We start from the raw sequence: 130,505 nt of genomic DNA on the forward strand, positions 1-130,505 counted from the left end.
AGTCGACCAAATATTGTCGAAATTTAGATCAACAAAAATGATTATTAGACTGAAATATTAGACTGATTAGTCCAATATCAAATGTGAATGGTGCAATCGTACTTGGTTCTCTGTTCTCGACGAGTCCCTTTTATTAATCCAGTAGTTAATCTTTTTCACGAGAAATGCGCCATCTCGAGATAGATAGTAAAGTCAGAAGAAGTCATAGAAATAAAGTTTAAAACCCGATAATGCAACCCTGTTATTTGCATAAAATGTGCGTCATACTATTTGCGACAAGCCTTGCCAACAAAAACTAAGCTGTTTATGGACACACCTTGTCGCAATTTTTATTGCGAAAGTATGCTCGGCAAGTTTTATTTTGTTCTTGCTACTAATTTGCCGTTATTCTGTGCTTAACAAGATTTCCTGTTTCTGTCATAAATTTATTGTCATGTCGTGTAGCAAGGTTTGTTCTGTTATTTGCTTAAATTTTGCATTTTATCGTGTCGGAACAAATCTTGTAATTTCTATACGTAATATTTATGTACAAGTCTTTCTCTGTTATTTGCAGCATCGTGTGATGAAAACTTTTGCCGTAAATTTGCTCGAAACTTTTAGAAAACAAAGCAACAGACAATTACTTGTCATAAAATTGTTGTCAAAATTGAAACAATCCTTGCTGTAAAGCTTTCACGATATGTGATTTTAACAGGCCTGGCTAGCTGAGGATGTGCACGAATGACTCTACATTATCGACCCCGATCAAGTTTAAGAAGCAGTTCAGCATCCCCTTAAGCATAAACATTACAAAGCATAAAAGTTTATTTATTTCTTATGTCATTAACTCTGTCTTAACATTTGCTAATGTCTCACATAAGGCTATTCACGTTTATTTTGTTGAACTGTTCGCGTTTCTATATTTATGTGAATCATACAATTACGTCGAATAAATAATATTATGGATATCTATATACTTATACACTCACTGGAAAGAAAGAAAATCTTTCCAATTCCATTGATCAAATCCGACTATCCGACGCGCACGTTATCTACATATATATGTAAGAACACATAAACATTATGTATATTAAACATCTCTTATATATTTTAGGATGCGCATACTTACACATGGCTATTAGATCATTTTGATATGGAATCCCACTTATATCTTGCGTAATAAGAAAATCCACCCGTTATTATTCCACCTCGTCTAATCACAATTCTTGATATATACATTTATTTTAGTTTTAGTTGGATAATTCTTTTGAATTCCTGCAAGTGCGACACGAACAAAGAAAAAACTTAAATTCATAATGTTTTTCTCTCGTTTTGTTTTCTATTTAAAATTATTATATAAGTTTTCTGTCATCATTACTTTACAAAAAATTGAAATTCTAAAAGAAATTTTTTTATTTCTTTAACGTACAAAATTTAAAAAATGTGTTTAACGCTCTATGAAAGTGGTGGCAGTACCGCAGATACTTGCTTTTACGCTCTCTACATTGTAAATGTATACATTGTAAGTGTACAGAGAGAAATATTTCTTATGATTCAACAAAATTTAATAAAAACAAAGAAATATATGCTTTTAGATAGTCAAACAAAGTTATTTATTTAAAATAACAAATACGATTATTTGATTTTTTAATAATGTGTACCATAAATTAATACATTATGTAACAAATGCGAAAAGTCAGTTTTTTTGGCACGAGTGGGAGTGGAGGCACAAACCAGACGTTTATTCGCACGAGGTGACCGATCCGTACATACTATTTTTTGTTACAAGTGCGTAGAAAATGCTAGAGAAGGAGTTCAAGGCGGGAAGTCCAAGAAAAGCAGGGAATTTATAGGAGGCGGAGCCCTTCGCAAATGAAAAGAAACTTTATTTCGTGATGTTTGATGTCTTTGAATGACACAAATTGACCGGTTAGTCAATGTTCACGAAAGAGACGAAATGTCGGTAATTCCGCAAGAGTTACCGTATGCATGTCGCAAAATGACATGCATGCGAGTGTGATAACGAAAACAAAAATGAAAAATGATCAAACATCATGCAGAAAAAGTCATGCAGAAAAGTTTTCTGATTTGATCTACGCCATCTATTACAGGACAAAAATTGTGTGATAATGAGTTACTTATGTGAGAAAACTGACAACTTTTCACAAGAATAAGTAACACGAAAAAGACAACTTTTAATGTACATGTAACAAAAAATTGTTTTTTTTTTACATATTATTTTTTAGAGTTAAATTATTTTGTTGAAATTATAAGAATTATACAGAATGAAGAAAAGTATGGAATCGATAAACTATCTCAAAGTAAAAGCATCTGAGAAAAAATGTTTTACACAAAAGTTTATTACAATATCGTTTGTTACAAAAAGTTTTCAGAAATTTAAGATTTCAATCTTTCGTATTTCAAGTATAACACAATTAAATTATTATGAGATGACAATTATTAGTGAATTATGTAGTGCAGTAGCAAACACATTAAATAGCAAATAATATTTGCCATAGCATTTTAATTTTACGTTTTCAATGTATAAGACCTTATATTTTAAGTTTGTTTAAAAATGAGTTAATAAAAGTTTATCCATATTTGAGTCCAAATATAGACTTCAATTTTATATTTTATGTAATAAGATACAAGTATACAAGGAGTCTCAAAATTATCGACATAGCGCTTGCATAGAAGTAGAATGGATCAAACTGAGTAGAAAAATTCCCTACCACTTTGCAATTGTCGCAATAGTTTACGAGTTATTAATTAAGAAAGAATAGTCATTATGCCCGGCCTACCGCCGAATACCGGCAAACACACGGCAGCGCGAGACAAGATAAGACGGCCCAGCGAGACGGTCGCTAGGATGCTTATAAACAACTTCCTAGCGACCCCGGACGCGCGTCTTGCTGGGCCGTCTTATCTTGTCTCGCCGCGTGTTTGCCAGTATTCGGCAGTAGGCCGGGCAAAATGGCTATTCTTTCTCAATTAATAACTCGTAAACTATTGCGACAATTGCAAAATGATAGAGGACTTTTCTACTCACTTTGGTCCGTTCTATCTCTATGCAAGCGCTATGTCGATAATTTTGAGACTCCCTGTATATTTAATTATAATTTTAATTAACACATTTACTCAATGAAATTAGAATAAAAGATTATTGTCAATCTAGCAAAAATAATGCAACTAACTTCTTCCACTTCTTTTATCACTTCCATCTCTTCCACCATCTCCACTATCTCCATCTCAATCTCCTCCACTTCCTTTTCCTCTACGTCCTGCCCTTCTAGCTCAACCTTTTCAACTATCTGCTCCTCCTCCATGTCCTACCTCTTTCTTTTTCTCCTTCTCCTCTTCTTTCTTCGCCTATGTGACGTCACACACACACACACACACACACACACACACACACACACACACACACACACACACACACACACACACACACACACACACACACGGGGGACAGGAGGGCCTTTGCCCCTCTTCCCTCCTGCACCTACCCCATCGGTAGAGGTGCCTTGGGTAGAAGCGCGCAAAAGTACGGTGTGTACTTTGTTGAGAAATAACTGTGTCAGTTAAGTCGTAATTTATCATCAACAAAGTACGCACCGTACTTTTGCGCACTTCTACCCAGGGCACCTCTACCGATGAGGTGCAGGAGGAAAGAGGGGCAAAGGCCCCCCCTGTGGGCGGGCGCGCGTGTGCGTGCGCGTGCGCGTGCGTGCGTGCGTGCGTGTGTGCGTGCGTGCGTGCGTGCGTGTGTGTGTGTGTGTGTGTGTGTGTGTGTGTGTGTGTGTGTGTGTGTGTGTGTGTGTGTGTGTGTGTGTGTGTGTGTGTGTGTGTGTGTGTACCCCTAGCAGGACAAATTTTATTCCACAAGAATCAGTAAACAATGATACATTTTTAAACATCTTTTGTTTATAACTTTTTGACAAATAACGAACGTCAAGTAAAACCTTTATAACATTACTCAGTATGATGACCTTGATAAAATGTGTCAAGGTCATTGACATCAGGAGGTGATCCGTTATTTTAAATAAATACCTATATTTATTTATATTTATTATATTTTGTGACAATACTTATAATTTTTATGTGGATAACGAAGAGCAATGTTGTGTACGAACACGTGAACCTTTACGTGAACACGATACGTTTACGAATAAGGAAGTATTGACAAAGACAACAAGCAGATATTTTTCAAAGTTATGTCTAATAGTAGAGTAAGTGGAATCAACGATACTTTATTAGGAGAAATATTACACGATAAAGAATTATTTAAAATTTCTACGAGTGCATTAAATGCTACGAATGGAGGAAGTAACAATCGTGAAGAATTTAATGAACAATTAAATATAAATAATTCAAACATATCTTTGGATGTTGAATCTGATAAGAATAAAACAGAAAGAAGTAGTGACAGAAACGAAGATGTTGAGAGAAATAAAAGTGTTGAGAGCAAAGAGTATGGAAACTTTGAAAACGAAAATGAAGAACAAAGTAACGTAGAGGTGTGCATTCGTGAAGCTAGTATTGTAGAAGAGGAATATTATGAATGTAATGATAATGAAAATATTGATGAGATTGAACAACTGCGAGAATGGGCTTTGTCAGGAAATCCTATGATTCTTCATATTTAATTAGAAGCCTTGCTCACAATTTTTAGATGTTGATTATCGCCTCAACTACCAAAATTAATAATAAATAATAAATTGTTCGAAGTTTCCATTAAGACATTTGTATGTGATACTCTTGCTCGTATCTTTCTAAAAAAGATCAAGGGTCACGGAGCTTACTAGGGATATGAAAGATGCACAGTACATGGAGTAGAAAATCAAATAATTTTCCCAATTGATAATTTTGTTAAGAAAAATGATGAGTCCTTTCGCCAACAAATTGATATAAACCATTCCAATGATGTTTCACTTTTACTGAATATAGACCTGTAAATATAGTTTCTCAGTTTGTTCTCGATTTTATGCATATATTATTGTAGTATGCATTTTGTATGCTTAGGCATAATAAAAATATTATTAAATTATTGGCTATATAGCAAATTAACTACACTAAAAAAAGGTAATATATCCAATAAGATATGTAGTTGCGGGCTGCCAACTACAGATATACTCAATACAATAATATATGCTATTGCAGTATCATCATTGTACTTGCATTAACAGTAAATATTATTGTATTGAGTATTTTATGTAGTTGGCAGCTCTCAATTACATATGTTATTGGCTATATTACTTTTTTTTCTGTGTACAAAATTAAATCCAAGTTCCAAAACATTATTATCTCAACGTTTAATAGCTTTACAATCTCAAATGCCTAAGAAATTTCAACGGACTACAAGATCATTAGTAAATATTGATAAATTTAAATTAAATCTGTGAAATTTTTTTAGATTTATATGCACTTTTATGTGCAGGACCATAGTAATTTTCAAGAAAATACTAGCTGAACAATTTTATAAATACTTTTTACTGCTGCCGTTTACAGAATTATATGCTTTAAAGAAACAGCTTTAATAAATTGTGCTCACACCAAGACTTATTTAAAAACTTTGTTCACTTGCTATCAATATTATATAAAAAAAGTAGTTTGATAAAAAATATGCATAATCTTATTCATTTAGCTGATGATGTAAACTATATAAAGTGTTCTCTTTCCAATATCACAACTTTGCCGTTTGAAAATGCGTTAGGAAAAATAAAAAAAACTTCTGAGATCAGACAATAAATCTGTTGCACAGATATATCGACGATTACATGAATTATTTTTATTCAACCAAAAATACAAATAATATCATCTTCTGTAAAAATATTGTCTCAGTGCAGATGCATCTGGAAAAATGATTATAAAACGAATATTTTACGAAGGTGTTATTTTAATTTCGAAATCACAAAAAAGTACGATTCACTTCTAACAATTAATGAAATATACCTTCCACCTAATATGACTCTAGAAAATATCAAAATTGAAATTAAATTAATATATTATCGCACTACTTACTGCACTGAAAAATCGATTGAAGCCACGTCTTCGTTACGACGGTTTCGTTAATATTAAAATAATATTAATATTACTAAAAAACTGAAATTATAATACAATATTAATATAACATAAAGACATATAACAAAGTGAATGTGAGTAAATTATCCTTACTTCTTCTTTTTCTGACTTCTACGTAAATCCTCGCGCGGCGTAAATACCGGAGTTGCCCTATTTTATTTGTTTACAGCAACTAAACTTTTGTTGGACTTTCAACCAAAATATTTTGTTGTACCGACGAAATTTTTGTTTATATTAGTTTATATTTATTTTGGTTTAATTATAAAGTTAATATTGATAAATTGAATATAAATGTAGTAGAATATTGATGATCTAAATTTTTTTATTCTCGAGGATCAATAGCTGTGTAGTAATGATTATAGTTGTGCAAAGGATACGAATCAGTATTTTCGTCAGTGTAATTCCACAATCAGAAATGACATAATCATAAAAAAAAACTGTAGATCGTAAAAATATTGATGCACATTAGCAGTATTAGTAAATCAATATACAATATATTACTGATCAGTGTTATTGACTGTGTAAGATTTCTTATTATATCTATTAAATTTTTCTCAACTAATATTGTTAACCATTGTCAACTATGTATTGATTAAAATTTTTTCAAGTTATTCATATACTCTTTAAATTTTTAATTTGCAAAGTATAACTATTTACATAATTTATATTATCACACTAATTATTAAAATTGTGTCAACTTGAAGAAGAAATTAGTCTCATTTATTGCAAATCATCACTGGCGACTTTCAAATTACACCGTTGACTTTGCTAATTATTAAATATTTCAATTTAAATGAATCAGTCCTGAATATATAAACAGAAAATTAACGCAGAACATGAAAAGTATACTAAAGTAAAATAGCTCTAGTAGTCCAATTACGAACGACACAGCGAAGTCTTCTCTCACCGCGTTTTTATGCTAATAAGAGATTTCCGTAGCGATCGAAACAACGACGGTTCACAGATCGCTAGTCGTTTTCTCGCAGTGTCTTTCGAATTCTCTCTCTCTCTCTCTCTCTCTCTCTCTCTCTCTCTCTCTCTCTCTCTCTGTCTTCAACCATCCATCGGCCCATCAGCCCTCCGAGGGTTGGCGATCGCGCAATAATACTAAAAAGATAAGACCTCCGGGAGAGAGAAGGGGCGCGACGGTGGTGTCCACCCTTCGGGAGCCAAGCTATTGCTCCGAGGCTAGGTGGCCCATAAGCTACCGACTTTACGTAGATGGACCGTAGGGAAAGAATTCGCTCTCTCCTTCTCTCTCTCTCTCTCTCACCATGTATCCAAACACATACTCCTCACAATGGGGCCAGAGCGCGTACTATGACGGTCTTCCCGCATGTCGTTGTGTGCTGCGCTAATAATGGGCGGACGGGCCGATCAGCCAGTTGACCGTGACTAGATAAAAAATACTGCCTGACAGCATCCGACCACCCTCCGGACAACTCGGGGACTCCGGATCGCTCGCTCGGGCGCTTTCACCCTACGCGTAGCGCGCGCGGAAAGAGAGTGGAGTAACAAACTATCGGACCGACTCTCCGGGGCAGTTGTCATGCTAATCACGTGCAACCTTGTGGGATGCGCGTTAACGGCAGGGGTAGTTCGCGTCGGAACTCCAAGAACTCGGGAAAAGAGAAGTTGGCTTACGCGCGATCGTAAATTCAGTTCTTCAGTGTGAGAGAAACGATGGATCTCGCGGTCGATGTTACGCGAGATCGCAATACGAAATTTGCTCGGTTTACTTCGAAATAAAGATGTTTTATTTCAATGCATCCGATCTTGTATAGACATATGTCACTTCTGTACTTTTATTATTATTATTGTAGAATTATTGCATGATTTTTAACATTTTCTTTTACTTGCTACGTATAAGTACTCATTTTATTGTCAAAGTAATGATGAAAATTCATTAATCTGTATTGTATTTATATATGCATTTAAAAAATCAATTAAGCGTGAAATATTGTAAACTTTTTTTCTTCCTTTCATTAGAAACATTTTACCGAATGATTACAACTAAATCGGATTGATTGTAATCGATCCAATAATATTTAAAAATTTTTGTCTTTGATGTTAATTTTTAAAAAATTAAAAGACTTTTAAAGCTAGGAATCTTAATATGAGCACAAAAGACAGTACGATTTTGTCACAAACCACATTTCGAAAGGGCATTTCAAAAGTGCAGATAACTTGCTCGGAGCGCACTTACGCTGGGTCTGACTTATGAATTCTCTCGGACGATGGACGATGGGCAGCCGCCTATCGACATAATAAAATAAACTGTCAGCGGCAGCCAGCATAAAAATGCTAAAGAGTCTCGCCATCCGCATTATCATGCAGATGTTCCATCGACGAAAATCAGAGATCATCGAACAGAAATCGTTTCCTCCGTACATTGAGAAAACTTCAACAACGTTCGTAAAATTTCTTAATTTACGATGCCAATTCAAGACAACGATTTATATAAAGTCAAATTTAATTTTAAAAAGTCGTGAACACATAAATATAGATAAAAATAATATTAAACAAACAAAAATATTAAAAAATTATTAAATTATTGTTATTACTATTTATCAATTTATTATTATTAAATTATTATTAAAACATGATATTATTTATTAATACAAATTACAAAAAGATAAAAAAAAAGAAAAAAGGAGAGTTTAAAGAAATTAATAAATAGATATGCATTATTCTATACAACTTTTTTACTAGTTAATCTCATTCTTGATAAGCTGAGACGTTTTAATTCATTGCTATAATTCAACATTGTAAAGGAAAGGTGCCGAATTTGAAACTGTTTCCTAAATTAGAACTCCTTTAATTCTCAGAAACTAAACATCGCACCGATAAAAACATGACCCGCTTAGTTAATTAAACAAAAAAATTCATATTTTATATTCTTTTCTACATGAGATCTGCTAAAAACGAATTCGTCAAAAGTGAGAATAATATTTACACAATTTTTTCTTGCAAATTGCACATTTAAAATGATAGTGAGTGCGTTGTTGATAATATTATCATTATTTTATTTTTCTCTATATTTAATACTCCGTAATATCTTTAATATCTTTTAACTAGGTTGAAAAGTATTACAAATTAAAATGTTTTTTGTTTAATAAAAGTAATCGAATTATTTCACTTCTATTTATTTATTAATATTTGCTAAAAATTTTACCACATTATCAGTTTATAAAAATTACTCATAAAATTTATTGCAAGATTTTTCAAATCTCTTATTATATTAAAAAATTTTATTATTAAAAAATTTCATTATTTTATTAAAATAATGAAATGCGAATTATATTTATGTTTGAGAATATGTGTCAAAAGCTGCGTCATTGCACTTGTGCGTTGTGCAATAGATGATATGCGCCGGTCATTCTGTGAACATCGTGTCGGTGATAAATGCAACATCGATAGTATCACCCATGCTCTTCCCGCCTCTGTAAATCATTGCCGAAACATTTAACCTTGGTATCATACACGAGATTAAGTTGATCGCAAGCCGCGGAATCAATTTATGCAAATGTATGAACAATAAATAAGTAATACAATTATTCAAAGTCAAATCATTATTTTCTACTATGGACAAAATATAATGTACAATAAATACATAAATAAAGTTAAAATAAATTTTTTAATGTATATTCCATAAAAAATATATCGTACAATTTTTGTCTGTAATTTTATATTCCAATAATAGCGATCCAAAAATAAATGATCATGAATTAATTAATAAATTTTTCATATTACAATTACAATTTTTTTATAAAGTTAACATTATGATTCTTCCTAGATAGTACCGTGCTCAACATTACGACATAAGACGTCTTAAAGACGTCATTCGAAAACACTTAAACACTATATCATAAGACGTCTTATATAATTTTAAACGTACGTATCTGGATTATTCGCGCTTTAATACGAAATCCTATTACTAACAATTAAGTAAATCCACCCAAGTGTTACACTCCGACTTTAATAAGCTTTGAGTATTTTGTTATCTAGGTCAAAATAAGAAACACGTATTTTTTATGCCCATACGGCCGTTAAGGGGATGAAACAAACAATCTCTTGAAAAAAATTGGTTGTTATGTTTCTGAGTAAATACTGTCGAAACAGAAAAAGATATTTAAAAAGATTTCAAATAAAAGTTTATGGCTGTCAATATAGCTCGTAACATTGCAATCGGATTTTTCAAAATTGAGGAGGGCGGGAGAAAATTTCGAAAAATATAATATTTTATGAACTACATTAAAAACCATAAAACTTTTCTTTAAAACTTTTTTTAATATCCCTGACCTATTTATTTTTATATGGGCACTTATAAAAAATACGTGTTTCTTATTTTGACCTAGACTACAAAATACTACAAAGCTTATCAAAATCGGAATGTAACACTCCGGGGTTTGGTATTAGGTTTACTTGTGAATTGTTTTGATGCAACATTGAATCAAGCGAGCATCTACAAGATTATTAACGGAGCTGTAGCGTTGAGAAGCGATGAATGAGAAAGACACATGAGAGACACACACACACACACACACACACACACACACACACACACACACACACATTCACCCACATACGATGCAGTAACAATCGATCGCTGGGTCGGTCGTCAGGTTGGCGTGAAAGCGAATACACCGAAGGTTGTATCGCGAGTAGGCGGAGCTATGGTGGTGCCGGGCACTTCAATCGCCGTTGGGAGAGGTGCGCGAAGTGCGCACAACTGGATGCCCCCGCAAACTGGATAGGTATATCCTCCCCGTTGGACCTCTTGCGACGGCGCGAAATCCTCTCTTTCCGTTACCGCGATCGCTATCTTACTTCACATGTGTTTAGATCAACCTCAACATTACAAAAAATTCACACAATCTATGAAGATTAAAATATTTGGCACAATTGCTGATTGTGAGTGCATCAAATACTGGCAATCTTATTTTGAAATATACATATAAATTGTACAGAATTCTATTTAATTTTACTTGAAGTCTGCACATCATTGTAACATTCCGTTAAAAAGTAAAATGTCAACCTTCTAATTAAAAAAAAATGTTTAACTTGTAAAAGTTTCTTGGTCGAAGGATATAATATATATTTTTACTTAAAAAATGCGAAAAAAGTAGGTATTAAAATGAGTATACAATTTTAAGTTAAAATTAAGAGAAGGTGTCATTGAAATTGTTTTATTTAATAATACAAATTTATGAAATAATTATAATTACAATATAATTATTGTCAGTAATATGTCAGAGTGTTTTTATATTGTTTCTAATACTGTCAACATAATAATATTGTCTATTTCCAAATATATAAAGTCTAGATATATACAATATAAAGTCCAAAATTGAATTATATTAATATAAAATACCTTCAAGAGTTTTTAAAACATCTTATAACTCAATTTTAAACTTTCTGTTATCTAAATTGTGGATATAAATTTAGACGATATAGCAAGATAATTTAAGAAATAAAAATTATATTTCATACATATTTATAGCTCTCTCTTCTCTTTATATAAAATCTGCAGAAAAAACAAAAATAAAAATTGCATGATTTTTTTGCAAGTTACATAGTTTAAACAATAGTGAGAATACTATTGAAAATATTTCATTATTCTGCATGTTTGTAACTTTATCAAACTGTTTTTGTTTATATTTTTCTTTCTCGTATTTTTCTCATAGTACGATATGAAATAAATGAAACAAAATCATTGTGGAGCATAAACTGATACATTTCTCTGTTACTGAAAACAGATTATAAATATGCGATCTGTTCTTTTCATAATTTTACTTCGGTAAACAAAAGGAGACCCAGCCCCAATGACCTTGACATTGACACATGTTGTCAGGATCACTTTTCTGAGTAATGTTCAAGAAATTTTAGCCGACGCTCGTGATTCATTAAAAAGTTATTAACAAAGAAGTTTTATAAATACGATACATGATATCTCTGCTTTACTTAAAGTCGTAAACCCATGTGGTGCAAAGACCACTTGGGCGTGGTAAATGAGAAAGACTTCACCCTCTCCCTACATCCCCGCATTAATTTTTATAAAGCACGCATTTTTGCGTGCTTTAAAATAAGAAAATCTATTAATTTATTATTATCCTAATCTAAACCTAATTATTATTATCCTAATCTAAATCCTATAAAAAATATGGATAAATCTTAATGAAAAGGACCCAGCCCCAATAACTAATAAATTTATTATTAAAATAAATGCGTGGTTTAAAATAAGAAGGTCTATTAATTTATTATTATCCTAATCTTTTATGCAAAGTCACAAACCCATGTGATGCAGAGAACGCGTGGACAGGGTGCAAGGTCTTCGCCTTCCCCGTACATCCCCGCATTAATTTTTATAAAGCACACATAAATTAATAGATTTTCTTATTTTAAAGCACGCAAAAATGTATGTTTTATAAAAATTAATGCGGTGATGTAAAAGGAGAGCGAAGCCCTTCCCTTGCATCCCGCCCACGCGTTCTCTGCACCACATAGGTTTGCGACTTTAAGTAAAGCAGAGATATCATGTACCGTATTTATGAATCTTTTTTTGTTAATAATTTTTTTTGTTAATAACTTTAATAACGTTAATAACTCAGGATGACAACATATGTCAAGCTCAAGTCATTGGGGCTGGGTCCCCTTTTGTTAAGATTTACCCATATTTTCTTTTACTTATATATAATATCAGAAAATTACAAATTATAAAATTTTTTTGTTTACAACTTTTTAACAAATGACGAGCGCAGGCTAAAATCTCTTGAACGTCACTCAAGATGATCTTGATAGCTGGAACTCCTTTCGTCAAGGTTTACCTTTATTTCAAATAAATTGTCCTTTTGTTAAATAAAGTGTTTTAAATAATTTATTTTTATTTTTTAGTATTTAACTGCTTTTATTTTTACAATGTTCAAATCTAGTCTTTTCACTTTAACTATAACTTAACTTCATTACTTTTCTTTATCTCTAACTGTAACTTAACTTATTGTTAGTCACATTTTTTTGTAACTAATAACTATTTTAATAGTTACTCTAATAGTTACTTTTTTAGGAACATGCGCTAAAATTTTTAATCAACAACTGGAAAAAGTCAAGTCTACACAAAAGGAATTATATCGAATAAATAGCAGTATTAATATGCTAAATGATTATACTACAATTAAGAAACTTTTTATTAAATATAACACAGGTATTCCAAGTGTTGCATCTGTGGAATGTATGTTTAGCGTTGGTGACTCTACAATGATGCCACAAAGAGGTTCAACTTAATAATGATATCAAATTCTATTTTGAATATCAAATTCTATTAAAAATTAATAAAAATTTTTATTAAAATTTTATGACGAAGAAAATGTATGAATTAATGTATAACACCTGATGTAGAGTTATAGTTCATTAAATTCTGATAACAGTAACATATAATTTAGTCTTTCATTTTTATAAGTTCTCATTTAATGTACATAAAATAATAAAAGCATATAATATATAACAGTTAGTAAATCCTAAAATGTAAGAGATTCTTATTTCTTATATTTAAAATAATGTACAATTATTAAAGAGAAAAGTAACGACTCGTTATTTTTTTAGTAACTGTAACTGTAACGAATTACTTTTTTAATGAAAAAATTGTAACTGTATATAACTAATGACTTTTACAAAATAACTTTCCAACCTTGTGTTTAATACATAAAAATATCGAGCGACGCGATAGCGGCGCGACGCTAAATATATACGTATATAAAAAAATCGTGCCGTGTGACATAAATTTCACTGCGCAAATGTCGTGGCGTTACTAAGCTTATACAGAATTTAGCTGTCAAATTCACTTTCAGCGAAAACATCTCAAAAAATAAAATTATAATAACAATTTTGTCATACAGAAAAGAAGGGTGTAATATGACCAGTGCGGATAATATGGCTACCCATATTATTTCCGTTATTAACTAACGAATTGTAATAATCATTTATAGTATCATTTGTTTAGTAGTCTGGTGTTATATAGTAACGCTAATATGAGTAAAATATGATTAAAGCGTAACAGTCAACATTTGTTGTAAGACACTTTTGCATTCGAGAATTTTGAAAATTTTTTAAGGTATATTTTAACATTTAATCACACATACTTAGATGTCCTCGTGCTTTGGATACTTCTTTTAATTTTGTAAACTGCTCGCTTGATTTTCATAAAATGTCATCTCCGGCATAATTTAATAATGCTTTACTCAAACCCAAAAAGTAAAGAATTTAAGAAAATAATCTAATTTTTTTTAAAACTTAATTGTAAGAAATTTATAACTTTTGCTAAATAAATGTTTGCATTTTTGTTTTATTTAAAGCTTATTTGAAGCTAGTCTAGTGGGACGGACAAGCACATTAACTTCCAAACTCTGATTATGACACAGATTACTCTCCTTATAAGTTACTACTTTTTTAAATTTTGATATTTTTAGATTACATTTAAATTTAAGAAGCTTAAAAACTTTTTAAAATTGAATTTTATAATAATCCAATTTTTTAATTTGGCTTATATTGAATTTCAATTTTAGAAATCTGAGGGCAGAATCAAATTTAACGATCCCGAAAGTCTTTAGAAAACAATAACATCTTCCAACAATAACATAAATTATATTTTGTTCAAAAGTATGTAAGTCCTATCTTTAAAGATTAAAATTGCTGTAAGGTGAACAAATATTTTAATTTGAAAACTGATAATTTGAAGTAGATAAATTTAATTTTCAAAGGTTTGAGGTTTGAGGTCGTGGTTTAGCATACTGGTCTGTTTATGCTGAAGATTCAGAGTTCAATTTAATACGTTTATTTTTCTCTTCGATGGAATAGCAGGCCATCAAGCGTATTCTGTACCTCAAAATCTTTTCAATTTGGAACCGATGTTAAACTGTAATCTGTTTTATGTATAACCTACGTGAGTACAGGTAAAACAGGGAAAAAATGCCAAGATCCAACTTGAACCGTAGCGTCATTGGCGTTTTAAATCCAAAGACACTGAATTCATTTACATATCTCAAGTATCAAAATTTTTATAATAAAATATAATATAAATTTTGTTTTTGTAATTTTTTAAAAAACTCAAATAATTAAGACAAAATTACTTATTATTATAACACGTTATATAACATGGCATGCTTGAAGTAACACATTGAATGCGAAATTCTCGCGTACGGAATGGGAATAACTACTAATGAAATCTTCGCGGTAGATCGCACGCGCCGTCATAAAGAAGGGAACGAGACGGGTAGGAAAGGAAGGAAGGGAATCTTAAAACTGTTAACGATATCACTCGTCAATCACGTTGACGGTTGGTGGCCGATGTGCAAAGAGGCAAAGGAAAAAAAGGAAGGAATTATACCGGCGTAATGCCGGAAAATGCGATCAACCCTGACGTCAGACAAATACACCAAGCCTTCCTAGTCGCTATTCGCATGAACGACTGTAAATCAAATCACCGTCTGCTTCTCTCCGCCACGACGATAAAAGTAATTCCGAACCAAACGAAAGAGAACATTCGCGTTGTGTCCCCATGAACGTTCTTATAACTCAATGTCGAATCAGACTCGAAATCCCGATATTCGCATCAAACTTATGAGACATACGAGTTTATATTTTAAACCTTTTTTCAATATTTATTGATTCATTCATTTATTGCATTCATCAAATATTGTAATAATAAATAAACAATAAGACATATAAAAATATTAAGTAGTTATAATAATGTATAGTTACAATTTGTCAATTTTACAGAAACAATTCACCGAATTAATCAATGATTCATCGCATTCATAATTTCGAATGTTTAAATTTTAAATACAAAATTTTAGAATTAAAGAGAATTAAAATATTTTAAAGATAATAAAATTTCAATGTAATTTGCAATTTTTTAAAATAAATGAATTTATTTTTATAATATATTAATTAAGTAAATACGCAAAAATTGCATTAATTATACAAACGTATTGAACTCACAACTAATAAAAATTTTACTATAAAATTCAAAGAATAAGGGTCAATAAGCGTGTTTTTGTGTCTCCCGTAATTTTCAAAAAACAATTTTTTTGTATTATATGATTATTAGAAATGTTAAAATTAGCCATTAGATAAGAAAAACATTTAGAAAGCTAAAATTAATTATTATACAATTAATAATTATAATCTAAATATACCAAACACTATAGTATTTTTTTTATGATTAATAAGTGACTTAACAAAATATTTTCGCTAATTATAACTGCCTTATCATCATATTAATATTATTTTAAATTACAATATTGTTAACTTTCAATAAAGGTGAATACAGCTGATTAAAAAAATTAATTCGTTACTATTATGAAATACCAAGTCGTTATTAAAGTCATATTAAATTTTAATTACGGTGTAGGGACTTAAATATAGACTTAAGTATAGTGATATGTTTGTTATAAGTATGAGTACTCTTATGTTCAAATAATAAAAAATTAATTTTTATAACCAACTATATTCATCTTTACTCTTGATAAAGGTTGACAATGTTGTAACTTAAAATGATATTAATATAATAACAAAGTAGTAAAGAGCAAAAATATTTTTTAAGTCACTTATTAATTATAAAAAGGGCTTAGATGTTCTGGTGTATCTAAACTAGTAATTAATTTTGACTTTATGGATGAATTTTTTTTGCCTGGCTATTTTTGATATTCCTAATGATCATAGAATAAAAAAAGTTGTGTTTTGAAAATCCTGAGCGGACATGAAACGTGCATATTGACCCTCCTCCTTTGCCTTAACGATTTATAATTCCCAATTTATAATTCAGGATAAAATTATATAATTTTATATGCCATATTTTAATACATGTATGAGTGCGTATATTATATTTGGTATACTTATATATAATATATGTTTGTGTGTGCGTATTATTATGCGAATGTAGCACATTTTATCTAAAGGCGTCCTAGGAACGTTCTGAAAATGTACAAACACTCTTGAAGTATCCTCTGAAGATCCTTAGAGCATCTCTTGGATAAAGTATGCTATATATGGGACGTATACAGGATTTTAAAAAGTGAAAATAAATTTTTTTACTCTTCCATTTCTTTATTGCGTATTTTGATAATAACAAATATTCTTCTACATAACTTTGCAAGATTTTTGTTGCAAACAAAAGCTTACAAATTTGTACCTTGGATACATCAAGGTGAATAAATTACGTTGCGCAAATTTGTACGAATTATATAGATAGACTTTACCAACGTAATGTATTTCCTTCCTTTTAACACCTTTTCAGATATTAAGAGTATTTACAAATAAGATAGGTAATAATATGTCTAGATGTAATAATATGTGCTTGTTATCAGCATAAACATACTCTATTCATTGCGACATTCAACCCAACATTAATGCGACCCTGACATTTATGCAAGAAACTAATTATACATATAACATGTAAATATATAACAATTATTTCGATTTGTTTCTTACTAAACAACAAGAATATTAAATAAGATATAAAAATATTTGTATATAATAAAGATGTATTAAAACATAACACAAAATTATTAAAACAATAAGAAATAAATCTATCAAAGATAAATATATTGATCGCGCGCGCGCGATAATAAAACTCGATTTTTTTACGGTGGTATTTCTTCCGGTTTACCTTCTAGGGGCCACATGGTCTTAATGCATACATTGTTATTTAAAAAATACAGCTTTTATTGATTTGGCACAAAAATATCTTCTAATGATATTTTTATATTTTTCGATATCTAGTCTTTTTTTATAATAAAAAGTATTATTTAATCAACAATGTTATATACATTTCTATTTTCTGTTTTTAAATGTAACTAAACACTATATAGATCTCGAGTACTAATATATTCTTACACAAGATGTCTGGCAATAAACCGAGTAAAGAGAATGTTTACCAATTTGCAAACATCGAAATAATAAGATATTAATGATAAAAAATTATCAAATAACCACGTATTTATGACCGACATTAAACTTGTTCGTGGTGCTTGCATTTTTTGCATTTAAAATCTTCATTTTTTTCCAACATCTAAATGTATATTGGTTTCTTTTTAAGTACAAACATTTTTAGAGATTTTAAGCAGCACGAACAGATCTATTAGCTACGCAGAAGCATAATTATAATTATGCCATCTGTACAGCATCAAACATCTCTTCTAACAGTAATAAACACACGTTGCGCTGATATATCTTTTTCTTTAATCAAGGACACACTAATTTAAAGCTTCTATTAATTAATATCGTATTAGTTTTTGAAATTTACAAATAAAAATTTTTTGCTCAGTTTACCCGCTTTACTCCCATGAAAGATCGTTATTATTGGATTTCTTGTATATTTGTACTTTAAAAATTGATGGTGTTTTATAATTTTCACAATTTGATGCTTATTTCAGGATTGACACTTTGTTAAAATTTGGACCTGTGTTTCTAGCGCCATCTAAAAGACTACTTGAAAAAATAAAGTAATTGTAATATTACAATTGGACGTTTTCTTTTTTTTTTCTACGTCTGAGTCTCCTTGCTTCGCGCATGCGCATAAATTTTACACATTTTTTTGGAACAATGATTATTTTTGTAATTTGAACAAAAATTTTTTTATTGAAGGTATGAAAGATCTAGAAAAACATTAGCATAAGTAATCATATCGAGTTAAAAAGAGATTACATTAAAAAATAATTTTTTTTGCTTAGGAAAGCTTTTTTTTAATCAGGTCGGAAACTATGAAAACCCTTCACGACTTGTGGCAAATTAACAGTTTAGTATATAAATGTTTATATTTAATTCACATATCTTGAGGGTAGAACTTTTAGATGACGTTAAAAGTAGTGCACAAATTTTTTATAAGTGTATATTTAGGTATTGATCGAGATAATCATTTCTTTTTTTATTCCGCACGATCGCTTGTTTTTCTCGCTCAAATCTCCCGCACTTTTCACCAGTTAGTGTTAATATAAACATCAACATGTCATAATATAAATATCAAGTAAAAACTATATAAACATAAAATAGTATTAAATTTACACTACTATCTGAAATCAATACCATCTCACATAAATAAAAAGATTTTTTTTCTAAAAGATGTTTTGAGATGTTTTGTATTTTTCGAAAAATTTTGAAAAGATAATCGCTGAAAAATATTTCACACATTTCAAATACATATTCAAATACACATGAGGATTCCTTTTAGAAATTTAAAAGGCATTTTATGTGACAAATATCTTAAAAATATCTTTTAAGATGTCTTTTAGACTTCTGAAATCTCTTGAAGATATCTTTTAGTTATCCACACGATGTTTTCTGAAATACCATCATTTTTTAGAGTGTACGCGTGAAAATAAATGCTGCAAATATACTGGCCCCTAGAGGGTTTCTAATATTGCTCTATTATCACCAGAAGTTCATAATTTAAAATAATAAATTAAAATTATAACTGTCCCAGCAAACATCAAATATAACAGATGCAATGGCATATATAACATGTATGTACATGTTATATCTTACATAATGCTATACAATATAGATGCTATACATAGCATCTTATTACACGATAAGATATTACACGAAATATATATTATATAGCATTTCATCTATATTATATTAGACGGTATAACATAAATGTTATATTCGATGTCGGCTAGGCTACCAAATATAACTTTTTAAAAACAGAATTAAGAATTTTTTAAAGTAGCTAAAAGAGATCTCTCGTTCTTTATAAAAACATATAAATTCGCCAAAAATATAATATATGTAATGATTGCAATACCATTATTTGAAATATCAGCTATTTTAAATTTGAAATAATAATGTGTTTTAATTACTGGCATTTTTAGTATTTATTGAAAATCTATACATGAATTTTATAGTTAAAGTGAAAAAATAGAATAAGCAATTATTTATAGTAACATGATATTAATTTTTAGAAAACTGCAAAATATTTTTTTAACTTATAAAAATTTTACTTTAAAAATATCTTGCTGTGTGTGTGTGTGTGTGTGTGTGTGTGTGTGTGTGTGTGTGTGTGTGTGTGTGTGTGTGTGTGTGTGTGTGTGTGTGTGTGTGTGTGTGTGTGTGTGTGTGTGTGTGTGTGTGTGTGTGTAATATATAAACTATATATTTGAATGCAAAATATGATATTGATTTTAAGATTTTAAGATTGATTTAAGATGATCACGGCTCTTCAAAGGTAAAAAGTATCTACAAACTATAAAATTTTTTAAACTTTATTGTTACCTTTTGTAATTTTGGCAAAAACAGCAATGAAAACATGGGCAACTTATATGTAAAATAAAATAACTAATGAAACTATTTATTTACATAATTATCTATGTTAACATGTTTTGTGTCTAAACAATTTTGCATATGTGTCCTTTATACTATATGTTAGAAATAGAAATTTTCTCTTTATGTCTTCTCATTATCCTTTCAGTAATTAAACCTAATTTATCGTTCAACGCTAAAACATAACGTAAAACCAGTTATAGACTACACCAATTGTATGATATCCCGTGTAACTCCCTTGTATTTAATAAATCCATCTTTTCCACTAAAATTATAAAATTGAGAACATTATAAATTGAACATCCAATTCATATCTATATCAGACTTTCATTCAAAAACTTTTTCACTTAAACACAAAACAAAAGACATTTAAAGTACTGAAAATTATCATTGATGGCCCACGTAGCATGGCTATTATATTTATAAAATAAAATATATTGCATATAAATTAAAGTTATAAACATTATTATTATCAATTATAAATTTGAAGGTTCAATGTATATAGAAAGTGCAAAACACGACAATAATAAAGTATCTTTATTATAAATTTGTTTAATAACATTCTCTAAAATTTTAATATATTTAAATAAAATTTTAAATATTTTATAAAATTAAAAAATATTGTGTCATACAAACATTAATTAATAATTAATAAATATATCATAAATTGTCATTATTTATAACAATCAAAATAATATTAAGCAATATTTGTAATTATTAACTGTATAATAAAATAAAAATTTTAATTTCTATAAAATAACAAAGAAAAAAAAATTATATTTCTACGCACTTGCATTTTCGAAAACAATTATTTCAAAAACAACAAAATTTTACGAACAGTTGACCGATTTCAATGGATAGATATTAAATAAACAAAAAATTAAAAATTGCAGTAATGATATTCGATATTTCAAGTCGAAAAACTGATCACAGCATAAATTTAAAAAGACCCACAGTACTAATATTGCACTATACATTATATAATACTTACGTATTTATGCATAATATTAAAAAATATTTCACGATTATACTTCTGATATTTTAATTATAAAAATTATAAAAAATTAAAATATTAAATGGCCTGAATGAAAATTCTGCGTGTACTCCATGACACAAAACATGTTAATACAGCTATTTTTGAAAATTTGTTACAATTGTTTCATAAAATACTTAAAAATTTTATTATTTTCAAATCCACCATTTTGCATTTTTATTAGTAAATTTTGAAACTCCGATTAGAAATTTGAAATCAACTTGAAAACTCTTAGGAAATCATTTTTTGACAGTCTTAATAATATTTGCAAAAAATAATTAACTACAGAGTACATGTCATCTATAGGTATTATTTACTAAAAGTCTACCTTGTGCATGATGTCTGTAGGGATTATGTATACTGAAAAGATTAATATTCCCAGTAAATTACTAATATAACTGCAATATAATATAAATATACAAATGTGATATCTATAACATATGTGTGTTATATTGCAGTTATATTTCCTAAGTTATTAATCATTAAGAAAGAAGTTTACAATTAATCATTAAGATTAAAAAAACGTGATCATTCAATCTAACAAATAAACTAGAAAAAATTTGGAAAAAAGTATTCTTTAGCGCGCTCGCTTTAGCGTTCACAGCGTCTTTGTAAGCGTCATTTATTCTTATTTACAAATTGATTAACAAGTATGGCATTACCTATAAGTGAAAGCATAAGTGCGGAAATGGTTTCTTATTTCTTTATCATAACTAACGGTTAATTTTTCTACAATTTTGATTTGAATTTCATTAATTACAAACAGTGGTGTGGAAAAAACGATCTATACAAAACACAGACATGAATTTCTTCAAATAAAACATAATTGAAAAAGAAAAATTTTACCAAAAATCATACGTGATTAACGATTGACCTAAACGTCTGCAGTTGTGTCACAAAGATAAAGCCGAGCATTTTAAATAATTTACTTTTAAAACTTTATTTTTATTACTAAAAGATATTTTTAAAAATATGTTTTAGATTTAAAGCATTTGCGGCCATGGATGTTCTAATAGAAAGGGCTTCTGGATACATGCCGCTCTACAAGTCTACAGTATTGCGCCGATTCTTACAACATATGCGCAACAATGTACCAAGACGCGGCATATATCCGAAAGTCCTTTTTAAAAAATATGTTATTAATTAGAATGTATTTGTATTATAGTTAAATACAATATGTTTAAATTTCGAAGACAAAATTTAAAGCTAGACTGTATTTATGTTCATACACGTCATTAAACATAGCGGGCAATATTGTCTCGGAAAGTAATAATGTTATATTTTGTGCTATAGGTTGGATTCAGCTATCTATATAGTACGGAATATTTTAGCAACATTGCAACATTTCAGCTGGAATTTTTGTATTTAAAAAATTTAGATTTTTTTCTTAAAATTAATATACCATAAATTATAAAATAAAGATCTAATATAATGCATTTGAGATATTCTTATAATGTAACTTTATCGATTTTAATCTCTTTATACATATAAAATGCCAAATTAGCCACATTGCTAATTAACAAAATATTATTTTATCTGGTATTGCAATCACTGTAATACAGAGGCGGTCTTCAATTTCGCGAGAAAAACGCAAGAAAAGCCACAAGAGTAAAACCATAATAATAAGTAGCTGTTACAATTTCCCTGGTGCATCTGACTTTTGTGAAGACATCATCATTGTTACCCACTACAAATGATTCACACGCCGTCCCTATTGGCCGTTCGCAAAAGCAAGCGACTAGTGTCGCACGAATTCCTCTTAACGGGAACGGAGAACGTAACGCGGAAAAGCGAACGGCACACACCCCGGCACCCCGTGGCTGTTTGACTTAATTTTACGAGGGGTCGCTCGGAACGACAAGGGCAAAATCGGAAGGGTGGAATGCGTGGTAAGCGACAGCAGCGGTGGCGCGCAGTTTAGTGGATAAAAATTATTCGTTTAAAGTCAAGAGAAAAGCGCTATAAAAGTGCAGTTAGGTTCCCCAAAGGAGCGTGCAGGTTCTCTTCTCGTGCGTTTCTCACGCGATGATAACTATAATCGAGTAAATAATTGAGTCTTAGCACTGAATTTTCAAGAAATTAAAGTGCCAACTGCTATACTGTACATAATTTTCAACGCGTACCCTCTTGAAGAAATTTGACTTTAATTGCAACTTTTAATTGCAATAAGAAATGCAATGCTTGCAAAATCGTTTCTAACAAACGCAATATAACAGATTTGAGTTCTCTTAAATTACATTTTGATACTATTCTTATTTAGTTTATGACTTGATTAATTTTTAGTGAAAGACTGCCGCGAAAAACATTTTTTACCTAAAAATATAGTTACAATTATTCTTTATTATACTGTCGAAATAGATGATATACAGTGTTATCCAAGGGAAGCGCTTAATTATAAAAATATTGATGGCACCGCAAATAATTGGATATTGCAAGCCTTAATTTTATTTTACATACAACAAAACAAAATAATTATAAAGACTATACATATACTCCACATACGCGAAGAGAATTTTTTTATTTATCCTCAAAATTATGATAGTCATAGAACTTTGAAAATTTTTATTGTACTTTGAGTAAAATTCAGTACAAATTTTAATAAAATCTGATTATTGAAGTATTAATATAATTTAATAAAACTTTTTTAAATAAAAATATAAAATAGTGTGATTACTCATACAGCACAATTTCATAATATATCCATACAAGCAAGATTACAGAAACATTTTAGAAATATTTTATTGCAACATTGTATTAGTATGATTATTTTCTCAATTTTGTTTCATAACAATTTTTGTTAAAAACTTCTAAAAAATGTATTTATCAAATGGGAGCAATAAAGAATTAACTGAAATCACCTAAATGGAATCTGTATATTGTACATAATAATATATATACAAATATATACTATAATATATGTTAATATATTATTAATAGCGCAATTTGTGAATTTACTTATATAATTGTTCTTTAATTTTTGGTACTTGTATACACTCCACAGCTATAGTTCATAGTTTACATAATATTGTAACTTTTAGAATGTCTTATAGTCACATTAAAAACTTTACAACAATATTGAATACAATATTACAAAATTAAATTGCATTTTAAGTCAAAATTGTTTAATTGTGAACATTGTTACTAGTAAGCATTTTTACAAAATCACTTTGTATTTAGTAGATCCATGCTCAAATGCAATATAAGATCTTGTAAAAAATTACTTATGAGCTTGTTAAATTAAAAAATGTGCATGCATACCTAAATATTTATACATAAATTTTTAGCAATTTATTTTTATGAATCAAATACTGTTTTAATATTATATATATCAAAATTATATTGCATATGTATATATATATTAATATTTTAAGAGAATGCTAAAGTCGTCAATTTTACCGAACCAATTTTACTGAACAGCGACTTACACGATTTACAATATGCATACGATGCATTAGAGGAGAAGATGGTAATATAGTCACCCACTTATCTTTTATCTAATAATTTTGTTAATAATAAATATTTTAAATTGAAACTTAACGATTATATTCATCAAAGTGTTGTTTATTATATTTTAGATATAAAATTATGAAATATTTACTATATCACATATTATGTATAAAAATGTAGCGGCACTGCATAATGGGTTGAAGAAAAACAGAGATGGTAATATGGCCACCACAAAAATATATGTAAAAAATTAATTTTATTTTAAAAAAACACAGTATTTTGTTAAAAAATTATGTAAAATAATTAAATTGTTAGGTAAAGACAGGTAATTGTTATTCATTGTTAACTTAAATTTAAAAAACTTTATGTACTCTAACGCTCGTAACAACCGCAGATTTATTTTATCCTTGTTGTTTATTAAATATTAAACAAGGACAAATAATACTTGCAAACGTTAAGTGAAACGCATTTAAAATATATTTTTAGATAATTATAGAAAAAAATAAAATATTGCATAATATATGCATTAACACGTAATCTCTTCTTTTTGTCGCAAGCATATATGTTATGTGAATTATTGGTTAACACTACAGCGACAATCGATTTATCAAGGAATTCTCTCGATTGGAAATCTCGAAAGTGACCATATTACCAGCATGCTTAGATGACTATATTAGCAAAATCCTATATCATTGTTTAATTTTATATAACTCAAAATATGTACAGCCAAATAAAGAGTTAAATAATAAGAAAATGTACAAGTGCACATACATTTGAGTGATAATGCGTTTAAGTTAAAAATAATAAGGAAGTATTAAAGGGGCATATATATTTTGAGCCACAAGAAGAAGGCATTTTTCATGAATTTTTTTCAGAGTCAAAAAGCAAACTGTAAAAATGGGACTTTTTGCATAATAAAGTACACGTTTAGTAATGCTCATACAAATTTTATTACAATAATTTTGTTGAAAAATCCCTCCGCTCCACCGTTGTGAAGTCAACCGTGCATGTTTCACAATGACAATGATTTTTGCTTCCCTGTTCAACCAAAATATATAAACCAAACGACATCTTAAAGAAGAATAACTTCCCTTATCGTTGTCGAATCTGATTTTTAAAATTTGAATTTTAAACAAAATAGTGTTTTTAAAGTTAAAATGGCAAAAAATTTATTTTTGTTTGTTAAAAAAATAGAAAAAAGTCGAATTTTAAAAATTGGATACAACAACAAGGAAATTTATTCTTCTTTAAGATGTTGTATTTTGGTTAAACAGGAAAGAAGAAATCATTGTCACCGTAGAAACATGCACGGTTGGCTACACGACAGTGAAGCGAAGGGATTTTTTAACAAAATCATTGTAATAAAATTTGTATGAGAACTACAAAAGGTGTACTTTATTGTGCAAAAAGTTCCATTTTTATAGTTTGTTTCTTGACACTGAAAAAAATTCATGAAAAATGCCTTGTTTTTTGTAGCTCCAAACATATATGCCCTTTTAAATGTTAAAATGCACCTTAAAAAGTTCCGAAATTCTTGAAAGTAAAAATGCGTTATAACAAATGTTGACTATTGTGTTTTGTCATATTAGCGTCACTATATAACGGTAGGCTGCTAAACAAATAAGATTATAAATAATTACTAGAATTTGTTAGCTAATAACGGAGATAATATGAGTGGCCATATTACCACCTCCTCCTGTACGATTTACGAATAAATATGCCATATTAAATCAATATCTCATGCATGTAAACACACAAATTATCAAGCACTCTAATCTTTCAGTATTCAAGTTTAATTCTAAAAACTCAACGTTGTTTTTTCGTGTAATTTACATATAATTGTAAGATTATTCCAATTTTATACACAGACTGTAAAGTTTTTGTGTGCAGCAATTATTGCCACATTTTGACTATAATAAATGATATATTAAGGAATAAATTAAGAAGATTAAAAAAATCTTTTTTGTTCTCGATTAAGTGGCTTAAATTAAAATTGATGCCTAATATTTTAATTATGAAAAAAAATTTTACATCTAAATATAATTTAAAAAATCGCGTTTAATTGGTAAAACAAGACAACTTTAATATCCCCTTTAATGATGCTTTCGAAACATTGCCTTCAATACGAAAATTGCAATGTTCCTGTAAAGTAGTTGCAAGATCTTGTGCCGTACAAATAAATTTTACTAAATGCAGTAAAACTCTTTGAAATCTATGTTGTAACACAATTACCATAATTTTGATGACAAATTTTATAAAAACATTCTCTCTATATAGACTTTTGTCTCGCGAACCGAAGAAAATGTAAGAAGATAACGAGAAACCGAATGCTGCTTCTCTCTCTCTCTCTCTCTCTCTCTCTCTCTCTCTCTCTCTCTCTCTCTCTCTCTCTCTCTCTCTCTCTCTCTCTCTCTTTTACGGGAGATCTCATTTTACTCGAGCAAGAAGTGTACATGTATGTGTGTATGTTGTATGCGAGCAAAAAACACCTGATATTTATGGTCCAGCTGATCGGCCGTTCCACTCACAGATCGGATCTCACTAAATCACCAGTCGGTATACGCCTAGGAAGGAACTAGCCGCTTCTTCCCCACAGTCCACAGGCGGCCATAAGGTTCCAATGTACAGTGACACGAATGACAAAGGATGGAAGAAGAAACCGATGGAAAGAAAAAGTCCAAGTCCTATACGGCCTAGCCTTGGCACGCCTTCCAAACGGATGTGTCATATCTGAAAAACCATCCACGAGATAAAGATCCATGTACACGTGTCGTATGTATATGGTAACATGATTAATATAACAATTAATATTTTTCAAAATGCATAATAGAAAATTTGCGCTGCCTAGGAAGATAAATGTTGGCAATTTTGTATGAATACAAGTACACTTCCAATAGTAGGGGAAAGATACCGAATTTGGAAGTTTCCTAAATTGGAACTCCCTTATTTCTTGAAAACTAATTATTTTGCCTTTTCTAAGTATATATTATTCCAAAAAGTAACTTTCTTTGATATTAACTTTAATAAAAATGCATTTTACTACTATGTTGAGAAATTTATTTTTATTTGTTCCTCAATGATACTGTGGTCAATGACAAATATTGTGAAAAACATTGCTCAATATTTATTATTTACAAAAAGCACGTGCACACTACGTATCATGATTATAAGAATCATAAAAAAACTATAAAAGTACTTTTTTGCACGTTTTTATACAAACTATTATTGAACAAATTATCAACCTTTTTTCAAGAAACCTTTAAAGTTTTAATAACAAATTTACGCATATTCAAGTAAATATAAATTATGACGTGCGTAATTTTTAATAGAATTAGTTGAATTTAAAAGTTAAAGTGCGTCGAACTTGCGCCGGTCGTGAAAAAGTGTACGCAGTAAAATAAAGTAGGGTAGTTTGATCTGATTAGCAGATATCGATCGTCTCTCACGAGCCGATTATCCGTCTAGGTCAGGGCTTTCTTCTGGGTCATTAGATCAGAAATTATATTTGTATCGCTTGTCCCACAGATATTACCGTTACAAAAAATATCAATATAGAATATGTATATAAAAATATCAATATATAAACAAGAATGATACATTCTGTAGAGTACTAAATGCATTTAATCTCAATTTATTATTGAAATTAAGTAAACAATATATTTCGCCACTTTTTAAATCTGAAGAACATAATGTCTGGAAGAACATTATATATGAGAAAAATTCGAAAAATTAATAGTAAATGTGTAGACTAAAAAAATAGTGGATCGTGTAACAAGAAAGTCGACTATTGCCCACAAGTGCAGGAAGTAAACGCACAAACCGAAGGCAAGTTCGCACATATGCACAATAACAGAACTGCACGAGTTGCACATATTTTTTATTACAATGCATAGAAAGTGAGACGAGAGCAGATTCAGAGAGGAAAGCGGAAGGATTTTTTTTATTTGTGGGAGACTCCCACATAAATAAAAAAATGTTTAAATAATTTTGTAATGAATAATACAAAATATTTAATAATATTTACCTTTGTTGTATATATTCAAATATTTTTCTTTTGACTTTTGTGGCAAAAGATTTTTGCAATTTGGATCTCTGGAGGTGTGAGTTTGCTGTCACTCTCAGGTATTATAACGATATTCAGGTTTTTGGTATTCATTTTTGGTTTTATTACTGATTAATCGTATCATTGTGTATCGACTTCTTTAACGCGACTTTGATATGATGCGATCTAATGTCTTTAAGTGATACGAAGTGATAGGTTAGCTAAGGTTAGGTTAGGTTCGCAAAAGCGACGAAGCGTCGATAATTTCACAAAAGTTCATATACGTTACCGTGTACGTGTCGCGAGATGGCGTGCGAGTATAATAATAAATAAAGTCACTAAATTTATAAAGTACCGCAAACTATTCTCTCATTCTCCGTTGGAGGAAAAATGGCGGTGGTTTTCTAACCTAATCTGATTTTAACTACGTCATGCGCGCAGTTCGTTATATCGGAGTTAGAATCAGCTTAGGTTAGAGAACCGCCGCCATTTTTCCTCCAACGGAAAATGCGAAGATAGTTTGCGGTACTTTATAAATCTAGTGATTTAATAATAAAAGCAAGCGTGCGAAAAATGAGGTAAGTGTGCACAAAAAAGTAGTGCAGAAAAGTTTGCTGCACGGTTTACGTCATCTATTAAGAAGACAAAAATTGTGAAATAATGAATTATTTGCGTGAGAAAATTGTTCAGGGAAATCGATTTTTCAAACGAAAAAGAAACGTAAAGAATGACTTTCCATGTACATAACAAAAAATGCTGTATAATACATTTTATCTTATGGGTTTTCAAAGAAAGGTTTTATAAATAAGATGTACATTAAAAAAAAAATTATGGAAATAATAATAATAATAAAATAATTTTGTTTTGCGTAGACTAGTATAAAAGGTAAACAAAAACCCATGTGGAACACAAGCGTGGACATTGTTTCGCCCTGTAGCAGGGGAATGTGGAGGCGGATCTCGCTTTGCGTGCAATGTCGAAAACCCATAAGATAAAGTTCAAACCATAGAATTAAACTCACAATTATATTAAAATTATTTTGATTATAACTTATTTTGATTATAACTTTTCAACAAAGCACGAGCGACGGTTAAAACCTCGTCAAAATCACTCAGAAGAATAACAACATATGTCTTTTGAAAGAGTTGATCTTTTGTGATTAATTTTTTTTTTTTTAATTATAGTAAGAAATAATATTAAAAAAAGAATAAGAGATTTGTTTTTTTCTTCATTAGCTAATATTCTTTTTATAATTTTCATTATATCTTATACATAAAATTAATGTTTCAAAAAGATTAATTTTATGTTTCTTATTTTTATATTATTTATGTTACTTACTAGATGAGAAACACAATAATATAGACACTTATTTATGTTAGATACTAATATAAATAATTAGAAGTAAATTCAAATACATAAAAGTAAATAGTATGAAGAAAAGTATATAAAGCAAATGTTCTGCCAATCTTTGTAATGAAGTTATACTCTAATTTCTCTCAAAATATATTTCAAAAATTTTACTTATTAACAGTAATTTTTTAAATTTAATATGTGGACAAAAGTCGTATTATACTTGTGTTTATTAATTTAGCCTCTTGCCAGTATGATACATATACATACCCATGGAAAAAGACATATATGGTATCATGTAATGTTGCATGTAATGTGTATTATATAGTGCATATTTTTAAAAATTGATTTATCTTTTTACGATTTTTATAAAAATAAGTATTCTGAGATTTTTGAGATCGCAAAATCCAAATATATTAGAATCAAAATTTAAAAATAGTGAACATAGCGAATCGAAATTTAAGGAGTAACACTAGAGTGACCTTTTCAAAATCATACGTGTTCTTATGAATTTTTGAGGGGAAAATAAAATGAAATGTAACAAATTAAAGTCATAGGTTATATTTTCCATATAAGGTACGAAAACTTTTTTTATTTAATTAAAAATAAAATGGCGGCTGTACGGAGTGTTAAAGTTAAAGTCTCTTTTTTACGACATTGTATCATTGCCGTAAAAATGCACCTGCAGCAAAAAATCAACGAGATTTTTAAAGTAAATGATATTTGTTAGTGAAGTACCAGAGATTATTAAGAAATATTAAATTTAAAAAAAATGGCGACGTTTTAAAAAAATATTTTCGTTTTTTGCTAAAAAATTGGCCAAAGAAGTTAAATTATGGAAAAACTGTTTAATGTATCCAAAAAAACTCAGGTACTTCGCTAGATTATGGTATTGTGAAGCTATAGTTAAAATTTCAAGTCGATCAAATGAAAATTGTTCAGTTCTGCAAGCCGATTTAAAAACATGGTTTCGAAAAAAACGCGTTTAAAGTTTTAAGTTACAATTTAGCTATGACAATTCAAAATTATCTCTAATCTGCGATGCCTGGTCCTTATAATTGTTTTTCTAGATTGTTCTTCTAGTACTTTTAATAAGGTTTCATGCCTTGGTATTCAATATTTTTTATCTAGAAAACATAAAAATGCATGGAGCGCTTATTTTATCTGTTTAGCGGCATTGATAATGAGTTGGGTCTCAAATTAATTGCATTTGATGCACTTAAAAATTTTTTCCCCACATAAGATTAATATATCTTATGCATTGTATGCATCATTCTTGAGATGTTAAAGAACACTTTTAGCAATAAAAAGAATTGCGATTTTTTGAAGCAGTCACACTAATGTTACTCTTTAAAAAAAAAGTTAAATTCTTAATGTAACATGTCTTATTAAATAAATGTGAAGGTTAATATTGACGTTTAATATTTTATTTTTAACTGATATAAAAATTACTAATAGAAGACACTTTCTAGTTTTCATGTGTGCGTGTGCGTGTGCGTGTGCGTGTGCGTGTGCGTGTGCGTGTGCGTGTGCGTGTGCGTGTGCGTGTGCGTGTGCGTGTGCGTGTGCGTGTGCGTGTGCGTGTGCGTGTGCGTGTGCGTGTGCGTGTGCGTGTGCGTGTGCGTGCGTGTGCGTGTGCGTGTGCGTGTGCGTGTGTGTGTGTGTGTGTGTGTGTGTGTGTGTGTGTGTGTGTCACGTATCTCTATGTAAGTACAACCTATGTGCCGCGTCATCAAGCACCGCGAACTTACATCGTCAACAGAAGTGAAAGATGCTGGCATCGCCGAATCTTTCCTTTCTCCACCTTCTACACGTGGTGAGAGTAAACGTGACGTCACCGACTTAAAGCCGAACGAAATGAACGCTATCGATTGATTCGTACTTTAGGAACGAGAAATTTGAGTCAGTGAAATTATTAGTAAGTTTATTTTTTTATACTAGCATGTGCAAAAATAGTTCTATATTAGTTAACAACAGACTGTATATAATACAAAATATCTCTATATGAATAGTACATGTAAAATGTGTACCTATACACGGAGAGAACTTGCTCTTAGAACTCACCGACAAAATCATAGTAGAGTTGAGGGACAACAAAAGCCTCGAAAAATTTAAACTTACATTACGGAGAGCTGGTCAATAGTGAATATCTTAAATCAAAAAACCGATACAGCCGCACGAAGTACTGGTTTCCTTCGATGTAACTGCATTATTCATTAATATTCCCAAGGAAGTTCTATTAGGCATTGAAAACAGGTAGAATAATATTACAAAAAACATCAAACTTAATTTACAACAATTTCTACATGCAGTTGATATTGTTTTGAACTCTTGTCTTCAGTTTCTCTTTTGATGGAAACTTTTACGAACAGATTTTCGGTAGTCCTATGGGTTTACTTTTGTTCCCCATATTAGCCGACGTTCTTATGGAAGACTTAAAAATACAGTGTTTACAATCTTTGGAATTTGAAGTGCATACCTATTACAGTATGTCGATGATATATTTACTATACTTCCAAGAAGAGAACTAAATCGCGTATTAAATACTTTTAACAATTATCACTCACGTTTGAAATTTATATACGAGTTAGAAAGTAACAATTCATTAAACTTCCTCAACGAATCGGTTATTAAAGAGAGAAATAAATTAAGAACTAATTGGTTTAGAAAATCAACTTTTTCGGGCCGATACATGAATTTCTTTTCGAATCATCTTATGCAGTAAGAAATTAATATAATTTCACTAATTTGATAAACCAAGCAATTTTATTGTCTGACGAACGTTTTCACAACGCAAATAAAATAAAGTAAGAAATATTTTACAAAATAACAGAAAAAATAATCAACAAGAATGTTTAAAAAAGACTCAAATACGAAACCGGAACACAACAAATAATACAGTGAGAACAAATAAACAACAGAAAAGTAATGAGCATTCATTACGTTCACAATGTAAGCAAAAATATAGGTCGCATTTTAAACAATTATCTCGATGTTTGCCACACAATACGATCTAAAAAAGATCGAATAATTTAAAAAAAGACAAATTGACTGACTGTAAACAGATCGAAATTGTTTATAAAATAAATTGTCGCGATTATAATCAATAATACATAGGACAAACAAAAAGACATCTAGAAACAAAGAGAATTAAAAAATCAACGGAATATAAAAGACTCCTTGAGTAATTATATTGTCGTTACTAATAATCACCGCTTAAATCACGAATTTGATTGGTCTTTAATATATTACATAGAGAAAGCCATAGGAAAAAGAGAGAATTGCTGAAACGTTCTTTATTTAAAAAATTAATAATATATTTTTACGGAAAAATACTGAGAATCTAAATTCCATTTATAACAAAACAATAAACAGTATGTTGTCTATCTTAATCTAACAGCTGTCACTATAAATTTTATATGGAAAAATGTTTTTACATAATTTATTTATAATTGATATATTGGTTTTTAAAAAACCAATGAGACATATTTCGTATCTACAATAATTTCGTATCTCCATTGCAGTATAGATTATCAGCTTGTATGCGGGAGCGTTATGTGTACAAACATAATACATTTGCATATATTCTGTAACAGCCCTGGTAAAAATTTCCGTTAAAAACAGTCAAAAACGGTAAAATTATTCGAAAATTATAGGATTTTCTAATAATTTTTAACGGAATCCTATCCTTTATATCTGCAAACTTAAAGAAAAAATTCAATTACTATCCTTTTCTATAAACAATACTATTACAAATGCGGACAGAAATTGAACAGCGTGTAACTGTAATGGTAATCTGTACATGTATCAGCTTTATTAGCTTTTGTGAAAGTAAATCTTATCCGTTTCGATTTGCATTTTCTACGCTCATATGCTGACGATATTTATCTGCAATCATAGATGCTATATATTCACCTGCTGATTGCAATTTCAACCTATAGATATCTGTAATTACAGATACGATTTTGATCTATTCGTGTCTGTTTCACATCTTAAACTGAGTGTAGACAGTATCTATCTATAAATACGGATGCTACATCCATCTGCATCTTTAGACAGAAATGGATAAGACCTTTTTTCTTCAGTCATAGAAACAGATAGGATTCATACCTAGATAACCAAGCATGATCATATTAAACAAACAAATGCATTGCATTGTTATATATTTATTCCAGTCAGAAAAATATAGGTAAAATGTTAAGAGACTGAATTCATCCCATGCCATTCTATTAGCATTCTGTTGACAGAACCTGTTAACATTTTATATCAGCAGACTAACAGCAAAAATCGAGCAACCTCTATTGCAAAACAGCAGTCTGCTGCATTTCTGGTATCAATCTGTTGTTAAATTACTATCGTGTAAGTCTTGCTTATTTTCTGCCGACATCAGGTCCTGTCAGCAGATTCTGCTCGTATTCTGTTGCAAAGAATCAACAGATTCTATCCGATTTTTGGCAGCAATTTGCTGACATTGTCAGATATTACAAAGTCTGTTGAAACCTATTTACTTTCTTGCATCAAGTTCTGGCAGCAGACTCTGCGCATAACCTGTTTTTTCAGGTTTGGCTGTCAGAGGCTGTACGTTTACTAACGATCGAAAACAAATCGCAATATTAAATGCAACATGAATGCTTATATGTACAATTAGTTGACAAAATTTCAAGAACAAATAATCAGCGAATTAAAACGTTATATGATCAGCAACACGCAAGATTCGGTAAATTAATATATTTTTTAACTAAATTAAATTAAAATTGATGGCTTATAAAATTAATTCAATTAAGTTAAAAGTTACATAAATAAATTATTAACTCACAAGAAAACCTCGCAAATCCGAAAATTCTGATTTTAATGAAACTTGGCATAAATGTAGAGGCGGTAAATACATGAATTTAGAAATGTTTTGTTTGGGCTTATAAACGGTTTAAAGGGTTGAAACCATCTTCAAAAGTTCAGGGTTTTTGCCTTTTCTCGATGTATCTCGTAAACTAAACAAAATATCAAAAGATGTTTTATACAAAAGTTTTACAGCATAAATACCTCTATTTAGCTATGCTATTTATTTTTTAAAAAAAAGTTTAATTTTTTTTTCCAAAAAATAAATAGCATAGTTAAATAGAAGTATTTACACTGTAAAACTTTTGTATAAAATATTTTTTGATATCTCGTTTGATTTACGAGATATATCGAGAAAAAGCTAAAATGTCTTTACTTTTGAAAGGTGGTTTCAACCCTTTAAACCGTTTATAAGCTCAAACGAAAAATTTCTAAATTCTTGTATTTACCTCCTCTACATTTATGTCAAGTTTTATTTAAATCAGAATTTTCGGGTTTACGAGGTTTTCTTGTCAATTAAAGTTACGTTAAGATTATTTTAATTTTAGATAAAGTAAAAGTTAATTTTGAGAAGCTTTATTTACATTAAATTTAAAAGCTATATAATTTATTTAATTCAGATTACCAACATAATTACAGTATCGATCGTCAAATATATTTAATATTTTATTTGTAAATTAAGTTATAATATTAATTATATGAAATAACAAAGAAATATTTTTTCATGCAGGAATGTGTTTTTATTTTATAATTTTTTTCTTTTGGTTAAAGATAAAATTTTTAATTTAGAAAAAAAGTTAATAAGTTAAAGTTTATACGTTTCAAAAATAGTTAAAGTTAAAAATTAAATTATTTAAAATTAACTAAATTAAATTAAAAGTTATTAACTTTTCAACTTTATTATTAACTTTCAACTTTTTATCTAGTTATCACCGAACCGTGGTAACACGACAACAATGATTTGTATTTGCATCTTACACATTAACAATGATCTATATTAGCATCATAGCAACAATACAAATACAATTGGATAAGTTAGGGTATGATGGCCATACGGAAAAGATGGCCAATGGCTATAATATTGTCCAATAATTGTTAAATAATGTATTCTCGTAATTATTTTCAAAGATAATCAGTATTTACTGTAGTTTATGTGCATATACTATTCAAAATAATGATATTGTGGATGTCACATCACGTTTTTACTTTTGACTGCCTGCAAAGTTTTTCACGTGTTCATTAGAAATTGCCACAATGTCAAATAAATTACAGTTGTGCTGTTGCAATGAACCTTACCCACGTAACAAAAGTATGTAAATTGTAATGTGTAATTATATTTTTTATTTTCTTTTCTATTTTTTAAATAAATACTATGATTATCTTTCTCTCACAATTTGGGCAAGATAGCCCATGACATTTCGTAAGTGTTTATGTATATATTTTATTAAAAAGGACAAGAATTATAAGTTGTGCATCTAATATTTTAATTTGATCTCTTCCCCCTTTTTTAAGTAATGACAATGAGTCAAATTGATCCTAAACCTGTGAACGTTTAATATTAAAAATGTTTAAAAATAAAATTAAATATGTGATAATATGTGGCAATAAAACACTAAATATGTAAAATTATAAGTTTGTTTATTATTCTATAAATGTTAAGTACATAAAAAATGTATAGCCAACTGTTCTGTAATACTATGGCCGTCTTTTCCCTAAAAGTTGTGAAAGATGGCCGATGTTCACGTTTCAATATTTTAATAATAAAAAATTTTTATTAAGTGTTTTCTCTTTAATGTCACTAGTTTTACATAAAGCTTCAGTGAAGTAATGTACCAAACACTATTAAAAAATAATTAAAATAAAAGTATGTTTTTTGTATTTAAAAAAACTATGGCTCATTTAAAAATACTATCTTACCCGAGTTTACCCTAATTCTCATTCTTTATCGTATTGCCGATTTAAGTCATCAAAATTTTTAACTTGTCGGTAAAATATATTACACATTATAAAATCAAGAGATGCGATGGTATCGATCTTTCAAGAAAATAAGTGATTATCTGTAATTACAAACAGATTCCTATAGGTTGACATTACACTCGAATGGATATAATATCCGCAATTGTGGATAGATATATATTACCTTCACTTAGCACATTCACGTTAAATCACTGTTATTTATGGTACAATCGCTTTGCAAAAAATAAAAATTTACTCTTTAAACTTCTTTCTTGGAGTGAAATGTCATTCTAAAAGAGTGAATTTTCATTCCAAGCGATAGTGAAAATACTGCTACTCCACATAAAGTGACATTTCACTTTTTATAAGAGTGGATGTTTCACTTTCATGTTGAATTTTAGAGTGAATTTTTCGCTTCATAAGAGTGAACTTTTCGATTGGAGTGCATGCATCACTCGATTGAAGTGAGCGTTTCACTTTTCTTGAAGTAAATTGCTCACTCAATTAAAATAAATAAACCGTAATCATATATAACCCCTTATCCGCGTCTAAATTCATTCTGTAAAAGTATTGTGTGGCGATCCTGCACCACATCGATATTCAGCACCCCCGCGCTCATTCGGAAGGTAGTGGCCCACCTATAGCCGGCCTAACTGGGCCTCACTTTCTCGCAACGAAGGAGAGTAATTTTTGCTTGCCTTAATCGCGCCACGGGTCTTTGACCTAGTTTACACCGAGCACTTGGTACGCGTATCAAATAGTAAATAACTAGTGAATGTGTTTAATCATTGGCTGATCAGCTTAAATTCACTACTTGATACGCGTACCAAGTGCTCGGTGTAAACTAGAGCTTTATGTCACGCGTCGGCTGCACTTTACTCTCGAGAGAGTTAAGCTGCCTATCGGCGACGCCGTGCACTAACTGGAGGGCGAGCGCGGCGGCGCAGTAAAGTGACTCTTCAATTACAAGTGAAATATTCACTCCAAGAAAACATTTATTTCAAAATAAAAAGCGAAAATGTTCCCTTCTTGATAAAGAGTGAAAGAATTCACTCTATAAGAGTGAGAAATAACTCGAATCGAGTGATTTGGTGTGTCACCCCATATTTCGAGTGAGATTTTCACTCTAAAAAATTTAGAGAGATTATATGAGAGATTTTATTTAGAGAGATAATTTAGAGAGACTATATATGTATATATAGTCACATTAATTTTTATAGACTTTTAAATTTAAGACTTAATTGAGAAACACATTGACAAATGTAATGGTTAAGTTTTTAATTCAAAATATTAATTGTTAACAACGTTATTGTACAAAAATCGTTTATTACTTTTTTTCTATTATGTATATAAGAAAATTTTTTTCTTTATGATAAATAATTAATTTTATATAATAAATGTTATATTTTTTTGTAAGGTAAATATTTTTATAAATCATAATAATCTTTTGTATATTAATATTGTTCTTTTATTTATCTATTACACTCACAAATCTTGTTAGAATAATTCAATAATTAACAATCAATAATGATTTATATTTTTACAGAGTTATTTCCTTTATATGGTCATCTTTATATTTATAACTACAAATTTAAATGTGTACTTATAACCAAGTGTAGATCATCTATAAAAGGGAAAAAAAGAAAACTTCTGAAGCAGAGGGGTTATTGCAGAAGATAAAGATAGGCCACGATGCCAGCGTGACTTGACAATAAAGCTCATCTCGCTTCCGGTTCATTCTCGAGATTTCCGAGCTCTTCCCCTTGTCAACCCACCTGTTTCGGCACGTCACATAGCTGGCTACGGCATAGACTATCCTGCTTATCACTCTGACTTATGATCAACCGATTCTGACATAATGCATAAACGTAACATGCAAAACTCAAACTCTCAAACAAATCTTTCTCTCTTTTCTTTTCTTCCATTTTCTCTCCTGCTTTATGCAATAATAATTTTCACATTTTTGTCTGTTTAATAAGAGATTATGATAAAAATATCGCATAAAATTATATATAAGTTATTACATATTATTTATATATGTAAATACATTTATTTCGTATATGTTTGTGTATTATAATATATAAATAGCAACTACAATAAAAATTTAATGGTAATAATGTAATTACAATTGTTCAACAGTCATCTTTTCTCACTTTTCAGACTTTGATGTAATGCACAATATGTATCTCAATACATAGAATTAAAATAAAAAACTTCTCTTATATAATAATACAAATTTTTTATCAATTAATTTTATTGTATCTTTTTCAACAGAAATAATACAAAATCTCACAGATTGCGGTAAACTTCACTTGAAAATTACGAGTAAATATGATAAAAAAACAAAATATTTTTATAAAAGTAATATTAAGTTAATTAACACATTCAAAATTATAAATAAATTCCACAAAATCAAAAGTTTTTTAAATATAAGTATTTTGTATAACTTAATTTGATAGAACTATGAATTTCATAAAATAAAAGCTATTATAACGAGAATCAAACAACTCAATTAAAACGGACGAGCAGTCAATCCGTCAACTTGACGTGCAACGTGCTCGGGGATCTATGAGGGTCGAGAACGAACCATTGTTAAACGACTGTTTCCTCTGTGGACAATCTATCAAATCCTCATTAGAATCTTATTCTCCCCCGAATCTGACAAGCATCGAAAGCTCATGTAGTTTTTGTAGAATTTACTTGGTACCGCTATTCTCGTACACATAATAATTTAGAAAAGGTGATATTACAACCTCCATTTATATTTTGTACATCTAAAATTTAGAAACTATCTTTCACTTACTGGTTTATACATAATGTTTATTGAGAAATATTTAAATATGGCGAGAAAGAAAGAGAAAGAGAGAGAGAGAGAAAATGTGTGTGTGTGTCTCACATACATATATTAATTATTTATAAATATGTATATATGTATATTTTTTTGTTTTAAGTATATGTATTTTAACTTTTAAATATTAATTATGAAACACTTCTACAAATAAAGTTATAATTATTATGAGTAAGTTAATCCTGAGATGAAGCACTGGGTTACACATATCTGTATTGAATTAATTAAATGGTGTTAAGCATTCACAAACCATAAGGGATGGCAAGAGCTATTATAAAGTGAGGGGTGTAGAGAGTAAAAAATGTTTCACATTTCCGTTACTAAACCTCCACCACAGCAGATTTGGAAGATCAAATAGGAATTTTTCACAGTCGTAGGAATTCAATCCGCGGATATATTTGGAGCACATCCAGTGCTCCAAAATCTTAAAAATTATTTTTAATTACGTTTTGAAAATTTATTTTTAATAAGTGAAAATAAGTAAAAGATTTTTAGCACTTCGTTATTTTTTATATTATTTTAGAAAAATTCACAGCATATAAGGAAAGTTGAAATAGTATGTGTTGTTTTTCAGAGTCAAATTCTTTGAAATTCTTATTAAATAAATTATCCATCGCTCATCTTGCCTTCTCCTTTTTTTCACATTCCTGACGTCTATTCAGTATTTATTTGCAAAGAGGTTATATTATGACGAGAGATTTACGCGACTAATATGATCACGTGGTACTTTGTTATACGTAAATCGTTTGTCTTACGTTAATTATTCTTTATTTGTGTAATTAAAAATTCGATCATTTTTTTCTATTTTGTTTTACTTATCTAAAATCATCCAACATTTTTTGAATATAAGACAAGGGATATTTTGGTCTTGAAATATGTTCGATTGCCTTTTAAAATTTATTGAAAAAATTTCCTTAGTTATTTTCCTGTCAAAACTATGAATAAAAAAAGTGTTGATAATTTTTATTTTCTTTTCTTTTTTCAATATTTCAAATATTTAGAAATTTTTTGGCTTTTAAATCCATAAATTCTTTTTCTTGAACGTTTATAGTATTGAGTAAAAAAATCAAATTTTGTGCATTACAGGCAGGCAAGGTAGTCGAGTAATGCTTAATAATATACTTGTCAACAAATTGTCATGAAAAATCGAGCAAGATCTGCGTAATTTAGTTTGAAACCATTATGGCCAAGGCATATTGGGTACAGTTACCTTAGTTTATTTTTTAAGAGAGATTAACTGTAATTGTAACTAGTAAACTCCAGTAAACATTTTTTGTTTACCAGTTGTCATTAAATTGTTGTCAAATTAGTAATAAATTAACTCAAAATTTGATACCAAATGCTATAATATCTGTGTCTGCGATCACCTTGTGCTGACAAAATTTGCATCATAATTTGATAGCAAATTGTGGTCCAAAATCGAGCAAGGTCTATGCAATTCTACCAAGTTGACGCCAAATTGGTTTTAGCGTTTTAGCCTTTCCTAAGCTTTAGAGATTTTTCTAATTTTTTTATGAATACGAAATTGAAAAATAAGGGTCAAATTTAAAATAGGAAACATTTCTGAAACTAAAAAAAATATATAAATATTTTTAATTATATAAGTATAGATTTTAAAAGATTTTTAAAAAAGATAGCACTTGGGCTATATTGATTACATATGTATATACCCAATGTAGCCCAACTATGTATTTTTCTCTTTTTTATAAATGTTTTTGAATAAATACAAAATAACAGAATCAAGATGTTTAATTAAGCATTTTATTAGCATACTTATAAAAAAAATTACACACACAGCTATTTATTAAATAATGAAATTATGTTTATGTACTACAAGGGCGTTATCTTAACTTTTACCTGTTAAAAAGCTTCAATTAATTAGTAAAAAACAAAAAATACTAATAAAAAATTAAACATTAAATAAAAAAACAGAATCTTAACTTTCTTGTATATTAATAAGATATATTGTGTTTTTAGTAATGTCCTTGGCCATAATGGTTTCACAATACAAAGAGCTTTCTTTATTTAATTATAAACAACATATTTTAATAAAAACCTAAAATAAATATAGGATCGAAAAGCATAACTAAAAAAACGAGTTGGTTGTTCCAACTTCTTGATAAACTTATCTACCAGACAAGCATGTGTCTATCTTCATTTCTTTTCTGAAATAAATAAAGACAAACATATATTTACCTGATAGGTAAATTTACCAAGAAGTTGGAACAACTGATCCTTAATGTCAAATCAAAAGAGTATTCAAAATGACGGTACATGTTGAATCTAGACATTGCAAATCAGAGTAAACTAGAGTTAAACTTTTGTTGAGATCCCCAATAACATTTCAGAGTTAAGGGAGAACAACAGGATTGGAAAACCTCAAAAAAAGTTTTTTTCTTTTTTATATAATTAGAAAGTATGAACCTTTTATAATATTGTCCTAAAATATTATGATAGAATTTATACAGATAAAAAGTTAAGTTTTTAAGTTAAGTTAACAGTAATTTGTTTTTTTATCGGATGTGCTTAACTAAAACCATACTAATATAAATTGAAACAGTGTTTCCATTTTATTTTTAAATCATTATTAAAAGAATTATGGTGACAATCGGTAAGACGCTTGTTCTGTGCAGCATGTTGCAGTGATCTCTATAATTGTACTTTAAAATATGTAATTCTTAATAAAAAAGTGCGTAAATTAAGTTCAAAGTATGTACCTTTCAACACACTAACTCCAACATTTCTGCAATGTATGAGTCAAAATAAAACTTAAATGTTCTTTTTTGATTACTATCACTTTGTTGTTTCTCCTTAAATACAATTCAAGACGTTTATATGAAATTGCTTATCAACTTAATAAATCAGAAAATGTGCACACATACTCAAATATTTATACATAAAGCTTTAGCAGAGCTTATTTTTACAACGTATTTAAAACATTGTCATCGTATCGCGTACATCCATAAGCGTACCTAAAGAGGGGTTTAGGAGATTTAAACTCTTCCGAATTTTATCTTTCATTTTTTTATTTTAATTTTAATTAGAATTTTATTTTTAATTATGAGTAAAGTTTTTCGTATTACGTAAAATATGTATTATTTTCTTTAGGAAAAAAGTTATGATTTTTTAAATGTTGACAAAATCCAATATTTTTCTCATTGAAAATTAAGAACAAGACGATACTAAGCTCTAAAGCACCCAAGAAAGCGATGCTTCAATACAAAAAATTATTGCTGTATGCAGAATAGAATTGATAAACCCCCTGCCCGAAAGATCCTATGTATGCCCATGTGCACATCTACATTTTAATAATGTTTTTGAAATATGTTGTTGAAATGTAATTGTAAGGGGCCGATGGTCCAGACGGGATTTTCAAAAGAAAGATATGTTTAAGTCATCAGACATCAATATCCAAAATTGGGACACAAGTTTTATGTTGTATGTCTCAATTTTGAATATTGCCCTGTCTGGAATGTTTCCTTATTAAATGTACACTAACAATTCATAAGAAATATACGATATCTAAAATCCTTTGTATGAATTTGTAAAGAGCGGTTTTGGTAATTCCGACTCTCACACACGCACACACGCGCGCGCGCACACACACACACACACACACACACACACACACACACACATCTTCAACCATGCTGCGGGTTTCGAAACTGGGAAAGAGGTGAACGTATTGTTTACCGACGTTCCATCCCGATGGTTTCAGCGCCGAGTAGCGATGTCAGCAGAAATGGCGTTGCAAATAAAGTGAGGGAAGCGGGAAAGACCGACGGGTTCGTTCATAAAATCGCGCGCACTGCGTGCTCGTGTTTCCAAGCAGCAAAGCCAGTCTAACGTTCACGCAATCTAAAGATTTATTCATCGTTATGATAGTGACTACGATTAAACCTCACTAATAATGTGTAATATAATAGTATCTTTTCAATAAATTTGTCTTTAATACGCCGAAATATTATAAAGGAGGTTCTCATTTTCTCTGATACGAAGCTCGCTTGTATAAACAGTTTGTGTGTGAGCAAAACATTGACCGAACAACTATGCATGAAATTTTTTAATGTGATGCGTAGTATTGTATTCGCATGTTCTGACGAATTAAACAAAAATATGGTCTTTTGTAAAAAATATGGTCTTTTTGTGGTCAAAAATTCGAAAAAAAGTGTATGCTATTCTCTATGTACATAAAGTATTTTACGAGGAACGTACGCATATTTGCATCGTATTTATAATAATGAGTACATCAAGTTGTAACATTTTTTTAAATATTATGCAAACATATATTTGCATAGTGTATGTATCTTTATTTTTATGTTAAAAATAAACCTAAACCCGAGTATAAATTATATAGAACTCATATACCAGCAATGCACATTAATCAACCTGATGTCAAAAAGACATCAAGTTGATCCATAAGCTGTCATTGATTTATAATGATTGTTTCTATTTTGACTTCACGCTTTTTTTGTTTATTTCCATTATATCTGGTATGTGGATCCATTATTTACATAATTTCGGGTAGAGAAAGTTACATAAATCTGTAATATATCTGTAATATACGCATAGTGAGGTTTATATCAAACTGATATCATTTTAATTTGATTGATTTAATTTTATCGTCTTATCTGTAGAGAAGACGATAAGAGAAGATGTATGGAAAAGGTCAAGATTCTAATATGTTTTTAAAAATATAAATTTTGTTAAAAAATACTGCAAAGTTAAAAATTTAAAAATCGTAGTGTTAAAAGATATATTGAACTTACCAATTCATTATAATCAATTATAATCAATACTAATAATACATTAGGATTTAATTTATTGGAAATAAGTCAACGCTATATACTAATTCCAAAATTTTTAGTTAGTTGCAAGTATATAGTATGTTATTTAAGACTGTTACTTTTCGAAACCTTCGAATATTCGAAGCTTCGAAGGATTCCAAGTGAGAAAGAAAACTTCGAATTTGCGAAGTTTCGAAGGATTTGAAGTGACGAAGGATCCTTCGAAGCTTCGAATATTCAAAGATCAAACAATGTTCTTGCTGTATTGATAATCTGCAGAACATAAAAACTGTAGCGATTCTTTTTAATGCGTATTTGATTTTTTAAATACACAAAATGCATTTTTAACTGTGTTCAAAATTTCGATCTTATCAACCTTCAAATTTTGTAGTTTAAAGCTTTGGAATTCGGAGATTTAAAGTTTTGAATTGCTCAATCTTCAAATTAAAGTAATAGCCCTATATTTAACCGCTTTACATATTTTTTATAATTAATATTTTTCAATTAATAAATAATTCAGTTGCGAATGCAACAAATTTATTCCTTAAACAGTTTAGTGATTTCAGTTATATTTAGCTCACTTTATTTTTATTAATAAATTAATAACTTTTAGCACAATCATTTTTCATGTATTGGAAGTAATGCATTATTGATCATCTACTTAAAAAGGGGGATTCGGGCGGGGATAAAATCCGTCATCGCGCTTCAATACTCACTCGACCAAATGTTCTTTTAAAAAAATAAGTTCTTTTAAAAAATCTATCGTATTTTCGTCAATTTTTAATGAATTTTAAAAATCGAACAGTTTTGGAACGATAATAGATATTTCTAAAACTGAGATAAAATAAATTTTGAGTATTGTTTAACAAGTATAATTATTTTAACAAAAAAAAATTTTTTTTAACGACAGCTTAAAAAAGGAAAAAATAAATAAAGATACGAACGTAAAGTCAGTCTTTTGTGCACGAGTGCGGAAAATCGACGCACGAGCCAAAGACTTTCTCGCAAATTGACAGGTCAAGGTTAGATTCATGAAAGCGACAAAGCATCAATAAATGTCGGTAATGTTGGATAGTGTCTGCGAGAGTTATCATATGCGTGTCACAAGATGACGCACACCTGTGCGTACTAAAATGTATCTGAAATCAATCGTGCTGAAAAAGGCGTGTTGAAAAGTTTTTCGTCACAATTCACTCTATCTATTGGAGAACAAAAACAGTGCAAGAATGCTGAAATGCGTAACACTGAAATATTTTACTCACAGAAAAGTGACACAGAAGAAACCACTTTTAACGCGCATATAACAATTTTTTCAGATTTTTTAAAGCCTAAAAATATTTTGAAAAACGAGATATTCTACAAACAATTAAAATATATATGTCTTCCTAAATTGTGAGCAAATATTATATTGTGCATTGCAACGTACGTTCTAAAAAATAATGCAAATTTCCAATAGAGAATTTAACAATATCCCACATATACGTATTATAATAAAACGCAAAAAGATTGCAAAAACATTGCAGAAATATTTCATTGCAACATTACAACATTAAAAAATGTTACTGTAACATTGCAACAATAAAATGTCCACCTTTAAAAATATTGTAACACAATGTTATAGCAATATTATAATGGAATAAAAAAAGGTTCTTCAACAAAGGTTCTTCAATAAAGGTTATTCACTTTGTTTTTGGATTGTATCTTAAACAAAGACTAAAAAAAATTTTAGAAATATAGTAATGTTAAAATACAGCAGCGTTTATAATTTGTTAAAACCGTTCCTAATTTTGTAATATTTTAGTATTTCGTAAAATAAATACAAATAAATATCTGAATAAGTCTTTAAAATAAGTTCCAAAATCGTTGTTTTAGACAGTAATACATCCTTTTCCATCCACATGAAAGTCATCCGTACAAAATATTTATATGTTAATGTACATAAGGATTTCTAAAACCTCGGATGTTTACTTCCATATATTTAAAACGTTTTGTTGATTTATACAAATACCTTATGTTATTATAGTAGCAAGTGGGATTTATGCCCTGGTAGACATAATTAAATGGAAGACAACTTTCATCTATGCAGAGCACATATACGAACTTTACTGCTATCTGCACGCATTATCAACCTCTTCAATATTGCATTATTACTTAGTATTATATTTATCGGTTTTTTTATTCTCTAACAAATACTTTGTATAAATACAATTTATAAATTCCTATACAGCATTGAAAGATTGCATTCACAATTTTCCACCATAATGTCCTAAAATAAACTGATTATTTGCATCAACAATTAATGATATTGAAACAGTTCACATCAATAACTTGTAATATTTTATCAGTGAATATGAAGAATCAGTAATTGGTACATTCTTCAGTTTAATAATCAGTGATTACATACAATAATCAGTTACTCTAATGCTCTTCAATTAATATTTAATTTTAATAATAATAACTAGCTTTTTTTTATCAGTAATTGATAAAAGTATACCGATTGTTATCTATTAATTAACGCAGTTTCTTATGTTTCCTAAATAGCAATCATTGATTTTGCAGCAGTATATTTATAATTGTGATAATTAGAGAGAACATATTCACTGACTTTTAGTTATTTTTACTTCGGAGTTAGTGTATAATCACTGAAAGATCAGTGTATTTATTTCACTCATTGACAAGTTATAAATGTATTTTCACTAATTTTAATGATTCTTCACTGATTATATTTTAGAAAGTATAAGATTTGGTGTTTATATAAACACACACAAAAAAAAACACACACACACACGTTATACATATATATTATAATATAATAGGTTTGTCACTACTCACCAGTGAAAGAATCCATCGACGCGATGAGTAACTTTTCAAGTCCAGCAAGCGCCTCCTCGGCGCTGTCGATGTCACAGATAAACCTCGGGACTCGCTGGTGCTGGTTGGTGTTGTTGTTGTTGCTGCTGCTGCTGCTGCTGCTGTTGTTGCTGTGGATGGGATTGCTGACTTTGAGTTTGATGTTGCTGCTGTTGCTGCTGCTGTTGTTGCTGTGTCATCTGCTGCTGATGATGATTATGATTGTGGTTGTGATGATTCTGTCGCGTTCTCAACATATCGTATCTTTGTTTGTAAAGATCGCGTTCCTGCTGAAGCCGCGTCAGCTCGATCTTCGTGCGTTGAAGCTCATTTTGCAGACTCCGATTGGTGCTCTCAAGATCCTGCCGTTGCTGCAGCCGCTTGCTGCGGCAGTTCTGAGCATAGCCACGATTCTTTAGCGTTCGTCTCTTTTGTTTCAGTCGCACAACCTTCGCACACAATCATTAAATTTAATCAAATAAGAACAGTTAAATTTCTCTAACATCGTTCTATTCTTAATTTCTGTATTAATATTTTGTATTGATATTTTTTTCTATGTCGCTCAACTTTTGCTATGTAATTATGTGATACGTAAAGTGAAAAGATGGGTGACAATATACAAACTATCACCTTTAGCCACATGATAAATAGCCAGAGTTAAATAACTAATTAATCTAATTAATTATTAATTTAAAAAAGTTAAAATTAGAAATTTAATAATTTTTAATTTAACTTTAATAGTTAATTTTAAAATAAATTAATTAATTAACTAATTGTGTTTAACTTATTGACTTTTTCCTAAATTAAAAATTGATTTATTCCCTTATAAGAAATAATTTTTTTCTTATTTTATATAAACTTAATTAACAAATAAAATGTTATTTGAGAATCCATATTGTATTTATTTTGTTATTCAGAATAATGTTTTTTTTTTTAATGACGACATTTTAGTATAAATAATATATAAACAATTGTTTCCAAAATTAATTTTAATAATTATTTATTTTAGAAGAAGTAGCTTCAATGACCTAGACTCCTAGACTTTAAAATATGTTGTCAAATTCATCCCACTGAATTTCAAAAGATATTTACCGGTACTTGTGATTCGTTAAAGTTATTAACAAAAAATATTTTTAAAGAACAAAATTTTTTTATTTAGGACTCAATTGTAGACTTTGTTTTGCATTGTAAGCAAGAAGGGAGATAAATGATAGATATCGCTTTATGTGGAAGTTCGAAAACCTATATGAAACAGATCAATTACATTGTCCAATAAAATTTAACTTCTTTTTATAATACGAATGTCATTTCCGACGTTTTTGGCTATCACATCACAATTTTGAAAAAATGGCGTCAAAGAAGCCAAAAATAACGATTTCGAAAGTTTTCAAGACGTTAAAATACCGGCACTAAATTTTTTAAACAAATTTTGTTAATATTCTTCGAAAATATCAACTTTTAGTTTTAGGGTGCACTTTGATTCGTTTCGATATGATTTTTTGTTTTTAAAATATAATAATTTGAATTACAGCTTTTTTCATACATGAAAAATACATATGCGGAAAGTAAGGTACCTGTACCCAATACGTCCCTCCTAAGCTTTAGAGATTTTTGTAATTTTTTGATAAATGCAAAATTGAAAAATAAAAGTCAGATTTAAAATAGGAAAACATTTCTCTGAAACTAAAAAAAATATATAAAATATTTTCAATTATTTATGTAAGTATAGTAAAAATTTTTTAAAAAGATAGCACTTGGGCCATGTTGATTACAAGCCGTAGAAAGGAGATATTACACATTAAATAGCATAAATACGTCATATCGACTTCCTGAACGATATATTAGCATTATCTGTGAAATTCATTGTGTAACTATTTGAAAATGAAGGGTGAACCATATTGGGTACAGGTACCTTAAGTGCTTTTCTACTTATATAATATAATAAAATTATATAAATTAAAAAGTAATATAAAATTATAAAATATAATATGACAGAAAGATTAAAGAGACAACCGCACTTAGCACTATCCGAGATCAGCAACGTGATCTGATCGCATGTACATATGTGTATTTAAGTGATTCTGTGTGTGTGTGTGTGTGTGTGTGTGTGTGTGTGTGTGTGTGTGTGTGTGTGTGTGTGTGTGTGTGTGTGTGTGTGTGTGTGTGTGTGTGTGTTTTACATTTGTGCTGCCCAAAACTTCAGATATGCATAAAACTTCAGATTCGAAGGGTATACAATTTGTTAAAAGAATTTAGTAACAGTATTATAACGTCTTGAAACCCATCAAAATTGTTATTTTTCGCTTCTTTGGCGCCATTTTTCTCAAAATTGTGACGTGATAGCCAAATTTTAACAACAAATTCGTGTACAGCAGGCAAAAATACATCGGAAATAACTATTTGCATTTGTGTTACAAAAATAGTGTCGGACAGTATTATAAATCTCGTTTCAGGCCGTACAGGGAAATGTGACGTAGGCCTCGTTTCGTTTATGCGGGGGCTAGGGGATGCGTCCCGCTAAAAAAAAAATTATAACATGTCCTAATTCTTTGTCCATGACACCTAAGAATATGAAACAGCATAAAATCCAATTGTTTACATCGTAAGTTACAAACATGGTCAATATCAACATTGTCAATCACGACTAAAATTGAGTTAGGCTAAACGTCTTTTATGTCCCGATATTTTGGACATTGTGTTGTCTAGGTAATGAGCGAGATACTTCTGTATATTTTCTATATATATTCTATTTATGAAGACTAAACGCATATATGTACATGATATCTAAATAAAGTTATATAATATAATCCTACAAATGTTTTTATGATTTTTATAATTATCCCAAGAATTATTTCACTTTCAACCTTTGAAACGTTATCTTAACTGAAAATTAAACAAAAATATTATTAATAAAAACAATTGAAAATTTTCACTGAATATCAGTGACTTCAGTAAGTATTTAATCTTCAAAATAAACGTTTATACTCTTTGCACCTTAATTTAATATCACACTGATATTATCTACACAATATGTTTATTCGTAGGACATTCTGAAAATATCCTTGGAAAGTCCCCTGAATATCTTTAAAAAGTCTGTACTTTACAGCTAACTGCTAACTATACAGTTATTCATTAACTTTTTAAACAAAATTTTTGCCAATTTACAATCCTATATTGCTTACAACTACTTATCAACGATACTACACTAATTTTAAAGAGTAAAGCTTATAATGAATCATTTCTTTAAGTATAATACAAAAAATTAGATTTATATCGGCTTTACAACTTATTTTAATTAATTGTATTATAGTTATTGATACTATTAATCATCAATTTCGAGGACCAATTTGAAATATCAAACTTTAACCTTAACTATAACCTCCTTGTCTAAGCAAATAGAAAACAACTCACCTGTTCCCGTGGACAACCATGAAGACGTTTGTTGAGTTCGCGCACAGAGAGTGACATCAAAAGTTCATCGTCCATGAGTTCATCTTGATTCACACCGTTACAGTTAGAATACAAACTGTTACCCGAACGATGTGCTGGTGTGGGCCCACTGGCGCCACAAGAACTCACGGAACAAACACTCAGCGGTCTGCCCGGTTGTATCGATAAGCCCTGCATGCTATCTTCCATCCCTTGCATTACACCCCCGCCCGCGGGAAGCATTCCTCCTCCTGCACCCGGACCACTGTAATACTCTAGGTGACTCGACAAGTGACTTGCCAAGTATCCTACAACAACAATGTTCACGCGGTAAAGAAGAATTCGAATATATTAGAAAAAAATAATGAAAAATACTGCATACTTATATATTTCTTTCTCGAATTTTATTATTTCGAAATCAGACCAATCTTGAAATCTGAATCAATAAGAACTTATTGATTTATAGTGCTACACTTATAGCTGTAATCGTCAATAACTATTTATCAGAGAGAGAGAGAGAGAGAGAGAGAGAGAGAGAGAGAGACTGCGTATATCACTATATATCGATATAGTTACAAGTATAGCACTAAAATCAAATTGTGATATTTCTCATGTAAAGTAGCCAGTGTAATACCAGTGGTGGCAACGAAGCCAACGCTTAGACAATACTGCTACATTCAGATGTTGCCAAAATTCTGTTAACCAATACTGGGCCAGCATTGGCCGTTTGTAAAACTAATGCTGAATCATTGTACTAACAAATAATTGACTGCTAACAGCCTGTACAACTTGATCAATGTTATGACAGTTAGGCATTGATCAAGAATCTATTAGCCAATACTGAACCAACATTGGCCGTTTATAAAACCAATCCTAAATCAGTATACTATTGCCAATGTTGGACCGAAGCTATCATCCGATACTGTCACAATAATGCGTCAGAATGTTACCAATACATTACCCAGTATTGGGCCATTACTGGACCGATTGTAAAACCCATACATGGATTATTGTCATTCAGTGAATATTGAGTTCCATTTAAAGAGCACATAAATTCTATTAATATTTCAACATCATTGCAACGTTTAAGTATAATATTGTAGAAACATTGCTGGAATATTCTGCTTTATGCAAAGTATATTTGGCGAGAAAATTTTTTTCCTCTCTAAAAAACAATTTAACTATAGAGCTCACCAGTGTGTCTGGTGGGTCGCGGCAAATGTTGCAGCTCTTGGAAGTGAGGCGCCGCCGACCAGGGCTCATGATGAGTCTCCGGAGTTTGCTCTTGAGGACAGTGGGGCCTCAAATCAAGCGGCTCCTGCCTCAACGACTGCGTCAGCCAGCCCATGCCGCCCGTGCTCACCTGCATGTCTTCCTGTACCATTGCCGTAGGTTGCTGCAGTTGTAGCAATATACCGCCGCGATCGCGAAGATCGCGCGCGTCGCGGGAATCCCGGTCGCCGCGATGAAGCTGCAACGGCGGCGGTGACGCCGAAACAGGCGGTGTGTCCGGTGGCGTGCCCGGATGCGATAGCGTGGTGAGATGCGCTGCAGTGCCGGGCGGCGCCTTCACTAGAACGCCGTGCTGCACCTGAATGTGCGGCTGGCCATACAGCGGATGCGGCTGCTCCAATTCATGCGCGGGTGGCGTCAATGGCGCCAAAGTCAGGCCCTGCGATTGCACCTGTCCCGGAAGCTGCACCACACTGCCGTTTACCATCATCGGTGAACCCATTCTTACCTACAAGATGTTAATTTTCACTAATGTCAGCATAAACATAATTCATAACAATAGTTGAACGAAAAGTTCTAATTTTTACATCTTGTTTTATTAATAATAAACAATCAAATATAATCTTTAAATGTTTTCGAATAATTTAATCGTAGAATTTAAATTGCTTATTAATATAATTTTGTCCTATTTGTCAAGTATAATTAAGAATCAAAAATTTTGAAAGATTTCAAAGGTCTCAGAAATTTTAAGTCAAAAATTTTTTGTCTAAAAAATTAGTCCTTCAAAAAATATATTAATATTTAATATAAAATAGTAGAAAATCTTAAATCTAGAAATGTTTTTTATAAAAAAAAAAGTTTTTTAACAAAAATGAAATAGAAACATATATGTATATATAATAAAATAAATAATTAAGATAAAAAATCAAAACATTTACGACTCTTCAATATATTCAAAATTTTTTAAATTTTAAATATAATACCTTAATTTAAAAGGTTGTTCAAATAATGTCTATAATCATATTTTTATTGAATATTTAAAGTTATTCTATGCATTTTGAGCACCTCCCCCCCCCCTCTCTCTCTCTCTCTCTCTATGTCTATCTGTCTATCTATCTATCTATTTATCTATCTGTCTGTCTATTTATCTATCTGTTTTTCATCATTTTTGTAAAAAATAATTTGCAATTAAAATTATTTTATAATAATTACATCATATATATGTACATATATTGATAAAATTAATATTTAATTATACTTGTTATTAATTCGTTAATCTTTAAAATCTAGCTTGTATTACATAATTTTATATAAATATTTATTATTATATTGTGTTTATATTAAGTAATGATATGTATATATAATATATAATGTAATATAATATATATATAATAATATATTTTTTTAACAGTTATTTAATTAAACTAGACACCTAATTTACACAATAAAACTATTAAATAAAACAATGTTTTTAATATGCCAAAATATTTAAATAAATTAAAGTTTAGTTAGTATCACAAAAACGTCATCAGAGTCATTGGAAGTGGGAACTAGTAGGAATAGGTGAACCGATACAAAGAAGTGAAAAATGTCGATGATCTATCTGACAGGGAAAAACGCTGTACTCATCGTAGAAAACATATGTCCCTTGCTGCAAAATGAACGATATTGGTCCAAAACCTATAACGCATCTTAAACCGATTCCGTAAATAATTTACTTCCCGGCCGTTCACCCTACAGTGACGCTGGCGACACTCTTGTGACACTTATTCAGTACGAAGCCGTGTACGCATCCAAAAGAACCGAAAATGAGTTTCTCTGTGGCTGCGCGTTACATGAAGAAGTCAAAGAACTTTTGTTAGGAAATGGGTGAACCGGTACAAAGAAAATGAAAAAAACCCACCAAACATCAAGTTACATGTAACGTACCTGTTAGTTGTAATTTTCCAATCAACAATGTAATTGTAATATAACACGTGTGTTATATTGCAATTATATTATTGAGTGGGAAATTACAACTAACAAGCACGTTACATGTAACTTTGTGTTTGCTGGAAATCGATTATCTATCAGACAGAGGGGAAAGATACGCGTTTTACTACTGAAAAGCAGGACAAAATAATCGTTAAGCTTTTCGACAATGATAGAGATTTGGACGCCATATTAGGTAAACATATTGTAGTTCAGATATTCGATTTTAAAGATATTATATCGATTTTTACATTTTCTTTTAGAAGAAACCATAATGATGCTGTTATGACACTGACTATAAATTTTAGTAGATGTATTTAAAAACTCTGTTATGTATATCAATAGTTTTTAAGCGCAAACTTTCCGAGTAAAAATCAATCCAGTCGATCTAAATAATTGAGTAGTTTAATATTCTAGCCCGTCACTAATTAGTTTATGTTGTGTATTTATAATTAATTTTTGTGCTGTCTAATTATTATATTAAAAAATATTAGCAGGTGGCGGTATCTTTTCTGAAATATTAATTCAACTTATTTTAATCTTTGTCATTGTAAGTTTAATAGATCTATACATTAACTTTATACAGGGTTCCAAAACATGTTGGTCAATGCTCGTAAAAAGAGGGGATCGAGATGAAAATAAAAGTCCAATATTATCTTGGGTTAGGTCCACCAATAATTGAGATATTAACATATAAAATCTGCAAATAATCTAATTAATTTCTATCGTAATTGTGAACAGTAAATAATAAAAGCTTATCATACATTCACGATAGATTTTTCTTCTGTGTTATGGCTCGAGCGGATCGAGCTCTTCCCTCGGTGCGCTCTCATTTGCATAATTTGTAAAATTAATACTTCGATTATTCGTGGACCTAACCCAAGACCTAGCCCAAGGCCTAACCCAATATTGGACTTTTATATTCATCTCGATCCCTTCTACCTTTTTACGAGCGTTGACCAACATGTTTTGAGACACTCTGTATATTTATGTATATTTATCCTATGTATATCCATTTATCTCTATACATTTAAAACTTATTAAATTTTTCGTAAAAACCCTTGTCTTTGCGTGTTACAATTTTTGAATTTTTTCATTACTAAGTTCACTACTAAGTTTTTCACTACTAACTTTTACTTTAAAATAATGTTTTAGAAATACATTTTGGGAATGTTAAAGTGTATTCATAATTTTATCTGTTTTAATATTACTGATATTTAAAAAATACATTTATTTGAAAATTATACTGAATCTAGTAAAGCTAAAATGACAACAACGTGACAGAAATGTGACAATCGATAAGCAAATTGCAATGATCAGTAGATTAATTATCGGATGAAAATTGGTACTTTACAACATAACTGTTGACAATAGATTATTATTTTACATTATTATTTTCATAGAAAAAAATTATCTAATGATTATCTAGTAGTGATGTGTTACTTACAAAGGGACTTTGCAAATTCAAAAATTTGGACTTTAATAAAACTTTGCATTAAAAGGAGAAGGTAAATAAATAAATTTAGAAATTATTAATAAAATTATGATACCAATGAACTTCAAGGGGAGTCTCATTTGCCTACATTCCCAATTGCCTACAGCTTCGTTTGCACACAAATTTTGCAAAGGTGCCCGATCGCCTACGTGCCCGATTGCCTACATCTCGATTGCCTACAGCTTCGTTTGCACACACGAAAATAATTAAGGTTCAAAAGTACAATTGCACACATGATATTATTTCGCTCATACACATTGCACACATAATATTATTATGCTCATATGCATTGCTCACATGACATTATTGCGCATATGCATATTGCACACATGATATCATTGCGCTCATACACTCGAGCAAGAGCAAGGGAGTGAATCCCTCTAGATGCGCAGTATAAAACAGACATCACCAATCAAATTCTATTAATTTATCCTAACATTAATTAAAGCAGTAATCTGCTGAAACGATGTCCACACTTGTACTGTTCCACATGGGTTTGCGACTTTCCATGCAAAGCGAGGTCTACCTACTTTTCTTTTTATTTATTTTTTATTTAATCTACTTTTATTACATAAAAATTAACATAAAAAATATTATCAGAAATCATCGTCAAATCAAGACGCCCAAGTTATTGAAATCATGTCTCCAGAGTGTATGAGCGCAATGACATCATGTGTGCAATGTGTATGAGCGTAATAATGTCATGTGTGCAATGTGTATGAACGTAACAATATCATGTGTGCAATGTGTATGAACGTATTAATATCATGTGTGCAATGTGTATGAGCGTAATAATGTCATGTGTGCAATCGTACTTTTGTGCCTTAATTATTTTCGTGTGTGCAAACAAAGCTGTAGGCAATCGGGCACCTTTGCAAAATTTGTGTGCAAACGAAGCTGTAGGCAACAGGGAATGTAGGCAACTGAAACTCAACTTCAGTATAAAACATTTTTTTTATATTTTGAATAGATTTTAAGATATAAAAAAATGTCGAAAAAAGTTGAAAATCATTTTGTAAATAAAAAATGGTTTTATTTCTTAAATTTCTCTAATTTAATATACCAACTAGTAACTTTTAAATTTTAATGTTTATCTTCTTCTTCTATATACAAAGTTTCATTAAAACCAGACTCTTCTATTTACAAATTTCTTTGTAAGTCACATCAATTACTGTGTAACCATTAGCCAATCTATCTTGTATTAAAAACGATCAATGACTTAAAACTTTATATGTCCTTATCAATATATGTATAAAAATAAGCACGTACGCGATGAATGAATTCTGTTTTAGATTAAATTATTAACGTTTTTGACTGATTTTGGGTCCAGGTCTTAATTATAAAAATGCGTTCAGATTAGCGTATTCGGGAAATAGCATTTCCCGAAAGCATCTAAAGTAAAGCTAATACAATATTTATTAGTGGACTTACTATAAAGTTTTACAAAAAATAGATCGAAACAGATGAATGTACGAGTTCGAACATTACGAATCAATTAACTGGGATCGGATTTTAATGATTCATTTAAAAATCTAACATAGAACTTATGATATCATTAATCGCTCTTAGATCGATTAAGGAATAATACCAACTTGACGTTTTAAAAAGTCGAGTTTCGTTTTTTCGCTAAAAATGTCCCTTAGAGTTTTCAAAATAAGATACAATTGATCCTATATGTGAAAAGAATTCTTTCCTTTTCTTTTTTTTTGAAAGTTTCCTGCGGCGCGCGGCGCCTTTGGCGCCTCAAATAAGCGCGCAACGGTGAACTAGCGGACTCAAAGAATATAACTGAAAAAAATATTAACCGATTTATTTGAAATTTTGTGTACATTTTCCAAAATACATTTTTCAGGAAACTACGTTTCGAGTAATTAAAAACTTTTTTATAAACAAAAATCCACGATTTTTCTATAAAAATCGCACGTTTTTCGAAAAAATCTTCACTATTTTTACAAAAATCAAAATTATGCATAACAAATAATAATTTTTCTTTTATTCACTTACCACTAAATTTACATTTGAAAAGACGTTTGCACTCGGTTTATAATGTCAAGCATGGTAACTTTTTCATAATTTTTTTTCTCCGTGCATTCTCTGTATATTCTAACTATATAAACCAATATGATTTTAGTTAAAATGAATGTCGGCTTATCAATATTATTCCCAAAAGTAGCCAAAAGTCATTCTGCCAATGTTGGGATCCAGTTCTTAAACCGCACAGTGGCATCAGCTAGGCATGCCAAAGTTGGCTCATCAATATTGGTTAGAATATCGGGCCTAAATAACGTTACCAAGTTTGTGTACAATATATTCAGACAAATATTGGCCAAATCTAGGTGCTTCAATTTCGGTTGAGCGATGTCAGGCCAAATCTTGGCCACGTTGCCTATCTCTCGGCAAACCCTACATGGGTAGTTTTACAAAATTTTCGAAGTTTTTTAAACTCATAATTACGGTTTTGGCATCAGTTATAGCATGATGGATTAATTATAGACGTGACGGATGAAAAATGGTAAATTCAGCATGACGCATCCAAAATGACGGACCAAAATTCAAATTTTGAAAGAATAGAAATGATTATAAGATAACGACTGATCAAGCCAGAATTGGATAGGGATCTGCTAAGCCAAAGGTCTGTCTAAGTCGAGCTACTGAAGGCAAGGTGCAGGTTTATTTAGCCAGTGAAGGTAAGGGGAAGGCTTATTCAACCACTAAAAGTAAGATGCAAGTTTACCCGGGAGCGGGATCTCAGATGTGCACGGAGTAAAACGGACACTACCAATCAGATTACTGCTTTAGTTAAAGTTAGGATAAATTTATAGAATTTGATTGGTGATGTCCGTTTTACACTGTGCGCATCTGGAACTCACTCTGTCTAATATTTTGTGATGTACTACGTGTATACAAAGTTTCAAGAAGATCGGCGTGTTGCACTTGGGTATTGTTACTTGTCAGAGAAAAATATTGTATTAGCAACTATAAATCTATCAACAAACATCACCTCAACTATGCATTATAATATGTAATAAAAACAGTAAGTTATGAACCAAGAAAATATGGTAATAATAATGATATGAAGTAAATTTCTAATTAGATAAACTGTAGAGAAAAATCGTAATATAAATATAAATGATGGAAAAATTAAAACACCTAGATTTGAACTCAGAGTTCTTTCGTTCTTATTCTTGACATTTAGGGTGCTATGCCGATTGCTTCCCTGTATATAATTATTACAATCATATACCTAATTTGCCGTACGTAAACTAGAAAAATATAATTATTAAAACTTATTTTTATAAAGTCTGTACAATTATATAATTATTAAGGTTTTATATCACTATAAATTAATTACATAAATAATGTTGCCGTGATAATACAAATTATTTTAACTATTGTAACTAAAGTTATTGTAACTAAAATTATAGTTGCAATAACATAGTTTATCGAATCATAATAGTTCTATGAATAAAACTTGAGTAATTGTGACTTTATACATGGAAAAAAATTTGAAATTAAGAAAGTCCAAAATTTTATGTTTCTTGGGTTTCAAACATAATTGAACTTTCTTGCATCAAAAATTGGATTTGTTTCAAAACTTGATACTACAGCTACTCAAGTAATTTCGGAACCGAGAGATTACTAAAGACCGAGCTCCGACGCTTCCAAGTTTATACTAATACTGTCCAACAATGCTTGGAATAGTGGAGGGTCGCTGAGTGCGATTTGTCTCAGATTTGGAACTCGTGAGTTCCAAACTTCCATGCATTATAACGTTCCAGGTAGCTGTAAACTACAACGCGTAGAAACTTGGAACTCACGAGTTCCAAGTCTGAAACAAATCGCACCGCAGCGACGACCCCCCACTATTCCAAGCATCGTTGGACAGTATTAGTACAAACTTGGAAGCGCTTCGAAGGAGTTCGGTCTTTAGTAATCTCTCGGTTCCAAGATTATTTGAACCGTAGTAGTACGAATTCGAAGCTACATAGAGTAGAAATACAAGAACTGTATACCATCAGAGTTATCGCTAAATTAATTTAGTTCCAAATTTTTTTCCCTGTAGTTGCCACGATTGGAATTCTTCTCTGAGTGTATATTATTTAATCAAATTTTATTAAAATTTTACTAAATTTCACTAAAAATATAGTGACATTTTTTTAAATCCATTTCCCGCAACTACCATGCGATTGCGAAGATAAATTCTAAGAAAATATTATTTCCATATAGACGTCCCACCTAACAATTATTTAAAAATTTATGATTATTTTATATATAAATAAAAATATAAAAATTTAAGCACACAATCTTAGCACACAAATCTAAAAATAATTTTGTTGGACCATCAAAATAATTATGTAGAACTCTTAAACATGATAAACAATGCTCTAAAAAATTTTGCCATTCTAGCAACAAGTTTTGAACGTCAACATAATTATTTTAATGATCCAATAAAATAATTTTCAACAATATTTAGCTAAACCTTTAGATACTTTATCAAAACCGTTCTTTCTATGTATGTTTTTTTTCTGAAAAATATAATATTAACAATAATAATATTAATAAAAAATAATATTAATTATATTAGATAGACTTTTGATTAAAGTGTGCTGTTATGAATTGTAACAATTAACAATATAAAAAATAATCAATACTTCAAACTCTTGTTTTATTTCGCTTGATATCTTAAGGCGAAAAATATAATTTAAAAATATAAATACGATAGCATTTTATGTAGTTTATGTCATTGTTTCGTCATTTAACAAACTATGTATCTAATAAAAATCATCTCAAATAAATCATAATAATAGATATACACAATATCTAATTATTTACTTTACTTTATTTATTATTTTAGTAAAAAGGTACAGTATACTATACTAGAAGAATAAAATACAAATGAATAAAATATAAATTGTTATTTTACCAAAATGTTATAAGCGCATGCTATAATTTTGTTATTGATCAACCATGCGCACTGATTATCTAATCATACACAGATAATGTCATGTTCAAGACACAAGGTAATATGTTTTGATTATAATACGTCTTAAAGATATTGTTTAGATGTCTCCTAGACATATTATAATACGTCTTTAAAATATTTTATGTCTCGATTTTGGACATGCGTGCTCTCTGAATAGCTAATTATTACGTTGTGTGAGCGCTTTTTTACGAAAGCAATCGTGTGTAACAAGTGAAATTCTAATTTATTTGGTTTACACATAATAAATAACGGAACACACTTCACTCACACGTAGCGTATGTATTACGCGTTGCTATCGCACATTACACTCTGGGACTATATAAATATATTTATATATTTTTTAACATATATTATATACGTTTTTATCTTGTTTTTTTTTTAAAGATAATATAATCCAGTAACAAAACAATTATGCAAGATGTTTCAAACTCTATAGGGAAATTTATATCTTTCACATTTTTGGCTATTTTAAAATCTTTTCAAAATTTTTCTTAATAAAAAGAAACTTTACGAGAAAAATATTTTGAAAATTTAAAGCATCATTCGTCAGGGATGCTTTAAATTTTCAATATCAGATATTATTAATTAATTATTTATTATTTATTACATACTAGATACCATAGACGCGCGCCTCGCGCGCGCTATTTAACTTTTTATTTTTTACTTTTCAAAAATATACTACAACGATAATTGTATAGGTAACCATTCTATACAAAGACAGCTGTCAAAATTCAATCACAATGACAGTTACTCTCGTAGAAGTAACCGCAGCAAAAGAACCAATCAGCATCGCGGAAAATTGTCAACAACAAAATCGGTAACATCTCCTTTTTAAGAATGGATTAACAATTGTAATAATTTAAGTAATTCAAGTTTATACTTTAATGCCTTTCTGTAAAAAAGAATATATCTTAATAGATATAAATTAGTCATAATAATTATATACTAAACAACATATTAAAATATCCTGTATATACATATAACGTAAAATAACTTTGCTCTAGCAATTGTCGTATCTTGTTTGTTACAAATAAAAACTGTTTAGTAAAGATTATCATCACATGCTTTTAATATCTAAAACTTGATTAACTAACATATTGATACAATATTTTTTGGTTTGCACACATTTTAATTAAACATATTTAAGGAACATTATTAACAACACTTTCGTATAAACATTTAGTGTGTACACATGCATGCTAGTATTATGTGCAAAATAAGGGCAGAACAAATTACTCTCATCTATTTTTCATTTAATATTTTTTAAATGTTGTATATTTCAATAGTCGTACAGTTTATTAAAAATATACTTATATTTTTTTTAATCTTTATTTTTATAAGATGTGTGTGTGTGTGTGTGTGTGTATCACATTGATTTTACTATTTTGAATTTTAAAATATTAATTTTAATTATTAAAAATTATTTTAATAATTATTTATTTCATATCGTTGTAATTTAAAATTTGTTTTAGATTCATCCACAATCTCTTAATCCATATCAATTTTATGTTTACTGATTATTTTTATAGATTGATTTATGTAACGAAAAATATTTAATGTTTGAGAAGCTTTTAATAACCATCCTTCTTAAAAGTAATATTAATTAAAAGCGATATTTTTTAATTTTTCAAAAATTTTTTAAAAAGTTTTATTATATTTTTTACATATCTTTTTTTGTCTCTGAATCAATTTTTTTATTTTTTATAACTTCTTTGATAAATTTAAAAAATTTGTCAATGAAATAAGAAAATTTTAAAAAACAATTTTTTTCTTTTATAGTTTAAAATTTAATTTTAAAAATGCAATACATATTCTTTCAAAGGGTTAAAACGTTTTAGGAAAAAATACCAAAATTTTGTAAAATATTCAATTTTAAATAACATTTTTTAAGTACTTTTAGTAAGAAAAAAATAATTAGATAAAAATTTCTGATAAAAATTATTTATATTATTTATAAAAAAGTATATTTAATTATATTTTCCGTTTCATCAACTCTAATCGAGTTATAAGAGTAAATTATTTATCTGGTGTAATATTTAATTTATAAAAATGCATTTATCTATGAAAAAAAAGATATAATGTATGTTAATATACATATATGAAAAATGTACTCTGTAAATTACTGAAATTAAGTAAATGTTATTCGTTTCAATTATTTCATAAATATATATATTCCTATATTCGCAAATATAATATATATATGTATGTATATCATAAGCGCTTACCTCTCGCTTGACATCAGCGGGATCCAAATGATCGAGGACAAACTCCTGCACATATTCCCTTGCCAGATGGTCCTCAGCTTCCATCTTAACCTCGTCAACCTCTACCTCGACCTCTTCTACCGTATCAGCCGTGGTCACATACGTGAGCGTCGTCTCTTGACCGTCGCCGCCGTCACTTCTACCGTCGCCACCACTGTCGCCACCACTACTTCCGCTAGACGAGCAGTTCGTCACCGTTGTTTGTTGCGTTGTGACCACTTTTTTTTATTAACACTTTGACAAGTGATTTTTTAAATTAAATAGTCAGTCGACCGAGAAACTAAACGTATGACGATGCGCTTCGCCGCAATGAGTCTAAGTTTCGATGAGATTCTTCTCTCGAGAGATTAAAGAGAAACTCAGGTACCAAACAACCAAAAATAACGTGCTTTGATCTGTCATCAGTATTACACGCGATCTTATAATTTTATCTTCGATCATACATCTTAACAGTCTGATTCTAATCCCTTTTTTAAATTTCAATTTTAGTTATGAGAAAATTGCTTTACATACATCTGTTTGAAGAATATCGTATATCGTAGTTGCACATTGCGTAGTTGTACATAACAAACATACAACTTAGCCACTTTGGGAGAATGTTGTAGCGTTGTAATGATTCATTTCTCGCAGGTCAAGCGAAAAATTAGTCGCCACACCGCAGTCTCACAGTAAAACGAAGTTGAAGCAAGTTACGGCAACAGCAAGGCTACTGCAAGTACTCCGACGTAAAGTCTTCCGCGTGATGTACTCCAATTAAGCGAAAGAATATCTCTTCAGGAAAAGAAATTTAAGTAGAGGGGAAGTATCACTGTAGCTTCCGATCACTATCTAACACTATGCATCAACCCCCTTGACAGGGGAGGGACGACAGATCTCTCACAGCAATTATCTATACACTATCGGCTCGACGTATCACTGACACTTTAAACCACTTTTCCCGCCTGAAAGCGCCCGAAAAAAAATCAGCGCTATCGTTTCACCAGTCTCCTCGTCTGACGGCGATCGCGAAATCGCCTAATCGCGATTCGTATCTGTGATTCCCGTCTCGCACCACTTGACGACGAGAAGCGAAAGAGATCTTCTAATTAGTGCGACATATCGTGCCTCGTGGGTCGCGAGGCGCCGCCGACTCCACCCTCCAAAATCGATTCGCGGATCGAAAGACGTCCCCTGCCCCGTCGATCCCCCGCGCGCGTGTACACTACCACTTCGTTTTCTTCTTCCTTTTTTTTTTTGAACTTCGCGCTCGTCGAACGAAATCAGCGAAAGCGCGATCAAAGGATGTAGAGAAAGAGAGGAAGAAAAGAAGAGGGAAGAGGAGAAAACGCGTTTAAATGGAAGAGGGAAGAGAGATCGCGTAACCGACAGCAGTAGATGCGCCGTCTGAGTGGTGACTGGTCGGCTGTACGCCGAAAGAAGCTGCGAGCGCGCGGATCACGCTCTCTCGCCGCGCAGGGCAATCGCGTCACACGCGGGAGGCGTGGCCGTCCTCTATTCGGTCCTCCGTTGCGCCCGGCGATTGGCGCGCTCCGAATAGCATCGCCATTTGCACACTCCTCCCACTCGTGCCCCCCTTCCTCCACCCTGCCGCGGTCGAAACGAGTAAATCTCCCTCTCGTCGCTGTCGGACTGTGCCGCATCGCGTGGACCCGGTCACTCGAGAGATATTCCCCCATTAATTTCTAAAATAATTATTATATATACGCGCGAATTCTATCCTCATGCCACTCCCCCCCCCCCTCTCTCTCTCTCTCTCTCTCTCTCTCTCTCTTTCTGTTCCTCTTCTTTCTCCATCCGGCCTTCCATAGGACTTCCATCTCCAGTGAGGACTCCTTTCTCCTTTCCTCCCCTATGGGATATGCGTGTCGCAGCTTTTTTTCTTCTTTCTTTTAAATTTCAATTTATGGTCGGTACTGGTTGATCCTTTATCTGGCAACCGCGATCTCGATCTAAACGGGACACAATTTTCCGCACGGGCCGTAGTAGCCGGACGGCGGGAACAAGAGAAGGAGAACGTGTCACGTCCACGTCCGCGTCAAAGAGTAGTGAAGGGTGGGAGAAAAGCGCGAGAGAGATAAAAGAGAGAACTGGTGTCGGATCGCTGATCGCCATGCCCAGTTAACGAGATATTGCTCCGCGCGTGTCTGGATCTCCGTGCATCCGGAAGAGAGCATCTCTGTATCTCACAGGATTTAAAACTTTCGCTTGACGATTAAATGTCACGCAAATTGTTTCACCGTTGCGAATCGTCTCTTTGATACGCACCACCAAATAATGTTTACACTGAAAAAACAATTGTTTATTACTGTAATAAACTTTTCAGCTTGATTAAATTTCTTCACGGCTCGAGTATTTATATAATTCAGTTAAATATATAAATGCTTGGACTAAATTTGAAATATTTTATATCATTAAAACTTGTTTAATTTTTTCAATTTATTGAATGTTTAAGTTAAATATTTGAATACTTAAATTCAAGTAGTTCATGAATATAAATTGAATATGTAAATACTTCCCAGTGAGAAATAGTACATCGAATCGACATCGATTCGACATCGAAATCATCATTTCGATGTCGATTCGACGTTGAATTGATGTCGAATTCATTATCGTTTCTCGCTGGGTTAAACTAAAACGTAATAAGTTAAGAAATTGTATTAACAACTTTTTTCATAGTTTTCTGGGAAAATAGTTTTTTCAAAATACGGTTATAATCCACTTTGAAGCCCACGATTCAGTTATCAAATTATTTTGATTGCTCGTAACCCTAATTTTATGTTTATTTTTTCAAATTAACCCTGTATTAACTAAAAATTGCAATTAACTGTTCTATATATTTCAAAGTTTTTTAAGTTATATTCATCAAATCTCTCAATTAGTTCCATCGATATCCAGCTACGCAAGAATAATTTACTTAAGAACAAGCCACATAATTTGATTACTTAATTGTAAGACTCAAAGTGGGTTATAACCATATTTTGGGAGAACTATTTTTCCCAGAGTATAGTAAATTTATATTAGAGGAGAAAGTGGTATTATGGCCATTGTAGACGGTCACACGTTCTAGCTCACAAATTCTAATGATTATATGGAATCATTTATTTAATAACCTGCCATTATGAAGTGATGCTTACTCATTCTTTTTAAACTTAAACGTATTATCACACAAATTTATGTACACTTGAATATGTTTTTATTATTTAACTTTTTATTCCGCTGTACACATTTTAAGTTATACAAAGTTAAACAATGACATAGGATTTTATTAATATAGCCACCTAAGTGTGCTGGTTTTATAGTCACTTCGACCGTCTCTACATCGAAAAAATTCTTTAATATATCAATTGTCATTCTGGTATTAATCAATAATTCGTGACATGTATAAATTATTATCGCGACAAAAGGAAGTGATTACGTATAAACTTAAAAATTCTACCTTTATTAATTATTTAAAAGATCTAACTTTATCTCTCTTTATAATTATGCTACAATTTTTTTAACCTAATAATTTATTTTATATAAATATATAATTTTGTAAGAAAATATTGTGACTCGAATCTTTTAAACAAAACCAATTTTTTACATTTATTTTTGTGATGGCCATATTACCATCCCTTATTTTCTTTTATTCATTATGCAGTGTTATTACATTTTTATAAATAATATATAATATAGTAAATATTTGATAACTTTGAATCTAAAATTTAATGAACACACTTTAATGAATATAATTCTGTTAAGTTTTAATTTAAAACATTAATTATTAATAAAGTTATTGTAATAAAATCTAAATGGGGGGGTGGCCATATTACTACCTTTTCCTCTATTATTTTACTTTTTTGTATATACAATTGCAATTCTCGAGGAAAAAATACCTCTTATATACTCTTATATAAGAAGTAATCTTATATGCTCATGTATGAATTTTGGCCATCGCATAAAGGCCATATATGGTCATATATAATTATATAAGATTATCTAAGGTCATATTCGAGTATATTTAAATAAGTTTATATTTGGAGGTACAGTATTGTAATCTGATCATATATGTATAACTCTATATGATTTATATAAGTTCGTATATGATTATACAAAATTTAAAATTTTATTTTTGTTTTCTCAATTCTCAGAAGCTTTCTTCAAGTTGCGGAGGCCCACGAACTCTTTTCGAGTAACAAAAATAACATATATTACTTTGCTGTTAGTGCTAGGTAAACCATGGATGATCATCTTTTATAGATCTTTGAAGGAATAAAGGACTTTTAGAAATTTTCTTACGAGAAGGAGAAGCGCCGCGCCCTCACCTAGCAGTGATTTTGCGAACTACTCGCTGCTGTAGATATTTAAATAAATTTATATTTGGTATAGTATTGTGGTATAGTATTGTAATCCAATCGTATGTAACTCTATATGACTATATAAGTTTATATATGATTATATATTTTCAGTTAAAATTATACAATGTTTGCTAAATAATACTCTTAATATATTTGTTTAGAAGAACAATAAATGATATATATTAAATATATATGTAATATATGTATATACATGTAAAAAAGAAAGTTAAAGATAATTATTGACAATCGAATTTGCTTATAATTATTAATAAGATATAAATTTTTAAGCATTAAATGTTGCATACTAAAAATATATTACATAATAAATTATTTATTTCTGCAACACATTTTAATTTTATTATTTAAAAACCTTAAAGTTTAAAAAATTGTAAATATATATATGAAAGCATATTTATATGTATGATCAAGTATAATCATATATGAACATATATACTTGGATCTATCCATAAGTGGTTCACACTATAGTATATATGTTCATATATGATTATATTTTATCATATAAATATGTTTCACATGATCACATATGATAATATACAGGAACATTAGACCATATATGATTATATAAGACCATACTTAAACAGGATTTATAAGAATAATCACGTATTCTCATATATGGCCGTGTAAGATCATTTATGATGGCACTTTTATTTCTTATGCGACGATATATAAACATATATTTGTTAATATGAACAAATAAAAGATTTTTTCCCGGGTTATTAGTTTAATTAGTATTAAAAACTGATTTTCTGCATTTCAAAGATAAATTATTAAAAATTGAATGCAATATAATAGATAGAGAATACGTGATTTAAGAATATTTATTAATTATATTTACTTTACAAATGTGCTCGCGTTCTCAATATGTTTGAACTTGAACGCTTTATTAGGAAAAGCACAAAAATAACTAATAACTCTAAAACAAAGTCAAATAAGATATATACTGAACGTATTATATATAATATAATATGTATAATTATTATATAAATAAAATATATACGAACTTTTACTAATATAATGATATATGATTTCGATTTAAAAAAAATTATTTTCTACATAAGTCTATTAAAATTAATTCTCAAACATAAATGAGTAATTCTTGAGTCATTTATGGAACAATTCAACTACCACAGATTTTTCTCCACAAAACAATAAAAATTAAATATTAAAAATAAACTTTTGTTACAATTAACAGTTATAGTATTTAGTTTATATTTCAGTAATATACTTCTTGATTTTTCCCAAAATTTTCTGAGTCTATTAAATTGATTTAATAAGGCGCGGTAATTTAATTGGAATATTCAAAAGTTACATTAACAAAAAACAACAGTTCGGTTTGAAGATTAAACTAATTGTATGAATAATTGTATGATCAAATTACAAAATTACAAAATTTTAACTTTAACTAATAGTTTTACTTTTGTATAATATAATTATTTGTCAATAGCCTGACAAATATATAATTATTTTATAAAAGATCTTTAATCTTTACTCATCATATTTTATTAAATATAAAATTTAGCGCCTATTATTTCGTTTCGCTTACAAATGTGTGATTATAATTTAGATTTACTGTGAAATAGCATTATTATTCTCCAATCGACTTAAGCGAAAGCTTAATAGCGTCACGTAAAAGAAGGAGAGAAAGAGAAAAAAGGTTTATGCGAAATGGGTGCAAATCATGGACTCGCATCTAAAAAGGTTTCTACGTCTACCAATTTATTCCCCCCTCCCGTCTTAAAAAATCCGTATTACATTTTGAGCTCATTTCTGGGACACTACGACTTTAAAATGCTTCATGAATATCAAATTTTCTTCTTTTCCCACGCACCTTTTTATATCTTAACTGTCTTTAACTTTCTTTTTCTGACTTTAACTGTCTTTCGAAATAACGTACAGTATGAATTTGTCAACCCAAAAAGACAGAAATATTCGGCATACATAGAAACAATTTGTCTTCTAAAAGTATTTATATAGAAATAACGTGTTTCTATTAGAATTATTTTTTAATCAACTAAGTTGTAATATTTATAAATATTTTTTAATAAAAAAAATATTAAGAAAGATACACACATTAACATAAAAAATCTTGAATGTAAAAAGAAATCGAAAAGAATATGTCACATTTCACAAAGAGCTAAAAATTATAATTGCATGCTTTTGTAATTAATAATTGCTGCATGATTCATATATTTGATGCACGTGACATTCTATTTTAGACGCAAAATAAATATTAGCAAATATCTTACGTCAAATAGGACTCTAAATGCAAGAAGCACATTGTTAACATTGGCATAAGTCTTCTAAAAAGATCTCCCTTATTTCTCGAAAACTAAACATTGCACTGTATTAATAGTGATAAAAACATAATTTATTTAGATAAATAAAGAAATAAAAAAAATTTATTGTTAATATAATGTTTATATATTTATGTTTTTTTCTATATAAAATTTACTAAAAACAAACTTTTTAAAAGTAAAAATAAAATTTGTATAATATTTACTTGCAAATTGCATAATTTAAATAATATTGAGTACATTATCGATAATATTAAATTATTTTACATGTTTGTAATCTTCTAATATGTTTTGTTTATAATTTTCTCTCTCATATTTTTGCATTCTGACGATGCAGTGTAAAACATAAAATCGTCGTGGAGTATAAACCGTACACTTCTCTGTTACTAAAAATAGATCTTAAATATGTAATCTATTTTTTTTCATAACATAATATTTTAAATATATGGTTTATTTCTCAAATAAACTGTTTATTTTTATTTTTTAATAATTTTAAAACTGCTTTTGTTGTTAAAATGTTAAATTCTCATCTTTAAAAAAAAATTTTTCTCTGTTTTTTAATACATAGAAATATATTACAAAATTGTTTTAATTTATTAATTTATTTTATAATTGCACTATATGTATCTGAATTATTGCCATTACTATTATGTCAACTTTAAGATCGAATTTTCCATTTATTTTTGGTTTTGTTACGAAAACGTTAATTACCACAAAATATAAAAATAAAAATAAAAATGATTTTGCCTTTAAAGTATTTTACGTAAATAAAATGTTTATAACATTAAAAATTTGCATTTATATAAACCTACGTATGGAAAATAAAGATTCTCTATATATTGTATTATAGAAATTTTCAAAATATTTAAAAATTACCTGAGAAGAAATACTTATGCAATTATATATAATCATATAATTGGCCATATATATTATAATATAATATGATGATTATAATATGATTACAAATAGATAAGATCATATCGGGCCAAAATTTTGATATTACTATAATAATCATATATAATTATATATGTTATTAGATCTGTTTATATCTAGTTATATATATTTATATATGATCACATTATGCTCATTTTTTTTCTTGGGTATTTTTGTTAAATAATATTAATACTAATAATATTAATAATATATATTTTTTTAAAGCACTTATTTAAAAGAAATTATTTATTTGCATCAATTATACTGAAACTATTCTATTAACAGATTATTTATATACAATAAACTACAATTAAGCTATTACATAAGATATTAAGAACTAATAATGCACAAGAATGATAAAAGGTAATATGCTTAGATAAAAAATTTTATCTCTATAATTACAAACTACAACATTATTAAAACAAGCTTTCAAAAATAGTTAAAGAATAGTTTTTTTAATTACTTTATAATCAATTTAATTTTCAGAAATAGTCCTTTTTCTTTTGTTTGTTTATACAATAATTTATAAATTGTCAATAATATTTTTATTAAGAAAATTGTTTTTATCAACTCTATAAAAAATTTAATGATTATTTTGTTATAAAAATCATATATTTTTATAAGTATTTTTATAATAGTAGAATACATTAAATCGATTTAATTTAATTAAATAGTTAATAAAACTGTTTTTATGTATACTACTGCGGCAAATTGGTAAATTATTTTGATAAAGTAAAAACTAGTTTTTGTTATATTTGAAGACAAATTTTAATTCATTAAAAAGTAATACGCAGAAAGAGCGATACAGATAGCGATTCCAATGTAATGATCTTTTACTAGTTAACTTTATAAAGAGAGAAAATACGAGATGACGAGACTTGATCTCAAGCTTTAAGGTCTATCCCTACTTTAACCAAATGCAGCAAGATAACGGAATCTCGACAGGGCAGAATCTTGTCAATCTAGACGAGACAAAACGTCATCGTCGTCAACACCCGTTGAGCGAGAACTCGAAATAGTGACGAGCCGAGTGACGGTAACTTTGGCCATTTTGTTGAGCACGAGGAATTTGTCGACGTTGCAATTCGACATCCTCTGTCCGCCGTTTCCTTCCCGTTCTGCCTCGGCCATTCGTTCGCACTCGATATATTCGCGTGCGTCGCTCGATTTCTCAGTATAACGAGTGTCGGAAATTTTCCACTCGCTGGGACGCTCACTAGTTGCATAGAACATGGTGCCTGACGACACCGCCGCATATGTACTTTGTGAATTGATAAAATTTGAACGATACGATGCAAAAATATTTGTTGTATACCTCAAGTGAAATTAAATATAAAATTATGTTATTTTAACAACACTGTTTGACAAAGTAATTTTTTAAATTTTGTTCAATAACATTATTATTAATATACTTTTGAAAATTTTACTTGTTCTATTTCGTATGCTTTATGTACACTGAGAGAAAAAAATATTTGCATTAACCATAATTTATAGTTATTTTTGGCCATAACAATATTTTCATAGTTAAATTAACAATATAAATTATAGTTAACTTAACACTATATTATTGTTACAATAGCTATAGCATTCGTTCATACAACTATATGTATGGTTAAACGTGCCATAATTGTGATTTATGTATGGTAGAATATTTGTATGGTAGAATATGTATGGTAGAAATTATTATAATTTATAGTAAACTTTTTAGTTTATAGTAAAATTTTTACCCTGTTTGGCACAACTATACATATATGATTATTTACACTAACATTATAGCAATAATAACTATAAAAATGATATTTGCAACTATAATTATTTTACTATGCAATTATAATTGCAGATACTAGACACTTTTCTCTCAATGTACTGTTTTAATGATACTATGGAAATATTGTTACATTTTTTAATAATATTTATTTTAAAAAATTTAGATTGATGAAATAATTAAATCCATATGTATTGTTTTGTAAATGTTTAATTGAAATTTTTCTAAATCCAACGTATATAAACTTGATAAATGTAAATACTTATAAATGTTATTATAATATATATATATTATTTTCTTACAAAAAGAATAGAACAAATGCCTTCCTTCTTTACTTAAGAAAAGCTAATACAAATAAAGTAACAATAAAATATTGTAACATAAGCACATATAATATAATAAAAATAAAGACTGCAAAAATCTACATCTAATTCACTTATCCTTGTCAGAATCAATGTTTATAAAATAAGGGTATGTATTGCTTAGCAAATCACTACATGTAACTGCCATAATTAGATGTAATATTATTACGTATTATATATATTAAATAGCAGTTACATCTATATTTGTTCCATTGTATAATGATGTTCAATGCGTGAACATATTTTTTTACTCGATAAGAACCTAAAATAGAGGTCGAAACGTTGTAAATTCAACAATAAAATTTGCCAGTTAGATTGACAACAAGATTTTATTTATTTATTAATCTTTTGACTACATCTTTTTTTACTGTCTCTGGATTATATTTATGAGTCTGTCGCGTCAAACGCCATTTTATTTATTTTAAAGTAAAAAAATCTGAAAAAAATTCACAAAATATCTATCAATATTATTATTGATGATGTCATAGTCATTTTCCATTGTCTACTTTTTCTGAAACAGGCAAACTTGTCAATTTCGAAGTTTACAAACAAATATTATTTTAGACGTTTCATCTAAGTATAGTTGAATGGTTAAATATAAATTTAAACAAATATTTAAGCAATTTGTTTATTATTACAATACATATATTTATTTTATAATGCCTACGATATAAATAGAAAGATGTAGGTTTTGTGTTTTAAAGATTAGTAAAAAATGTTTATAACTTTTTGAAAATAACAACGCTCAAATAGTTTCTTTAAATTTATTAATTGCAAAAAAGATGCAATTGAAATTATAATTATAATTCAAAATTAACACATTTTAAAATCAATCTATTCTGACAGGGATAAATAAAATAGATGTAAATTTTTTTTCTATATTTTCTAGTCTATATTTTTAAGGAACTTACGTAGGAATGTACGTTCTTAACTTTCAAATAATCGTTTCTTTATTGAAAATTATTCTTTACAGGTTTAAAAATATGGGAAGAAAAAAATTAATAACAGACAAAAGTTAAAGAAAGATAATGTGAACATAAATGCGCTCGAGAAATTATTATGTTTTTTGTCAATACCTTAACTTGAATGGTTTTATATTTTTCAATAACAAGTTATATTATTTGAAATACAGATTTTCTATCGATTGTCAAGCCATTTTCTTATTATTTATGTTTTTATTTTTACAAAATATTACGTTTCAAAATCTGTATTCAAAAAATGATTTTTTCTCAAAAACTGTATAATTCTTGTATATTTTCCCCAAATTTAAATATTTAGCTCTACAATCGGTACACATTTTTTTTATAAATGCATATTATAATTTTACATTTGATGTGCCTACATTACGGATCACAGAAAAATTTTTTGATAAACCTTGAAACAACGGCAAAAAAGATATTTGCATCTGGATAAAAATGTAATAAAAATAATGCGTTATTAAAATACGATGTTTTTCTAAATTTATTAATTATTTAATAATTATTATTTATCTATTTTATTTTCTCTAAAAAATTTATAATAATATTAATAATTTTTCTATAAATATATACAGCACTTTAACAATATTTTCGAGATTGTTAAAGTATTGTATATATTTATAAAAAAATTATTCATATTGCACTTTAACCATTTTTTTCGAGAAAAACTAAAGCAATTATTTGTTCGAAATTGGTTCAAATGTATTCAAATTGCTTTGTGCTTTAAAAGATTTTGTTTCTCTCCCCTCTTTACTCCACCATCAAAATAAAAACTGATGTCTCTCTTCCAGTTGCTATTATTCTTCTAAAGATCGAGAGATCAATCTGTCGCGCGTCCAACACGATTTGGTCTGGCTTGTTGCTGCACAAACTTTACGGCGAGATTTACGACACAAATTGCATTTGAAAGCTAAAAACACGAAAAGTTACGATTTTCTTTGAATAACCTCGCGTCGCACCGGTTCGTATCTTCCGATCGTAACTTTGAACAATTTCATTGTGTCAAGTTTACTAAAAATGTATTCAAAGTCATGATTTAAACATTATATACGAATCTTGTAAGAAAATTTTACAAAAAAAATTAATGAACATTGTATAATATTATAAAATTACAATTTTAATATTAGTTTATAATTTTTACATAATCAGTTAATAAAATTATAACATTATAAATGTTATAAATGTTTTACATATGAAAAAATATTTGTTTTATATAATATATTTTTATATGTAATCGAAATTTTATTCTCGATATAAATTTGTTTTTCAAATTATTGATACAGTTTCTTATAAAAAATACCATAAATTTGATCGAAAACATACTATTCTTATACTATTCCTTTAATGGTGATATATGTTTTTTTCTTTTTATAAATTAAATGATATATAAATTTTTATTAATCTAAGAAAATTGTTTTATAAAGAAGTAATCTTCAAAATTATAATATTTTTATTAAAATATTATTTTTAACACATACATGCACGCTTAATAATTATTATTTTTATGATTGTAATCGACAATATATAGGATTGTCGCTGTGCGATGCAGTAATTAGATTAGTACGGATTAATAGATGATATCGCAATCAGCATAATGATGCGAAGCGAAATGAAACGGTCTAACGGTCTAGTTGACTACAATCAGTATGCTACTGTATTCTCTCCAGCATCAGGTCCTTCCATTAATTACAACGCGGTCGCGTGCCCTGTGATTCGTTATGCCCGTTGAAGCGCATAATTGAAATTACTAATAGCGTGGTTTCCTTGAAGTAAAAACTTGTTATAATTTCTAGTACAACAATCTAATTGTAATACTATACATTTGGAAAACACAATATAGATTTTTTTTTAAATTGGCTTATAATTTTTTTTCATTTCTATAATTTTAACATTATGTGCGTAATAATTATCTTTTATTTCTATGGTACATCAATAATTGCAAATGTAATATTAATACTACCTTATTAATCAACAATATTAATAAAACTTTTCTTTTAGGTGTTAACTTTTTTGTGTACGCTTTATATACGTCTAAAATGTAAAAGAAAAAATGATATTAACAGCATTAAATAATAACAATTTAATTGAAAATGATAATGTTGTCTATTTAATAACAGTATTAATAAAATGAATACATTGTTCTCTTATTTTAAGTATTTTTTGTCCCCCTCCTCTCTCTCCCCCCTTCCTCTCCCTCTCTCTCTCTCTCTCTCTCTCTCTCTCTCTCTCTCTCTCTCTCTCTCTCTCTCTCTCTCTCTCTCTCTCTCTCTCTCTCTCTTCAGCTATTAATAAAAATTAATTCAATGAGGCTATTAATATTGTTATAATTTAGTGTACAACTTTATATTTTTTATGAATAACTTCCCAGACTAAAAATAATCTACAATAATGTTTCACTATTTATTTATTTATTTATTTATTCAAAGTTTATCTTAACTTCAACCTTCAAGTTATCATTTATTCTAATAGGAAAATTTTTTTAATGACAGCAATAGATTGAACACTTTCAACAGAATAGATTGAAAAATTACTCCAAAGTTACAAGTAATAAAAAACTTTTACAAGAAACTTTGTCAGTTATTGTAATATGTTATATATTTTTTACATTCTTCAATTTTAATTTTATTTGCGTATTGATCCAAATCAAAAGACATACATTTTTTAACATAAAGTTATTAAAAAAATTTTTTTTAATAAAAATTTATAAATAATAGTATATTGTTTATATCCTATTTCGTTGAACAGCAATATTATCTTAACATTATATTGATAAAATACATCTTTTATTAAAATTTTTTTATCCAAATAAATTTAAAACTTAAATCACGTTTATCTTATTTATTAGATGCATTTAAATTTAATTAATTTTCTTTTTATCTATATAATTTTAGATTATCTAAACACAACATTGATAACGATTAATATGAGGATATTAATATTAATATTATTGTTTTAAATATTACAGTAAGAAATATTTTATAAAAGTTATAGGCAAAATGTATCTTCTGTGATCTTTCATCTATAAATTTTTTTAACTTGAGATTAATTTTTTCATACTAAAGTATTCAAAGTTTTTAAATTACAAACTGTATATAAAAAATAAGAAATTTATTCACAATTTTCCACGGAAGAAATAAAATTTTTACAATTTTATAAACATTCAGATAGTATGATGTACAATATTATTCTTTATTAAATTTTATTATAAACATATACTTTTACCTCATATTAATAACAATAATATAATAACGAAAAAATTTGCGACAGACAAGCTCTCCATAGCTTGTAGCTCACAAATTCTTTTGACATTTTTGATAATAAGGATGTAAGTTTTAGCAATGATTTTAACTTTTGTACATGTTGTAATAAAAAATCTTCTAAAAGTATATCTTCTCTTAAACTTAATGCATCTTTTATTTGTAGATTTTTTACGCAAAATAATTTTTTTTAATAATCAAAATATCGAGAGATCAATAGTTTTTAAATTAAGAACTATTAAAAATAAGAGGTTCATTAAAAATAAAATTTTCAGAGTTTTATATATACATATATAAAGCTCGAAATAATGAATAGTATGTATAATTTTATGCTTTATTAATTCTTTCAAACCAAATAATTTATTTTAATTAATAATATTTTTTTCTCAGCAACAGACGATCAAATTGGGGATTATTATATAACGAGGATTATTATAACAACAAATTATTTATAATAACAAATAATTGTTATTATATATGTATAATAATAACAATCATTATATATAATAACAAATAAAGATCAGAGGTATACGTAAAAAAATTAACGTAAAAATAAATTCGACGTAAATGTTAATGAATTAATCTTTCACTAGCGTAAATTAAAAGTCATTAACTACATCTAGCTTTTGCGGTTTCCAAGAAGGCTAAGTTTAAGGAGAAATTTCGAGATGAGGCTCACAGGCGAGATTAAGGCTATAGCCACGACTGTCGGAATCGGAAGTAAAGGTAGTGGAGGACGTGGCGAGAGGGAGGAGGGTACGAGGGAGAGTGCTGAGCCAGCATAGCCCGCTTGCCAGCCTGCACATCGATACCAACCAGTCAGCCGGCAAACCAACCTATCTACCAATAAACCCACCTCTACAGCCGATAGAGAAATTTTTCTTCCCGGCAAAAAGCATACTACTATACAAGTTGATTTAAGCGCAATTGAAATTTCACACGTTGCTTGATTGATATGTCAACGTCCATCGTTCTAAGTTATTATCATTAGAAGATTAATTATTTTACTTTTTTATTAGAAGAAATACATTTTTATTAAATATTCAATATTATAATGTAATATAATTTTATTTATTTTTCATATGTACAATATGCGAAACAAGAATTATTCTCTGAATACCCTTTTTATATAAACATTTTATTTAATTTGTTCTGTCAAGGCTATCTCCTTCTGTCAACTTAGTATTGAGAAAAACAGTATTAATTTGATTAAATTTTTCTAATCTTATACAGAGTAAACTCGGCTATAGTTTTTTAAAATGTAAACGACATATTTTTATTTTTATTGTTTTTTAATAGCGTTTGATATATTACTTTACTAAAGCACGTAACATTAAAGAGGAAAATCTTAATAGAAATTTTATATTATCAAAATATTAAAACATCAACATTGGCCATCTTTCACAACTTTTAAGGAAAAGGTGTATTATATTACATACAGTATTATAGTACAGTTTATGACTATACATATTTTATATATTTAACATTTATAAAAATAATTAAAAAACTTATAATTTTACATGTTTAGTTTTATTGTCATATATCAAATATTTTATTTTATTTTTAAACATTTTTAATAATAAATGTTCACATAAATTTATTTAACTCATTGTCAATATAAAAAAATATCTATGATATATCAATTTTAAAATATTAGGTGCGCGAAAATTAATTCTCATCTTTTTTGTAAAATATATATACATAAACACATGCATTATTAATCATTGTTATCTTTCGGATCATCTTACGCAAACTGTGAAAAAGGATAGTTATAGCATTTATTTAAAAAATTAGAAAAGGTATACTGAAAGAAAAATTTACTAGATTGAAATAAATATTTTTTCAAATAGTACCAAGCAGAAGTTTTGTAAAAAATAAATAATATTTATATTTCAAATAAGAAAATATTTTTTATAATTTATAATTTAGAAAATGTATTATACATTTTCTAGATTGATAGAAAATGTATAAATACATTTTCTAAATTGTAGAAAATATTTTCTTATTTGAAATAAATATTATTAAACAATAGTTTCCCTCATACTATTATTCAAAAATATATAAATAAAAGAATTACTCAAACAGTCTTGCAAATAATCGGGAACAAAAAAACAGCAATGGCTTGAATTATAAAAAATGCATTATGTTACCGTATATTTAGCGAGAGCATCAGTTGCAGATTAATAAAGATAGGAATAAACACAGTGTTCACTATCCAAAAAAAAGTTAGATTGATTAATAAAAAGAGTATAAAAAAAAGAGTAATAAAGGTAAGGTTGATAACGAAAATGAAACAGATGTAGTACATTGGATAGAATATGTAAATTGCGATGCAGCATATATAGATCAAACAAAACGGCATTTATGGATTCGTATTAAAGAACATTATAATGACATTAGAAAACACGAGAGTAAACACTTAGTAGTCAGTAAACACCGCACAATATACAACTACAATTTTCAATGATCGAAAAAAAAAACGAAAAAAGAGAGAAATTGCGGAAATGTCTTTTATAAAAAAAAATCCACACACAATTAATCAACAAAAAGACAGAGAGCTTGAATGACATATATAATAATATTATAAACTTGGCTTAAAAATGTGTTCTTTGTTATTGTCGTATAATTATTTTGCTTTTTATATGTACATATTAATATTCAGTCTTTGACATAATTAGAGTACAAATACGCTATAACATCTTCGTTTTTAAATTTGTAATGAAGAAAGGAAAATTTGAATCCCTCATAATTTTTTAATTTGTCCATAACGAAAAAGACACGTAAGTCCATAAATAATTTAGTTTTTACAATTTTCATAAGATTAATAACAGTTTTATTCCTTGTATATCTATACATTTTATAATTATTTTGTAGATAAATGAATGACTCTGTGGGAACAGTTTCATGGAATTATTGTTTGCTGATTCTGTGTCATCATATGCGATTTTTTCACTTGATAAAGACCTAAATTTAAGGTCGAAACGTCATGTATACTGAACATCTAACAATAAAAAAATTGCCAATTGGTCGATTTTATAACATTATTATTAATTAATTAATACTAGTGACTATAAAACTTTTATTATTGAATAAATTTTATCAAATTGAAAATTTACTCAAGATAATAACTTTCTTTTCACTGTAAAATGATTTTTTTAATGTGCAAAAAAAACCAATAGCAATAATATTTTCTTGTCATATTTATATTTTCTTACTTTTAACGTTACAAACATGGTGCCATTTTTAATTTTATATTCTATAATATTTCTTTATTTTCGGAAATTACAAAATTAAATCTTTAAGTGAAATATACAAAAAATAATATCAACTATTACATTTTTCATATTATAGTCATTTAAAAAACACAATATGATTGTTTTTATAATAGTACTAAAATAATATTATTTAAAAAATTTTATTCTTAAAGATATTATTTCCTATTCAATACTTTTTTCCTCATATAAATCATGAAAATTATAATTGAATAAAGATAAATAAAATTAAGATAATTAATATTAAATATAAAAAATTGATGACAACGAATAATTTTTTTTAATTAAAAAATTTAATTTTAACTGATCAAATAAAGAAAAAAAAAGAAAAAAAGAGAGATAGAGAAAAAGAAAGAACAAATAAAAAATAATCTGTTAACAATTAAAAATAAAATTAACGCTTATTATACTGACGATTTTTATATTATTTTTAAACAAATAATATCTCATATCACTAAATATTTAAATTTAAATATTATTGTGTCAACGTTTCTTTCAGGCAGGTTGAGAAAAAATGATTATCGAAAAAGTTAACTTTGTAATTTAACAATACACGGACATCTAATGTTGACTTGTACAGGCAATATTAAATATATGTATACATATATTTTTTTTATTTTGTAACTTAATTTATTGAAAATTATAATTACAAATAATATTGCATTAATTACAATTAATAATTAAAATTTAACGTTTAATAATTAAAATTCTATTTAAAATAAATTTATTTAATTAAAGTACTAAATTTTTTTTAATAAAAATATATTGAAAATTACAAAAACAATTATATATTTAATTAAAATATACTATATATACTATATATTTAATATAATCTTATTTATTGTTCAGATAATTTTACAAACTTCAAAATAAAGAATTTGGTGCAAAATAAATTCTACATTATGTCACGATATGTGATACAATGTGATATCATAAGTGCTTCAAACAAAATACACATGTAGCAAATATAATTTCCGGATTGATTTTTTTAATACTCTCTATTTTGCACTTGCACTTTTTTTCCTGTTTTGTGATGAAGATCACTTTGTGCAGCAATGCCATGAAGTCCTAAGGTTATCGTACGATAGCTACATTATCACACTTCACTGTCGCAATAGAACTTTTAAGCCTATTTTAGACGATCTATAAATTTGCGGAATCCATGCGTAAAATTCGATCATAAAATTAAATTTTTTTCTATCTTTGCGGCAATTATATCCATTATATTAGTATTTAATTATTAAATAATTACTATAATATTATAATAATTTAAATAATTAAATAATTTATTATTATTAATAATAATTTATTATTTAATTATTTAATTTATATAATTTTAATTGTGTAAAAAATTAAAAGAATTTCAAAATTTTTGCTATTACATAATAATTTATGTCACAAAATGCTTCCACAATTGTTACGGTTTGTAATATGTAACTCTTTTGGTTCAAAAAATATGTTCTCTCGCTAATAAAATAATACAAGTGATAAATACTTTTTATCCATAATACAATCCACAATGTATGCAAGAAATTATATAAAACGTTGTTTTTACTCGTTTAAACGGAGTTTTACTTTTACTTCCACAGTAGAAAATGTTCATGCTGATCAGACGCGACCTTGCATACACACGTATATATCATGGCGTAAAACTGGGTAACGGCATCCAAGCACGTGTTAAATTTTTGCGGCCGCGTTTATCGCAAGAAAAACAACTTGCTCGCCAAGCTAGCATTATTAGTCGTTACGACAATTACTCCTTTTACAAAATTATACATTAAGCTTTCTATCATTATAATTTTAACAAATTAACGTCTTCTTTAACTAAAATAAGAAAGTTAATCAATTTTACTTAAATTTTTTGTATTATAAGTTTTTACTGTATACAAAGAAAGATATGTAGAAAACTATATAATTAAAATAGATATGTATATAAAAAGTTATGACATTAATCTTTTCATAATATATGTATTTTTTTGTAAAAAAATGTATTGAAATCTTAATAAAATTGAAAGTGTTGGTTTTTTATATTAAAAATAAAAAGTTATTATCTTTTATTTTTAATGTAAAGACATCCTAAGTAAGAATTAAATATCAGTAGAATACTTTTGGTCCAATACCAACTTTTATTAAGTATCAATATTGTATATAATACCGCATTGGTAATAAATATCATTATTGGTATAATATTGATTGCTTCAGATGATAGCAATGGGCCAATACTTGAAATACTATTATGATACGAGATTAAGAGAAAAAGAGATAAGATGACGACCTCAAAGTTTAATGACTTTCCTAATTTCTAATAATGGTGTAAAAATAATAATCTATTATTTAGATTTATTAAAGTCTTTTGTCATTCTGAATAATAGAATGGTGATAAGTGTAATATATTTTTTCGTTTCATTTTTAATAAAATATCTATCAGTTATATTGACAACTATCAATACATAAATCTTTTAAGGCAGTCTTATTTCAAAGTAAAAAATATTTGATTATTAGTGTCTATACAACTGCGACTTTGTGTGTGTGTGTGTGTGTGTGTGTGTGTATAAAAGTTAAATGTAAAATAACAAAAATAAAAATAGTTGACATTAATAAACATTGATCTATAGAAAAAACCATAGAATGTTCCTCAAAATAAAACATATAACGAAAAAACAAAAATGTCTTTCAAAACAATTTTATCTCTAAAATATCTGAACATGAAGAGGCATGTCTATTCGATGTTTCATCAAATATATATTTATGAAATATTTCATTCACGTTTATTTGCAAATTAATCATGAAAAGAATATCAGTAAATATGTATTATTGTTATTAATAGTAGACAATAAAAGACAATAAAATGACAATGACTTTTTGACATCAAGTTAACAAATATATATTGCTTAGGGATTATTCAGTAACTTGTGCAGTGACCCTATGTACGTAACTGCATGAAAGAGAAAAATTGTATGAATAATAGACGGATTAGATCTTGTCAACATAATTAATAAAATCTAAGCCAAAAAGATTTTTCTATGAATTTTTAAAAAATCTAAAGAAAACTTTCTTTAAATTAATAACACATAATAATCGCGAGTATTTAACGAATAACCACACGACCCATGTAATTATATGATATTGAATATTTCACAGTCACAGTGATCAAACATCTAGTCGACACTCGAGAATCGCAATCCCTATCTTTTCTGTCTCTCCGTCTCCGGTGGATAATCCTCAAGTGATTTGTCCACGTGTGTATGTGTGAGAGCGTGCGTGCGTGTGAGTGTATGTATGTGTTGCGTATGCTCACTGTTGAGACGATCATTTGTTCCGAGCACGATGACAGATGACAATGAAGTAGAGATCCAATGTCATGTTCGGGAGGGTGCGGAATCTGTTTGCCGTTCGTGCTTCAATTATTCCCGGATCATCGTTGTATGGTAGATCTGTTGCGAACAATTGAATGTTGTTATCTATGCTGCCGCGATTAAAAATGCTTTTTACTGCAAATAAAGTAACTTGTATTTACTTGTAAAAATTACGATTAATTATTAAATTTGTGTAAAACTTAAATCTTTGTCATTAATAACTTAATGTATATTTTTTCAATGTAATAGGCACAATATGTGATCATAAAAATCTTACTAATTTTAATTTTTACAACATTTCTTTTAATCGAAAATTCTTTTCTACAATATAGACTCATATTATTTACTCTTGTACATGTTTAAAAATATTAAATCTTTATATCTAATAATACATACTCAATATTTATCTAATTCTAATAATTGTAATCTAAATATTAAACCTTTGATATGGCTGGATATTTATTAAAAAACAAACATATTTTTCAAGTTGGTTGACACGATTTCTTAGCTACTAATAAAAATTGACTTCAACTTTGCGTAAAATACATGTATGTTTTTATTGCCTAAACTAAAATTAATAAAAAATTGTAAATTATTAAAATAACAATTTTAAAAAATGTAATATATTAAATTTACATTTACATGTTTTTAAATTAAAAAAACTAATAAATATTTATCTGTATCAAATTTTGTAGAGCTATTAAATATGTTAAATATGGTTAAATAAATATGTAAAAGCATTGAAGAATCTCAACTTGTTTCCTTTTTTAAAAAAAACATGTTATTTATTTATCGAATGTATCAAATCATCTCGAAAGTTTCGAAGAATTGTTGCCTTTAATCCGCGGCACTGATTGATTCTTTCGCCTGATCATTGAGCCGCATGCTTCGTAGTGTTTAACAATTGTGTTTGACAGTTGTATTTTAACAGTTTCAAGTCAAAATTGGTTATAATAATATTAAAAGTGTGTAAATTGTGCAGGAAGTTTTAATAAGGTAAATAATAATTCATATATTTGTAAGAAGTAATAAAGAGATATATTAGGTAATAATATAATAGGAAATAACATTATACAATGATGTTATAATTTTATTTTAAAATAATTCATAAATGTATCATATTTTACTTTTAAATAATATATAAAGTATATCTTATAATAATATCTTTAAAATTTTACAATCTTTTGGAAAAAAAGAAGAAGGAAAGGAAATAGATTGGTAGACAGATATAGAGATAGAAAGAGAGAGAGAGAGAGAGAGAGAGAGAGAGAGAGAGAGTCTCGACTTTTGTAGAAAGAAGAAGCACAAAAAGAAATAGAAGGAGAAACAGCGACTTTTATAGAAAGAAGGAAAGAGAGAGAGAGAGAGAGAGAGAGAGAGAGAGAGAGAGTGTGCGTGCGTGCGTGCGTGCGTGCGTGTGTGTGTGTGTGTGTGTAAGAAAGAAAAGGAGAATGTTAAGAAGAAGTAATAAAGAGATATATCAGGTAATAATATAATAAGAAATTACATTGTACAATAATGTTATAATTTTACTTTAAAATAATTCTTAAAATGTATCATATTTTTCTTATCTTAAAAAAAGCATTATCCCTTTCTAAAAAAGCCGTGTCACCTGTGTGAATTTTGTTCATATCGATTCCTTGAGGCCTCTTTTCCGCGACGCTGATTGGTTCTCTCGTTTGTCTCGTTTTGCATAGCGTGACTGTCAACACGATTGTATTTTGTTATATATGTCATTTCAATTAGATTTTGAATTTCGAAGAGAATAGATTTTGAATTTAGAAGAGAGTAGAAATTTTGATAGTTGTTAAGAAAGACAAAGAGAACATTAACGTTAAAGACATTCTTATATCGATAAGAAAAAGACATTAACGTATTTGCGGTGAAGAGGCGCGCTTGTGCGCGTCTATGTGATTGATTCGTTAAAATGACTTACGTTGTAAGACAATTTATGTATTTGCGGTGAAGAGGCGCTCTTGTTCGCGTAAAATTTAAGGTAAGTTTTATTGCGTGGATTTTTGTGTTGATCGCGTGTCTGTTTTTTGAGAGTTATCATTAATGATAATGCTTCTTAATATACATTTAATATTTTCTAATTAAACATGTATTCTTGCTACAATTTAATGATTAAACAAGTCTTAAATAATTATTTTTTAAATTCAGTAATAATTTAATATAAATTATTTGTTGTAAACATAATTGTTCAATCTTATTAATTATTTCCAAATTAATATTAATACTATTTTATATTATCAGCACTTTTTCGTCTTTTTTTTTTAATTTAATATTTTTTTTTTAAATCTATTTTTTTTATTTTTTATTTTTTAAATTATACATTAAATATATTATATATTTTCAGATAGATAGAAGCTTCAAGAGTTTTATTTATCGATACAGCATTAAGAATATTTTTTGAAAGAGACTATCTTTTTTATATTTCTGAAAATTTTAAGGTAAAGACATATTTAATGTTTAGGGGAATTAAATTTTTCCGTTTCTTCAATTTAATGATTAAATAAGTTTTAAATAATTTTTTTTAATTCATTAATTTAATATAAATTATTTGTTATAAACTTATTCAATCTTATTCAAAATCAACATTATTACTATTTTATGATTTCAGCAACATTCTTGATACAACTATATTTTACATTGCTTTAAAATAATGTTACCCTTTTTCGTTTCTTTTCCAATACATTAAATATATTATATATTTTCAGATAGATCGAAGCTTTAAGAGTTTTACTTATCGATACAGCATTAAAAATATTTTTTGGAAGAGACTATCGTTTTTTTATTTCTGAAAATTTTAAGGTAAAGACATATATTTACTGTTTAGGGGATTTTAATTTTTCCTTTTCTACAATTTAATGATTAAACAAGTCGTAAATAATTATTTTTTTAATTCAATAATTTAATATAAATTAATTGTTATAAACATAATAGTTCAATATTATTCATTATAGACAAATTAACATTATTATTTTTTAAATTATATGTAAATAATTATTTTTTAAATTCAGTTACTTTATTTTTAATTAATTGATATAAACAAAATAGTTTAATATTATTCATTATAGATAAATTAATATTTTTACTATTGTATAAAATCAGCAACAATTTTGATACAACTATATTTTAAATTGCTTAAAAATAATGTTACCCTTTTTTGTTTAAAAACTTTATAATATATTGGTGAATTATTAAATTATTTTCTTGTTTTATAAGAAAATTAATACATTTTCAATCCAATACATAAAATAGTTTTTTGGTGGAAAAAAATTATAATAAATTTTGGAAATTTATAAATTAATTATTGAAGACTTGTTTATACATAATATTCTAGCATTTTTACTACTAAACAATAAATACATGTCAAAATGAAAAAAAAGGAGTTATCTTAGAAAAAGCATATATCTTAAAAAGAGCATGTAATGAAGTCTCTTTTTCGCGATGCTGATTGGTTCTCTCGTTGCGCTTACTTCGTGTTGCGAGAATAACTGTCGTTGCGATTGTACTTTGAGTTGTCAAATTTGTATAGATGGTTATTGTTATAATATATTTTTTAAAAGTAAAAAATAAAAAGTCAAATAGCGCGCGCGAAGCACGCGTCTGTGGTGTCTAGTGACAATAAAAGAATGTATAATTTATTCATTCAGAAAATGGTTTGTACGTATGCATATATTGCGAAATGTTTCGACTATACAGTAAGAGATCTCATCAGTCGCAAACTATAAATTGATTAAGAATAACAACATAAATAAATTAAGTCGCAAAACTTTGAGTAAATACAAGGTTACAATAGAAAGATACACTAGGTGTTAATTATAAAATTTAATCGGAAACCTGCAGCAAACAAAATAAGAAGTACGTCTGCAAGAAGGCTTATCGTAAGATCACGCAAACTTCCGTATCCTAGTGATTATGAGTAGGCTGTTAAATGCGCTCGTATATCTAAAAAAAAAAAATGAAATGAAGAAAAGAAGGGAGCGAAAGGAAACGGTGGACAATATAAAATACCATAGTGTCTCGTGAACTGAAAAACGGCGGACCACATTTATGGAATAGCGACGGACTGCCGGGCCAGGATAGCGGTGCATTTAGCGATTTCCGGCCTGCGTCGGAAGTTCCGTCATATTTGTCACTTGGCACATTATTAATGGCACATTTTTATTGTTTCAGCGGGCAAAAGAGGATAGGGTGGTTTCCGAAGCGAAAAACGAGCTTTCGAAGAGAATCGAGAGTGACCAAACGCATCTCTTCTACAACTATTAAATTTAATAGCCGTCAAATTGCCAGCGGACAATGACATTTTTTATGTCTTTGGTCTCTTATTCGATTCGTAATAAATGTCCAAATGTTCCTTTCGGTTATGGCAAAGCTTGATTTCATGATTCATCAGGTCAACGAAAATCGGATTAATATAAAAATATGTAAGACATTTATTAGAATAACTGTTTCCTAAATTGGGTAAAACAAGTAATTAGGAAGTTAAAAGTTAAATAATAAAACTAAAAAATCAATAACTTATAACTCAATTTAGTTACACTTAAATAAGTTTACTGTTAGCTTTAACTACTTATTTTAAACATTTTCTAATAAATTAAAATTTTTCTGTCTCTTTAAAAAATGTTAATAACTCTTTTTTTCTATAAAACTTTGAACATTTGTGTGTGTGACGAAATAAAAACCAAAATCGAACGTCCATCAGATGTTACATGCTATTTGAGGTAAAGATGGGAGAGTAAACGACAAGCAAAAATTAAAAACTGTTTTCATATTAACTAGAGGAAAGATGGCAGTTATGGACTAGATGTGGGCCGGGTTATGGAATTCACGATATCTCGTGTCATTTTGTGTTAAGTTTTAGAGATAACCGGTCAAATTACTTCTTTACATACCGTTTAGATGTTATAACATGACTACTAGTCATTAATATTTATTTTGTCATGAAAACTACATTTCAGTATTGCAAGTAGCCGAAAGTTTTATAAGTGTCTATTTTTATCTTTTATTTTGAGAACTATATCGGGTATTAATTTTTTAACTTTAGTGTAACTTAATGTAATTTGACTATATTTTTATATTACTTATTAACTAATATATTATTAGTTATAGTAATTTTACAATACTTTTACAATGTGCAAAATTACAAGAGCCAAAGATTTTTTTACATATTTTTTTGATAGGTACTTCTCTATGATACTATGCACAAGATACTAATAGTTTTATGATATTAATTTTTTTTTTTTTTGAAAGAAAAATAATTTTGAGAATATTTGTTGGTAGTATTCCATATCCCCTTACAGATTCCATAACCGCAGTCTTTTTTTCCTCTTCAGCATCGAAATAAAAACGTTTGAAATGAGCGCGCTATTATTGTTCTCGATGACCCTGGGAAAGAAATAGTGTGAAATTAGTGTCTCCTGTCAATCTGATTGATCACTTGGAATTGTATTGAACTGAGAGGGATGTCATTTTTTACGTTGTTGTATTTTTTTAATGACTAATCAGGCTTGCCAATTCCATACCCTTTTAGCACCGAAAACAATAACGCGCTCAGTCCAAATGTTTTTATTTTAATGTTTTGCAATAAATTGTAAATTATGTTCGTTATGTATATTCGAAGAACTTCTGCTTATGATATGACTGGTTGAATCCTATAAGTATAACAAACTTGAACCGACAAGAATTATATCACATAAATATTTACTAAGTTATTTAAATTAAATGAAATTGTGGTTTATAATCCTCTTCTCTTTTCTAATTTTGTTATTGTTAAAAACTTTTACTTTTGCATTTCTTTTATATACAAACATTATTTAAAAATAAGATGTTAAATTTTATTTGTAATTTATATTACGATGATATCCCTTACGGTGAGGTTATGTCTTGAGACTTTAGTTGTAAATTGAATCTTATCGTAAATTTAATAGCATTTATATTTATAACCACAATTATAAATATTATTAATGTAAAATGTTCGAAAGTGATAGTCTTATACCTGTCTCCAATTTCTGATTTTGATGAACTTTAGGCTTTTTTTAATTATTTATAATTTTTTCATAAACTTCAATTTTTTATAAGTAACAGTGACCTTTCTTAATGAAGTAAAATAAACCGTGTTCAATTCTATCCATTTGTTTCAAAGAATAAATTTTTTTTTAAAGGTGACATGTCCCGTGAGCATAAAAGATAAGTTAAGATTAAAATTTTTAATATAATATTTACTACTATAAATTTAATATTTAGCTTAAATAGAGATTAACCCTTTAAAGCCCGAATTTTTACACACACATTCATGAAATACAAACAGCATATATATATAAGTTTTTTGGGTCGCTGATTGAATTTGACGTCCAAATTTCAAATTTTAAAATGGCAGATCTAATATGGCGGATCGAAAATATTTTAATTTAGTTTATTTGGATAAAATTTATAATGCAGGAATCGCTAATTACGAATCTGACATCAGAATTTTAAAATTCAAAATGGCGGATTCAACATGGAGAATCATAAAACTGTCAAGTTTGTTGCTTTTTTTAAGATTTGATATAAGTTTTTTGGATTTCTGATTACGAATCTAATAAAACAATTTCAAAATTCAAAATGGCAGATCCAATAGAGCACGCTAAACGTTTTTTTAAGTTTTTTAAGTTTTCAAGGTTAATAAATATTAGTTTAAATCTAGATAACACCTAGACACTTGTGTATGTATATATAAAAAGGAAAAAGGCAGTTTGGAGTCGTAAAATAATGCAGATATAACGAACCGCTTTGCTCTAAATTGAAATGGATTCTAAAATATTCCCACTATAATTCATCCATAACCATTGTTTTTACAACACACGTGACTCATAGAATAGAAAAATAAGGTTCGTTTAGATTGCATGTGATGAGAAGAAATCAACTTTTTTTAACAACCCTTCTTTAGAATACATAAATTAATAACTTGAAAACCAATCTAAGATTTGTAATTATCGTCCCAAATACGCTTGTATTATGAATTTTATGCAAATAAACTAAATAAAAATATTTTCGATCCGCCATATTAGATCTGCCATTTTCAAATTACTTGATGTTTTATCCCCAATTTTGGTGTTTTTCTCGAATAAATAAAAATCTAATGTGATAGAGTTGTGCGGAGTCTACAATGGCAGCAGGAGTAATGGAGTAGGAGTAAGAAGTAAGAAATATGAAATGAGGTTTGCCCATTTCGTTTACTCCCGGTTTTTAATTGGTCAATTGTTACTCTTACTCCTTACTCCATTATTCCTGCTGCCATTGTAGACCCCGCATTAGACGGACTTCAGATTTGGTTTCAGCGACCTAAAATCCGTAAGAAATATCTGGTCTGGTCCAAATAAACTTTAGAAAAAATTTGGTGGTCCTGTGTAATTAAAAACAAAGTTTATCATCATTTAATTAATATGTAATTATTAATTAATAAAGCGTTAAATTTTGTCCAACACTGCAATTTAATTTCGAGAATTACACAATAAATTTTTATCATTCTAATTGCAAATTGTTTAGATTTCTCCGAGCTTTTAAGTTAAAAGGCATAGATTTAAAGTTCTTCCTCAGTCTTTTCTAAGACAGTAAAGCAAAAACTTTAAAAGAAACTTAAAGAAGAAACTTTAAAATTTTATATAGTATGTATGCAGAACTAATTAGTTCCATAGTTTACAATAAAAGACAAGTAACTTTTATCTTTGAAAAATTTTTTTTCTTAAAACTTTCTATTCAAAGTTACAAGTTTATATACGAAATAAAAGGATTTGAATAAAAAGATTAAAATTATATCAATGACAAATTTTTGATCAATTTAATGTCTTTTTAATTAATATGTGTTGCTTAAGATTACCAATAATATACTTATTATTGTTTAAACTATGCAATATGCAAGAGAAAATCGTGTAAGTATAATTCTCACTTTTTATGAATTTGTTTTTAATAGGTTTTATATTTAAAAAGTCATTAAAGGCATTAACCCAGTGAGAAATAGTACATCGAATCGACATCGATTCGACATCGAAATCATCAATTCGATGTCGATGCGACGTCGAATTGATGTCGAATTCATTATCGTTTCTCGCTGTAAGGTATAAACTGTATGAGTTTCTGGTTTTTTTAACCCTTAAATTTTACTGTGAGGTTTAAAACAACCCCAAGAAAGTTAAGTTTCAAAAAATTTTGTATAGTTTTTTTTTTATTGCTTAAATAACATTAAATCAACAATTCTGAATACTTTTGTACATACCGATACTATAATAAAATATTTTTCTTTCATAAATAAATATACTTGTATGATATGTACTTTGTGAAAATCGTTCGTATTTTTTACCCCAAAATTCATTACTTTAATTCTAAAAGTAAAATACCTTATTTGAAGCGGACACAATTTTTGTCCTCAAGGTATAATCTGAAAAATATCTTATTAAATTTTTAGCTTAAAATGTAAAAAATTCTAAAAGTTATGAATTTTTTAATAAACAGTCATTTTTCGGTTTTTTTACTTCCCGAATTTCTTCTTCATACTTGACATCAAGTTTTATGAACAAAACCAATTCCATCTTAAGAAAGGATGTTCAAAAATCATCCAGTAATCTTTCCAAGTTAAAACAATTAATACATCCATTACAGTAAACATTAAATGGTTGAAGTCTAAACGAATCATTGTAAACGTTATGAGATTTTCATGAAATGTGAACGTTAAGGATTAATTATCTAAGCAGATTATATTTTTATCGGTTTTCAAATGATGTAATATCTAGTTTCTGAGAAATAACCCAGCAAACACAGAACATTGCAGCAACATTGCGGCAATGTTGTAATATTGCTGTAATGTTGCTACAATGTTATAACATTGCCGCAATGTTGCTGCTATGTTCTGTGTTTGCTATGAAGGAGGTACCAAATTAAGAAACTGTTCTCAACTTCAATACCTTTTCTGAACTTATTTAGAATCAATATGGAGTAACGATTAGCGTGACATACACATAACCGTACTGGGAAAGGAGACGCGCCAATTTTTGCATGTCACTTTGGTTTTTCAAATTTTTATTTTTTTTTTGGTTTTTTTTCTTTTTTTTTCCAAATTATTTTTATATTTTTTAGTTGTATTTTTTTAAATTAAATATTACTTGTATCGAAAAAAAAAACTTTTAATAAATAAGAATTTAAAGATACCACCTCTCCCATTTCGATTTTATTACATACTTCTTAAATTATATATTTTTTTAATAAATAATATTTTTTTATTAAAAAAATACCAGTCGCATTAGTTTTTTTTAATAGCTGCACAATAATTACATTTTAAGAAAATATATATCTATTTATTTTCAAGTTGACGCAATTTATCAATTTTATTTATAGATTTTATTATATTTTCGGAAAATATATACCATTTGGATTGAGTTAAAGAATACAATTTTGTCACATTATTATCGTTTAAAGAAGAATTAAAGCTATCATGTAAATGGAAATAATAGAAAACTCTTAAATAGGAATACAAATATATTATTTTAGTTTTAATTTCAATAAGTGAAAGATATTATCCCTCTTTCCATTTGGATTTTAGTACAGCAATTTTTGTTTATTCGAGAAGCAACATATATCTTGGTACCTTTTATACCTCTTTTAAAAGTAATCTTATTTAGATATAATGCTTGAAGATATTTAATCTGAAGTTAAATTGAGAATTTTAAGTCAACAATTTTTTCTCAATGTGAGCCTCTAAAATATTAATAAAGTATAAATATTACGTATGGTTGTCGGACACCTTATATATAAATGGATGTACTAGAGCAATATTATCCTCTCGTGTAAAACAACTCTGGTTGATCGAGATAAACGTCTCGATGATATGTGTAGGTATCAAGCGACACGTTACAGCCCTTCCAACGATATCGCCCTGGACGCCCTGGTCATATCGAATTGATTCTAACTCGCATGCACGCACGGCCGAGTTGAGCGATTTCCTGGTAACGAATTATTAATAACCGGTGCGCAACGCGAGCTCTTGTAAGTCAATTGCTGACTACTGTGGTGCAACGAGAAGCGTATCACGTCGCGCGCATCACGTCGCGTTGTATCGCGTTGCATCGCCGCGTCGGATCGCATCGCCGTCGTGGTATCTCAAAAACGGCGACCTTCGTGCACCCGAGATTGCACGCGCGAGGACATTTTTGCAACGCGCTCTCCTCGACTCGGCGAACAAGAGAGAAAGAGCGCGAAAGGAAAGAAAAAGAGGGAATATACGCACTTGATCCTAAACATTATTGATACGCATACGGATACGCACTAATATGATCGATAAAAACCAATAGATGCAACTCTATTTATATGCACGCATGTTTGCACGCATGCAAATACTATAAATAGATACAAAGTCAATTAACTTCGGAAAATCTCGATAGAGGAAAGTCGCCGATAGGAGCATAGATCTCTTAGCGACACTCCCTTATTTCTAGGAAAATATGAACACTGCACTTTATTAATGCTGATAAAAATGTGGATAAAAATATCTTTTTAAATAATTAAAGAAGTAAAAAAGATAAAAATGTACTAAGAACAAATTTATCAAAAACAAAAGTAAAATTTACACAATGTTTTTTACACCTTGCAAAGTTTAAACAATGAATATATTATTAATAATATTAGAACATATTTATGATATATTCTAGTACTGTTTTTTTTTATTTTACTCTTCTATTCTTTTTTACTTTTCTCATGCCGCTTTAAACATAACTTGGGATAACCAACATACCTATTATTAATAACAGATTGTAAGAGATTAATAAAAATTAAATAGAATAGAATAAGAAACACAGCATATAGTAATCGGCAAAAATAAAAAGCCACCTCATCTTTAAGCTAAATCCACTTTGTGCAAATAAAACAAAACGTATTATACAGTATATAAATCTTTTTATAACTAAAATTAAAAATTTATTTATTAATTACATGCTTTTAATTAAGGATTAATCAATTTTTTATTTAATATGCAAGATTCATTCTCAAAAATTACACATGTATTTAAAAGTAACAAAATAAAAAAGCCACAACTCTAGAACTCTAAAACTTATTTTTTTCATTTTAACGTCACAATGGGTTATAAATGTATCCCGTTTTTTCCCAGGCGTTTTGCCACAGTATAACCAGTATAACCAGTAGTAGTGGCACTCAGCGAAAAAATGCGTGGTCGCGCAAATCACGCTGCGCAGCTTTGGTTTTGGGCAGCCCCCAATCAGATTGAAAGCGTCAGGAACATATGTACACACATACGTGCACACACGCGCCCAAACATCTTATAAGAACTATTAAAAAAAAAAGTGGGGCACTATCACTACTTTTTCTATTCGGTCCTGAATTTTAATGGCGGATGATCACGTGGACCTCCACGCGGAGATCAAAGGTGCCGACACGGAGTACCACTACTGGTTGTACTGTGGTTCTGCATTGAACACATGAAAAATCAATATTGTGCTATATGAACCTCTTCATTTTTTTCATGACAAAGACGATTGTATAATCCACATTAATATTAACATAAAATAAGTTAAAGATTAATTTAAACAAAATAAAATTGGAAAAAATCGCAAAAATAAGTAATTTTTGAAAATCTGTCATTTTTTCATGAATTTTTCATGAATTTAAAAAACAGTTTTAAAAAGTAAAAAATATATCTAAAACCGGGATAAAATAGATTTTAAGTATTGTTTAAAAAATACAATTATTTTGACAAATAAAAGTTGAAAAAAACGATAACTTAGGAAAAAGGAAAAAATAAATAAAAATACAATAAATCTTTTTAATTTTGCTATAAGATTGTAAATGTTTCTTTTTTAATACAAAAACGTAAAAAAAATTATTAAAATATTTTCATGACTCCACACACACACACAAGCGGCACTCGCCACATTGTATGGTCCTATAGTCTTCAGGAACGTTGTAGCTTGAGCAAACGCAGCCGTATGCAATAGTAAGTACCTCTCTTTCTATAGCGAGCGTCCATCTGTTTATCGCGATGCTCTCTCTATAATTTATGTCAATGGAAAAAACAGTGGCAATGTCCAAAAACGAAATGCATGTACAAAACGGTAGACTGAAGTATAAGCGCATCCCACTTTACTGCTCGGAAACTAATGACGTTCCGACGCCAATTAATGTCTCTCTCGATTCTTAAAACTTTGAATTAAAATATGGTCAATGTCCTTTCATCTGCTAAATTAGGAAGGGTTAAATCGAGATCTTTGACGCGTTGTCAGATAGCGCTTGACACGCACACTTGCTGAATTGTAGCTTATTACAAACTCAAAAAAATAATGTGAGAAGAACACATGCTTGAACTGTGCTAACTATATGTATAGAATGACAGAACGCAGTGTAGCACACCTCGTAGACAAGGAAGTGAACGTGCTCAAGACAATCACGATCGCCTAGATACGCCCATCAAAACTTTCATGAAAAGAAAAACGCATACATGAACGCCATGCAATGCATACCAAACTTAAAAAAAAACTTTGCTTCATTAAAGCTCGAAAAACTATATTCTTTACAGAAAATATAATTTAAATTCGCGCTGGATTTAAATGGCAGCCGCTTGAACACGAGCATATGCGAATTGGTCTACACAGCGATGCTGCATCGCTGCCATTTCTATGGTTTCTAAACAGATCGTCGTATATTATATCTTCTTCGAGTTCACGACGCGATCATATATTTCGCAAGATTTCTCTCCTGGAAAAAAAATTTTTATATAAAAACATATTCATATATATATATACATATATATACATACATAATATGTCCATATATGTATATACTAGTGTCTGTTTTTTTTATAAAATTTTTGTTTGGTATAAAAAAATAAGTCATACTGAAAAGACAAAAAGTATTTAAAAAGATCATTTTTACATTGCTTTTTTTACAAAAAAGTTAGATATAAGAAATTAAAGAAATTATTCATTCTTATATAAATTAAAAATATATACGATTATATATGAGCAATTTTTTCTCATTTCTTCAAACTTAACTTTTTGTAAAAGAAACAATAATAAGCAACAAATCATTACTGCAATGTTATTATAACGTTATTCACTAATATAGTAACGTTTCCACATATGTAGTTTTTAACGTTGCATACAATATCATTATAACATAACGTTTAATAACATTTAAAAAACATTTAATAAATGTTTTAAAAATATCTTAATAATATTAGGACAGCAATATTATTAAGTAATACTTTTAAAATATTTATGAAATATTAAGTTACAATGTTTAGAAAATTTATATAAAATTAACATTTTAAAAACATTGATCAATGTTTCTTGCTTACTGGGAATGCAAAAATTATTTTTTTAATTAGTTTCTGTTTTTTTCAAACAGAAATTTTACAAAAAAAAATTAGTATAAACATATATGGATTTTATATATATTTATATATGTGTTTATATAAAAAAATTTTTCCAGGACTAAGTTTTATCGATTCGAATTTACTTATTACTTTAAGTGCTCTCAGCATTCCGTGTACAGGATAACAAACTATCCTCTTGCGGACATTTAGTTTATTTTGCCTCTCGGGCAATAGTGAATAATAATTAAAATAATAATACAATATTCTTGGTAACGGGAACATTTCTCTCGTCACGCCATTCAGACATAAAGTGCCTTGTATTACAATCTTTGCCGTTCGAGCGATTATTGTGGCACTTACAGTTTAGACAATTCACTCGGAGATTGCCTAGAGAACCTTTATTTAAAACAAACGAAATATCAAAGAATCTATTTGGTTTTTCAGAATATATCAAAGGCGAGAGAGAGAAACGGAGACAGCCATTTCGTGGAATGTACATGGATCACAAGAGTTCGTTACTGAATTTATACAGGCTTGGTCTATTCAGTTGTATATCACAACCTAGTTATTAATATTAGATTATTTACCATATTCTTATTTTAATACATTGAGATACTGTAACTTATTACTTTGACTAATCTGTATTCTTCCATTTATTATTGTGCGTGTGAATTGACTGCAACTCATTCTGTTTTCTTATATACAAAAATAATATTACTAAGTATTAGTAATAGACGACAAGACAAGAATTTCAAGATCTTGTCTTGTCTTGTCTTGATTTTTCAAGACAAAAACACCAATTTCTTGTACTTGATAAAATCAAGACAAGACAAGATTTACTACGGAAACAAAAAAAAATCAATCAAGATACTTGATTCTTGACAAGAAATTATAATTATACATTTTATGTGTGTGTGTGTGTGTGTGTATGTATAGTATATGTGTATCATTAAAATACATATAATTTTATAAAATTTGATTAAAATTTTCAATAACACATGAAAATTCTTTATTAAAAGGTCTTATACATATGTAAATTTTAATAATTTGATTAAACCACAAAGTATTAACAATTTTTTAAATTATAGTTGATAAATTATGTCCAAAAATTATCTAATATACTATACTATAACAAAATTTTATCAAATTTATTGTTCACTAATTCTAAATTATAATATTTATAGGTAATTTATTTAGTTAGCAAATTATTTAATCACGAAGATTCCCAATTGAAGAGTTTGATCATTTATGATATCAAATTTGTTATTATTAAAAATAGTTTCCGACAATTTTTAACTAAATCATTGTGTGCTTTTTCATCCTATAAAAAAAATACAATCAGTATATGAAGTACAAACATACACAAAACGCATTGTAGAATTAAACAAATCAGTTCTAAAATAATAGAATCAATTAAAAACAAGTAATACAAATAAAAATTAAAAAATATTAAAAGTTAAAATCAATATTAATTTCTTCGACAAGTATGCAACGTATATAGTCAAAATTTATAATTTAGTTAATATTATCGTATTGTGATGAATACAAATATTTATTTAAAAATACATTTTTGTTCAATATATTTAGTAATATTTCAATATATTTAGTAATTGATACTTTATGAATTTTTTTCTGTGTATTTAATTAATATTTATCTGTCAAAAATATATCTTTTTAATAATCTTTATAAAAATATTTCAAAAACTTTAACAAAATCAGAATGTAAATAAATCAATATTTTTATTTACAATATCCGGATTTCATTAAAATTTATATATACATCTATAAATTTTATAAAATTTAGAATATATATAAATATATATATAATTTTGCAGGGATCTCTTACAAGAATCAAGAATCAAGACAAGATAAAAACGTCGAATTCTTATCTTCTCTTATCTTGAATCCATCACTACTAAGTATTTAATTGATATTTAATTTAATAAGAAATATCAGTTATTTTTTAATGCTTCTATTACATAATTTTTAATCTGAAAAATTGTATTAATTCTCGAATAATACACAAATTATTTTCTTTGAATCTTTTGCTTTAAATAATTAAGTCTTTTTCTAACAATAAGAATTAAAATACGTTATTCTATTCTATTTAAATTATAAGCACGTATTATATATATATAGAAACAAATGAAACAATTACGTTGTAATTAATGTTAGATTTATCCACGACACGCACATTAAATGACAAGTTGTAAAATAAATTAATCAAGAGAATCAAGAGAAACTTAAAATCCAGTTTTGTTTCTATTGCGATTTTTATCATAAATTCGACGGCGATTAAACACGGTGGGATACAAAACTATTCCGGTGTGACGTTCAAGGGTTAACATAATATAGAGTTTTAACATAAAAGCAACATTATTTTAATTAATAATTAATATGACTTGTTTTAGCTTTAATAAATTTTTGAAGTCTTCTCGGTATGCTTTTCGCCAAATTTTTCTAATGTGAATCCAAATCCCTCTATGCTAATTTAGCATAGAGTTTTAAAATAGAACTTCTTATCAGTTATTCCCGATATATTTATCTTATATATTATTCAAATCCATATTCATAGATTCTCCATATTCTCTATACATTCGTCCATAGATTCTCGATTGGGTTTAAACCTGAAGACTGCGACAGTCATTTGAACTATTTAATTTAGTAAAAAGGTTGATTTTTCTCTGTTGTGTGTTTAGTTAAGGGTCATTATCTTGCTGAAAAAAAATCATCTTCTGGCTTCAGCAAAGGTATTCCGCCAAATTTTCATTAATTATGTCAATACATTTACCATCATAATTTTATCGATTTCAACAAGATTTCCTACTCTTGTCATAAGAAACATCTCCAGACCATAATATTTCCTGCATCATGCTTTACAGTTTTCTGAATATGATGATCTTGAAGTTTTTCTCTGTGTTTTCTCCAAACTCTAATCCGTTTCTTTTGTTCAAATAACCCGAATTTTCTATCTCCCGTCCATAAAATCTTTTCCCAAAAAAATTTGTCTGACAGTAATTAGGATTTTTTTAACTTTTCTGACTATTCTTTCATCTTCCTATTTCGATGTTGCTCCTTTTTGGCTTCTTCTGATTCTGTTACCAATCTAGTTGACTGGAACTTTCTTATGACCTGTTCTACCGCTCCTCTACTTACTTCACAGTTTCTGGCTAATTTTGGCTTTCGTTGAGAAAGACCTTTTTGAATATTCCATACTATTGTTACGTCCGGGGGACTTCACGTTTTATTACCCGCTGACCTTTCAGAAATAAACAAGTTAGACGAAACATTCTGAGACTTATCTGCGAAGGATTGCGGAGCCAAGAAAAATCTCCGCACCGCGAGGGTGTTTGATTCTCGTAATCAGAAAAACCCAGGACACTAAGGTCATTAAAATTTGGCGAAGGTCAGCCCCGGCGAAGTAAAAATTTAAATATTTACCGGCAGACTAAGAGCACTTATAGAATTTCTTTTACGACTGCAGATAAGCACTAAATGGAAATTAGATTAACCAAAAGGGACAAAGGCACGTTTCAAAGATAATAAAAAATATATACGGACGCAATGTTTATCTAAAGAGGACTAGACCACCTCAAAACGCCCGAAAGGTATAAAAATTTTCTGAAACCAGATGCGTCTATCAACTCTAAAAAAATGCGCACCTGGAAAACATAAATTTTATTTCCTTCTTCTTTGTAGATAAGAACCCTTAAAAATTCCAACCTCTTCCTCTCTTCCCTACTAGAACTCAAAGTTGTTAGGCGGAGACAAGGAAAAGCGGGACTCTAATAAATAGTCGGGGACTCTAATAAACAGACTCCATAATCAAGTAACCATCTATCCAATGGGAAACTTAAGAACTAGTTCCCACGCATTCCCGAAAAAGAGTCCTACCAATTATAATATTTGAACCACCTACATCTGGATCCTCCCTCTATACAACTCTATATATATAAAATATCAAATCTTGAAGAGGTGTGGGCAGTTAGTTACCGAGTAGTTAGTTACCAAACAGTTACCCAGCAGTTAGTGAGTCAGTTAGTTAGTTAAAGAAAATAAAATAGCAGTGATGGAAATAACAGTAGGAGAATAATATGAAGTTAGTAAAAGATTGTATAGCAATAGTTGTAGTAAAATATAATCATGTAGAATCAGTGCGTGAATAAACTTTAGTGTCGCTCCATTCGGTCAAGAAATCTATTCGATTCCGACAGATTTATTCAAGAACCAGTAATGAGTAAGTCCCACAATTACAACCTTTTTCTTCGTTTTTACTTTACTTATCTACTTCCTTCCGTTTTTAAATTTTTAGGACACACTATTAATTATAAATAATTCCCTCTTAGAATTTATCGTCCCCCTTCTTTCCCCGAACCTCATGGATTCTCGCGAATCCCGCTCACCTTTATCAAACCTCGAGGATTCCGCGTGCGATTCTCAGCACCCTATTCCCCCGTCCTCGAGGATCCCGCATGCGATCCTCAACACCCTACCTCTTCCCACAACCTCGAGAATCTCACGTGTGATTCTCGCCATCCCTTATCCTCTCACGACTTCGAGCATCTCTGTTTTCCTCACGTAATCATTTAGTAAACCCTTCGACTATTTCTTTGTTCTGCATTTACCATTATAACTATAGAATTAAAATGAAAAATTCTTTTGTTTCCCTTTCTCCGCTCACCACATACTTGTATAATGTCTGTACAATTATATACATATACAGGTGTATACGTTTTAAATTCGATTATTTCATCATTGTTACAAAATTATCAAATCACGACTTCAGCGCTTATTTGTATTTTTATATTTTTAAATTTTGTTATTAAAATAAATACTTTTGTTAATTTTACATAAAAAAATTCATCATTTATTTAAGTTTCAACGACTTCTCCTCATCCCCGAACAAAAACTGCATCGGGTCCGATCCGGAGTTATAGCAATTAAGTTTGTTGACTCTAAACTTGGACCTACGAGCGCATGACTGAAAATGCAGGGTTATAATGGGCCTACCGGCATGCTGACCTACATTTTCGAGTCATAAAAAGTGCACTCGACCCGAACATGACTGGTGAACACATCTCAACCTCGGAGGCATTTCCTAGAAACTAGATCATCCCTGGATAACAGGATAAACTATGATTCGATGACATTGACCGGTCCGGTGCTCTCCACTTCTAAGAAACCTGAAAGAAAAAAAAAACAAAAAGTAAGGCTAGAAATAAGAAACTTAAAGGCAGATAAGTATCCGAGTCAACAGATCACTCGGCTACTCCGAATGTGGATTTCTCAGCAGCTCTTTCTGCTAAAGAAACCACCACCTAGTCCAAAGTAGTGAGAAGGAAAGCAAGAACACGCTCTCTTAGAAAAATTATAAATAGAGATGAGGCTATCAATATTCTTCTTGACGTGGGCGATGCCACTCGCAATTCTGTTTAACGAAAAGGGCGGTCTCGCAATGTCCGGATATTCCTCAACGTTCTGATATCCCTCGCCGACCTGCAATAGAAAAGGATACAATTATAAGTAACAAAAAACTGAAGAGAAAGACTGGCTCAGTGGGGTGGTCATAAATATTATAAATCCGCAGACTACGCGACTTTCCATGCAAAAATTTAAATCTCCATAAATCTTGTCGAATAACGTAGATGGCATTAAGCTTGTGTCCGGGCTGTTTTCTGCTTAAAATAGTAAGAGACAAAGTGTAGCGATAAAGCCAATACATTAGCTCAAAAAAAAAATGCATGAGGTGTTGACTGATCGTAGAGATGTCAAGATTTGAAGATCCAAAATGATGACTGACATCATAGCGTGTGACATTATCAGGACTGATATCTCTGCGATAGCTCATGCTATCGTTATCGCATCCGGATGCCAGTTCCAAGACATGGGCTCGGTCCGTTTGGGTTCCAATAGATCTTGCTGGATTCGCTATCTTATTCAGCCAAATAAGTTTGTCCCTCAGGGCACTTTAAGAATATCTGCGCGCATCGAGTTCTCCTCCCTTCCCCCAAGACGTCTGTTAAGCCCGTTGTACATTAATTACAAGCAGCCAGTTGCGACTTGCGACACCAAATAAACGCCTAGTTTCTAATTAAAGCTCGACAGTCATTGGATGTCGCAAATTGCAACTGGCAACTTGCAATTAATTTAGGACGGATTTCTGTATTAGAGATCTAGAGCTGGATTACGTAAGCAAGTATTGCCGCGCGTCTTTTTTCTAACAGAAGAAGGATGCTGCTAGCAATACAATTTATCGGGTCATATTTCTAGGCATTGTAATGCTCCCACAAGATGTCCAGTTTGTCCGGGGACCTTCCGCACACAAGGTAGGAGGAGGGTCGTGTAAAGCCTCTATAATTAGAAATAATTTTAGTTCATCAAGTAAACGGAGATCATCAAGTAGGTTAATAGATGAAACTAACTTAAAACTTTCTCTGAAATCTCCAACAGAACAGATTAATACACTACGCCAGAAAGACCAGCATCGAAATTGTTTATTGTCTCCATTTCTTCTTTACGGCAATCCTCTAAACGATTTCATCGATAATTTCTAGATTTACTTTCATATCTAATTAGAAAAGAGAAGGCGGTTATAAACTAGATGTGGAATTATAGAATTCATGATATTTTGTAAATCTTGTGTTGAATTTTGGGAATAACCGTCTAAATTATTACTTTATATACTATTGAAACACAAAATGACTACTCGTCATAAATGTTTATTATGTTGCCATAAAAGCTGCATTTTAGTATTCCAGACAGCCGAAAGTTTTATAGGTATCTATTCTTTACGTCATTAAAAAAAATATGTCGGGTATTAATCTTTTAACTTTAGTATAAATTGAAGCTTGAACATGGCTTTCAAATGATGTAATTGAATTTAAAGTTTAACATAATGCATACATGCATTAAAAGTTTTATTGCCTGTGTTCAGGGTTATGGACTACTTGCGAGTGTCACGAGACTGAGTTCTATCATCGCTTCGAATGTAATTTCGTTATACTTTTTATTTTACTTGTTAGCTAATATACTATTTGTAATATTTTTATAATACTTCTATAATGCACAAAGTCGCAAAAGCCAATGATTTTTATATATATATTGTTCATACTTTTCTGTGATACTATTAACAAGATACTAATACCTTTATGAAACTAATGTGCAAAATCCTTCAAAAAGTTAATTTTTTATTTTTTAGAAATAAAAATAATTTTGAGAATATTTGGTAGTATACCGTGCCCCCCTACAAGTTCCATAACCGCAATCTGTTTTCTCTGTTCAATAAATTGTTAAATATATTCGTTATGTATATTTGAAAAATTACTTATAACATGATTGGTAGAACTTTATGGGTCATTAACTTTTACCAACAAGAATTATGTTGCATAAATGTTTACTGAGTTATTTAAATAAAATAAAATGGTGGTTTATAATCCCCTTCCTCTATTAATAACGGTTTGCAAAAGCATTTGAAAATACGAATTACAAAAAATATTAAGATAAATGCTTAAAATTAATTAATTAGATTGCTAAGGATTTGCCTGTGCTCTAACCACGATGCATCATATAATAATAAAAGTGTCCTCTACCCTCGATCTTCGCTTACATCCAGTCCAAATTTTTGTGTAAAAACAAAATAATAGCGTCGCGATAACGCGAGTGAATCACGATGAGGAGACAGAACTCTCCCCGGTGTCAAGTCGCATCTGGCATCCACAATCAACACTCTACGTAGTTTGAGTGACGTCACGTCCGGTCGTGTGTGCCGAATAAGCAGAAATCGCGTAACCGAACTCTATCCGCAGGGAAACAGTTTCGGAAAAAGGAGAGATACACCAGCGCGAAGCACGTGTCACCTCAAAATGATACGTTGTATAAGAACGCGAATGCATGTTTCATGATAGAAAAAAATATATTGAGATTATTTTAATTCAATTTTAAATGCCAAAGAACCTTAAAATTATCTAACATGAGTAATTTACAATTTTAGTTCTTTTAAAATATGTTCTTAAACTATCTACATAACTGTAACTGTCTTTAATATAATTATGTATTTAAAAATATAGCACTTTTCTAACGTAGAAGACATTTATTATGAAAAGGAAAACAATATGTTTGCATATACATATATACGATGATATATAATAATAACGACGACGACATACGTGATGTTTCTTAAAATATTTTACTCTTGATGCGAAACTTTAAATCGCGATATCTTTGCTCATAAGTCATGTAGCAAAAAAATAAAATTTTATTTTATTATACAAATCGGATCCAAGTTATCCATTAAGCCTATTTGAAACTACCGTACCTCTTGATAAATGAATGAAGAAGTTTTTTAAAGAACAATTAATCTTCACATTGCAATGAAACTTTACATGTAAATTATCTTAAATATTTAAAGTATTTATATGAAAAATAATTTAGATTTCTGTCGTTATTTTTTAAATACATTTTTATTGGAGCATATTTCTAGTTCTTGTTAAAATAATTTTTGATCCTGAGAAAAAATCGCCAACAAATTTTCAGCATTACTTTCAAATGCAATATAAAATAATGTGTAATTTCTTCATAACTTTTTATTATTTGAAAAGTAGCGTGTGACATACCTTTAACGATTTATGAGATGCGAACAAATTTCAAACGTGCAAGCAATTTTCGAATGCATGGTATATGTACCTGTGTTATGTGTATGTATATAGATATGTATATATTCCATATATTATATATATATATATATATATATACACATATACATTCAAGATAATTTACATGTAAAATTTCATTGCAATGTGAAGATTAATTATTTTTTAAATAAACAAAACTTCATTTATTTATCAAGAGGTACGATAGTGTCTTGCGCCAAATGTACGCGCAACGAGGCACCACCGCTGCTTCTTTTACGTGAGATGCTATTTGCGAGATTCTGTAGATTTTATTGGATCTCAATAACGACTGAATCAATTTTTAAATAAGCTTAATAGATAGTTTAAATTCGATTTGTACAATAAAAGTATTTTTATTTTTCCGCTACATAACTTACGAGCAAAGATATCGGTATTTAAAGTTTCGCATCAAAAGTAAAATATTTTAAGAAACATCTTGCGCGTCGTCATCGTTATTATTATCGTCATCGTCGCACGGGAAAAGGAATTTGTACTGTCAACTTTCTTTCTATGTGATAGATGGTTTACGAGTTGACACGGACACAAAAATTAACAAAAAGTGCGTGTTCATGTCCGCGTCAACTCGTAAGCCATCTATCGCGCAGAAAGCAACAGTGCAAATCGCCGCGGCAAGTTGCACGGCGATGATGTGACAATTCGGGATTAATCACATGATGACATGTTCGAGGTTAGTGAGTTTGTTTTTAGTTTCTGTATGTTTGTATGCATATTACATCGTAGAAAAAAAGCTGAATTTGAAGATTAGTAGAACATTATGCGTTGTACAATTAGATAAATACATTACACAAAATTTTTATTTTTTTTAAGAAATAAGTATTCTTGAAAAAAAATAAAAAAAAGAATGGACAAGAGTAAGAAGAGAGAAAGAGAGAGAGAGAGAGAGAGAGAGAGAGAGAGAGAGAAAAAATTAGAAATAGTTAAGAAATAATAAGAAAAAAAGTAAAAAGAATAAAATACAATTATTTACACTTGTAAAAAAGTTATTATTTTGTGCTACAAAAAGAATGTTATTGTTAAATGAGAGAGATAAATACACACACATACATGCTCATATGTATATGTATACATACGTACATACATATGTGTATAGACATTACTGGTTTCGAATTTTTTGCTTAATATTTAACTCGTGTAACTTAATTGTTAATGTAGCTTTGCTGACGCGCACACAATATTTTACTACAAAGACTTGGCGCTACTAATATTAAACACACACACACACACACATACACATTCAGATGCACACACAAGAAAAGAAGAAAGAGAACTGGCAAATTATTCGGTTTAGCAGCACCAAGTTTTTGTAGTAAAATATTTATTTGTAATATTTGTAATCAATCCCAATATCTATCTTCAGTGATCCAGTCTGAAGCGAGCTTAACGAAAAACTATACTATAAATGCCAGCCAGAGAATAATAATAATAATAAAGTAGGATGTTCTATTTTGTATAAACATCCATTTTTATTAGACGCATTTTCTTCATATCATTACTTTTGTAGAAAAAAAAAACTTAATACTCTTATTTTGTATAGTGTCAAATATAATTGTAAATTGTTTTGTACAAGAATGCATGTTTCAGGACGTTTTTTGGGTTCGTATACTTGGTTTATAAAACAACCAAATTTAGAACCCAATAAAATTTTGCATAAACTATCTTGAGGGTATTGGTACAAAAGAGTTAAGACTTTTATCATTGTATTTTTTAAATTTTAATATTATAATATAGCCGGCAACTTATATATGGAGTTTATGGAGAATTCCACACTCGGATTAATCTAAATGTGGAAATTCCACACTCGGAATTTAACTAATTTGTTCCAAAATGATTTATGAATTGTGACGAGAGCTACCGTCATGAACTGTAACATTATATGGTCGGGGTAGCCAAAAAAACTATAACAAATTTTTATAAAATGGGGCTTTAATTTGTTGAAAAATCGAATTCCTTGATTTATCAAACCAACGAATGACATATAGTATTAATACAAGACAAGTTCAAATCAAATCTCTTTAGATCAAAATTTCTATTTTATAAAGTTTTAGGAAGATTAAATAAAGCAGGGAAAGACGTAACAAGTAGATAATATAAGCATTAAAAATTTAAGTATTTCTAAAAAATACAGCAACAAATAAAATGTATTTATTTTTTAAACAAATAAGATTTGCACATACAAATAGCACATACTCAAATAGCACATGTATGCAGAATTGAGATATAAGGTGTCTTAAAAATGTCTTCAAAACATTTACTACAACATGTTTTAAAGACTGTTAAACGTTCTGATTTTAAACATACATGCTACTTAAACAGTTATTAGTAGTAAGCGTTATTATTATTTTATACTATTATTAATAGTGTTATTTAAATGTATAAACACTATCATTAAATGTTATATGATGCAATAGTGACGGCACGTGGGAATTCTAATCGTGTTTGCTTCGCATGACACGAATTAGAAAAAATACAGCAGCAGTTAATATGCACGCATGTGAGGTCGGATGGATTACATAATTCGAGTCTTTAATCGCTTCTAAAATACAACATTAATTCGTGATTTAATCTCGGCAAGTGAGATTACATATCATCGTTGAACTTCGAATTAGAACATTGTAACACATTTGCCGAGATAAGTTGTATTTATCAGAAGGTTATCCCGGAAAGACTAAAAAATTCCAATTTTTATATGCATTTATACACAATATTATCGTAAACGGTCGTTTCTCCTCGTGATTTCAAATTTCTCATCTAAAAGTTATTTATAACTGAATTGCATGCAAAATATATCAATCAATTTTAAATTAATGCAATATTATTTTGCCACTTTTGCACAATAAACTAATATACATAACATCTTAGTAAATAAAGCATATTTAATTATTATTTTTTAAAATATTAATTTTATGTAAATTTTCTAAATATTATGATTTAATGTTTTATACAAATTTTTAAATATTAGTGAATAACGTCACTTTACAGGTATTTTTAAAAATATTCTAAAAATATTTGTTAAAAATGTCTTTTTTAAATGTTATTAAACGTTATGACATTACGTTTGATAAACATTTTTAATAAATTACTATAGTATTAAAATATTTTAAAGTATTTTAAAAATACAAGTTAAAATGTTTTTAAAATTTTATTAAACGTTATAACGTAATGTTTTATAAATATTCTTAAATTATTATTTAACAATGTTATACAATTATTTTTAAAAGATTTTACATATGAGTCAAAATTTGTTATTGACACATTTGTTAAAAATAAAAACAATATTAATTTAAAATTTCAAAAGTTTGAATACACTTGCAATTTTCTTGCATCTTACGAAAAAATTGAATATCTCGGTAAAAAAATCGTAAAAAGTTTTCAAACACGCATTATAAAGAACATAGAACAAAAATTTTAATCAGTACTTTCATTTTTTCTCTATGATATTTTTTCCTAAATTACATAAAATTGAAAATGTGTATTTCTTTTAATATACTTGTTTTACTTTAACGCACTGTAGTCGAAAAAAACATTATCGGACAAAATTCGATAAAAAAATAACAATTTTTAAGTAAGCTTTTATGACTGATAATTGGAAATATTTTTATTAATTGATGTTATCGATCAATATGTTACTAAGTGACCGAAAAGTGAGTCGGATCACACCTGTCGAAGATTCTCTTTTCGGAATACGCAATGAAGATTGTCTAATTACAGTAACTGAATAATAATGTTCGTATAGAGGCAATTGAATAATCGATTCGGGAAATGCATCGAATAGTCACGAACTTTTACATGTGTGCTCTTTCGCACATATGAGTAATATTCGCGCATGTAGCGCGTTTCATGCACGACTTCGATTACGCACAATACTGCTAAGATTTTTTGACGGTTTTCCCTTAATCTTGTGACAAATGTCGGTATTCTGTATGAGTTCCGCCAAATAAAATATTTTATTTCAATTTAAACATGTGTTTTATTCCATAAATTTCTTTTTTGTTTTTGAGTTGATTTTTATTAAATGCAAATTATTTTTAATTCTGTTATGTTTTTCAACGGAAAGGAAAAACTATTCTTTTCAATTAAACGTGAAAATGATAAATCTTCAAATATTAATTAAAGAAAGAAATAAATCTTTGATGTGAGAAAATGAAAGCGAATTGAATGGATGAATTTTCAAAAGTGAGAGTGTGTTGTTCAATTCAATAGTTCGTTGCTAAGCCACAGTTCATGACTTCGTTCAAGTCACAGACGGCTGCAACAAATTTCTTAATTTATGATGAATATATATACACAAATATACATGCAAACGATATGCAAATATATGCGTGCGTATTAAATATATAAAATGTGTTATCGTTTTTATAAATTTGCAAAAAAGTTGTATGGGGACCAAAGATCTCCTTCCTATACTAGTGGATATTTTATTGAACTGTTACTGATGCGCCTGTGCGAGAACAACCGGCCCGTCTATCAACACTGATATTAAATCCGTGTCGTGTACAAAATGTATGTATACATCCGTATAAATGTATTTTCAAACTCATTAAATTAAATTATATAATTATATTGTGTTTATTATCAGAGCGTGCTCTGTGCATATAGTATAAAATTTACATATATTTATTCATAATATATAATATCAAGAGAAAAGTATAAAATATAAACTGCAAGAACTATTTGCATAATTATATTATTTACACTATAAATAATATATACATATAAATAATACATATAAATAATTTACAGTGTAAATAATATAATTATGCAAATAGTTCTTGCAGTTTATATTTTATACTTTTATCTTGATATTATATATTTTGTTATATTGTATTTGCAGTTTTAAATATTAAAAAAATATTTTGCTTTATATTAATCTATATTCGCATTTGTAACAATAAAAATGTACGTACACACATACGTATATATATACAAGAATATGTCATGAAAAGTAGAGGATTTTATTTTAAAAAATTAAGTTGACCTTCAAATGACCTTCAAATTTGCTTCCAAGGTCAAGACCAAGGTCACCATCTTATGTCTCCCTTAAAGCCATACAACTTTTGTCTGAAACATTTTTCTATATGATCGCTCCCTGCAAAGTTACGGAGGTGATAGATAAAAATGGAACACCCTGTGTACACACACACACACACACACACACACACACACACACACACACACACACACACACACACACACACACACACACACACACACACACACACACACACACACACACACACACACACACACACACACACACACACACACACACACACACACACACACACACACACACATGTACATATATATATATATAATATATATTATATGTATATTATAATAAATAAAATATACACAAAATAATAAATTTTATATAAATATTTTAAAAATATATTTTTATATATAAATAAAAGAAATCGGAAATATACTTATGTACAGGGTTGGAAAGTTACTTTTTAAAAGTAGCTCGTTACCGTTATCGTTCTTTTTTCTAAAAAATAACACGTTACCGTTACTCGTTACTAATTTGCAAAAGTAACTCGTTACCGTTACTGAAGAGTAACGCGCGTCGTTACAATTTCCGTTACTTTTTTATTTTTAATATAAGTTTATTAAATATTACAGGTTTTATATTTTATGACAAATAAAAATTTTGCTAAATTTATCGAAATTCTTTATTAACGTTCAAAAGAACTTGTTCAATTGTATTATTGTGTAAATGTTCTCTTTGTGATGTCAATGCTAATCCACCGATACTGAACATTCGTTCAACAAATGCACTGCTTAAAAGAACTGTATTATATTTTATGAAAAGTTTTTTAATGTTTGGATAATCGTTTAACATTTTGACATTAGTATTTTTTTATTTAAAAAATTCTTGCAACTCTTCAGAATTATTATGCCCTGTTTCTTTTGTTTCTCAAAAAGAAAAAAGTCATCACGATTATCAGCTTTGTCAATTTCTAAAGAATTTTTATTTGATTGAATTCCTAATAAACCCTCCAAGTAACTTTCAGCAAATTTCCTTTTTTTCCAGCTAATCAATTTAATTTAAATTTGGGGTGCAAACAACTTGCAATAATCAATTCTTTTTTTTCAAACGTTGTAAGGAATCCACCAGTATTGATGAATTTCGGAACGCAGCTTTTATTCACTTCTTTTACATGTGTTCAATGGCGCGTTTACATATGTGACGCTGCATTTCAATGCGAATTCACAAAAAGTAACGATAAAAATGACTGTTAAATTCGTTACTCGTTATCGAAAAATGTAACGAAGTTACTTTTTTCGTTACAAATACAATTTATAACGCCGTTACCGTTACATTTACTAAAAAAAGTAACTGTAACGGTAACGACGTTACAACCCAGGTAGCAAGCCCACGTCATTTTGACGTCCCAAAATGGTCATATCTGGTCATATGTCGTCAAAATGACCATTTTTTTACATGACCTAAAATTGACGTCATGATGTGACGTCATTTCGAAGTCATATTTCAGTCATGATCTGACGATTATTTTCCCAGACAGCACGCATCCAAAATCGGGACATAAAGACGTCATTAAGACGTATTTTAGACACGGTCTAAAGCGGTGTCTACAATGAGATTTAAGGCGTAAGGCATAAGCATATTATATTCAACTTTAAGAGAACTTTTTTAAGAAAACATTTAGATATCTTGGAAATGATGTCAAAATGGTAACATTTATCGGGACGATCTACTAAGAGTGGTCTTTGAGATATCTCATTGAAGAGTTTCATTTAAGTTTCTTGAAAATGTTATCCTTATATGATATCAGCTTATTGTCTCATAAAAGATATCACAATGCTGTTCGATTTTTGAGCCATGCACGTCGTAGTTGACTCAGAAATCAGACAACACTATGGCTGCGTTCCGATATTCACTGCCAGTACTGAAAATCTATAGTTTACGTCACATATACTGTAGATTTTCAGTACTGATCAGTAAATATCGAAACGCAGCCTATAACATCCTGAATGAGATCCATTTGATATTAAAAAAAATTATTATAAAGATAATGTTTTCAAAAATAACGGTTTGTCTACAATTACTGCGCACAAAAAATGCACAAAATCTAAATTCATCATGTACTGTACAAAAACAGGATAATAAATGTACTATAATTTTTCTCCCAGCGAGAAACGATAATGAATTCGACACCAATTCGACGTCGAATCAACATCGAAATGATGATTTCGACGTCAAATCGATGTCGATTCGATGTACTATTTCTCGCTGGGCTTAGAATGTATGATCTATATAGTTAACCATCTAATTAACCATTTGAACGCTTCGAAGTATTAATGCTAAATAGATCGCAATTAATTTCCATCAAATTATTAAGGTTATAGAAAAAGATAAATTTAACAATGAAATTAATAAGTAAATAAATTAATGCTATTTATTTTTAATATGTTTTGCAAAATTTAATTGCTTTTATAAAAAATAATATAATTGCGTCAGTTTATAACATATAGGTATATGTAGACAAGTACCCATACCAATGAGTCAAATTGGCATAGCAGATAGAGTACAAGGTTTGTAATCCTAAGGTCCCGGGTTCAAACTTACCAGCGGCAAGTGAGAATAAAATAAAATAATATAATTTAAATTTAATTAATTAATAAAAATTTGTCCTAAATTTAGTATGTGCTGTTGATAAAAATAATTTTAAAAAAATGAAATTTTTATTTTATTTTATTTTTCTTTAGTTGCAGTTTAAAGATATCCAATTTAAAAAATCTTTTAGATATCAGTTTCATGATATCTTTCTGTTCTCAAAAAACGACGCATTGGTTAACATTTTGACATTATGTTATCTTTCAGAAGTCTCTTTATGTTATCATTTTCAGAAGCAGGATATCTTTTAGAGATCTTTTTGACAACATATTGCTCACGTCATTCCAGGACGTCAAAATACGGTACATTTCATGACGTCAGGAATTTGTGACATTCGACCGTCATTTTAACGTCATAAGGGCGTCATTTCGTGACGTCAAGAATAGTCAGTAAATGACTATTTTGGGACGTCAAAATGATGTGAGCTTGCTACCTGGGAAGTAACGCGTTACTTTCCAACTCTGCTTATGTATACAATATACATATATACATATATACATATATATGTATATAGAAGTTGAAAAATTGTATAATTATATTATTTCTTTTAAATATTTTGTGGTATAAACTTAATATTAAAAGAATTGTTTTTAAAATTAAAAAATTTTTAAAACAAATTTTTGTAATGATTTTAGTAATGATTCAATATTACTCTCTGTGTAAGTGAAAATTAACAATAGACATATTGATATCTAATAGATAATATGCACAAAATTTCGATTTGTATATTTTTTTAACAATAAGTGGAAACGTTGATATTATGTGACATTGTCTTTTATAAATTAGCCCCAAAAATAGCAAAAGATTGGAAATAATTTCTTGTATTTTACAAGAGACAAAAGTACTATGTAATTTACAGAAGGAAACAGAATAATACTTGCACTAAAGCTGAATCCACGTTTCTTGGAGAACAATATAGCAGGGTGAACCTCACTAACAAACTATTGTCCGATAATCGTTCGACTCTGCCTCCATCTAGTTCACTCTATCAGTTCATTTCCTAAACTGTATATTGTAATTCTCACTTTAGAAATGTATTTTGAAAGTATTCTTTGAGATAACACAAATTTATTCTATGAATATTTGATAAACATTTATTAAGAATATTAAAATATTCTAATAACAAAATATATTTTATGAATATATATGTAATAGAATAAAAAAATAATAAATGTCAAAAACAATAAAAAATACTCTCTATTATATTTCAAGAAAATTCAGAGAAGATAATTAGTACAAAGTAAAAAATATTTATTTATAGAAATGTTCTTAAATTATTCTTAATACGCTAAATATTTATATAGATACATATATTGGAAAAATAAATGAAAGTATCAAAGTATATCTTATCATACATAATGTATATATAATAAAAATTTAATTGTGTCACGGAGATCTAATCATGAAGTTATAGTTCATACATATTTATGTGTAAATATTTAATAGAGGAAAGCGGCTAATATTACTTTGCACTTTTGATTTTATGTTTAAAATCGTATAATAAGAAAAATATAAAAAACAGAAAAATATAAATAAAACAATGTTAGAACGCTAAAATGTAAAATAAAATCTAATATCATTCATTATTTAAATTAGACAATTTGTAAAAGATTTTATATACTTTATTTTTGCTTTTGAAGAATTTGTACCGAAAAAATCATAAATGATTATGAACTATAAGGTTTTGACTTTTATCTTAATTATCTAACCATATTGTAATTTTATCAGTATTAATAAAATGCAATGTTTATTTTTAAAAAAATAAACAGGTGTCGCTTTAGAAAACCTATATCTGTCTTCATGACTTTTTTCTACAGTTGATGAAATGCATAGATATATAAATTATCGTCTTATATGACAATTATATTTTTGTTATACAAAAAAATTTAGGATAATCACTTGTCCTTCAATAGACATATATTCGTGATCAAATTTAAAAATGACTTTTTCTTTAGCAAAAATTTGTTCTAATCTAATCATGAAGTTATAAAAAAAATAATTAACATATTGGACCGGATACAGGAAGTATAGATGGCGGCGCAACTCACGTCGGTGCTGTTCAAGGTGTAGCTAATGCACAATATATATATATATATATATATATATATATATATATATATATATATATATATACGCACACATACACATCGTGCAATGGAAAAGAATCCATTATTGTTTTTACAATTTTGTATCAATAAATTACGTTATAGTTAATTTTAAAGCTTTCGCGGCTATTGATATTATTAATAAGAAAGGCTTGCAAATAGGATATTACATACTGAAACAGCATTGTGATGATGTTTCACAAATATTAAAGTGAAATAAAATAATAATTTTTTTTAATATACAAAATGCCTCTGAGAATGTGACAATTATTTTATATGTTCTTTGAATATATTTAAAAGATAAAAAAAAGTGTTTATTATTACTTTAAATATTAATTTTATATTCTGCAAATATTTTAAGAATATTAAATCCATGAATTAATTTTTGAACGAAATTGTAATTTCCCTACTATTAAAAAATCTGATAAAATTGGATTTAAAAAATATAAATATAAATCTAAATCTTATCAGATTTTTGATTCATATTTTTGATTCAGATTTGTTATCTATTTATATGTTACTTAGCATGTTATTTAATAACAGTCTTTATTATAATAAATGTCTATTTAATAGTGTTGGAATGATATGTATCATATTACACACGCACACGCACACGCACACACACACGCACGCACACACGCACGCACACACGCACGCACACACGCACGCACGCACGCGCACACATACACGCACACGCCACACACCGCACACGCACACACACTCGCACGCGCTCATGCGCGCGCTCATGCACACGCACACGCACACAAATTAATCTTTGCTTCATGCTTTTTTCAGCAAACGTCGTGCACACAATGCGTACGTATGCGCTATGACACTTGCAGTGTCAAGTATTTAACCGTATGGATGTATGGACTGTCTTGTTCAGCTAGACGGAAAGCGTTTAGAAGTACTTATCTGAGCGGGGTACTTCGCACCATACTAAATACTTGAAAGAATGGTCACGTTAAATCAAGTAGCGCGTATCGATCGCACAATCGGAAAACAATGGGATTTATTTGCCAATTAGACAATTAGGTCGGTTAGGAGGGCGACTCCTTGACTACGATCCGACTGAAAACTCAGCGCCAGTCGGGCGAGCGTTCGGCAGGGGTTGTAGAGAGAGGAGCGCAGACTATTTACCGTGCATACACGTAGCCGCGGTAATGTTGACCTTTTGGCCTTTAGCCGGGATCGGAGCGGCTTTCCATGTGCAAATTAACAATGTTTACTCGTTTAACCCTTTTGCTTTTATCTCGGACTTGTGGTTGCTATTCGTTGTCTTGTTCTCACTTTATACACGCAACTGAAGTTTTGCTTTGATTTTTTTCGCAATTGTTTTTAAAAGCTTTTATTGTATTGTGCTGTAAAAAGTATAATAAATGTAAAATTATATAAATGATAAAAGTTACACAATTTATAGCAAAAATATAAAAAAATTGTGTGTTTTTACTAAAAAATTAGTATCTTCACTTGTAATTGTATAAATATAATTGTATAAATTGTATAAATTTATTTTATAAGATGGAAATAATAGTAATAATATATAATAGAAAAAGATTGCCAATACTAGAATAAGTTTTCTAAAGACATACTCTTTTATATTTTTCGGAAACTAAGCATTGTATTTTATGAATACCAATAAAAATATAATCTGCAGAGAGAGAGAGAGAGAGAGAGAGAGAGAGAGAGAGAGAGAGAAATCAGTTTCTGGTGAGTCTAAAAGGCTGCAGAATCTCATAAGGAGATACCGCCTATGTTAACTTAATTCTTGAATGAGCCCTAGTGTATTCGAAAAAGGAAGTTGAGGGACATAAACTGTATTAAAAATTTTGAGTATATAAACTTTACTTTGTGAATTAATTGTATCTAAATGTGTGCATTTTCCAGCTAGTAAGATAAGTATAATGGATAAACAGTATTTTCCACTCAGAATGTAATATTCCTAAAACATTGCAATGCTCAGAAATGATATAAAAATATGTTATTAACTAACTAAAAATTGATACTTTCATTTGCCAGTAATAAACAGTAACAGAATGCTTATCGTTGACAACAATTGACCAAGGTAAACCTTTACAAAAGGGGACCTAGCTCCGATGACCTTGACCTTGACAAATGTTATCAAGGTCATCCTCCTGAGTAATATTCAAGAGATTTTAGCCGCCGCTCGTGATTCGTTGAAAAGTTATTAACAAAAAAAGTTTCATAAACATGATACATGATATCGCTGTTATATTTAAAGTTGCAAACCTATGTGGTGCAGAGAACGCGTGGGCGGGGTACAAGGAGAGAATTTTGCCCTCCCCCTACATCCCCGGATTAATTTTAATAAAACACACATTTTTGCCTGCTTTGAAATAAGAAAATCTGTTAATTTATTATGCTAATTTAAACCTAATTATTATTATCCTAATCTAAATCCTATAAAAAATTATAAGTAAATCTTAATAAAAGGGGACCCAGTCCCGATAAATCATTAAGTCTAAAATATTCGAGAAATTTTGACAATGAAAACTGATCCATAAGTTTATGCCTACGAAAGACAAATTCAAATGTGTTTCAGTTGTCTAAAATTCGACAATTTTAAATCGATAAAAAATTTGACAAATTTTAGAAACATCCTCGTAATATATACGTACTCTTTTAATTTCTTGGAGCAAAACGTCACTCCAAAAGAATAGAATTTCACTTTAAACGATAATGAAAATACAGCCACTTATTATAAGAATGAATTTTTCGCTCGATAAATAATTTTTTCATTCGACTGGAGTGAAGGTTACACTTTTCTTGTAGCAAATTGTTCACTTAATTAAAATGAGTAAATTATGAAAGTATTATGTGGCGGTCCTCTTCTACATCTAGCAGGAAGCAAATTATTGTTTGTCTTAATCGTGCTGTGAGTGGTCTTTATGTAGCGCGTCGGCTGCACCTTACTCCCGAGAGAGTTACGCCGCCTGTCGATGGCGCCGTGCACTAACTGGCGGACAAGCGCGCGACGTTCTTCGAAATATCCATGTAAATTCACTGTAAATATTTCTTAACAGATATATCCACAGAAAATCTAATAAATATTTCAAAGATAAAAGAATTCGATGCAATCATGAAAAAAGAACTGCATCGTGGATAACTTGTGGAAAAACCTGCATCCACGTAATCCATATAATTTACATAGATTCTACGCGGATGCCATGTAACTGTTTCATTGGGAAATGTAATAAATATAATATTTCAAAACTATTTCTGAGGTATTATGGGCCGATTGTTCCAATTTTTTGATACACTTGCCTATCACGTAAACATATGTCTATCTGCATTTTTTCCTTAAATAAATAAAGACAGACACATATTTATCTGGGTAAGTTTATCAAGAAATTAGAAAAATTGGCCCTATAAAAGTAATATTGGCGACGCAACGATTCTCTCTAACGTGCCTAGCGACCGCAAGTGGAATTAACGTAAATCAGTGTAAAAAAAACGTGTTACTACGTTTTGTTGCGTTCCACAATGTAACACTTACACTGGTCCAGAAAAATGTTTCAACAAACCGGTTTTTTAATTCTAAATTAATTTTAATTCTAAGATTAAAGAGACACAAGTTCCCAATAGGTCCAGCAATTAGAAGACAATTAAAACATTCCACAATGAAGTTTTGAAACAAAATCACCAAGCAAATGTCAAATAAAAGTCTGCAGGTTAAAGCGAGCTAAAGTTTGGAATGAAATATAAAGGTTTGTATCAATTTATTTATTTTAACTATGAAAAGTGTATAAATATACTATTATGTATTTATTGCAGAGAATCTGAAGTAGTTATAGATAATGTTAATGTTGTAGCACATGTTAAAACAACCAGTTTATCCGAATCTAGAATCTGATAAAAGTATGCGACAATTTAAACTCATGCAGCTGTTCAAGTGAACTTATTCGAAAATAGATTCTTAAAAAATGAAAATGGAGTCTTGCTGACATTTTTAGCAAAGATTCATTAGAGAAGGCTTTGATGATTGTGTAGATAAATTTATGGATCTCTTTTAATTCTTCCGCTGAAAGAGAACTCTCCCCTGCCAGTAATAAACCATTCTATCAAGATATTATATTCCCAGATTTTCTTAGCTCCGATTCAAAATTATTCACTAGTATTCATGAATTTTTTGGATAACTTGGTATTTTGTGTTAAAAATTTAATACTAGTAGTTTTAACAAATAAAGTTTTTTCAGAAATAAGTTGTTTATATGGAGGTCATGCGTCTGACAAATTAATAGTCAATTAAAATGGAGTGCTTGACAAATTGAATTACAAGGATAAAATCATGGTAAATAAAGAATTTCGAATTGAAAGAGAATATCTGCAAGTAAGGTTTCTAGTTAGCATTATATACATATATATTAGAACATTTAAAGGATTATTAAAGCTGTTCTGAACAATCTCTTTATATTATATTTTTTATTTTTTTAGCAATATCTTCAAATTGTTAGACCTTTATTTTTTAAACAAAAATAGCAAACGAGCCGCGAAGATGTTTTTCTTACTATAGACACACGGGCAAGAGTGCACGTTAAAAAGGTAATTCAAAGATTGTGAGAATTTGAATTACTAAAGAGACCAATACCTTAGCTTTTAATTTTATATTTTAATGATTGTTTGATTATAGCAATATCGATAAATTTATGTGATATTAATATGTGTATAATTGAAATTGAATTTACATCACAGATTTCTTTAACTTAAATACTTGTATACCTTAATAATTATTTGTTGTTAATCTTATACATAGAAAAGTTTTTATCTGGCAAAAGTACAATGAGACTGTGTTCCATTTAACGCCCGCAATGTTTGTAAGCATTATTTGTTTTTATTTAACCCTCAGGGAATAACAAATAAAAATGAAATAATTCTGTGAGCATTGCAGTCGTTAAGTTAAATCTAACATGAGTGTGATTCTATAATGACTGTCATGAATCGGATAAGTTGATTAATTACTGTTGAATTTAGAGAAGGATAAATCAATTAATATTCTTCCGTAAATTTAATTATGACTGGACAACTCTTGCGACATGCGGCAGTCATTGCAGAACCAGTATAACTGTAGAAATAGAATCTATCTAAACAATAAAAATACATAATGCGAATCAAAGTGTATTTCTATTATTCTAATTCCTATGAAAAGTAGAGTAGACATATGAAAAGAGGAATGCTTCAACGTAAATTTGACAATCTAAATACTAGTACTTAACTTAATTTTTTATAAATAAATTGAAAAATGTATTAAAAAACGACTTCAAATGTTTTAAAATCTATAAAATATATTAAAATATAACAATACAAATTCAAATGTAAATTATTTTTCTTGTATGCAATCTAACATTATTTTAGAAAGAAATTTTTCAAAATAAACATTAACAAGTTTTGCAGTCAAATCATGAACTGCTCATCAAAAAGCACTCTTTAAAATTATTTTTTTTCTTTGAATAAATTAAGTAATTATACATTTATTAATTCCATTTACTAACATGCCAATTTCCGTGTATTATCCGTGTACAAGGGATAATACACCGACTTGCAAATTGCGGATTGGACGCCATTAATGGAATATTTCCGCTTGTAACAGTTGGTAAGCTTGGATAAAGTTAATAATAATTTAATAAAGTTATTAACATAATCTACAATGTGTGTCTAAGCTTTAAGCTATTTTTTTTTTAAATATGTATTAAATTTTATAGACGATTTGAGTGCTTTTTTATATTTATTTCAAAATAGAAACTGACAAGGGAACGGACAGAATTGTCCCGCACTGATTTTAATGAGCTTTGGATATGTTGTAGAACATAAAAAAATATTAGATCCATATTTTTTTTAGCCGCGTGTCTCGACGTTTAGGTGTTGAAATCACCCCTCGAAAATAACGTATGTTTTCATTTTTGACGAATATCTTTGAAAATATAAGATTTATGAAAAAATGTTCTATACAAAAGTTTTATGGCATTTTATACTCTTTACAATAGTATATTTATATTTTTCAAAAATTTCAAACTTTTTTTATTTACCCCATCCCCACTTCTTTTTTACAACATTTTGAAAATTTTGTAAGAACAAAAATTAAAGAGCATTAAAAACCGAATCCATCCATATCTAATAATATATGGGTTCCATTCTCAGTTGTTGGCAAAACAAGATAATAATCTCATATTATAGATGCCGCATTAGAAGTTGCGTTATTTCTTTAATCACTCCTGCGTATATTTTTATATTAGAATATAAAAACGGATTGATCTTAATTACATAATACCCAATATATTACACGATATAAAGCATAAATGTATATATGTAACAAAAGTACCCGACTAGAAATTAAAATAAGGTCTCGATAAGATCCCTATAATGTTGGCCTGATTTAGTTGTCGGAACCTGATACTATTGCCTTACCGGGACCCGAGTAAACATGTAACCCTGTTTCCCTGCAAGGTCCTTATAAGGAAAGTATATATGGTCATGGATAGAAAAATGTACAAGGTGCTTATAAGGAAAATATATAAGTTCATGAATAGGAAAATGTACAAGGTATTTGTAAGAAAAATATATAAAGTCATGTAATAGGCAATCTGCATAGGACCTTATATGAATACATTACACAGGCCTACACAAAAAAAGTGGTTGGTCCGGCGGACCAGACTAATCAATCCTTATGTATTTTGACCCGCTAAATCCGAATCCAATTCAGCAATTCTAACCTTGGATTCGGATTCAGCGGGTCAAAATACATAAGGATTGACTAGTCTGGTCTGCCGGACTAACTACTTTTTTTTTGTGTGTGCCTGTGTTATTAGTAAAATTATACTTAAATATATTATTATATTAAGTAAAATATTTATTATTTTTATTATATAATTTATTATATTTATTAACATTTAATTATTAACTGTTTAATATTAACATTAAAAAAACCATATGTATTATATTATTAAATTTATAATTAAATTTTAATATATTTAAATATTATTAAAATATTACATGACATTGTAATTGTTTTTTTTTATTCATAATTAATATTATTATTTTCCTCTTCAGAGGAATTATTATTTTGTTCTTCATCTTGCTCTTCTATCATGTTATTGTTGAAATTTGCATTTCTCCGACGTTCCGTCCGTTTCCCATTCCAATCTTTCACATTGTTTAACACGCTCTGTATAGCTTCTTTAAATTGTTTTTCATTTAATACAATCTGCTTGCTTTTTTTTAATCGTGATAATACCGCATCTAATGTACAAAGATAACAAATATTTATAAATATAAACATTAATTTCCAAAATTATTATATTAAAAAATTATAATTGTAATAAACACACCTTCTAAATATTTATAAAATTCCGTTTCTTTAAAAACTTTTTTACCGGCTACTTGTTTAATAGCGGTATAATTTTTTGCCGCATCTTGGAACATACATTTACGCATTACAGTTCCAATATTACGGGATAATGCACGGCGTTCATCAATTGAACGTTTTATAAAATAAATCTGAAATATAAATTTTTCGTAAGAAATGCATTTATATATTATTATTATACACACTTTTTATTTATTTAAGAAATCTACCGTTTATAAAAAAAACTGCCAATGTCTTCTTTGACAATTCAAAGATATGCAACAATTTCTTAAAGAATTAAAAATAATAACATTTTGCTTTATACATTTTTTATTTATACATATATATATATATTTATTATTTATTATTTTTTACTATTTTTTTATTTATTTATGTTTGTTAATATATATATGTGAATATCTGTTATAATAGGCATTTAAACTAGCATCGCTGAGGTAAACATTGTCATTGTTTACTCGTGCCACTGAACGATATTTCTGTCAGAATCTCTGTAAAGTGTTCTCGAACCGAAATATGAGGCATTTGTAAGATCGGGATATTAAATCCCTAGAATATAGTATCCTAGTACCGTCGTCGGTCCGCGAGTAGCGGCGTTGCGCGCCAAGTTAGGCGCTAGCGTACCGGATATCCGCCGAAAGATCATGCGACGGGGCCGGCGAGCTCCGGAAAAGCGCGCCGTACCGGCACTCTCCTGCGGATAGGGAACACGTCAAGTCGAAGGCGGTTCTCGGGAGTCACTTGATCTCTGTAGTATTGAGTAGGTACATTAAATCAGTGTTAGTCAAGATAGTTAGTGTAGTTTGTTTGAAAGAATACTTACCTATATCCTAGAATCCTAGTATCCTGTGCTAGGGTCCCTGTGTACGCGCTCTAAATCCGAGGAACCTTCCCGGTGATCGCAATCACGTGATACGTCATCCTGAAAAGATTGAATACCTCGTGATCGCCTTTTCCGATTAGAGAGCGAAAAGTACGGGAGTTATTAATTCAACGATACGAGACGGTTGGTCTCTTGACTTCTCGGAGAAAATAACTTTGCAAGACGGGAAATCAGAGTGGTCAACTGCAAGTACTTTTCACATTCATTTTCTTAATTAAAAAAATGGCGGAGTGAGAGAGTTTGAAGTTAAGAGGCTCCAGAGGGAAAAGGTGGTGAGTGGTGGAGAGGAAAGTGAGAGGTTGGAGTGATAAATTCGGAAAGAAGAAAGTGGAGAGTGTCAGGGCAATTGGAGGGAACTTAAGGGAGGATGGAGGAGAGAAGAAACAAGAAGAGAAGCGTCGGAGAATTTCGGAGGTAAGAGAAGGAATATGGAGCACAAAGAGCTAGGAAGAAGAGGAGAGTAAGAGGTCAGCAGGAGGAAAGTGATGAAGGAAGGTTCATGGTGGAGGAATAGGCGAGATGGCGCGGTGAAGCAATGGAGAGAAAGAGTAGCGACATCTAGAGAAAAGTAGAAGAGACAGTGGAGATATTGTGGAGACAAGGTTGGCAAGAGTGACAGGGTAAGACGGTAGCGAGTTTGAGAACGCGGAGTTCCGCAACACGTGGTCCGTCGGCGAGATGGGACAATAGATAAAGAGTCAGTAGCAATGTGACTGTGTAGTGGAAACATTTGAGTTAAAGAAAAGTGGAAAAGAAAGATCTGGTATACGGTGAGAAGAGTAGTAGAGAAGAGAGGGAAGGAAGTGCAAGGGAAGAGAGAAGATGGGGGAATTTAGAAGAGAGGAGTTTGAAAGCGGAGATGGTGAGAGGGCTGAAGGAGGTTAGGGAGAGACTGAGGTGTTTGGAGGTGAGGTTAGAGGGAAAAGGTATGAGAAGGAAAGAAAAGGAAGAAGAGAGAGAGTCGAGGGAAAGGCAGAGTGGACGAGATAAACAAAAAGGACACGGAGAAAGAGAGAAAGAGCAGGAGGATGGAGACGAGCAAGAAGAAAGGCTGCGGGATAAAGAAAGCAAGAGGGAAGGAGGGGAGAGGGGAGAGGAGAAGAGGAACGGAGAGAATGAAGGAGATTGGTGGTTGGAAGTGAAGGAAAGTGAGGAGAAAGAGAAGGGAAGAAGACGGAGGAAGAAGGGAGGGGGAGGGAGAAGAGAAAGGAAGAAAGAAGAATACAAGGGAGAAGGAGAGAAGAGGAGCGAGGGACAGGAAGAGATGGCGAGGAGGAGAAGAGGATATCCGGGATAGCAGCGGAAGAGGAAGGAGTTGAGAAGAGGGACAGCGGAGATCCAAGGGAGAGAAGGCTGGAAGCATGGAGGAGAGTGGAAAGGGAAATGGAGAAGAGGATGAAGGAGAGGGTGGAGAAAGTGGGGTGGGAAAGGGTGAGATTGAAAGAAAGGGAGACAAGGGCAAGAGAAATAATGAGGAGGAACATAATTTGGAGGGGCATAGAAGGGGAAGGGGAGATAGAAAGAAGGACGGTGATAGAGGGCATCATGAAGAGGGAGTTGGGGAAAGAGGTGGAGATAGGGGGGTGGTGGAAAGGATGGGGAAGGGGAGGATTGTGGTAATAACAGAGGTAATGCGGGAGGATGATAAGGAGCGATTACTGGAGAAGAGGTTGGACATAAAGAGGCGTTGGGAAGTAAAGATTGATGAGGATTTATATATGGAGAAGAGGAGGATTCGGTGAAAGATGTTAGAAAGGGTAAGGGAGGAGAGGAATAAGGGAAGAAAGGTTTAGGAGTGGGAAATAGAAGTATGTGGGTGGACGGGGTGGAATGGACATAGGACAGGGAGAAAGAAGGATGGGAGATGGAAGGGGGAGAGGGTAAAGGGGAATGAAGGGTTGGGAGGGGGAGATTGGGGGGAAAGGGAGGAGGGAGAACGGAGGAGAGTAGTAATGGTTTGAATTTGATTATTAGGAGGAGACAGAGGGGAGACAAGAGAGAAAACTGCAGGAGAGAGAGAGGCGAGAAAGACGAATACGGTTAGGAGGGAGAAGAGTGGAGACAAGGAGAAGGAAGGAAGAGAGGCCCACTGAATAAGAGTAAGAAAAGAGAACCGATGGTGGAAGGCAGATGGAGGTAGCGAAGGAGAACGGAGGAAGAGGCATAAGAAAGAGGGCCAGAAGAAGAGGAGATAAAGATTGGGGGTTGGGGGGAAGAGGGGTTGGGGCGGCGGAGAGGGGTGGGAGGTACTAGACTGTAGAAGGTTGCTTATGGCCAGGTCGGGTCGGAAGAGAGGAGTAAAAATATTTGTAAACGGTTCGGGTACGCTCCGTAGGAAAAAAGCGCCTTGAAACCCCAAAAGGAACTCAATAAAGGTATTATTATTAATATCTGTTATAATACTTGTTATTTATTGTTATTTATTTATTTATATTTATTTATGTATATATTTGTTTATGCATATTTGTTATTTATTAGTTATTTATTAGTTATTATTTATATTTATGAATGTGTGAGTATATACGTATGTACTTACAATTTTTTTTGAATTTTTTATTTGTTTTTAATTTTTCATTAAATTGATCAAATTGATCCATATTATTGCACGGGAATTGCATAATGTCTTGTTTGTCTTCTTCATCTTCTGACAAAGATTTTGTTTGAACTCTATGCGTTTTTAAAATGGCCAAAATGTTTTCAACGTCTACCGTTAATTTTAAAATTGATCCTCTAAGAAGTGCCAGTTCATTTTCTATTTTTTAAAATCGTTTTTCTACTATTTTCCCAGAATTTTCTAAAAAAATTAAGAAAAAACTAAATGTTTAAAATATGAATAAAGTAATTAGTCAGAGAAAGATGCCATGTTACTTTTTTATATAATTACCTTTTTTTGAAATAAATTATTAGATTTTTCTGAATTGTCTAATAATGAAGATTCGAACACATTTTCTTGAAAAACATGTAATTTATAATTTTTTTTTTTTCTAAAAAGTACAATACATCTTTTAAAAATTACTTATAATTAATATTATTATTATTATTATTATTTATATTATTATTTATAATTATTTATTTATAATTTATTTAATTTTATTATTTAATTAATTTTCAGTCAATCATCTAGTTACCTTTATGCTCCCAATTATTTTCTATACATTTTAATCTTTTTGAAGTTGACGATATTTCATCCATTGAACGTTTTTTATTAGAATTTTGGGATAATTTATTCGATTTTTCTGAATCGTCTGATAATAACGATTCGGACACATTTTCTTGAAAAACATATGATTTTTCTGAAAAGTACAATATGTTTTTTAAAAATTTTTTTGTAAACAGTATGTACATTAAAACATGTTTTAAAACTTGTAAGGAAATAAAAAATATATTCGTAAAATTATTTATGTATAATTTATTTAATTTTAATATTATTTAATTTTTTATTAAAATTATTTCTAATTTATTATTAATTATTTATTTATTATTTGTATCAAAATATTACTGAGAAAGAAAGCGAGAGAGTATGTGCAAATGAGAAAAAGAAAAATGGAAGGAGAAAAAGAGAAAAAAGTATGCGGCATTCTCAATAAAGGAATCATTGTTTGACGGAAGAAGCGGCGTCATTTACACAGAAACGGCGGCATTGTCAATAAAATTAGCGACGACCGGTATCGTGCAATAGCGTCTGAAAAACGCGACTAAAAAATTATTTTCGGAAACTCGGATTAAAAAGTGTGATGTGCATTGTAAACTGTGTGAGCGTGCGTGCGTGCGTGAGTGCGTGTGTGTTAAAAAGTCTATATCTTAATTACTTAAAAATTCATCAAGATTACTTTTTTTAAATCAATTTTTTCGGAATTTAAACTTTCTTTGACGAACAATCCGTTTTCATTTTGTCTTTTATATTCCTCTAAATCATTTTTGGATCTAGTCTTAGCATCCAACTCGCTGTCTGTTGTAAATGCATATTTTTGAACATGTAATTTTTTGAATTTTTCTTTTGCATCAGTATAGGTCTCTAAATAGTTAATAGTTAATTATGGTTAATTGTTAATTTTTTAAATAATATTTCGAGACATATTTGATAATTTAACTTAACTTACTTGCTTTTGTACATAATTGTACAATATAAATACTTTGGCCATGAATAATCTGGTTGCTGGCAAGTTTTAACCAAGTTTTGTAAATATTTTAATTTTTCGCAATTATAAGGCGGTGGCATAAACTGACATAATAAGTTATTCGTTTCTTTATCCCATGTAATCCATTCCTTAGGCACTATATCAACGCTTTTTATATTACCTTTTGTATTTTGTCATAAAATATTTTTATATAACTTTTCTTATTATTGAACTATCGATAGAAATTTTAATTTTTTTAAGATAAGGTACATACTAAAAACTAAATCAAAATTTAAAAGAATTTTTCAACAATATTTCTTAAATCTGTTTATAAATTTCTATCAGTAGTATTCTATCAGTAATTATTTTAAATTATAAAATTTCTTTTTTAACTTGGTACTTATATTATAAATTATTTACTTTGAAATGCCTGAAAGCCCACGAGGAAATAAGTATTACGTTAATAATATAGATAAAAGATTATAATAAACTTTCTTGAAATCAATATTCAATTAATCAATATTTAATATTCCGTTGCTATGTGTAGCATAATTGCTGTGAGCTGACTCGCACGTGGCTCGAGCGCTCTCCGCGTGTGTCTTGCCGGGTAATTCCTCGTAAGACGGTGCGGTCAGGACAATGAATCCTTGCTTTTAATTCAACCAACTTTATTCACCTTTACTTTAACAATCTTATCTTCACTTAATTTCACTATTTAAATGTTAAACATGTGCCGCTGAATCGTTCGAGTTAATACCGCGTGCAGAAGAGGTGTTGCCTGCACCGGGAAAAAACGCATTCTAAAAACGGCGGAGAGTTTTACTCAATAGCTTAAGTTACGCAATAGCTTAAGAGCAGAAGGAGTAATTTAATGTTAAAGGCACATGCTTAAAACGAAGGCCTGGAAAGGGTACGAGGCCCAGCAGAGCAGAACGTAGGTGGGGAGTGTACCTTAATCTAGTGAGCTTGTAACGAACCGCATTCCTAAGCGGCTAACAGCGACCGCGAGGCCCGGCCGACCATCCGCCGGGCTGAGAAACGGGCAAAGCATGCCCGTTATAAGCACTCCACGCCACCGAGATGACGCGCATCTCGGAGGCACTTCGCCTCCCTCCTCTCGAACCAGCATCCCGGCCCGAGGGGAGATGTAACCGAGAGGAGGCCGAGGAGTCCCGAAGACTCCCGAGCAGCTGCCGGGGACCATATATAAAATCGCCCGGCAGCGATAAACGCCACTTCTCGCATCCTGTCCGACTCCGTTCCGACGAGAAGCAAACCCAGAGCTACGATCCACGGTGGAGTGTTCTCCGTCATCGCCGAGAGTTCTCGGCCGAGCTCACTCTCCTTTTCTCCTTTCGCTGGCAAAACCACGGGGTAGAGCGTGACTCTGTCTCCGCCGAGCGCTTTCGGCCGCCAGCCAACATCCTGAACAACCATCCTCACGGCCCGGTAACCGACACGGAGTGTTCTCCGTCTCCCCCGAGCGTACTCGGGGCCGACGCCGTTCCGTGAAACCGAACCGCGATTCACAGAATCGCCGCAGCAATTCCAAGAAAACTTCGGTACGCGAGACACCCGCTTCCGCACCCGCCGACCACCAAGCACCCGGAGCCGACAGTACCGCTCCCGCGCCGCACACCCGCCGGCCGCCGAATTCCGAGCGTCGGGCTCACTACACGCGCCGCCCACCGCACCGCGCGCCGCGGACATCCCACCGAACCGAGCAGCTGATCGGCTGGCTGTCACGCGCACCGTTACTGATCGCCGAGATATACCATTGTACATAAACGCGTTACCAGCCTTTGTATATAACTCCCTCCGCTGTAAATATCCGCGAACATGCCTGTGATGTAAAATAGTAATAAAGTGTATCGTCCAGCCAGCTACTGCATTTTGCTATCTCTGAGCCTTTTTCGCCCTGAACCTTTTCCCGACGAGCTAAAGTCTCCGCGCGAAAAACGGTTGTTACAAGCTATATTTAAAAATACTAAATACGCAACACGGGTGCTTTTTATCAAGAGTGAAAAGCAGTGTGTGCACTCGCGATCGGATGAGAAAACAAAAAATCTATGGAATTAACGAACCGTATAGGAAGTTCGATATCCCTGTTCGAATATCAATACAGACTAATATCAAAAATCAAAATATCGATACAAAATATCAATATTTGACATCAAAAATATTGATACACATGTGTATCGCACATCCCTACTTGGCGCAGCGTCAGCTGTTCACGCGGTTGTTCTCGGCCACGCGTTCGATCGTCTCCGGCTTCCTCTCATTACGAGGAAGTCGGAGACCGGCGGAGTGGCCTACTCAGTGCACGGGCCGGGTGGTGATTCGGGAATCGGGTCGGAATGTTGCCGCTCAGTGCGCGGACGAGGAAACGCTCACTACGCGTTCGGGTAGGATCGGCGTTTAGTACACGCTCTTGGAGGCCTGGTTTACTACACCAGGAGGATGCGACCGTCTCAGTACGTCGGTCGGGACTAAGTTACTAGGTGATCGCGTCCACCGGTTTATATACTGGCGAAGTACAGGCGCGCGGAGTGGAAGAGCGAAGAGAGAGGGTCGCGCGAGGAAGGAGGTAACGGCCCTGTGTCGGCGTATACGAGTAACGGTCAGTGCGGCTCATTACAAACTTATCACGAATACAGCCAACGTTTATTTCGTCTCTTTTTCACTGAACAATTACACACAACTCAATTTTCCTACAAACGCGATTTCTACTTAAGCGTGACGCGCTAAAGAGCAGTGAGTGTGCGATCTGATAACGGCGGTTTTCTCGGCGGTGATCGACAGAGATCTAAGGTCTGTTCTTTTTCGCTGCACTGCTGCACTAGTGCAACAAGTTAGAATG

General features: G+C 29.6%; 2 protein-coding genes across 3 annotated transcripts; both read right to left on the reverse strand.

Moving 5' to 3' along the window:
• Positions 1-26,668: 26,668 nt before the first annotated feature.
• On the reverse strand, positions 26,669-65,280 carry LOC105830099 (mastermind-like protein 2). Its single transcript, XM_012669266.3, has 5 exons — positions 62,860-65,280; positions 52,146-52,692; positions 50,934-51,259; positions 47,505-47,971; positions 26,669-27,583 (listed from the first exon to the last, which is right to left on the reverse strand). The coding sequence occupies exons 1-4, from the start codon at positions 62,941-62,943 to the stop codon at positions 47,576-47,578; spliced, it is 1,353 nt and encodes a 450-aa protein (XP_012524720.1). The 5' UTR covers positions 62,944-65,280; the 3' UTR covers positions 26,669-27,583; positions 47,505-47,575.
• Positions 65,281-122,273: 56,993 nt separating this feature from the next.
• LOC114255230 (AP-4 complex subunit beta) lies at positions 122,274-126,902 on the reverse strand. 2 transcript variants are annotated; one of them, XM_028193446.2, is made up of 6 exons: positions 126,656-126,902; positions 126,064-126,511; positions 123,468-123,566; positions 123,216-123,392; positions 122,610-122,778; positions 122,274-122,520 (listed from the first exon to the last, which is right to left on the reverse strand). In XM_028193446.2, the coding sequence occupies exons 4-6, from the start codon at positions 123,288-123,290 to the stop codon at positions 122,297-122,299; spliced, it is 468 nt and encodes a 155-aa protein (XP_028049247.2). In that variant the 5' UTR covers positions 123,291-123,392; positions 123,468-123,566; positions 126,064-126,511; positions 126,656-126,902; the 3' UTR covers positions 122,274-122,296. The 2 variants fall into 2 exon arrangements, with proteins under 2 accessions (XP_028049247.2, XP_036138269.1); XM_036282376.1 differs by having other exon boundaries at positions 126,064-126,321; positions 126,412-126,902.
• Positions 126,903-130,505: the final 3,603 nt, after the last annotated feature.

This window comes from Monomorium pharaonis, chromosome 1, assembly GCF_013373865.1.
Source record: "Monomorium pharaonis isolate MP-MQ-018 chromosome 1, ASM1337386v2, whole genome shotgun sequence".
In the NCBI taxonomy this organism is placed as follows: Eukaryota; Metazoa; Arthropoda; class Insecta; order Hymenoptera; family Formicidae; genus Monomorium; species Monomorium pharaonis.

Excerpts from the sequence above, each read along its gene's own strand:
- LOC105830099 (XM_012669266.3), bottom strand. The coding sequence starts at position 62,943 with ATGGAAGCTGAGGACCATCTGGCAAGGGAATATGTGCAGGAGTTTGTC. Across the intron at positions 51,260-52,145 it reads GCGACCCACCAGACACACTG|GATACTTGGCAAGTCACTTG; the intron begins GTGAGCTCTATA and ends TTGTTGTTGTAG. Across the intron at positions 47,972-50,933 it reads ATGGTTGTCCACGGGAACAG|GTTGTGCGACTGAAACAAAA; the intron begins GTGAGTTGTTTT and ends TTGTGTGCGAAG.
- LOC114255230 (XM_028193446.2), bottom strand. The coding sequence starts at position 123,290 with ATGATCTTTCGGCGGATATCCGGTACGCTAGCGCCTAACTTGGCGCGC. Across the intron at positions 122,779-123,215 it reads CTACTCGCGGACCGACGACG|ATTTATTTTATAAAACGTTC; the intron begins GTACTAGGATAC and ends TTTATATTTCAG. Across the intron at positions 122,521-122,609 it reads ATTTTATAAATATTTAGAAG|ATGCGGTATTATCACGATTA; the intron begins GTGTGTTTATTA and ends TTTGTACATTAG.